Source organism: Staurois parvus, unplaced genomic scaffold, assembly GCF_062004578.1.
Source record: "Staurois parvus isolate SC_StPar_1 unplaced genomic scaffold, SC_StPar_1.0 ptg000097l, whole genome shotgun sequence".
In the NCBI taxonomy this organism is placed as follows: Eukaryota; Metazoa; Chordata; class Amphibia; order Anura; family Ranidae; genus Staurois; species Staurois parvus.
In genome coordinates this window covers 3,515,660-3,659,838 of record NW_028317893.1, presented here as the reverse complement: position 1 = coordinate 3,659,838, position 144,179 = coordinate 3,515,660, and the positions used below count along the sequence as shown (strand labels likewise).

General features: G+C 42.5%; 1 protein-coding gene across 1 annotated transcript; it reads left to right on the top strand.

Moving 5' to 3' along the window:
• Positions 1 to 54,315: 54,315 nt before the first annotated feature.
• APCDD1 (APC down-regulated 1) lies at positions 54,316 to 126,675 on the top strand. Its single transcript, XM_089671011.1, has 5 exons — positions 54,316 to 54,608; positions 100,733 to 100,913; positions 105,092 to 105,623; positions 124,803 to 125,124; positions 125,609 to 126,675. The coding sequence occupies exons 1-5, from the start codon at positions 54,551 to 54,553 to the stop codon at positions 126,055 to 126,057; spliced, it is 1,542 nt and encodes a 513-aa protein (XP_089527137.1). The 5' UTR covers positions 54,316 to 54,550; the 3' UTR covers positions 126,058 to 126,675.
• Positions 126,676 to 144,179: the final 17,504 nt, after the last annotated feature.

The following is a 144,179-nucleotide window of genomic DNA, read 5'->3' as shown; positions in this document are numbered from 1 at the left end:
TCAGGGACACAGAATTGTTACTCAGGGACACAGAATTATTACTCAGAGACAGACACAGAATTGTTACTCAGGGACACAGAATTGTTACTCAGGGACACAGAATTGTTACTGAGGGACACAGAATCGTTACTCAGGGACACAGAATTGTTACTCAGGGACACAGAATTGTTACTCAGGGACACAGAATTGTTACTGAGGGACATACAATTGTTACTCAGGGACACAGAATTGTTACTCAGGGACATAGAATTGTTACTCAGGGACAGACACAGAATTGTTACTCAGGGACACAGAATTGTTACTCAGGGACACAGAATTGTTACTGAGGGACACAGAATCGTTACTGAGGGACACAGAATTGTTACTCAGGGACACAGAATTGTTACTCAGGGACACAGAATTGTTACTCAGGGACAGACACAGAATTGTTACTCAGGGACACAGAATTGTTACTCAGGGACACAGAATCGTTACTCAGGGACACAGAATTGTTACTCAGGGACACAGAATTGTTACTCAGGGACAGACACAGAATTGTTACTCAGGGACACAGAATTGTTACTCAGGGACACAGAATCGTTACTGAGGGACACAGAATCGTTACTCAGGGACACAGAATTGTTACTCAGGGACACAGAATTGTTACTGAGGGACACAGAATTGTTACTCAGGGACACAGAATCGTTACTCAGGGACACAGAATTGTTACTCAGGGACACAGAATTGTTACTGAGGGACACAAAATCGTTACTCAGGGACACAGAATCGTTACTCAGGGACACAGAATTGTTACTCAGGGACACAGAATTGTTACTCAGGGACACAGAATCGTTACTCAGGGACACAGAATCGTTACTCAGGGACACAGAATTGTTACTCAGGGACACAGAATCGTTACTCAGAGACACAGAATCGTTACTGAGGGACACAGAATCGTTACTCAGGGACACAGAATTTGTTCTCAGGGACACAGAATTGTTACTCAGGGACACAGAATTGTTACTCAGGGACAGACACAGAATTGTTACTCAGGGACACAGAATTGTTACTCAGGGACACAGAATCGTTACTGAGGGACACAGAATCGTTACTCAGGGACACAGAATTGTTACTCAGGGACACAGAATCGTTACTGAGGGACACAGAATCGTTACTCAGGGACACAGAATCGTTACTCAGGGACACAGAATCGTTACTGAGGGACACAGAATCGTTACTGAGGGACACAGAATCATTACTGAGGGACACAGAATCGTTACTCAGGGACACAGAATCGTTACTCAGGGACACAGAATTGTTACTGAGGGACACAGAATCGTTACTCAGGGACACAGAATTGTTACTGAGGGACACAGAATCGTTACTCAGGGACACAGAATCGTTACTCAGGGACACAGAATCGTTACTCAGGGACACAGAATCGTTACTCAGGGACACAGAATTGTTACTCAGGGACACAGAATTGTTACTGAGGAACACAGAATCGTTACTCAGGGACACAGAATCGTTACTCAGGGACACAGAATTGTTACTCAGGGACACAGAATCGTTACTCAGGGACACAGAATCGTTACTCAGGGACACAGAATTGTTACTCAGGGACACAGAATCGTTACTTAGGGACACAGAATCGTTGAATTAAAGAGTATGTCAGACAACACGCAGAGGAGTGGCAGAGGAGGCAATGTTTCAGGAGCGAGCAGACGTGGCAGCAGAGGAAGGGGTCGAGGCAGCACTAGTCGCAGCCAGAGGCCAGTGCTCCCGGTGTCATCCAGCGGTCGTGTCTCCACCGACAACCCTGCCGTCATCGATTGGTTGGCTCGGTCGTCTTCCTCTTCCCAGGTCACCTCTGACACCTACAGCCAACGGTCGGTGGGTACGTCAGACACAACCGTTAGTTGGCATGGCCCGGGAGAAGCCCACTGAAATCACGTGTCCTCGACCTGCCCCTGTCCTTTGGTGTTCCCTCACCAAGCAAAGTATCGCATGCTTTGGGCTCAGCCCCACTGTACAGTGAGGAAGAGCTAACAGAGGGCGGTCAGGAACGGGGGGAGACATCCGCCTCTTCAGCAGTCAGGCGAAGAAGTACTGGCGAGGAGAGTGGCTCGGTAGCCGGTCTAGAGACAGGTCTGTCTCCTGACCCACACGCAGCCGAGGGGGCTAGTAGTGAGGCGGAGACCCTAATTGATGATGATGAGGCTGATCGCACTTGGCAGCCTCGTCGTCATCAGGCTATTGCTTCCGCATCATCAGGAGAAGAGGGTGCCAGCTTGGCAGCGAGCAAAACAGTCGGTGGGTTGCCCAGGAGGCAGCAGGGTCGCAGCAGTGTCAGTGGAGGCAAACGGCCACAGAGTAGAGCACCAGCTCCACTGCAGCCTACCACCACGGCCGGTAGTGGTGCCGGTGTGCACGGAGGAAGTAGCAGTCAGCCAGTGAGGAGTAGCGGGGGCAAAGTTTCCTACTCGGCGGTGTGGCAATTTTTCGTCAAGCCGCCCGAGGAAGTAAACGTAGCCGTATGTCGACTATGTGGCCAGAAAGTCAAGCGTGGCCAGGGGGCCCATGTTGGGACTACAGCGTTGCGTCAGCATATGCAGCGTCGCCATTCGGTGGCCTGGGAAAACCGTGATAAAGATACGGCGGTTCTGCCTGCCCCAGCCCCCGCTCCATCACCCGCTCCGTTACTTGCTCCGTCACCCGACGTCAATCGCCCTCTATCAGCCAGTCAAGGCTCCAACACCTCTGCTGAGGGGAGTTGTCGCTCGTTGGCATCTTCCGCTCGTTCAGATGCTCCTTCTCCTGCTACTCCTCTTCACGGATTCCGTCAGCAGTCTTTCTTGGAATCCGTTTCCAAGAGACAACAGTTTGCGAGCACGCACCCGACGGTGCAGAAGCTGAACGTCCTCCTGTCCAAGTTGCTGGTGCTGCAGTCCCTCCCTTTCCAAGTGGTGGACTCAGCACCTTTCCGAGAAATGATGGCTTGTGCCGAGCCGCGGTGGAGAGTGCCAAGCCGGCATTTCTTTGCCAAAAAGGCAGTGCCAGCCCTGCATTCACATGTAGAAGAGATGGTGGGCCAGTCTTTGAGCATGTCGGTCTCTGCCAAAGTGCACGGCAGCGCCGACGTGTGGAGCTGTAACTACGGTCAGGGACAGTACATGTCATTTACGGCCCACTGGGTGAACGTGGTGCCGGCACAGCCGCACCAGGAACTTGGACAGGTCACGCCGCTTTTGCCTCCACGTTTGCACGTCCTTGGTCCAGCAAAGATGTCCGCCTCTACCACCTCTTCTTCCGCCGTGTCCTCAGCCGCCACCCCCGTGCCAAGTCCCATTACCCGACCGGCATATCACATGTGCAGGGCGCAACGGTGTCACGCTGTGCTGCACCTGGTATGCCTTGGCGAACGTAGTCACACAGGGGAGGAACTTCTCAGTGTAATGAACAGAGAAATCGACAGATGGCTGTCTCCGCGCAAACTGAAAATCGGAACCATGTTGACCGACAACGGAAAGAACATGGTGTCTGCTCTGCGTCAAGGAAGGTTGTGCCATGCGCCATGCATGGCTCACGTGTTCAATCTGGTTGTCAAGCAGTTCCTAAAATCCACCATCCCACTGCAAGACATCCTTAAAATGTCACGTAAACTTTGCATGCATTTCAGCCATTCCTACACCGCAAAGCACACCCTCCTTGAGCTGCAGCGGCAGAACGGAATTCCACAGCATCGCCTGATCTGCGACGTTGCAACAAGGTGGAATTCAACCCTACATATGTTAGACCGCCTTTACGAACAGCGAAAGGCCATCACCGATTTCCTGATGTTACAAGCGGATAAAGGTACTCCCCTGTGTAACTTAGATGTCAGCCATTGGCAGCTCATGCGTGACACCTGCCGCTTGCTCAGGCCCTTTGAGGAGGCCACGCTATTCGTGAGTTGGCAGGACTATGGGATGAACGACGTCATTCCTCTGTTGCACGTCCTGGAACAAATGCTGTTAACAATGGCTGGTCAGGGTGCGGTAGACGTGGCGCACAGATCTCAATGCCACATGACCCCTGTGGGGGCAGGACAGGAAGAAGAGGAGGAAGTAGAGGAGGACATTGGTGCTCAGGAATTATTGAGTGAAATGGGTGGTTTTTCCACTCAGCGGACAGGAGTGGAGGAGCAGGAGCATCTGGTAGAGGAGGAGGAGGAGACAGAGGACCCAGACGCACCGTTGCAGTATGCTGTGGAGATGGAGGCAGGGAGTCCCTCACATTCCTTGGCACAAATGGCCCATAGCATGCTCGGTTGCTTGCGTAGCGACAGCCGAATAATAACCATCAGACAGAGGGATGACTTTTGGCTGTCCACCTTGTTGGACCCTCGCTACCGTTCAAAAATGGTGGCCTTTTTCACACCTGCTGAGAGGGAGGCCAAAATAACGTACTATAAAAACCACCTATGTAGTCAGTTGGTCTCTGCCTTTGTGCGCCAACGTCCATCCTCAGACACTGTGGGCCCTGTGCGCTCGCGTTCCGCTGCCATGGCAGCAGGGGAGGGGCGGGGTGGTAGGAGCAGTGGCAGCTCCACCAGCAGCGGCTGCCTCAGTCTGCAGTCGATGATGAGTAGCTTTCTTCACCAGCGCAGTGAGGAAACTACTAACCAGCCGCAGCAGCAGCAGCATCAGGTGGACCTGGAGCAGGACCTCAAACAACAGGCTTGGGCCTACTTGGACAGCACCCTGCCAACCGAGGTAGACAATCCCCTTGACTACTGGGCAACGAAACTTGACCTTTGGCCCCAACTAGCTGAATTTGCCCTTGAAAGGCTGTCATGCCCGGCCAGTAGCGTGGCATCGGAGCGCGTGTTTAGTGCGGCAGGAGGTATTGTAACTCCGCGGAGGACACGACTGTCCACCCAAAGTGTGGAGAGACTCACGTTTGTGAAAATGAATCAGGCGTGGATTAGTCTGGATTTCAAACCACCAGTTCCTGACACAACTGACTAAATCCGCCATGAATCATGCCCCAAACATGTTATTATTTTTAACATAGGCCTCTGTATGGCCTTCAATTTAAGCTGCTTACGCTTCGCCACTCTGCCATGGGCCCCTGTACCGCCTCCTCATGCTGCTGCCAGGTCCAGAGTGTGTCATGGGTCCCTGTACGGCCTCCCATTGCTGCTGTCTCCATCGCCACACTCTGCCATGTGCCACTTTCAGGTCTCCTCACACTGCTGGTGGGTTCCATTTTGTCATAGGGTGCTGTATGGCCTCCCATTGCTGCTGCCAGGCCCGTAATCTGCCATGGGCCCCCGTACCGACTCCTCATGCTGCTGCCAGGCCCGTAATCTGTCATCGGCCCCTGTACCGCCTCCTCATGCTGCTGCCAGGTCCAGAGTGTGTCATGGGTCCCTGTACGGCCTCCCATTGCTGCTGTCTCCATCGCCACACTCTGCCATGTGCCACTTTCAGGTCTCCTCACACTGCTGGTGGGTTCCATTTTGTCATAGGGTGCTGTATGGCCTCCCATTGCTGCTGCCAGGCCCGTAATCTGCCATGGGCCCCCGTACCGACTCCTCATGCTGCTGCCAGGCCCGTAATCTGTCATCGGCCCCTGTACCGCCTCCTCATGCTGCTGCCAGGTCCAGAGTGTGTCATGGGTCCCTGTACGGCCTCCCATTGCTGCTGTCTCCATCGCCACACTCTGCCATGTGCCACTTTCAGGTCTCCTCACACTGCTGGTGGGTTCCATTTTTTCATAGGGTGCTGTATGGCCTCCCATTGCTGCTGCCTCCACCGCCACACTGTGGCTCCACACTCTGGTTTTGGCCCCGTGACTGCCCAAATGAGTGAAGTGTGCGGTGATTCTAAGATCGACGGCACTCATCTGCATGTCATACTGACTGACAGTATTATTTCTCTTCCCCAGCAGACTCCAAGGGCATTTAAATTAAAGGTACAGTGTTCTGCACTAATATAAAGGCTCTCTGAAGCCTAGAAACACCCTTTTTATAAGTTAAATTCGCAGCGAATATATTCGACTCGAATCGAATTTATTCCGCGAATTCTCCGAATCAGCCGAATCGAATTTTTGAATAATTCGCTCATCTCTAATGAAGACCTAAAAACAACAACAAAACTAAATATGCACCCCTTCTAGTTCCCTCCTTCCTCCCCTTCCCTCTTCCTCCCCAAACCTACCTTTTCCATTTTCCCTCTTTATTCCTTTTTATTTTTGGCTCTTCCCCAACTGAATCTGAGAATACCAGGTTTTATGTTGTAACAACATTCATACTTCAACTTCTGAGTTTCCTGATGCACATAAATAACCACAAGACACTGTTTATTACTTGTAATATCTTGTTTAAGTGGAGAGTGCAAAATCTGGTACAGCTCTGTATAGAAACCAGTCAGCTTTCAGGTTTTATTGTCAAAGCTTAATTGAACAAGTTGAAGTTAGAAGCTGATTGGCTACCATGCACAGCTGCACCATATTCTGAGTGCACCAGTTTTAGTAAATTCTCCCCTCTTCATATCCTCAAATTGGGTGCATTTTTTAACCACTTCAAGACACTTTCACCCGATCCCAGTCCAGGTCAAATTTCACCTTTCAGCACTATCACACTTGACAATTGCTCAGTCATGCAACACTGTACCCATATGAGATTTATATAATTTTTTTGAAACCGATAGAGCTTTCTTTTGGTGGTATATGATCACCACTGGGTTTTTTATTTTTTTTGCTATATAAATGAAAAAATACAGAAAATTTGAAAATAAATAATTTTTGCTTAGTTTTTGTTATAAAATGTTGCAAATAAATAATTTGTCTTCATAAATGTAGGCCAAAATGTATTCTGCTACATTTTTGGGGTAAAAAATAAGCCAAAATAGTGTATACTATTTAGTCTGTGTGAAAGCTATAGAGTCTACAAACTATGGGATATATATTTTAATCAGTTGAGAACCTAAAATGCTGGACACTGGCATGATGTATGGCAGTGATCAGGACGCTGGTGTGGGCTATGTCGGTGGTCAGGAACTTAGCAGAAGGTATGACGGTGATCAGGATGCTGGTATGAGGTATGGTGGTGATCAGAACACTGTAATGGCATATGGTAGTGATTAGAACACTGGTATGGATTATGGTGGTGATCAGGACACTGCTATGGGGTATGGCGGTGATAAGGATGCTGGTATGGCATTTGGCAGTAATCAAGTTGCTAGTAAGGCATATCGTGTTGATCAGGGCGCTGGTATGGCAGTGATCAGGACATTGGTATGGTGTATGGTCATGTTATTGTGAGCCCTGGGACAGATGACAGGGGTTGACTCCTTGTTTATTATTGACTGCAATGGTCAGTGGTAAGGAACACCGGGGCAGTAACCAGGGACACTCGGGTGGCTGGCACAGCAGTCTGTGAGTGTACATAGGCTTCTGCATTGGTTTTCTCTGCTATCACAGTGAGAGCAGAGAGAACTGATCTTTACTTTCACTTGCAGTGTTTACTATGTGATTGCTGTGATTGGTCACAGCAATTACACCGTAAAACACCATGTGATCACCTGGACACAGCAGTAATGTGATCTGCTGTGTCCGGGCAACATACTGATTGCCGGCGCCCGAGTGTGTGCTCTGTGAGCCACGCAGGAGCTGCCAATGCGGCCTGATATACAGGTATGTTAGCCTATATCGGCAAAGCTTCCCGTCTGCCGCCTGTAGGCAATGGGTGGATGGGAAATTTCCTGTTAAAGCTTATTAAAAAAAACAAATGCAAGATTAATGCAGTAAAGAGGGAGATCCATGGCAGGTTTTCTACTTCAAATGGAAAATAAAAGAAGTATAGGGCGCTCTGTGTGAGAGAGACCTCTTGTGGTATCCACAATCTCTGGACCACCAGACCAAGGGGGAAAAAAACAACTGAAAGGAGCCTAGAGAGCGCTTGGGCAGCACTTCATAGAGGTTGAAGCAGAACTCTGAAAAGGGTATAAAGGAAAAAGAAGGCACCTCTAAGCGCAGTAAAAACAATGTTTAGTTAGAAAACAACAGTTAAAAACACTCACAGAATAGATATGTAAGTCAAGCTCATCAATCCCATACAGACGTGATGCCTGGTCTCCTATCACGTCTCTTTTCAGATCTCATAGGTCAGCCAGCAGTTATGGGAAGGGTAGAATGCACCACCAAGATGGCCGCCACACTTCTGGAACCAACGTGGAACTCACACACCGAAAGTGATGTCAAAGGGGCGCTTACACTTTTCGGAACATGCACAGAGCTCCTTCACCAAAATGCAACAAAACGTTGCAAAGGTATCTCTTTTTGATTGTATTCTTCTTTTTTATTTTGGACCTGGTGATCCTGCTAGTATCATCCCACCCTGTGATACTGCCAGTGTCAACCCACTCTGACACTTCTTGTTCTAGGGTGGCAACGCTATCTTAGTGTGGGTTGTGAGTTTATGGAGTAGAAGCGTTGTCAGTACCCACTGAACAGGGAGCAAGGGACATGCAAGCAAGCCATGTCAGGGCTCTAAGAAGTTCACCGGCAGCGTGTGTTAATGTAATGAGTTTGCAACCTTTACAAAGTAATAAAAAATTGTAGATCACTCAAAAAAGGTGTTTATTCTCTCTCTCTCTCTCTCTCTCTCTATATATATATATATATATATATATATATAATTAGGACTTATTTTTTTTGCCAGAGTAGGCCAGAATGTGAGCACTGCTTCTCTTCTGTACTTAAAGAAATTGCACTCCACTACAGGCTTTAAGTTTCTCTCCTCTCTCCCGGATGCAGTTCTCACTGTATAATTCAGCTCCTTTGGTGGAGTAAAATGTGTTAGAGTATCTACCACACCAGTTAGAGTTTGTAACTGCATGCTTTTGATTTCAATAAATGTATATCAACTTTTATGGTTAGCATCTCTCCCTTGTCTTTTTGAAAGTTGCTCCACTTCTGCTGGTAATGCAGTGCAATTTCACTCTTATATGTGTATTTTTCTTCCACTAGACCACCATGGATTATTAATGGGAATGTTTTATAGGGGGATACCATGTTATAATGTGAGAGTCATTCCATACTCCTTTGTGGTGTTGTGCCATACTGGGGCACTACATTTAATTTGGACACTGTGTGATATTATATTTGGGCCATGTTTTACATGTAGTTATATTGTGGGCCCCACTTAGTACTGCACAACTATGGTCTCTAGTATATTAAAATGTGAGTTCTGGTGTACTTTTGCATTGTCTAATCTGTGTTTGGTAGCATAGTCTGCTATATTGCCAAACATTTATAAATAGATCGTAAGACTATGACCAGAGGTTGCAGTCCTAGCCAGTAACATGGTGAAATCCTTGTCAAACTTGGTGGCACTAGATTATCTAAACCTGGGATTAATGGCCACTTAGTGGACTTTTTGGTTATAGCATTCTTGAAATATTGGGTGTTCCTAGACAGCGTTTGCAATTCACCAATTGACAAAGTGATGTTAAAGGCATTTTTAGAATAACAAACATGTCATACTTACCTGCTCTGTGTAATGGTTTTGCACAGAGCAGCCCCTGATCCTCCTCTTCTCGACTCCATTGCCGAGGCTCCTGGCCCCTCCCTCCTGCTGAGTGCCCCCAGAACAAGTAGCTTGCTATGGGGAACCCAAGCAGGCTCTCTCCCGAGCCACTGCTCTGTGTTTACATTCACACACAGAGCATGGCTCAATTCAACCTGCTCCTCTTCTCATTAGCTTACTGGCTGTGATTGACAGTAGCAGGAGCCAATGGCTCCCGCTGCTGTCTCAACCAATGAGGAGGGAGAGTCCCGGGAAAGCTGCTGCTCTCATGCACATCGCTGGATCAAGAGGGGGCTCAGGTAAGTATTAGGGAGGGCTGGGTGGAGGTTTTTTAGAATGCATAAAGGTAAAAAAAACTTGAGCCTTTACAATCACTGTAACTTGTTGCCTGGAGTTGCTTTTTGTACAAAAATTTGTATCCATAATAACTATCCAAAATGGAGACATACCAAAAAAAATGGATTTTTGGATAAAGAACACATTGGCAGCAACATTAAAGTGACACACGGTACTTCTGGCAGAAACACCACAGGGATCAACTTGCATTTTTTATTGCTGTCACGTTCCTCTGTCGGTAAAGGAGGTAAATGGTGGAGTTTAGGGAGAGCCAAGGGAATCATTTCAGAAGAACAGCTAAGGTGTGGCTGGTGATTGGAGTGGACGCCTTTCAGTGATGTAAAAAAGTATTTTATAGCCTGCCAACTCTTTCTGCATATCGCCAAGGCAGTCTATCGTTTATATTAAATCAGACTGCAATTCTGCATTACAGAAACTGATAGATTGGAAAATAATCCAGTGTGGAAACAACGTGGATATAAACTAAATTACTAAACTCTTGGGATGGGATTTGCTTTAGGTCTTTTTAATGGCATCAATTATATTATGACGTTGTTCACAAATGTATGTAAAGTCCACAAAACTATAGAAGGAAATCATTCTAATACTATGTACAAATGCAGTACTTTGGATGAATCTGTGTGACCTCTGGGCTCCAAAAAATGAATCATGAAGAAAATACTCTGGTATTATTAAAAAAAATACATGTTATATGTTAACAAGCACTGACAATGTAGTTTGTAGCTGTTAGTTCACCTTTGATAAAAAAAATAAAAAATAAAATTCCTATGCAGTTCAAGTGATTGTAAAGCTTGAATTTTCATTTTATTAAAATAACAAACATGTCATACATACCTGCTCTGTGCAATGGTTTTGAAAAGAGCAGCCCCCGATGCTCCTTACTCAGACCCCTGCCAGCACTCCTGGCTCACCCCTACTGCCGAGTGTCCTTGTAGCAAGTCGCTCACTATCGGGGCACTTGTGCAGACTCGCTCCGGAGCTGTGCTCTGTGTGTCCACTGACACACAGAGCACAGCTCAGTCCCACCCCCTACTCTCTCACAGGTGGTGATTGACAGCTCTAGCTGCTGTCTCTGAGCCAGTGAGGAAAGAGAGAGCAGAGAGAGCGGCTACTCATAGCAGTATGGTTTAGTTTTATCTACTGTCCCTCTTATGTGCATAAGATTTTTTTTTTTTTGCAAAGGCGAACTAACCCTTTTAACTGCTTTTTACATTTATAATCTTTTAACTCCAATCTTATGTATTGCAACTTTGTTTTGGGAGTAGTGCAATAGAATACGACTAAACATGCAGAAGGGTTTTGATGATTCATTTGTGAAGGATGTGACCTCAGAAAATCATCCTATTGTCCAGCACTGTAATTCAAAGTGTGGAAAACAACAATGCTATAAAGTGAACTTCAGGCAAACAGCTAAATGCACACATAGAATATATACTGTTTTATATATATAGCCAAAGAGGTTTGTAGTTGTGCCTATCCAGACACTTTCTGCTGCAGTTTCACTTTCACATGCAGGTCCCCATCCCTAACCTGTGACTGGAGAGTAAAAAAAAAAAAAGAAACAGCATGGTTAAAAGTTCTGCTTCCTCCTCATCCTTTTAGAATGCTCATTATGCTGCAACAGAACAGATTTCAGATTTGCACCTTGTGCTACTCTTCCTTCTTACTCCTTTCTGAGCTCTGATGTAAATCAACTGAAAAAGCTGATACCAAGTCAAACTAAAGTGTTACTAAACCCACAACAGTAAAATCAGTCTGTATATGCAGTAAAGCATGCTTGATATACTGACTGTGGAACCTAAGGGGTTCATCCTCCACATTGTGTAAAAAGGATGTTTGATCCTCTCTTATCTGATCCTCCCCTTCTACCAGTGTCCCCTAAATATCTCCTGATAGAAAAGAGGCTCGGGAGCAAGATGCACATGCTCAATTTGGTGTGTATTGCAAGAGAGGTTTTTTGTTTCTAGGGAGAGTGCATGTGATCAGCACAGGTCCAATCGGCACTCTCTAGACAGAGCTCAGGGGTCCTGCATCCTCCTACAGAAGAATGAAAACTCCTCCTACAAGCTATAACCAGTGCTTTGCTGAGCACTGATAGAAGTCACAAGACTGCTCTAACTGCTGATGAGAAAAGGTATTTAGCAGTTTATATTTACTAAAATAATTGCACTTCCATGTTGTGTGTACTGTGGGAGGCCAGATATAGTGAATGCAGGGTCCTGGGTTTAGTAACACTTTAAGGTAGTAATAATACCTGCTTTTAAAGATATACAGTATATTTGATTCCAAAGCTGCATTAATGTGCATCTCTTATAGTTACTTGGATGCCAACTGACCCATGCCTTCCCCTTCTATAGCCTCCTGGGACATGTCTCAGGAGGCTGCAGGACCATTCACAGAGCGCCCATATACATATTTTTTTATTGTGCTCAATCCACTTTAATTATGTCAGAATCTCCTTCTCCTATGTCAGAATGCCCCATTACTCTTCACTGAGTTTGTATAATGGGAACCTTTGTGTGGACTTCAGGATTGAACTGTTAAAGTGCTACTAAACCCACAGCAGTAAAATCAGACTTCTCTGATCCTCCTCTTCTTCCAGTGCCCACTCTTATCTCCTGATAAGACATATCATTTCTTACATATATTTAGTTTGGTGTGTATTGCTAGAGAGGTTTTTGTTTCTCTGATCCTCCTCTTCTTCCAGTGCCCACTCTTATCTCCTGATAAGACATATCATTTCTTACACATATTCAGTTTGGTGTGTATTGCTAGAAAGGTTTTTTTTTTCTTGGAGAGTTCATGTGATCAGCACAGGGCCAATCAGCACTGTCCAGACAGAGGTCAGGGGTTCTGCATCCTCCTAGAGCAGAAAGAACACTTCTCCTACAAACTTTAACCAGTGCTCTGCTATACACTGATAGAAGTCACAAGGCTTCTTCAACTGCTGATGAGAAAAGGTATTTAGTATTTTATATTTACTAAAATAATTGCATCTCCTAGATTGTAAGCTCAAAAGAGCAGGGCCCTCGAACCCCTTGTGTATTGTTTTGTTACTGTATTGTCTCATGTTCTGTCCCCCACTATAATGTACAGCGCTGAGCAAACCTTTCTGACGCTATATAAATACTGTATAATAATAATAATAATTTCCATGTTTTAGGTACTGTGGGAGACCAGATAGAGTGAATGCAGGGTCCTGGGTTTAGTAACACATTTAAGTCCTCCAAATGTATATTAATCAATTTCTTTCTTGTTTTTATTATATTTAATTAAAAAGTAAAAACAAAAGCCAGAGTATCACAAATATAGTAACCCAATACACAGATGACAGAGCCAGATTTGGTGAACTGCCAGCACAGTAGGTATTGCATAAACTCCATTTTCTGCCAGGAAATGCTTTTCAAGCCAAGAAATAGTTCAGGTATGGACAAAAACATTTTATGTAGTTAATTAGTAATAATATCTGATTTGTGATCATATTGGCATGGCAATTCTTAATACTAACAACTGCATCTATTAACAAAGGATCATTCCAAAAAAAAGGCCCAGAGCCAGATCTGCTGGTATATGGTATCTAGTTTAGTATTTGTAGGCGTTCTTAGTTCTTCATATGCATTTTGTTTTTTAGTACAGACCCCTTTCCCTTGAGAGCTGTTATGACTCTGACGTGGACAACCTCTGTCTTATGTTCTGTCTCAGATCAATTTTCTGGTGAACATCAGAGAGGAACAGTAACCCAATCCATGAAATACTTCTAGGCACAGGTAACATTTGTTTCCATTCTTATGCCAATCTTCTTCCATTTTTAACTATCATTTAAACCACAAGGTCTGCACTGCAGTTTTTCCTTGTCATCCTAAAAGCCTGCTATCAGATACATCAAACACTTTGCTACATCAAACAAATTTGCTACAGATGTTATCATGTTACTGGAGTACATAATGAATAACCCAGCACATGGCATTGCTGCATTAAACTGATACATAATTCTCTGTACATGCTCCACTGCCACTAGGCATGAGGTTAATGCAGTATTAGCAGAAAACCAAAAATGTAATATATTGCAGACAACCAATTCCTAGATGTGATGGCTGCATTTGTTTTTTTTTTTGTTTTTTTTTCTTAATTTTGAGCAGGTGATCCATCCAGTAAGTCTGTTATTTTTTAACTTTCTTTAACATGGGGATCTCCAAACTACAGCTTGGGAGCCACATCTGACCTATGACAAGATTTAATTTGATCCACAGCAAATCTAATATGATGGAGTGGTTTTGATGCGATGGGGGGACTTTTGATGTGATGGGGGGGACTGCTGATGTGAAAGAGGATACTCTGATGTGAAAGGGGGCTTTAGATGTGTTGGGGGGACTTTTGATGTGAAAGAAGGGACTCTGGTGTGATGGGGGGACTTCTGATATGAAATAGAGATCTGATGTGAAAGAAGAACACTAATGTGATGGGGGGGGGGGGCTATTGATGTGAAAGGGGGGAATTCTGATGGGGATGTTTAGCTGGAGTTCAGCTTTAGTACCAGTTCACTTATATGCGGATTGGATGCAGTTTGAACTGCATCCAATCCGCATGACATGTGAAACAACATTGCTTCCTATGATGCCTGTTCACATATGTCCAGTGTACTGGCGGTGCTGATTCAGTGCAGACTGAAAAAGAGTGTTGTCTGATTTCTGAGCAGTGTGGTCCCGTTCAGGTGCAGATTACAGGCTGTTGATTTCTATGGGAACTGTTTCTAAACTGCATATGTCATAGGTTGTGAACAGGATAAAATCCTAACCTGAACCTGATGTAAACCTGACCCGAACAGCTGAACAACTACTGTGTCACGAGTCACGTGACGCAACGCGTCGGTACATCATTTCCGGTACGGGGTGACGCACTCCTGGCAGCGGCCATCTTGCTACACCCAGTATACCATGCAGTACACCCATAGTATGTGGTGAAAGGCGATTGTTACTGGGGATACATGTGAGTGCTGTACCAACTTTTATCTGCAATTTAAATAAAAAGACACTGCACCATGGAAGGTTTCTTGCTTTATGCCCTATATATGTTACCTTGAGTGGAGGAGGAGTGAATAAGGTGCGCTGAGCAGAGGTCTTTTTCCTATCCCATGGTCCCTGTGATGAGGAGTGGAGTGGATTTGTTACTGTTTATTATAGCCCTGTGGCCCTGTGTGGGTCAATGTGTGGAGGTGAGCAGGCATTGCTGCCATTTGAGCATTTCTGTTCATTTTTCACTGGAGTGAAGATCACATCAGCACAGATTCACTTGCATGGACTTTATGTTTTCAATTAGCAAATATATCATTTGATTGGTTTGACGTTTGTTTATACACAGTGTGTTTTTAGAGATAATGATAAATAGCACTGGAATTTTTTCTTCTTAACCTCCCTAGCGGTATTCCCGAGTCTAGCTCGGGGTAAAATGTCTATACCAAAAGCGGTAACCCCGAGCTAGACTCGGGCTTACCATGCGGCGCTGCATAGGGAGTCCCTGCAGCACTTACCTTGTCCTTCGCTCCCATGATGTGTCCCCTGCAGCGTCCCCGGCCATCTCCTCTGGCCGATGCCGGCATCCAGCTTCTGTGTTCCGGTTCCCGTGACGTCAGGACGTACGGGCGCCGCCGGCGGCGGGAAATTTAAAAAATTTAAAAAATGTCATTTTTTTTTTTTTATTTTAAATAGTAAAACATTGCTGTTTCATCCCATTTCACATACATATTGTCCCTAGTGCTTTGTCCTGTGCCCTGCCTGCATTTTTACCGTTCTTTCTGCCTGGAAACTGAGAAACGTCCATGGCGTCCAAAAAGCGTCCCTTTACGTCAAAAGCGGTTTTAGACCGGCTAGAGAACAGCGATAGTAAATCAGAACCACTTGCAGAATTGAGTGATAATGATTTGTGGGGAAATGTTCCTAAAAATTACAGCCTACAATAAAAAACTATTTCCATGCGAAAAAATGGTACCGCTTTCAGCACAAAAAATCGGAAAGAATCATACCGCCAGGGAGGTTAAAGAATCACTTCACAATTATCTGTAGTTTGTCACATATTCAAGGTCATGTTTCACTTATACATGTAGAAAGAGATATTTATTTGTTTGTAATTATTTGTCACTGAGCACTATTGTGTGTGCACGGCTAGTAATATATAATATTTATCTGTATTTAATAGATAGGATTTATAGCGCTTCACTATTTACAGTTACTGTGTCAATTAGCTGTGAAACCTGAGCTTCAATCCCCACCGCACATGTGTGAATCAGCACTTAATTTGTTAGTCAAGTCCATATAAATTTGCTAGTGCATCTAATGCAGGCCATAGACGGGTCGAAAATCGGCCGATTTTTCGGCCGGAAATAAAATCGGCCGATTTTCGGATCGTTAGTGGGCGATTTGGTCGGCCGTTTTTCGGTATTTTGGCCGTTTTTGTTTTTCGGTAAAGTTGGAAAAAAATCGGCCGATTTTGCCGATCGGCCGATTTTCGCGGCAATTAGTGGGCAAATCGGCCGATTTTTTACCAATAAAAAATCTGCGCATGAGCAGTGACCTGCAAGAGGAAGACAAAAAGAAGAAAAAGAAGAAGAGGAAGACGATGAAGAAGAGGATGAAGAAGAAGAAGAGGATGAAGAAGAAGAGGATGAGGATGATGATGAAGAAGAAGAGGATGAGGATGGAGAAGAGGATAAGGATGATGATGAAGAAGAAGAGGATGAGGATGAAGAAGAGGATGAGGATGAAGAAGAAGAGGAGGAGGATGAGGATGATGAAGAAGAAGAGGATGAGGATGATGATGAAGAAGAGGATGAGGATGATGAAGAAGAAGAGTATGAGGATGAGGAAGAAGAAGAGGATGAGGAAGAAGAAGAGGATGAGGATGAAGAAGAAGAAGATGAAGAAGAGGATGAAGAAGAAGAAGAGGATGAGGATGATGATGATGAAGAAGAAGAGGATGAGGATGAAGAAGAGGATGAGGATGAAGAAGAAGAAGAAGAAGAGGAGGAGGATGAAGAAGAAGAGGATGAGGATGATGATGAAGAAGAGGATGAGGATGATGATGAAGAAGAAGAGTATGAGGATGAGGAAGAAGAAGAGGATGAGGAAGAAGAAGAGGATGAGGATGAAGAAGAAGAAGATGAAGAAGAGGATGAAGAAGAAGAAGAAGAAGAAGAGGATGAGGATGATGATGATGAAGAAGAAGAGGATGAGGATGAAGAAGAGGATGAGGATGAAGAAGAAGAAGAAGAGGAGGATGATGAAGAAGAAGAGGATGAGGATGATGATGAAGAAGAGGATGAGGATGATGATGAAGAAGAAGAGTATGAGGATGAGGAAGAAGAAGAGGATGAGGAAGAAGAAGAGGATGAGGATGAAGAAGAAGAAGAGGATGAGGATGAAGAAGAAGAAGAAGAAGAAGAAGAAGAAGAAGAGGATGAGGATGAAGAAGAAGAAGAAGAGGATGAGGATGAAGAAGAAGAAGAGGATGAGGATGAAGAAGAAGAAGAAGAAGAAGAAGAGGATGAGGATGAGGATGAAGAAGAAGAAGAAGAAGAAGTAGGATGAAAATAAGAAGAATTCCAGTCCAGCATAAAGTGTCTCTGCAGAGAGCTCCGCTATTTCTGACAGTTCTCTGACAGTTCCTTGACATTTACAGCGGTTGAAACATTGTATCTATTTGTTTCTGAATAAAAACATCTGTATCCTAAATGGAAACAAATAGATACATTGTTGCAACTTCTATAAATGTCAAGGAACTGTCAGAGAACTGTCAAAGAAATAGCAGAGCTCTCTGCAGGGACACTTTTTGCCGGCTCTAGACGGGTAGAAAATCGGCCGATTTTTTTTACCATTGATGGTAACGTCGGCCACTTGAACAACCGATTTTTCGTTTTTTAAAAGAAAAATCTGCAGTTTTTCTCCCCATCTATGGCCTGCATAACACTACCCTCTCCCTAGATTGGCACCATAATACAGGAAGTGTGCTATTAGCCAGATAATATAATTATGTTATTGGCCAGATCAAATAATGGGAAAAAAAACATAAAAAAGAAAAGTAATGCAACCACAACATTTAAGGACTGGTAAGTTTCAATATATTACATTTTTGTTCTTGGGTTTAATACCATTTAAAAGTGTAAGTTCACCTTTTCAGAAAAAAATTAAATGTAAAGTACACCCACCTCACTGTCCTATCACAGTCCCCATTGTACTTACTTCCATGGGAAATGAGCTACCAGTGCCAAGACAGTTGGTCCAGTGGTCTGAAAATTTGGAATCCTCTTTCTTCTCCCTCTTCTCTGTGCAGGTATTCTGGGATGGATCAGAGTGATGTTCTGTCCCAGGCCAGTGCTAACCAGGGGCAGACTGACCATTTGGAAACTAGGGCACTGCCCGAGGGCCCGGGGTCAGTAGGGGGCCCCATGAGATGCCCCTGGTACCTTTTTCATAGGCTTTTTTGAGTTTGGACACAGGGGCCCCATGATCCCCTAATGGCCGGGGGCCCCATGAGTTGTCAGTCTGGGGCACTAGTGGCTCATAACAGTACAGTGGAAACCAAAAGGATGGGCAAGGTGTATGGTGTTAGTTCACGTTTTCATTTTTTCTGAAAAGATAACTAACCCAATAAATGTAATCATGCAATGAAGCATGTTTCTTTAAGAATTAAAGTACAGCTGAAATTTTGACAGGAAAAGGTAAAACGCACAGACCCCACTTTGCAAGCTCTGTAGACCAACACATGATTTCAATGAGAAAATCAATCATTTATTAGTGAAACAAATATATCCACTGGGAAAAAAAGTGGAGTTCCTTTTTGATTTAAGTATGCACTGAAGTGCATTGCTTAAGTCCTTACCATTAAACATATTCCACAGCTCAAGTTATTTATCTTGCAGGAGCTATGCTGTGTGTTATGTGTGCACATCTCTGCTCCGTGCTGTCAGGTCATTTGTCATTACACTTCTTAGGTTTACAAGGAGGAGGTAAAACAGAATAAAAAGCATTAAAATATCAAATTGCATACATTGATGTTTTTATGTGTTGTAGTTGTAATTTAGTCTCTCCTCCAAAAAAATAGATAAAAAGCCATAGCAGTTACGCTTGCACAGGGTTTCCTAGAAAATGTATGAAAGTAGGTTAAATGCTATTTCTATAAGGAAAAAAAACTATAGTGAAAAATGAATACCAAAGGTTCTGCACAATTAAATATGTTTTCTAAAATGTAAAGGTATAGTTTTCTAAAACTGTAAATGAAAATACATAACAAAATCAATAAGAGAGCTTTAAAAAAAAAAATATTTTACAAAATACTTTACACTGCTGGATTTCTTTCCTAGGCAAGACATTCTTCCCGCCCCCTGCAGGTGCCCAGATATGCTGGAGGGATCAGGTCATGAGAGACCCCTCAGCACAACTATGCATGCGCCAATTGTTCCAGGCAGCAGGGTTTCCCACGCACTCTCATAGACTGCTACCAGAAAAGTCTGAAATGTTCCCTGTCTTTTTGTATGCGTGAAAAATGTGCCGATAGGCACTGTCAAAACCTGAAGGCTGGGCTGGGTCTGTGGGTGCATTTGCACATTATTATTATACAGGATTGATATAGCACCAACAGTTTGCTCAGCGCTTTACAATATAACGGGAGACAATACAGCAACAATACAGTTCAATACAAGAGGGTTAGGAGAGCCCTGCTCCTTGGAGCTTACAATCTGAGAGGGAAGGGTGTCTGCAGTGCTGCCTCGAAGGTGTAACTACAAGTCCCAGCAAGCGGTCCTGTGGCAAACAATGGCAGCTGCTAAGACTCAATGGAGGCAGAGTCCACTGGGTCAGAAGAAGGGGAGGGGTCAGAGACGTCCTCCTGCTGTTCTGCGACCAGAGCCTGGGCCTTAGCCACCCTTGCAGCACTGCAGGTGACCACTAATATTGGCAATGCATCATCGTCATCTTCACCTTCAAAATTTACATTTGTAACATCGATGAAACAGGAGTCCATTACCTTCACATGCAAGGGGGTCTCCTCTCCTTCTCAAGGCGATGGAGAACTCTGTACCCCCACTCTTTTCCCCCCCTTCCTCTGTCCATCCACAGGTTGCCCAGATATTAACCCAACATCTGCACACAGTACCTTGATATGTCCAGAGAGTTCCATGGGGGAATTCGGGGAGTTCTTAGCAGGTGCATAGTAAGAGATAAGAGTACCTAAATCAACACCCAATAGAACGGCAATGGGGATTTCATCTGAGACTCCCACCTCTCTCATGCCACTTCCTGCACCCCAATCACTGAACACATAGGCACGGGGTATGCGGGAATGGGTCCCCCCCACTCCGGTAAGGGTAAAGAACTTCCCTGGGATGATGTCCTTTTCCTCTATCACCTCTGGTCCGACTAAGGTGACTTCAGCTCCAGTGTCACGGAAACCAGTTACGGTCCAGTTGCCTACTATGACTGGCTGCAAGTTGGTGTTGGTTCCCTGAGGTTTACCACTGACAAACTGCACAGAGAAAGAGTTGTGGGCCGGCTGGCCAGGTGATGTCCTCTTCTTATGCTCAGTGCACTGCGTCCTGAGATGTCCAGGATTCCCACAGGTGTAACATGCACAATAATGGCGGCACCAAAGGGGACAGAGCCTTACAGAACAGGACTGAAGTTACCTTTTAAGTCTACCCAGTCATGCGAATGTATTTGCAAAAAACAGATGTGCTATTAGAAGCATCACGGAGTCTTCTTTAGATTCAAATATGCACATGCCCATTCATATGGGCATTTGCATGTTTTCTGCACACAGTGTTGATTCTTGCTGGCAGAGATAGCATTAGATTATGCCTAAAATATACACTTAATGTACTAATATTTAGACGTGTTCAGATGCGCTTAGACAATCTTCTAACTTTATGCGTATATGTGTATACATGATTATACATGTTAAGATGTGTTTATGTGCATACACGTGTAAGATCTGCAGGTATACAGTGCTCAGCATAAATGAGTACACCCCTTTTGAAAAGTAAGATTTTAATCAATATAGCAATGGACACGAGAACAATTTCCAAAATTTTGACAAAGCTGAGTTTTATAGAACATTTGTTTAGCTTATAACATGAAAGTAAGGTTAATAATATAACTTAGATTACAAAATCTTCAGCTTTACTCAAATTAGTTGATGCAAAAATGAATACACCCCACAACAAAAACTACTACATCCAGTATTTTGTATGACCTCCATGATATGTAAGGACAGCACCAAGTCATCTAGGCATGGAATGAACAAGTTGGCGACATATTGCAACATCTATCTTTTTCCATTCTTCAAGAACGACCTCTTCAAGAGCCTGGATGCTGGATGGAGAGCAATGCTCAACTTGTCTCTTCAGAATTCCCCATAGGTATTGGATTGGGTTCAGATCAGGAGACACACTTGGCCACTGAATAATTTTCACCCTACTCTTCTTCAGAAATGCAACAGTGGCCATAGATGTGTGTTTTGGATCATTGTCATGTTGAAAAAGTGCAGGATGACCAAGGGCACAGAGTAATGGCAGCATCTTCTCTTTCAATATAGAGCAGTACATCTGTGAATTCATGATATCATCAATGAATTGCAGCTCACCAGCAGCATTCATGCAGCCCCACAGAAGAACACTGCCACCACCATGTTTCGCTGTAGACATTATGCATTGTTTGTACTCCTCACCTTTGCATTACCATACAGTTTTGAAGCCATCAGTTCCAAACACATTTATATTGATGTCTTCACTCCAGAGTACAGAGTCCCAGTAGTCTTTCTTTTTCAGCATGGGCCCTGGTAAATTCTAGGTGAGCTTTTTTGTGCATGGGTTTTAGGAGAGGCTTGCTTTGTGGATGACACCCATGCATGCCATTCCTCTACAGTGCGATTTTTTTCAACCCTTCTCATCAGAAGACGCTCCTGTCAAGGTGATAACTTCATAGCCTGGAAGTCTTTGTGAGATGATTGCAGTTCCATCTTTGTTAATTTTTTTTATCACTTTTTGCTGCAGAATTCTGACTGATAAGTAAAGTTTTGCTGATATTCTTGTAGCCTTCACCTTTCTTCTGTAAAGAAATTATTTTATTTCTCAGGTGACATTTCTCTTCCATGTGGTGCCATTGCTGACAGCATGAAATGGGAAGGGTTTTTCTTTGTTAACCGCTTCCCGACTGCTCTATAGCAGAAATACTGCTACAGGGTGGCACGGGTGCACACAATCACATATATATATATATATATATATATATATATATATATATGTCATTTTGCATTTGCGAGTAGGAAGTGAGCGTGCGCCCTTACCGCGCCGCCATTTGTGGCCACATCTGTCAATCACCGGGTCTCGGCCAGTGATTACTTGCCAGCACCCAGTGATTTCTGAGTATCTCCAATGGGGAGGAGAACTATTTTGTTTACTAACAGTTCTCCTCCCTGTCAGCTCGGGCACACTGCTTTGGATGGCTGTGCACAGCTTTGCTCCTAAGACTTTCATTGGGGTGTATTAATTTATGCAACATGGTCTTGAATTAATTTGTTGGGAAAAATACTTTTTTGTGTGTGCAATTACCAAATCTTGTTTTCATTTATTGTGGGATTATTTTGTAGTATAATGTCCCATAGAAAATGTTGATTCTGAAGGAAAAGTAAAGGTTTTCTGACAAATCTGTTGGGGTGTACGTGTACTCATTTACGCTGAGCACTGTATATGACCCAGTGCAGCTGTGTCCTTTTTTCGCACACCACTAAATGCAGGCAAACTTTCATTTGTAGACGCAGCTGTATGTATGACCTTATTGATTCCTATAAGATTACCTTTAGATGTGTACAAAACTATACACAGTATGCATCTAAACACAGAAATAAGAACTTCAGTAAAATCAGCAACTGTTGAGACAATAAACTCTTCAGGTAACTAAAAAAGGGCTATTAGCTATTTTTTTATTAAAACACACTTAGAGGCAGGTGGTAAATGGGAGTAAGATGTGAGAGAGGGGCAATTTTACTCTGTAATGTATTGTATTGTAATGTTTTCTTTCATTTTTGAGCATGCACGGTCTTGGTCACTTGATTTTTAAGAACGTATACTCTACTCATTAAATGAAAATTGTTCTTTCTGTTATCTTAGAAGAAAAATGTTCATCCTGGTCCCTTTGGATAATTTTGCATGAACTGCCGTGATCGGTTCTCGAACGCTGTGTACCAATGATCAGATTATTGGACGATCGCTCAAAAAACATTTTTTTTTTCATCCCATAGTCTCATCATATGTACTAGGCATTAGGCTGACTTTTTGTCTCACAGGATTTGAAGTGAGATTTGGCAATGCCACTGCTGTGCTACTCACTGTTCATTATTATTATTATACAGGATTTATATGGCGCCAACAGTTTGCTCAGCACTTTACAATATAACGGAGACAATACAGCAACAATACAGTTCAATACAAGAGGGATAGGAGGGCCCTGCTCCTTTGAACTTACAATCTAGGATGGAGGAGCTAGTGGTACAAAAGGTAGTAACTGTGGGGGATGGACTGGTAGGAAGAATAGATGATTCCATTATTAGCTGAGGGCAGGATAGGCTTCCCTGAAGAGATAGGTTTTCAGAGATTGCCTAAAAGTGAGCAGAGTAGGCGATAGTCTGATTAATTGGAGTAGAGAGTTCCAGAGGATTGGGGAAGCTCTGGAGAAGTCCTGGAGACGAGCATGGGAGGAGGTGACAAGGGAGCTAGAGAGCAGGAGGTTGTGCGAGGAGCGGAGAGTATGGTTTGGGTGATATTTGGAGACAAGATCAGAAGATCGGTGATGTAATTTGGGGCAGAGTTATAAATGGCTTTATATATTATTGTTAATGTTTTGAATTTTATCCGTTTGGTAACGGGAAGCCAGTGGAGGGATTGGCAGAGAGGGGTGGCTGATACAGAACGGTTAGTAAGGTGGATGAGTCTGGCAGCAGCATTCATGATAGACTGAAGAGGGGATAGCCTGCGATTAGGTAGGCCAATGAGGAGGGAGTTACAATAGTCAAGGCGAGATATAACAAGGGAGTGAATAAGTTGCTTAGTGGTTTCCGAGGTTAAGAATGGGCGTATCTTGGAGATGTTGTGGAGGTGAAGTCTACAAGATTTGGACAGCGATTGGATTTGGGACTGAAAGGACAGATGGGAGTCTAGGATAACACCTAGTACCCTGGCATGAGGGGAGGGACTCATTGGTATATTATTGGTCTTGATGGAGAAGTCAGGGGAGGGGGCACAGGCTGGAGGGAATACTAAGAGCTCAGTTTTGGAAAGACTGGGTTTGAGGAAGTGGAGTGACATCCATGCCGATATGTTGCTTAGTAGGTTAGTAATGCGAGAGGAGACTGAAGGGGTGAGGTGAGGGATAGAAAGATAGATTTGTGTGTCATCAGCATAAAGATGGTACTTAAAGCCATGGGAGTTTATCAAATGACCAAGGGAGGAGGTGTAGATGGAGAAGAGTAGGGGTCCAAGGACGGAACCTTGAGGAACCCCTACAGAAAGAGGAAGTAGAGAGGCGGAGGCAGAGTTATAGGTAACGCTGAAGGAGCGCTGCGATAGGTAGGAGGAGAACCAAGAGAGAGCAGAGTCTCAGAGGCCAAGAGAGTGGGGTTTTTTGAGGAGGAGGGGATCGTCAACCGTATCAAAAGTCGCAGAGAGGTCAAGTAGTAAGAGTACGGAGTAGTGCCATTGGCTTTAGCAGATAGTAGATCATTAGTGAGTTTTAGTAGGGCAGTTTCAGTGGAGTGTAGTGAGCGAAAGCCAGACTGTAAAGGGTCAAGAAGGTTGTTGTCCGTGAGGTAGGAGCTCAGGCGATTGTAGACTAAGCGTTCTAAGAGTTTAGAGGTAAATGGCAGCAGGGAGATGGGTCTTAAGTTGTTCATGTTGGTGGGATCCAGAGAGGGCTTTTTAAGTATGGGAGTGATGTGTGCATGCTTTAGAGGGGAGGGGAAGGCACCATTAGAGAGGGAGAGATTGAAGATGTGAGTGAAGGAGCATAGGATGGAAGAAGAGGATGACCATAGTAGTTGGGAGGTGACAGGATCCAGGGGGCAGGTAGTGAGACGGGCTGAGGGAAGTTTAGTATAAGGTATGCTAAGTGGGATGGATGTCTGTGCAGTGGTGATGCCCCTACGAATTGCAACAATCTTGTTTTTGAAATGATTTGCAATCTCGTGAGCAGTGAGGGAGGTACTGGGTGGAGGTGGAGAAAGTAGATTGTTAAAAGTAGAGAAGAGATGACCAGGACTGGATGAAAAGTTGTTGATGAGAGTGACAAAGTAGGCTTGTTTGGAGCATGGAGGGAGGAATTGTATGTTAAGAAAGCAGATTTATATAAGGTGAATGCTTGGTGAGATTTGGTTTTACGCCACAATTGCTCCAGCACACGACTATGTCGTTTAAGATTTCTGGTGTCATCAGTCTGCCAAGGTTGTAATGGTCAGGTCCTGATACTTTGTGTAGTTAGAGGAGCAAGTGAGTCTAGTGTGGATGAAAGCAAACTGTTGTAGACTGAAGTGGCCAGGTCAGGGCCGGACAGGGTAGAGATTTTGTCATAGAGTTGGTCAGTTGCAGAGTGGAAAGGAGCAGGGTTCAAGTTGTGAAGCTTTCTGCGGGTAATTGTTCACTGCTTGGAGGGATAAGTGTTTGAAGACGAGGACACTGTGAAGGTGATGAGATTGTGATCAGAGAGAGGAAAGGGGGTGTTTGTGAGGTTGTAGGGACTGCAAAGATGGGAGAAAACAAGGTCTAATGTATTCCCATCAGAGTGAGTGGAGGACTGTATACATTGTGCTAATGCAAAAGATGAGGTTAGGTTGAAGAGTTGGGATGTAGCTGGGTTGCTCACATTAATAGGGATGTTAAAATCTCCGAGAATGATAGTGGTTAGTTCAGAGGAGAGAATGTAGGGTATCCAGGTGGAGAAATCATCAAGAAAGCGCGACACTGGTCCAGGAGGCCGATAGATCACTGCAATCCTCAGAGAAATGGGAGAAAACAGCCGGATGCAGTGAGTCTCGAAAGAAGAGAAGGATAAAGAGGGAGGGTTAGGGAGGACTTGAAAGGTGCTCAGTGGGGATAGAATCAAACCAACCCCACCTCCTTTCCGACCACTGGGTCTGGGTGAGTGGGTCCAGAGGAGGCCTCCATAGGAAAGTGCTGCTGAAGTAGAATCTGCTGTTTGAAGCCAGGTTTCTGTAATTGCTAGTAGGTTAAGGGAGTGGGAGACAAAAAGGTCATGGACAGAGGTGAGCTTATTCCAGACAGATCGGGCATTCCAGAGTGCACATGAAAAAGGGAGGATGGTTTTTGGGAGCACGAGGACTGATATTAAATAGAGGGGATTGCGGCTATTCCTGGAAGAAAGAGGGTGCCTGGTGTGGGGGTGAAATACTGGAGGACCAGGGTTTGGGGAGATATCCCCAGAGGTTAGGAGAAGAAGAAGGATGAGGAAAGTAACATTGGAGCGGGATGTACATCAGTGTACATGTCATCTAGTCCTGCTATTTGGGTCAGCAGGAGAGTAGAGTATCAGCAGGAGGTGATGAGAGCAGTAGTAGGGAGATGGTAGCAGTGAGGGTGAGATGTATAAGTTTTGGGGTGGAGCAGAGGGGTAAAGAAATTACATTTTAGGAATGCAGGATAGTAAAGGAGGAGTAGAGGGGGCATATTACAGAGGTACACAATGTGGGACTCAGACTTGTAGGAGATGCTTCCCAGGGTGTTTGCTTGCAGTCTATTCAGCGCGCAGTAGTTTCTTGTTGTTGTATCTTCCTGCTGCTTGAGTTACCCTGCTTTAGTTAAACTGCTGTGTTCAACTGCATCTCCGCACTCCAACAAATTATTCTCTGCTGCTGCTGCTGCTGCTGCTGCTGCTTTTTTGATCATTACCACACCTATCATCAGATCAGCAGTTCTAAAATGAAGGAGCAATGACTTTACCATTGAGATCAATGGCACATTGGTCCCTCCACACATGCCAAGGTGCTAGGTGTGATCCTAGACTCTGATCTCTTCTTTGCCCCCTCATCCAATCACTGGCTAAATTGTGCTGCTTTAACCTCTGCAACATTTCCAGAATTCTCCCCTTCCTGACAAACGACACCACAAAACAATTTATTCAGTCCTTGGTTATTTCCTGCCTGGACTACTGCAACTTCTTTCTCACTGGCCTACCCGTGCACAGGCTATCACCCTTCAGTCTATTATGATTGCTGCTGCTAGACTAATACACCTTACCAACCGACCATGACTGCTGCCCCTCTCTGCCAGTCTCTTCCCTGGCTTCTCCTACCCCATTGTATAAAATTCAAAATACTGACCACAACATACAAGGCCATCCACAACATCACCCCCAGCTACATCACCAACCTCATCTTCAGATTTCGCCCAAAATGTTCTCTTCATTCCTCCCATGACCTCCTGTTCTCCATTGTTACCTCCTCCCACGCTCACCTCCAGGACTTCTCCAGAGCCTCTCTCATCCTCTGGAACTCCCTACCACAGTATGTCTGGTCAGCTCCTACCCTGTCCACCTTTAGGCGACCTTGAAAACTCATTTATTCGGGAAAGTCTACCCCACCTCCACCTAAGAACTGTGTGGCAGACTTGCTCATCAGAATTGGAGCGGAGTTCCCCCTCAACCCTCTTTTTCGTGTTCTGTCTGTTTATTTGAGGCATTCCTCAGCCTCATTCCTACCCTCCTCCCTTCCTGAGAGGCAAACTTTATCTCCTGGCAAATGGTGTGGAACAACCAGGAAGACATGAGAAGTGGAGCCAGCCAGTCTGCGGAGGTGTCACTTTTATCACCCAAAACTATGTAGGCCCACTCATTATCAAACCGACCAGAATAAGTGCACAGTCCTCAGGTCAACTGTATGGTTCATATCACGGGATATGGAGCTGGTAATTTAGTGTAGAGTTTCCCAATGACCACTCCCAAGTCAGAACCCCCCTCCCTTCCCCTGAGAGGGACCTTTAAGAGAGTGAAAGTTTTTTAACACAGAGAGAGATCTCCGAGGTAACATCGTAACAGAGGAGATCAAAGAACCTTTCTGCTCTGCATCTTGAATTTGCTAAAACCAGGCAAGGCAAGTAACTTACCCTGTAATTTCCTCGCTATTCTATGTTTGCTGTGTCTTTATATACATATATATATATTTTTGTGACATCTTTGTAACTATTTATTTTGCATCTGACACTTTTGGTAATAAATCTTTCTTTCTGAAAGTGTTAAACTGTTTCTAAGCGCTTACTTGCAATTCACGAATCCCTGCCTTTGAAGAGACGCTACGGGTTGTCATATCTCTGTATAGCAGGTCCACGGGCCGTGCTATATAGATCAATATTTCAATCATTATAGTGTATATTTGATAACGGGAGTTTCCCAGTCTCCGACAAAAGTGGTGGTGGCAGTAGAGGGTTAGTTGCGTAACTAACCCGACCCAGTAACAAGCGCATTCAGGCTGCAGGCACCGATTGTAGTCCATTAGCTGGGCAATCGCTGTGTAGGGTGCAGCTGGGTGGGGCCTTGTTACGCGCGTCACACCGCGGTTTTGGATCGGCCGGCCCTTCGGTCACGAGTTTGGTGAGAAGGTCTGGGGTCTGACGCCGTGGGCGTGACGTAATACTGTTAGTCGCGGCTGTGCGATTGTCGCCTGTTGGTGGTGGCGACCGCGGGTCGTGACAAACTGTACTTGAGTCACCTCCATCAGATCACCATCTGCAGCTATTATCTTATGTACCACCTCCCCCTTCCTTTAGATTGTAAGCTCGATGAGCAGGGCCCTCCAATCCCTTCTGTATTGAACCATATTGTAATTGTACTGTCCCCCTTATATTGCAAAGCACTGCGTAAACTGTTGGTGCTATATAAATCGTGTATAATAATAATAATTCCACCTCAAAATCGAAATGGATAAAAATTATATATAAGCTATATATATCAATGTTAACGAAGGTTCAAGAAAATCAATACTCCATTGGGCTTAACAAGATTTGGTCAGACACACAGCTTTTTGGCAGTAGCAATGTAGGTGGCTGATACACTTTAACTTCATTGTCATTATATGGTTTGTTTATTTATTTTTCAGGTACTTATATAGCGCCTTCAATTTACACAGCGCTTTGTGAATATATATTGTATATTCACACTAGTCCCTAACCCTCAAGGGGCATACAATCTAAGGTCTCTAACTTACATTCATACATACACATACTAGGGCCAATTTGGACAGGAGCCCATTAACCAGCATGTCTGGAGTGTGTATAGTAGAGAAGTACTTAGATTGGTGTACAGCACAAAAGCACTTGGATTGGTGGGTATTGAAAGGGTTACAGTATATGAATAACCTTTTTTACAGCCTCAGTCAAGCTATAACAATTCCATCTTTTGTGTGAAAGTAATCAGTTTTAGGCATGTCTTCATACTTAAGCTTTTAAAAATAAATAGTGAATTTAATTCTGATTAAACTTCAACAGTGTTTATTTATTTGTCATGAATTTGGCTCTTCATTGTGCTTGTCACATGAGAGTGCATGATTTTTTTAAAGCTGTGATAGAGACGGGAAACATTGCATCAATGATTAATGAAGTAAAACATGAACTTGGTTGACTGTTATAATTCTGCTAATGGACATCTTGACCTATGCAAACGCCCCCATCATTATAAGTAAGCATGTCAGCTACTTTTTCTTATAAGATCAATGAGACTGTACATTCTACCTTGCTCTATGTATGCCTTTTCAAGGTTAGCTCCTGACAGCTAAAGGAAATGAAAACCTCTGAAGGATCTTCATACTGTACACTGGTTAAAGTGAATCTAAGTCAAAAGACCACCAGCACTCAAATCTTCGTGCTCCGCAGAATCTCACAGTAACTGTCACTAGTTGAGGTGCAGCCCTCTAAAGACAGGGAAATCTTAGCACTGACAAGAAAAAACACAACAGGGAGCACTCTCCTCATGCATTACCATGGTAATAAATTATAAAAAAGTGACAAGTGCACATTTGCATACTGTACCATACCTTCAATGGCATTGGTAGCCAAGGTCTTTTAAGCTGGCCATAGACAGTGCAAATCTAAACTGGCCGAGATTCTAACCATGTATGAGCAGGCTGAATGTATCCAATTGAACAACTCCTTTGGCTGTTGCTGACCACATACCTGCTTACTGCCTGGACCAATGCTTTGGCTGTTGCTGACCACGTCCCTCCTGGCTGCCCAGACCAATGCTCTTCTCTGTGGACAACTGCACTACTAAAACCACAGGTAATCTTTTGTTTACCCTTTGCTCAATTGAATGTGGTCATTTTGTGGTTCCGGTGCTCCAGTGCCTTAAAAATAGGTAGTCAGGACATTAGATGTGTAATTTATGCCCCTTTTATGCCCCAAGAACGCCAGAAAGTGCTGCTTGGATGTTGGATCTCTGTATGTTGCCAGGCTGTAGAAAAGTCTCATACATGTGGTATCACCATACTCAGGAGGAGTAGTAGAATGTATTTTGGGGTGCATTTCCAAGTATGCCTATGCCGTGTGCGAGAAATAACTTGTTAATATGACAATTTTGTGTGAGAAAAAAAATATTTTTAATTTTCCAAAGAATTATGGAAAAAAATTAAAACTTTGAAAAACTCACCATATCTCATACTAAATACTTTGGACTGTCTACTTTCCAAAAATGGGTAATTTGGAGGGTATTTGTACTTTCCTGGTATGTTAGGTCCTCAAGAAATTAAATAGGCCATCAGTACATCAGGTGTGATCAACTTTCAATGATTGGTACAATAGTTTGTAGACTCTATAACTTTCACACAGACTACATAATATGCACTGATTTGGGTTATATTTACCAAAGAAATGTAGCAATATAAATTTTGGCCTAAATTTACTCAGAAAAATTAATTATTTTCTGAATTTTATAACAGAAACAAAGAAAAAAGTGTTCAAAAGTTGAGGTATTTCTTTGCTTATATCTCTAAAAATAAAAAAAAACCAGTGGTGATTAAATACCACCAAAAGAAAGCTCTATTTGTATGAAAAAAATTATAAAAAATTTAGTTTGGGTACAGTATAGCATGACATGAGTAATTGTCATTCAAAGTGTGAGAGCACTGAAAGCTAAAAATTGGAAGGAGGTAAAAGTGCCCTGTATTGAAGTAGTTAATCTAATGTCACTCAAAAACACCAGCACCCAATTACACAAAAGTTATTTTATTGTTAAAAACTAATAAACAAATTGAAGTAGAAAAAAATTAAGGTTTTGGTTGGCAGAGAACAAGAAATGTTAGAACTCCTAACTATGACATATTGCATGCCATTTTGCGCAGGCAGTATTTAAAACACTGACTCAAATTAAGATGTATTTCAACATTGGGAAGTATAAAATTCAATAAACTGGGCAGTATTAACAGCAATGGTAAGCTCTCGAGGTTTTACATTATATGCTATACATTATTGTTACCTGGTAAATCATAGAATTTAGATAAATTGATAGAGATTGTGAAAATAGTAAAGTAATTGCCTAAAATAAATCCTGTACTGGCCAAGCATGCGAAAGACAGGTGTGTGTATTTGTAACACACATTGAGTCAGTATTTTTGATGAGACACATGTATTCATCTGTTTATTTTACATTAGGTACTAACATCAAACTGTTCAACACAAATCATTTTTATCTATTGTTTTCTCGAATATTTGTTATGATCAGTATTGCCTATTTCACCTTACAATTGTCATACAAATATGCCAAACTTGTTCATCAACATCAGCCTAACCAAAGGTCAATGATTCCTAGAGACCAAAATTGGCAGTGTTGACATGCATCAGTGACTTTATGTGTGATTAAATCACTTTCTATATATTTTTAAGGACTTTTAGTCTGCAGTAGCATATTTTATCAATGAAGCCTCCAGCCTAAGAGCAATCATTATATTAAAGCTGACATGCCAAGATTAGTTTTTCAATTTTCAGTGGGGACAAAAGTTTTCAGTGACAACCTGGCTTGAGAGCCACTTGCCATGCAAAGTGTCAGCTGGTGGCTTTCAAAGGGAGGACATCTATTAACGTACCTACACAATCATGCAGTTTGTGGGTGGGAAGTGGATCATTTTGAAAGTAGCCTTTTAAATTCATGAGACATTGTACTAATATGTCAGATTATTACTGTTTTTACACCTTATCTTGAAAGCTTGATAGCTTACAACTTTAGGTGCCCAGTTTTAAAATAGGAAGTGCTGGATATGGTCCAGGAGACAGAACTTATGTTACCATCTTCCTCAATCAGGGGCGGACTTGCAACTCATGGGGCCCCTGGGAAATAGGGGATCATGGGGCCCCTGTGTCCTTGCCCACACAAAAAAAGCCTATAAAAGTTACCAGGGGCATTTCATGAGGCCCCCTACTGACCCCAGGCCCTCGGACAGTGCCCGAGTTCTCGAATGGTCAGTCCGCCCCTGCCCTCAATAGCATTCTACGCAATACTCCTCACCAATGCATCCTCAGTCTTTGAGGCTCTGCTTTTAGATGTAGATCATGTACCTCTTCTTTGTTTCTCCTCCCCTAGTGAGCGATGCCTATGGCAAGGTTCTTATCTTCATTATAGAGTCATATAATAATTTAATGCATTTTAGTTACCTGTTCAAAGATACCATACATGAAATCCAAGCCAGGCCTGTTTGCATCAAGTCAAATATTTGATAACTGCAATATATATAAAAATATCTTTTTTTCACATGGAACAGTTTTGTTATAAATTAGATTACATCTCGCAGCAAACAAAGTGTTAATGCACATTTTGGTATTCACAAATATTAAGCCACACTGTCAGTTTGACTAAGTTCAGTTGTTGAGATTATGCTAATAAATATTTCCTTGGGCTCTTTATGTGAGTGGGAGAATGATGGGGGTCAGAGGTTAATGTTCCTTTGGGGCCCGTGCTATACACATCCTTGATCTTGCTTTTCTATATTCACTATGAAGTCTGCTGAATCCATTTGCATGCAGTGCAGCCGACGTGCTGATAGACAATTTTTGCACAGCTGATTTTGTAATCATTTTATTCTTCCTTAAATCAGGTTTTATTGCAGACTTCTGTCTGGAATACAATGCAGAAGAATAACATTTGTTACACCAAAAACAACAGACCATAAATATTGTTTTTTTGTATGTTTTTATAGTAACTGAGATCAAAAGGAACATCTGTTAAACTGACAGCTAATGTTTCTATTATTATATTTAACTGCCTGATATGTGGATACTGACATGCCCTAAACTTTTCATCTGCAGAAATGCCCACACCACCTTCAGAGCTAATTCCAGGCTTGGTGTTAATCTGGAATGTTAGTGAAAGATGATTGCTACTCTATACTATCATTTGCATGCCTTAGTAAAAAGTAGGGTTGCATGCGGAGAAAAAAATGGAGAGTTTATAACCTAATGAGCCTAAACAAAATGTTTCAAGATTTTATACCTGGCTAGGAGAAGGAAGTGTCTTCTTCCCCTGGTGCCTGAGCCTTCTGGTGTGGACACAACACTGTTTAGTTTATGTCAGGGGTCTCCAAACTACAGCCTGTGTGCCACATCCAGCATGCTACAAGTTTTTATCCAGCCCACAGCTAGGGTCAGTGGTGAGTCCTTAAAGTGAGGTCCAGTCAAAATGAAAAGAAATAAAAGTCAGCAGCTACAAAAATTGTAGCTACTGACTTATAAAAAACAGACACTTACCTTTCCCTTTGATCCCGTGGTGTCCTCACACCCGCTGGATTCACCAGTTGTCCTGTGTCTCCGGTACTTTTATTTTGGGCACCCGGCTGTGACAGCTTGCGGCTTCACATCCGGGTGCCCACTGCGCATGTGCGAGTAGCACTGCTGTTTGTGAATGGTCTTCTGGGACCTGTCACGTGTCCCAAAAGACTACGGGGAGGGAGGGGGCAAGTACAAATTATGCTTCCGATCGCCAAGGTGATCGCAGCAAAAGTGGGAGTGAGCACCTGTCAAATTTGGGTACCCCCTTCTCACCATTCCCCAAAGGTGCCAATCCTTGAGCGGGGGACGAAGCCTTAAAGTGCACACACTGTTGTCCACCCAGAGGTTTCAGTTTCATGCTGTAAAAACAGGTTAACAAAAATATCAAGCCACCTGGCTCTCTTTTCTGCAGCAACACTGCTTGTCATTGGCCCCTCAAACTGTCTCACCAGCTCTCCTGGCTCTCTGAACTCTCTCCTGGCTCACCCAGCCTGTAGTCACAGCATCCAGCTGCACGGACCCACTTCTGGCTTCTCAATAGGGGTTTTCTTGACACCCTGGGCTCTCTCCATTCTCCAAGATCTCCAGATCCCCTCAGTTCCCTGGTCTCCTATTTGGCTTAGCCCTCCCAGTCTCCCAGACTTTCTCAGTTTCCCAGACTCTCTCATCTATCCCAACTCTCTCAGTCCAATGGACATGGAATCTCTCCAACATGGAGTGTTATCTCTTGAGTAAAGCACCTCTATCTCCAGACAGGATCACACACCTGTCTTCAAACTGGAGCACACTCCCTCCTGGCTGGAGTTCTGAGCTATGCCTAAGCTTTCATTATAGGGCTGAGTGCACCCAGACACACAGCCCACTGGTCTTCAACAAGACCTGGACACTGGGTTGGAGATTTCTTTCTTCCCAAAGCACTCTGAAATCTCCAAACTACAGAGCCCAATCCAGGAATACCAAAACCTGGAGTAAGCTGGAGACAGCTTTCTGTGCTCATAATTTATATTCAATAGTCCCGCACTCTTCATACGTGCGAACCCTGTGTCCTTTTTCCAACCATTTTCACATTTACACAGTGGCAGGGCCTCGCATTGTCATATATATACTGTATATACAGTATATATAGTCAGCTAGGGGAAGCTACACCTCAATTGTTAGCTAAGAGGACTGAGTTACAGCCTGGGTGTGATAGCTAGCTGGGTCAATTTGTAGTTGGAGCTTAGAGGCTCTGAAGACCAGCCCTCTGGAATTTCCCCCTGCTCTATAACTTTGCAGAAAGGTCTACAAGTAGTGGGTGGATTTGAGGAGTGGCTGATCTGCACTTTTGAGGGATCCTGGCCAATCCCCAACAAGAGGAGCAAGGAGCCAGGACAACCTTTAAAAGTGAATGAGCCTACTCAGCTGCAGGAGAGTTCGGGTGGAGGACAGAGAGAATGTGAGGCTGAAGCCAGATGCCTGGTAGGGGGCCCAGATGGAGAGGGGGCTCACCTGCAGGCACTGGAGCTGGGAAGGATGAAACCCTAGACCCTCACCAGCCCCCAGAGCAAGAACCACCTGTGCAGCAGGGAAGGAGCGGCCCAGCTAAAAGGCCTGGTAACAGCAAAAGACCCACCAGCAGCACAGGAGAAGGACTGAGTGAGTAGACCTGCACCCCCTGGGGCAGATAGGGGAAGGAGCACTCTGGTGGGAAACCAGATTTGCCACCTACTGGGGCTGTCTAATTTCTTAAAGTGACAGGCACTGGATCCCCTGCTCAGGGACACCTCCAGACAGCTGGATAAAGAGGAGTTTATCTGGGGTCTGGGGTGGTACTACAGGAGATGCTGGCTAGCTCTCCAAAAAAGACTATGTTGCAGAAGAGACTTGTAAATAGTTCCAGTAAGTTGTCCTCAGTTCATCAGTTTCATTGGGCATCCCATATACCCCTTACCGCATCCAAGTTGAAATCCCCCCTACTAAAACATAGTAAAAAATAAAAAAAAGCTCAAGGACTGATTACTGACTCCTGGATGCAAGACTATGGAGAATGCATGTTTCCTGGCCATGCAGGGCTACAGGTGGACTCAACTCTATTGCAGCTCCTAAGGGGGGTAGTGCTATATATATATATATATATATATATATATATATATATATATATATATATATATATACAGGTCACACTCGAAAAATTAGAATATTGTGCAAAAGTTCATTTATTTCAGTAATGCAACTTAAAAGGTGAAACTAATATATGAGATAGACTCATTACATGCAAAGCAAGATAGTTCAAGCCGTGATTTGTCATAATTGTGATGATTATGACTTACAGCTCATGAAAACCCCAAATCCACAATCTCAGAAAATTAGAATATTGTGAAAAGGTGCAGTGCGGCGATCGGTGGTCCTCTGTGTCTCTCGGACACAGCGGATCACCGATCAACGGAAAGAGCAGAAGATGTCAGCTCGGTCATGTGATCAGCTGTGTCCAATCACAGCTGCTCACGTGTAAATAGGGGAATGTCGGTTATCGGCATTTCTCTCCTCACGAGCTGTCACGCTGACAGCTCGAGAGGAGAGACGGTAAACGGCTTTACTCAGAGGGGACATGTGCACTGATCATCAGGGCACTGATGATCAGTGTAGCCCCAGCAGTGCCACCTGTCAGTGTCCATCAATGCCAGCTGTCAGTGCTCATCAATGCCACCTGCCAGTGCCCATCAGTGCCACATATTAGTGCCTACCAGTGCACATCAATGCCACATATCAGTGCCCATCTGAGATGCCTTTCAGTGTTACCTGGCAGTGGTGCCAGTTAGTGCCACCTATCAATGCCAATCAATGCTGCCAATCAGTGCCAGTCAGTGCCGCCTATCAGTGCCCGTCAGTGCTGCCTATCAGTGCCACCTAACAGTGCCAGTCACTGCCACCTAATGGTGCCAATCAGTGCCGCCTATCAGTGCCAGTCAGTGCTGCCTATTAGTGCCACCTATCAGTGCCATATATGAGTGCTGCCTTTCAGTGTCCATCAGTGATGCCTGTCAATACCCATCCGTGCCACCTACCAGTGCCTCCTCATCAGTGCCCATCAGTGCCACCTATCAGTGTCCATCAGTGCAGCCTATCAGTGCCCATCACTGCAGCCTCATTAGCGCACATCAGTGAAGGAAACAAATCACTTATTCACAAAATTTTATAACAAAAACTAAGAAAAAACATTTTTTTTTCAAAATATTCTGTGGTTTTTGGTTTGTTTAGCAAAAAACCCAGAGGTGATTAAATACCACCAAAAGAAAGCTCTATGTGTCTCAAAAAAATGATAAAAATTTCATATGGGTACAGTGTTGCATGACCGCACAGTTGTCATTCAAAGTGTGACAGCGTTGAAAGCTGAAAATTGGCCTGGGCAGGAAGGGGGTATAAGTGCCCTGTAGGTGAGTGGCTAAGTAGAGCAGACATGGACCTGTCATTTGCTTGCTCAGCCAGCGGGAATCAGCAGGCAGATCCCCCGTTGAGCACGCAGATCCACTGGTGGAGTCCACTCATGTGAAAGCAGCCTTACATATTTTTATGAAGCACAAACCAATAACATTGAGGCCCCATTCACACTTTGTGTATTGGGAACGCATGTTACAGCTTGTGTTTTTTTGGGAGCAATTTACGCATTTCTGCGTGTCACCAATTCAAATGAATGGACTGCCCTATGCAGATTTGTTGCGCAAAAGAAGCTCATATACCTTTTGGAGTGATGAGCTTCACATGATTTTTTTCATGCATGTTTTGCCACAAATTTAGTGCGATTTGAAATCATGGACAGAATCGTTAGGTGCGAATGGGACCTGATTGTTGCAGTAAACACTGAAAACTTATACTTAGCGAAGAACATCTGTATAAAGAAGCAGAAGGGGGTTACATATTTCTTGTTAGTACTAAGGATACAAGGAAATGTGAATACATCACCATCTCCTTTAAATGATGGTTACTGTTTTACCTCTTAATTTCCTTTACACGATGCATATGTACTGTTCACATCAAGAGCTTGGCCACTCACTGTCCTATATTTGTTATTTCCTACATCAAAGGGAAAGTGCCTAACCCATAAAATGATTCCTCCCCTGCTGCAGAGAGAAAGGAAACGTACAGCTTACATTTATGCATTTTTAGAACACAGGAACAGAAGAAACTGATTACTGTAGTATGGAGTGCAGAATGACACTTAGCAAAGAACATGTGTACCAAAATACAAGGGTGGTCTTAAAGGTCAGTAGGTAGAATTAATGCTGAACAGACTTCTCCAGTGGAGAATCACCTAAAGCTATGGCATAAGGTTTGCATATGGTATGACATTAGAGACACACACACAAAGCAAGATGAAAATTCACTTAACTGTTTTAGCACATTCTTGTGCAGGGCATGGCGTGTTTACATAAATAAGCTGAATGCAATTCAGTGTTGCTTTTTGCGCATTCAGGCATATTTAATAATTTCCTTATACAGTATTTAATAGCCATTGCAAAAAGGAAGGATGACGTGTGAACCATAGGACCCTATGAAATATCAGTTACTTATAGTGAGAAAAAATGATTTGCGACTGGTTGTTAAAATTATTTTAGAGTACTGGTCTTTGCACATTGTTTCATATCTTATTTAGGAAAAATTCTAATGCTCTTTAAATAAGTAAACATTTTATCTTTATATTTTAACATTACCAGAAAGTATATTTAGATGAGGCTTTTGTATTTTTTTTCTTGCTGTTATACACTATATTGCCATAAGTGTTGGGATGCCTGTCTTTACACGCACATGAACTTTAACGGCATTCCAGTCTTAGTCTGTAGGGTTCAATATTGAGTTGGCCCACCCTTTGCAGCTATAACAGATTCAACTCTTCTGGGTAAGGCTGTCCACAAGGTTTAGGAGTGTGTCTATGGGAATGTTTGACCATTCTTCCAGAAGCACATTTGTGAGGTCAGGCACTGATGTCAGACAAAAAGGCCTGGCTCACAGTCTCTGCTCTAATTCATCCCAAAGATGTTCTATCAGGTTGAGGTCAGGACTCTGTCCAGGCCAGTCATGTTCCTCCACTGCAAATTCACTCATCCATGTCTTTATGGACCTTGCTTTGTGCACTGGTGCGCAGTCATGTTGGAACAGGAAGGGGCCATCCCTAAACTCTTCCCACAAAGTTGGGAACATGAAATTGTCCAAAATGTCTTGGTACGCTAACGCCTTGAGACTTCACTTCACTGGAACTAAGGGGCCAGGCCCAACCCCTGAAAGACAACCCCACAATATAATGCCCCCTCCACCAAACTTTATACTTGGCACAATGCAGTCAGGTAAGTACCGTTTTCCTGGCAACTGCCAAACCCAGATTGCCAGACAGAGAAATGTGATTAATCACTTCAGAGAACACATCTCTACTGCTCTAGAGTCCAGTGGCGGCATGCTTTACACCACATCCCACACTTTGCATTACACTTGGTGATGTAAGGCTTGGATTCAGCTGCTCAGCCATGGAAACCCATTCTACGAAGCTCTCTACGCACTGTTATGCTAATCTGAAGGCCACATGAAGTTTGGAGGTCTGTAGCTATTGGCTCTGCAGACGGTGACTTCTGTGAATCTGCGCACTGCGCTTCAGCATGCGCTGACCCCGCTCTGTCATTTTACATGGCCTACCACTTCATAGCTACGTTGCTGTTGTTCCCAGTTGCTTGCACTTTGTTATAATTCCACGAACAGTTGACCATGGAATGTTTAGTAGCAAGGAAATTTGATGGATGGACTTATTGCACAGGTGGCAACCTATCACTGTACCACGCTTGAATTCACTGAGCTCCTGAGAGTGACCCATTCTGTCACAAATGTTTGTAGATGCAGTCTGCATACCTAGAGGCTTGATTTTATATACCTGTGGCTATGGAGGTGATTGGAACCCCTGAATCCAATGATTTGGAGGGGTGTCCCAATACTTTTGGCAATATAGTGTATATTTCAAAACAGGACGCCAATCAAAAATAACAAGATAAAAATGAATAGAGCTAAAAGATAAAACAACAAAACCAGTTTTAGCTGTGATTTTCACATTTACTCCACATTTTCCCCTCAGTATTTTCTTCTGCACTACATGTCCGCTGCCACTAGATAGTCAGCATCATTCAACACATTTCATATGAGCCCAGGTCATCCTGGCCCCAACTCTGTTTAGTTTTACTTGAAAGATCAACTCTAGGCATACAATGGTAAGCATTTATGAGATGTTTTACTTACCAAAGGAATAGGTATTTCTGTCCATCCAGTCCTGTGATTTACACAGCTCTGTCACACAGCACATCTCTATCTAGCAGGGCTGCTAGCTGATCTTTCTCTGTTACAGTTTTACTTACAGATTTCCTCCTCACCAACACCCTGTGACTGTACAGTGGAAAGAAAAGCAGTACAGTGATGAGCTCATCTCTTGGTCACTGCTTTTCCCTCCTATCAGCATGTTTCTTGTCAGATTATTATTATTATACAGGATTTATATAACACCAACAGTTTGCTCAGCGCTTTACAATATAACGGGAGACAATATAGCAACAATACAGTTCAATACAAGAGGGAAAGGAGGGCCCTGCTCCTTGGAGCTTACAATCTAGGAGATGAACTGATTTCTCCTTGTAATGCTTTTTTCTCTCACACTCCAGCTCAGCTTTACAGGGACTGCAGAAGGCTGATATCAGGTCAAATTCTGGTACTTACACTGCTTGCATTAAAAAAAAATAAAGATGTATTTTTGATTACAGAGTTGCATTGATTTCTATCTTTTATATCTGCCTGGAATTCAGTTTTAAAGTAAAACTTCACCCAAAAGGTTTGTATCCCCCTCCACTGCCACATTTGGCACTTTTTGGAGGGGAGCGGGTACCTGGTTTTGACCTGCTCCCATTTCCGGGTCAGATTCGCCACAGCGATCTGAGCCAGAAGTGCGACCCCCCTCCTTCCCCCACACCCTTCCGGGACACTTCACAAGTCCCAGAAGACTGTGGGACCATTCACAAAGCGTAGCGCACTTCATGCATGTAAGAAATCAGCTATGAAGCCGCAAGGATGCCAGGAAGTGCACCCAAAGCCAAACGAAGAATCGGCTTAGGTGAGGACATTGCTGAATGCCTGGACAGAGAAGTCTCTTATATTAAAAATCAGCAGCTACAATATTTGTAGCTGTTGACTTTTAATTTTTTGGGGGGGAGCCTTGAGCTCCGCTTTAATAATTGTACTATGTATATTAGGGATTACCATTAGTATTTCCTGTTTAAAGCAAACCTGTGTTGTGAAAATATGTCCGCTGACACTGCTCGTTATTTTTTTTAATAAGCTACTTGCCTAGCTGGTAAGGTTTCAGCAATTTTTGAGCAATCTAGAACTAATGAGAAGATATGAATGTTCGTAGTTTTTTCTGACTTTATCTGAATTGTCATTCAGCATCAGTGATTAGAAAGCAAGGGGCCCAGAAATAGCCAGGTAACCATGGGCATTCATTGCTAGTGCTGTGCACCCGGGTTGTCCCAGAGGCAGGGGCGGACTGACCATTTGAGCCCCTGGTACCTCTTTATAGGCTTTTTTGGGTGTGCTTTGAGTGTGGGCAAGGACACAGGGGCCCCATGATCCCCTATTGCCCGGGGGCCCCATGAGTTGTCAGTCCGCCCCTGCCCAGAGGCAATATGAGGGGACCAAAGATTAGGAGCGTGTGACCATTTAACTATTATCGTCCAAGCTCACAATATCAGCGGTTTATGGACAAATAGAACAAGCACACTTGTCAGCGCCACTGGTAAAAAAAAAAGCCCTCAACTCCACAAATGGGCTCAAATAGGCTCCTTTTCATTCTTGTCCATGCCACAGGGATAGCACCATTGGACTTGTCTGCACTGCATGCTAGATCGGCCTTGCTGCCCACTTGAGTTTAGAGAAACCAATACCAAAATAAAAACAAAAGAAGAAAGGGCATCACACTTATGCAATACTATAAACAGTCTTTAATTAATAAAATCAAATGCCAGTGTACTCACAAAGGTACACAACATAGTGCATGTAACAGATCCATTACAACACAGGAAAAGTGTCCATATACAGGAGCATAGGTAATGTGTATCATGGGCAGAAGAAGGGCTCTGAAGAAGAGGGCTCTATCCTGTGAAATGTGAGGAGGGAAATCCAGATTGGAGACTGTCTAAACACATAGGTGGATTCGGGGAGAAAAATCATTTTTCTTAAGCTAGTGCATTCACCACTGAAAGAGCAACAGAATCACACAGCAATCACGGCAAACCACATAACGTGAAGCTTGTCACTCAAAAAGGAGAAGGAGCTACCTTTGGGTGCCCAATGCAGCTTGCCACGCAATTCTGTCCTGCAACAGTCATGGCAAAACTGCACTGCAGTTGAGGTGCCATTAAAATGAATGTCACCCAAACTCGTGTAGCGTGTTTTACCATGATTGCAGTGCGATTTGAAATGGTGATTCCGCCCACGATCCCAGATCACAAGATGTGAACGGGGCCTTAAGGTCTGCAAGGGGTTGGCTGAAGAGAACTGAACATCATTAAGGTAAATCACTGAGTAATCATCATATAGTGGTAACTTATCTTCTAGCACCCCCACCCATAGACGATGAATATGTAGGTTAGCATGCACCAGAGTCATCAGGGGTTCCATGCCCAGAACAGAGAATAGCTCTGTCTTGCACTCCTATGAAGAGTAAAAGAGGTAGACAACCCTTATTTTTTAACTCTTTCATTTCCTTCCCTGAGCATTTTTAACAATTTAAAATTTGTGTTAGTTTTTGTAGCACTAAATTTGGTGCTCAGAGAAGGAAATTTGGCACCCACCCTCCCCGTACAGTAGCAAAATGTAGGGCTATCTTAGCCTTAGCACACATTCTTCCCTTACAGCCATGTCTTCAGGATGTTATAGGTCACATTGAGGGCTATCCCAGCCTTGGAACCTGTCCTCTCTATGAAGCCAGTGTCTTCTGTACAGTATAAATCAGAATTAGAGCTGTCCCAGATTTGGCAAGCATTCTCTCCTTACAATAGTGTTTTCTGGATGGTATGTCACATTGAGGGCTGTCCCAGCTTTGGCATCTATCTTCAAGATACAGCACAATGTCTTCTGGATGATATAGGTCACATTTGGGGTTGTCCTATACTTGGTACCCTTCCTCCCCATCCAGTAGTTTCTTCTGGATCATGCAAGTCCCACTTAGGGCGATCTGAGCTTTGTTACCCATGCTCCCCATCCATCAGTGTCTTTTTGATGGAATAAATCACATTGAAGGGTGTCCTAGCTTTAGTACCCATCCGCTCCATACAGCACAGGATGGTACGTCACTTTTAGCACTATTCCAACCATGGTACCTAACCTTTCCACATAACACATGGTTTTCTTGATAGTATAAGTAATATTTACGACTATCCCAGACTTGCCACTTGTCCTCTCCATATAGCAGCATTGCCTAAATGATAAAGGTTACATTGAGGGCTGTCCCAGCCTTGGTAGCTGTCCTTTCCATACAACAGTATCTACTGGATGGTATAAGGCCCATTTAAGACACTCCTGGTCTTGGTACCCATTCTCTACATACACCAGTGTCTTTTGGATGGTATAAATTGCATTGAGGACTGTTCGAGCTTTGATTCTCTCCATACAGCACAATATATTATGCATGGTATAGGTAGGTCACATTTAAGGCTCTTATAGCCTTGGCACCCATCCTCTTCATAGATCACATTGTCTTCTGGTGGTATAAGTCCCATTAAGGGCTATTCTAGCCTTGGTATCCATGCCACCACATAACACAGTGGCTTCTGGTTGGTATCAATCTCACTAAAGAGTATCCCAGCCTTGGCATCCCTCCTCTCCACAGAGCTGTGTCTTCTGAATGATACAGGTCACATTTAGGACTATCCCAGCCTTGGTACCTGTTCTCTCCATACAGCACTTTGTATTCTGGGTGGTATACAAAAGTCACATTTAGGACTATCCCAGCTTTGGTACCCTTCCTCTCCATACAACATTGTCTTCTGAATGCTATAAATCAAATTGAGGGCTGTTCAAGCCTTGGTGCCTGTCCACTCTATACAGCACAATGTCTCCTGAATGGTATGATCAGATTTTGGGCTCTCCTAGTCTTGGCACTCATCCTCTCCATAGAGCACAAGGTCTTCATTTAGGGCTATCCTAGCTTTGGTACTTTTTCCCTCCATACAGCTGTATCTTCTCGATGATGTAATTCATATTTAGGGCTACCCTAGCCTTGACACCCATCATATCCATACAGTAGTGTATTCTGGATGAAATAGGTCACATTGAGGCCCATCCCAACTTTGGTATCTGTCCTCTCCCTACAGCGCAATATCTTCCTGATGATATAAGTCACATTGAGGGCTGTCCAAGACTTGACACCTATCCTCTTCATACATCACAATGTCTTCTGGATGATATAGGTCACATTGGGGGCTGTCCCAAGCAAGGTACCTGTACTCTCAATTCAGAACAATGTTTTCTGGATGGTGTAGGTTACATTTAGGGCTACAAAAAAGGGGGGGTTTGTGAAAAGAGATTCACAGAAAAGCGGCTACATAGTGAACAGAACGTGACACACAGGAAGAAATTTCCAAAAATTATGCTTTATTACACATATAAAAATATGACGTATGGGCTTTCGCCCTGGTTTACCATCACCTCAGTTGAGACAATACACACAGACCTAAAACCATTTAAAATGACACCAGAACCGGTCTAAATGTATGTGCAGCAGGGAAAATGGCTACAAGAGTCTAGTGTCCCTGTAGCACAAACACACAAGTGAACACTTCCCTAGGGAGGTGTATCCAAAAATTATGCCATGGGCATACCATAATGGAGGATATATGGGATTAAACAGTAACCATATAGGCAAATCCCAATCAAGGAATCCAAAAATTATACTATAAATATGTATGTCACATGTATACAATAAAGCAAGCACAATATGCGTCAAAAAGGAGAATAGCAGGCCTCAGGCCTGTATGAAAGAAGACATAAATGTCAAATATATTATACAATACATTCCTGTGTCGGCACAAGTGGTTGGGGCCCATTCATCTGTAATATAGATAGCTGTTTCCTAGAGCTCTTGGATGGGAATATGCCCCATTTATTTCCAGGATGGAGGAAAAGATGCACAAAGCAGCACTCTGCTTGAAGTGGTTTCTTCACCACTATATGTGGACTATACACCACTTTTGTAGGAAAAGACAAGACACATCCCAAAGACTCTTCTGCCTGTTGAAATATATATGGTGGTATATCTTGTATCCTATACAACGCACCATGATGTCCCCATCCTGTTGTGAAACAAACAATGTGTGGGAAGTCACTGACAGAGCTAACACTCTATAGAAGATATATAGGTCATATAGATCACAGAGGACCATATATCTAATGTCCTGCAACAATCCACTCACCACCTGTGCTATGGATAACAGGAATGAAAGAGAAGTCCTTCATAGGTACTGCCATACAGGGCCAAGGCGGCCAAGGAACCACTGCTGACATCCGCCGATATACCGCGGGTTCCAGCCCCTTCTCGGCGCTTGTGCTGCTTAAGCTTGCCTCATGGCATGTGAAGATGGCTTCCTCCTTATGGGTCAGCGTGCGTTCCACCTAGTGCGCATGACCGGAAGTGACGTATCTGACGTATGACGTCAACGCGTTTCGCCGATGGGCGTATCTCACTCAGCTTCGTCAGGACCAATGAAACAACCGCATTTCAATTATCTATTTATAGTGGGTAAAGACCCACCCATTTATGCAAAAAAACCCAACCTGCAGTTATTCCTAATGGAAGAAAGAGAGGGCTAAATACTTAGCACAGCTGCTGGTCATTGTTGAATATAGTTAAAAAGACAGTTAAAATATACATTTAGGGCTAGCCTTGGAACCTGTCCTCTCCATATAGCAGTGTTTTCTGGATTGCATAAGTCACACTGAGGGATGCCATCGCCTTGGTACACACACTCCCCCTACAGCACAATGTATTCTAAATAAGTCCAATTTAGTAACTGTCCTCTCCATACAGCACAGTTTATTCTGGATGTTGTACTGTATGTCACATTGTGGGCTGTCCCAGGCTTGGTCATCTCAATACAGCACAGTCAGTATCTCCTGGATGGTAAAGTCACAATTAGGACTATCCTAGCATTGGTACCCAACCTATCTTAGCACCACATTGTCTTCTGCATGATCACATTTAGGACTGTCTCAGCCATTGTACCTGTCCTCTCCCTAAAGCACACTCTCTCTTGAATGGTATAAGTCATGTTGAGGTTGGTCCCTTCCTATCCATACAGCAGTGTCCTTTGGATGGTATAAGGCACATTTAGAGATATCCAATTCTTGGTACCCATCTTCTCCATACAGCTATGTCTTCTGGATTGTATAAGTCACATTTAGGACTATCCCAGCCTTTGAACCCATTCTCTCTATACAGCACAGTGTATTCTGGATGATATGTCATATTGAGGACTATCCCAGCCTCAGTCCTCTCCATACAGCACAGTGTCTCCTGGATAATAAAGGTCACATATAGGACTACCCCATCCTTACTACCTGTTCTCTCCATACAGCACAGCATTTATATGGAATAAGCCCCACTAAGGGCTTTCTCAGCCTTGGTCCTCTCCATACAGCACAGTGTCACTTAAATGGTATGGGTGGCAATGAGGGATAACTCAGATTTGGTACTCACCATAAAGCACAGAGTCTCCTGGTTGGTATTGGTAACATTGAGGGCTGCCCCATCCTTGGTCCCCTCCATTCATCACAGTGTCTCCTGGATGGTATACGTCACATTGAGGGCTATCCCAGCCTTGGTTCTCTCCATACAGCACAGTGTCTTCTAAATTGTATAGGTCGCATTGGGGGCTGTCTCAGCCTTGGTCCTCTCCATACAGCACAGTATCTCCTAGATATTTGAGGTGACATTGGGGGCTATACTAGCCTTGGTCCCCTCCATACTGCACAGTGCCTCCTGGATAGTATAGGTCACAATGAGGGCTATTCCAGCCTTGGTTCTCTCCATATAGCACAGTATCTCCTGGATGGTATAGGTGACATTGAGGACTATGCCAGCCTTGGTCCCCTCTATACAGCACAGTTTCTCCTGGGTGATATACACTATATTGACAAAAGTATAGGGATGCCTGTCTTTACACAAACATGAACTTTAATGATATCCCAGTCTTAGTCTGTAGGGTTCAATATTGAGTTGGCCCACCCTTTGCAGCTATAACAGCTTCAGCTCTTCTAGGAAGGCTGTCCACAAGGTTTAGGAGTGTGTCTATGGGAATATTCTACCATTCTCCTAGATTGTAAGCTCGAAAGAGCAGGGCCCTCAATCCCCTCATGTTTTGCATTGTATTGGTATTGTTCTGTCACATGTTCTGTCCCCCTCTGTAATGTACAGTGCTGAGCGAACTATTGGCGCTTTATAAATATTGTATAATAATAATAATAATTCTTCCAGAAGCGTATTTGTGAGGTCAGGCACTGATGTTGAACGAGAAGGCCTGGCCCACAGTCTCCACTCTAATTCAACCCGAAGGTGTTCTGTCGGGTTAAGGTTAGGGCTCTGTGCAGGCCAGTCAAGTTCCTCCACTCCAAACTAGCTCATCCATGTCTTTATGGACCATGCTTTGTGCACTGGTGGGTAGTCATGTTGGAACAGGAAGGGGCCATTCCCAAACTGTTCCCAGAAAGTTGGGAGCATGAAACTGTCCAAAATGTCTTGGTATGCAGACGCATTAAGAGTTCCCTTCACTGGAACTAAGGAGCTAAGCCCATCCCCTGAAAAATAACCCCACACCATAATCCCCCCTCTACCCAACTTTACACTTGGCACCATGCAGTCAGACAAGTACCGTTCTCCTGGAAACCGCCAAACCCAGACTCCTCCATTGGATTGCCAGACAGAGAAGCGTGATTGGTCACTCCAGAGAACATGTCTCCACTACTCTAGAGTTCAGTGGAGGCGTGCTCTACACCACTGCATCTGATGCTTTGCATTGCACTTGGTGATGTAAGGTTTGGATGCAGCTGCTCGGCCATGGAAACCCATTCCATGAAGCTCTGTACGAAGTGTTGTGCTAATCTGAAGGCCCCATGAAGTTTGGAGGTCTTTAGCTATTGCAGTGGTTCTCAACCTTCCTAATGCCGCGACCCTTTAATACAGTTCCTCATGTTGTGGTGACCCCCAACCATAAAATTATTTTCGTTGCTACTTCATAACTGTAATTTTGCAGTGGGAGGAGTAGTGACACATCATTCGTGTCAGTGAGAGGAGTAGTGCCACATCACTGATGTCAGTGGGAGGAATAGTGTCCCATCGTTGGTATCAGTGGGAGGAATAGTGCCACATTGTTGGTGTCAGTGGGAGGAATAGTGCCCCATCATTGGTGTCAGTGTGGGAGGAATAGTGCCCCATCATTGGTGTCAGTGGGGGTGGGGGGAATAGTGCCCCATCATTGATACTAGTGTGGGGGGGAATTGTGCTCCATCATTGGTGTCAGTGGGGGGGATAGTGCCCTATTGTTGGTGTCAGTGGGGGGAGGAATAGTGCCCCATCGTTGGTGTCAGTGAGGGCAGGAATAGTTCCCCATCGTTGGTGTCAGTGGGGGGGGGAGGAAATAGTGCCCCATCATTGGTGTCAGTGGGAGGAATCGTGCCCCATCATTGGTATTAGTGACACCAATGATGTGGCACTATTCCTGCCACTGACACCAATGATACTTACCTTGCTAACTCCTGCTCCAGCCTGGGTTCGCTCCCTCTCCCATCTACAGCCAGCATACCTGACTGCAGCAGCACCATCTGCACACTACAGACACTTATCTGTCAGCTGTCTTTCTTCTCCGGCCACTCCCTCGCTCGATCTTCTTTGATCTTCGCGCTGCTGCTTGGCTCCTCCTCCTCACTGGTGATTGGCCGCCTGTGTGCCTCTCCTGAGCTACAGTTCCAGCGGCCAATCACTGGCGAGGAGGCAGAGCTGTTGAGTGATCCCGGGGATGTGGCCAGATGACAGGGGCGGCATGTCATCCCGCACACACATTGCGGTCCAGGGAAATGTGGACGTATCTGCATGTGGGAGGACCCGCCTGGAGACTGATAGAGGAGCGGTGTCTCGGTTCCTAAGACCATCGGAAATATGTGTTTTCCGATGGTCTTAGGAGACCCCTGTGAAAGGGTTGTTCGACCCCCAAAGGGGTTGCGACCCACAGGTTGAGAACCGCTGAGCTATTGGCACTGCAGACAGTTGGCGACTTCTGTGCACTGTGCACTTCAGCATGTGCTGACCCTGCTCTATCATTTTACATGACCTACCACTTTGTGGCTGAGTTGCTGTTGTTCCCAGTTGCTTCCACTTTGTTATAATACCACTAACAGTTGACTGTGGAATACTTAGCAGCAAGGAAATTTCACAGATGGACTTGCTCAAACTGCAGAGGTGGCAACCTATCATGGTACCATAAAAAAACTAAAAAATTCTTCCTGCACCAAGTTAAACACCCTACTACAGGATCTATCCTGCTGCTGTGCAATGTGGTGAACACAAAATGTGATAAATATAAATAAACAGCGCAAACATAGACCTTTAAATCAAATCAATATATAAAGTGCAAACATATATAAAAAATTATATTAATAGTGAAGTCCATCATGGTTGATAGACAACAAAAGTTCAGAAATCTCAAAAAAATATTTTGTGCAAAAAAATTTTTCAAATTCTTCTTCTAATGTAAAGAAAAAAACTTCCACCTTCCACCCGTGCAAACCAACATCAAATGCACTCACCAGATTTAGGTGAATGAAACGCCTTTTAGGAATTTATATGGGATCCTAAACCCTCTTTCGTATCCACTCTATAGGAATCCTCATTTATATTTATATTTTTTATTTTTATTTTATTTTAATTTTAATTCTAACTTTATTTTTATTTTATAACCATTATTATTTTTATTTTTATATTTATTTATTTTATTTATTTTTTTTATCACTATTCAGCAGTGATGTCATTCATTACTCATTTAATAAAGTGATTTAAATGTGAGTGGCCTTAATCCTTGATTTTATTCATAAATGGTATTTTGCAATATTACACTATCTGAGATTTTTCTCTCCCCGGTTGTATGGTGGAGCCTACACTGAAGGTGAGGATTCCTATAGAGTGGATACGAAAGAGGGTTTAGGATCCCATATAAATTCCTAAAAGGCGTTTCATTCACCTAAATCTGGTGAGTGCATTTGATGTTGGTTTGCACGGGTGGAAGGTGGAAGTTTTTTTCTTTACATTAGAAGAAGAATTTGAAAAATTTTTTTGCACAAAATATTTTTTTGAGATTTCTGAACTTTTGTTGTCTATCAACCATGATGGACTTCACTATTAATATAATTTTTTATATATGTTTGCACTTTGTATATTGATTTGATTTAAAGGTCTATTTTTGCGCTGTTTTTTTATATTTATCATGGTACCATGCTTGAATTCACTGAGCTCCTGAGAGCGACCCATTCTTTCACAAATGTTTGTAGAAGCAGTCTGCATGCCTAGGTACTTGATTTTATACACCTGTGGCCATGGAGGTGATTTTATACATCTGTGGCCAATGATTTGGAGGGGTGTCCTAATACTTTTGGCAATATAGTGTAGGTGACATTGAGGACTATCCCAGCCTTGGTCCTCTCGGTACAGCACAGTGTCTCCTGTATGATATAGGTGAGTTTTAGGACTATCCCAGCCTTGGTCCCCTCCATAGAGGACAGTGTCTCCTGGATGATATAGGTGACACTGAGGACTATCCCATCTTTGGTCCACTCCATACAGCACAGTGTCTCCTGGATAGCATAGGTGATACTGAGGACTATCCCAGCCTTGGTTCCCTCCATACAGCACAATGTCTCCTGGATGGTATAGGCGGCACTGAGGACTATCCCATCCTTGGTCCCCTCCACAGAGGACAGTGTCTCCTAAATAATATAGGTGACATTGAGGACTTTCCCAGCCTTGGTCCCCTCCACAGAGGACGATGTCTCCTGGATGATATAGGTGACACTGAGGACTATCCCATACGTGGTCCCCTCCACAGAGGACAGTGTCTCCTGGGTGGTATAGGTGACACTGAAGACTATCCCATCTTTGGTCCCCTCCATACAGCATGGTGTCTCCTTGGTGGTATAGGTGACACTGAGGACTGTCCCATCTTTGGTCCCTTACATGCAGCACAGTGTCTCCTGGGTGGTATAGGTGACACTGAGGACTGTCCCATCTTTGGTCCCCTCCATGCAGCACTGTGTCTCCTGGATGAGATAGGTGACACTGAGGATTGTCCCATCCTTGGTCCCCTCCATGCAGCAGAGTGTCTCCTGGATGATATAGGTGACACTGAGGACTGTCCCATCTTTGGTCCCCTCCATACAGCACAGTGTCTCCTGGATCATATAAGTGACACTGAGGACTATCCCAGCCTTGGTTCCCTCCACAGAGGACGGTGTTTCCTGGATGATATAGGTGACACTGAGGACTATCCATCCTTGGTCCCCTCCATACAGCACAGTGCCTCTTGGATGGTATAGGTGACAATGAGGACTATCCCAGCTTTGGTTCCCTCCAAGAAGCACAGCGTCTCCTGGGTGGTATAGGTGACACTGAGGACTATTACATCCTTGGTCCCCTCCATAGAGTACGGTGTCTCCTGGATCATATAGGTGACACTGAAGACTATCCCATCCTGGGTCCCCTCCATAGAGGACGTTGTCTCCTGGATGATATAGGTGACGCTGAAGACTATCCCATCCTTGGTCCCCTCTAAAGAGGACAGTGTCTCCTGGATGATATAGGTGACGCTGAGGACTATCGCAGCCTTGGTCCGCTCTACAGAGGACGGTGGCTCCTGGATGATATAGGTGACACTGAGAACCAGGGGCGGACTGACCATTTGGAAACTTGGGCACTGCCCAAAGGCCTGGGGTCAGTAGGGGGCCCCATGAGATGCCCCTGGAACCTTTTTCATAGGCTTTTTTGAGTTTGGGGAAGGACACGGGCCCCATGATCCCTTATTGCCTGGAGGCCCCATGAGTTGTCAGTCCGCCCCTGTTGAGGACAGGGGCGGACTGACCATTTGGAAACTCGGGCACTGCCCGAGGGCCTATGGTCAGTAGGGGGCCCCATGAGATGCCCCTAGTACCTTTTTCATAGGCTTTTTTGAGTTTGGGCAAGGACACAGGGGCCCCATGATCCCTTATTGCCCGGGGGCCCCATGAGTTGTCAGTCTGCCCCTGGCTGAGGACTATCCCAGCCTTGGTCCCCTCCACAGAAGACGGTGTCTCCTGGGTGGTATAGGTGACGCTGAGGACTATCCCAGCCTTGGTCCCCTCCACAGAGGACGGTGTCTCCTGGGTGGTATAGGTGACGCTGAGGACTATCCCATCCTTGGTCCCCTCCACAGAGGACGGTGTCTCCTGGATGGTATAGGTGACACTGAGGACTGTCCCATCTTTGGTCCCCTACATGCAGCACAGTGTCTCCTGGGTGGTATAGGTGACACTGAGGACTGTCCCATCTTTGGTCCCCTCCATGCAGCACTGTGTCTCCTGGATGAGATAGGTGACACTGAGGATTGTCCCATCCTTGGTCCCCTCCATGCAGCAGAGTGTCTCCTGGATGATATAGGTGACACTGAGGACTGTCCCATCTTTGGTCCCCTCCATACAGCACAGTGTCTCCTGGATCATATAAGTGACACTGAGGATTATCCCAGCCTTGGTTCCCTCCACAGAGGACGGTGTTTCCTGGATGATATAGGTGACACTGAGGACTATCCATCCTTGGTCCCCTCCATACAGCACAGTGCCTCTTGGATGGTATAGGTGACAATGAGGACTATCCCAGCCTTGGTTCCCTCCAAGAAGCACAGCGTCTCCTGGGTGGTATAGGTGACACTGAGGACTATTACATCCTTGGTCCCTTCCATAGAGGACGGTGTCTCCTGGATGATATAGGTGACGCTGAGGACTATCCCATCCTTGGTCCCCTCCATAGAGTACGGTGTCTCCTGGATCATATAGGTGACACTGAAGACTATCCCATCCTGGGTCCCCTCCATAGAGGACGGTGTCTCCTGGATGATATAGGTGACGCTGAAGACTATCCCATCCTTGGTCCCCTCTAAAGAGGACAGTGTCTCCTGGATGATATAGGTGACGCTGAGGACTATCGCAGCCTTGGTCCGTTCTACAGAGGACGGTGGCTCCTGGATGATATAGGTGACACTGAGAACCAGGGGCGGACTGACCATTTGGAAACTTGGGCACTGCCCAAAGGCCTGGGGTCAGTAGGGGGCCCCATGAGATGCCCCTGGAACCTTTTTCATAGGCTTTTTTGAGTTTGGGGAAGGACACGGGCCCCATGATCCCTTATTGCCTGGAGGCCCCATGAGTTGTCAGTCCGCCCCTGTTGAGGACAGGGGCGGACTGACCATTTGGAAACTCGGGCACTGCCCGAGGGCCTAGGGTCAGTAGGGGGCCCCATGAGATGCCCCTAGTACCTTTTTCATAGGCTTTTTTGAGTTTGGGCAAGGATACAGGGGCCCCATGATCCCCTATTGCCCGGGGGCCCCATGAGTTGTCAGTCTGCCCCTGGCTGAGGACTATCCCAGCCTTGGTCCCCTCCACAGAAGACGGTGTCTCCTGGGTGGTATAGGTGACGCTGAGGACTATCCCAGCCTTGGTCCCCTCCACAGAGGACGGTGTCTCCTGGGTGGTATAGGTGACGCTGAGGACTATCCCATCCTTGGTCCCCTCCACAGAGGACGGTGTCTACTGGATGGTATAGGTGACACTGAGGACTATCCCATACGTGGTCCCCTCCACAGAGGACGGTGTCTCCTGGGTGGTATAGGTGACACTGAGGACTATCCCATCCGTGGTCCCCTCCACAGAGGACGGTGTCTCCTGGGTGGTATAGGTGACACTGAGGACTATCCCATCCGTGGTCCCCTCCACAGAGGACGGTGTCTCCTGGGTGGTATAGGGGACACTGAGGACTATCCCATACGTGGTCCCCTCCACAGAGGACGGTGTCTCCTGGGTGGTATAGGTGACACTGAGGACTATCCCATACGTGGTCCCCTCCACAGAGGACGGTGTCTCCTGGATGGTATAGGTGACACTGAGGACCATCCCATCCTTGGTCCCCTCCACAGAGGACGGTGTCTCCTGGGTGGTATAGGTGACACTGAGGACCATCCCATCCTTGGTCCCCTCCACAGAGGACGGTGTCTCCTGGGTGGTATAGGTGACACTGAGGACCATCCCATCCTTGGTCCCCTCCACAGAGGACGGTGTCTCCTGGGTGGTATAGATGACACTGAGGACCATCCCATCCTTGGTCTCCTCCACAGAGGACGGTGTCTCCTGGGTGGTATAGGTGACACTGAGGACTATCCCATCCTTGGTCCCCTCCATAAAGGACCGTGGTAGAGCCCAGTGAAGAGAGCCATGAGTCTGTAGCTGGCTGGTGATTGCAGAGCAGGGATGTAGCTGAGCCCTGTCCTCCTCCCCCACACGCCCCTCTGTTTATAATGCGGAGACTGGAGCCGGGCTCTGCCAGTGTTCTGTAGACAAGGACGGTGAGCCGGGGCTTGCAGTCTGCTGATCACTGTGTACTGGACGATCGGATCTCCTACACACGGACACACATGGATACATCGGACTGATCTGGATTATAGTGGACAGCAGGCTGTGTGTGGATTGTATCAGGGAAGGATTACCGGACCTCAGGAGGAGATAACATGGAGATGTCCTGCCCGGGGATCAGATCCGTCCTACTGACAGCGATCATCTTCTCCGGTATGTGTCCTGTCTTCATAGAACATAATGGAGGAACTAGGGGGGAACTGCTGGATGGTCAGTCCACCCAAAATTGTCATTGGGCTGGTATGGTGGGCTGAATCCCTACCTAGCATCTCATGTCTATCCAGTATTGTCACAGCACCTTCCCCTAGAAAACAGAGCCGGTCTGATCTGCCTTGTAGTCTCACTCCTCTTGCTGCAGCAATCCATGATCCTGCAGCAGTCCACATAAAATAAAGGGAGCTGGAAGCTTGTAATGGCCAGGGCAGAGTGGATGTTTGATGACCTGGGATGTGAGACCTTGTCTCTGCAGCTCCTGGCCAGTGGTGGGTCAGGGGGACATGTGGAGTGACCCTTTAATTTGTTTTGTATTTGCTCACTTTGTTGTGTCATGTTGTTTGTAATAATCTTATCCAGTGATATAAACAACTCCTCCGGTGTTTGTACTACGGAACTCTCATAGAGAACATATAGAGAACGTTTAGGGCCCATTCTCACCATAATGCATGCATTATTTATTTATTTATTTTAGGTGCTTATATAGTGTCATCAATTTACGCAGCACTTTACATATATATAGTACATTCACATCAGTCCCTAACCCTCAAGGGGCGTACAATCTAAGGTCCCTAACTTACATTCATACATACACATACTAGCGTCAATTTAGACAGGAGCCAACTCACCTACCAGCATGTCTTTGGCGTGTGGGAGGAAACCGGAGTACCCGGAGGAAACCCACGCAGGCACAGGGAGAACATGACAACTCCAGGCAGGTGGTACCGTGGTTGGGATTCGAACCAATGACCCTAGTACTGGCAGGCGGAAGTGCTAACCATTTAGATTATTGTCTGTATAACGCACCCACAGGTGTGGAGTTTAAACCTTCGTTGCAATGCTTTGTGTACAGGCATCACATTGTTTCACTTTTCAAAAAACACTTTTAAAATGTCTCAATATTATTGTTATGCACCACAGCAAGTTGTGATTCCTCACAATGCGATAAAATGCACTGTACAAAAATGCAACATGGCCTAGTTTTTTCAGTTCACACCAACACAGCATGATATAAACCAATAGGACATACGGGAAATTGTCTTGTTCTTGCGTTGGGACTCTATTAGGCAATGAGTTTTTGGTGTGAGTAGGCCCTTAGTAAAGAAGGGTCATTGCTTTGAAATGCTTGTGCAGGACATTAGCATGTACTTCTTTGCAGTGCTTTATCACACATGCATTAACGCATGGTATGTGGCGTGTTGACGTGCATTGTGTTAGGCAGCCCATTTAAAATGAAGGGGCAGCTAACGCACCCTAACATGTATATCATTGAACATGGCCATACCATGTGTGGCTGCGTACTACGACACAGGTGCATTAGAGAGACAAACATCTATTCCACCTCCATGCACACTAAGGCTCCATGTACAAGGGACGTTTGGAAAACTTCTGAACGATGGAAACTGACTGCTGGAAAACGTAGGTTAAAAAATGTCTGTTTAACCGCGTTTATGTGCGTTTAGAAGCGTTTTTCAAAGATAACATCAGGAGACCTTCCAAAATGCCCAGAATGCACTGAAAAACAGTAAAAAATTAACTATTTCAGACATTTTGAGAGAAATAGAGAGAGCAGAAGCAGAGAGAGCAGTATGTGTTGCGGTTACCTGTCTTTTCTGGTTGCATTCACTATGGATCCCATAATGCAGCACGTTCTACCATTTTTTCCTTCACGCAAAACCTGGAACTGACTGCGCTGGTGTACTAGGTGCATTTGAATACATGGAGAACACTTTGCATGCATTTCTGATAATGAAAAAAGTCTCTGGACAGCATTTGGATATGGAACAGTTAAAAAACGCTTCTAAACGCAAATGCTTATAAACGCGGGTAGCTGTGTTTACACGCGTTTACAAGCATTTGGAACGCTGATAAAATCTACTCCTGAACGCAAGTTTGGTGTGTTAAAAAAAACAACTGTAAACTCAACTGCCTGTAAATGACTGTAAACAACATGGACACATAGGAAAACATTAGGGTGAGTTCAGGGGCTGCTGAAAAAAACATGGAAAAGCTCCTGAACGTCAGTTTATCAGCTGCAGTGTACATGAACCCTAACAAGTGCTGGCCCTGCTCATTGCAGCCTTTGTGATGGAGAAATAAGGCTGGCCATAGATTATATAATTTTCTGTACAATTTCCTTTAGCTTTACCTATGTAGGGCAAGGGCCTGCCTAATTAGATACAACTGAAAGTGTTGTTTAAGTTTGACCTCCTATTATATGCTTTTTGGTAAATCCAAAGGAAAATTGAACAAGAAAATTGTATAATGTATGGCCAGCCTAAGTGTGGTGGCTGCACATCCAATAAAATCAGCTTTATTGGGTTTTCATCCAAGTACACTCCACATACAGAAGAAAAGGAAAGACAGCCGACCACTGACGCGTTTCACGCTGACATCAGCGCTTAATGATTAAGCTGGTCTGCTGTCTTCCCTTTTATACTGTATGTGGAGTGTACTTGGATGAAAACCCAATAAAGGTGCTTTTTATCGGATGTGCTTCCACCAGACCTATTTCTCCATCATCAACACAGGCGCATTGCCTTAGAGCAGGGGTGTCAAACTCCATTTCATTGCGGGCCGTATCAACATTATGGTTGCCTTCAGAGGGCCGGTTGTCAAGAATCCCTACCCTCCCTAGCATCACCTTGCACACCCTTGGGGGGTGGAGCTGTAAAGCAGAAAGTGCAGGGTCTGGAGGAGGACCAGAGGAGGAGTGGACTCAGTTATCAGAGTCTGCTAAATGCTGAGATGAGGGGGTGCTACATATGCACTGAGAGGTGCAGGATCTGGCAGAGGAGTTCTGCTGCTGACTGCTGAGACAAGGTGGAGGCAGAGACGAGGGGGGTACCATAGCTGCAGGAGAGGTGCAAGGGCCACATGAAATGGCCTGGAGGGCTGGATTAGGTCCACGGGCCTTGTGTTTGACACCTGTGCCTTAGAGCATTTACAGTAAATGTTACTGCAATGTGGCAGTGTATGTTACAGTCATGACCACACGATGCAGTAACATATGCAGAAACTCAAGTGTTACTGCAATGCTGCAGTCCGCCTGCAGCATGGGTGCATCAAAGTTTACCTGTGTATTTTGTATTTTTTGGCATTTTGACTTCTATAACAACCCATATTTTTGGCACATTTTCTGCAACTGCACCAAAAGTCCTGCATCCTGCATTTTTTGTGCGCTTTCAGAAAACACACCAAAAACGAGGAACATTATAGAAGTCTATGGGAAACTGGGTAACCCACACAAAAATGCTGCAGTCAAACTGCAACTCAGCAGTGTAGAAGGCTGGGTTCACACTAGCCTGCATGGTAAAACGCAGGGAGCTGTGTGATGTGCATTTCAGCTGTTTTCAGGCTTCCTCTCCCCGTTCCAGGCTGAAGGCTGCGGTGCTTGCTCCATAACCATAGAAATTTGCCTAATGTTTGTGCTGTGATCCTTCATATTACTTGGACCGTCTAATGTCTGTAGGCACCTTACCAGCCAAGGGTTAATATTCCTGTGTGATAAGTGCGTTCTTTGTAGAGTTGATATATTGAACTTTTTCATTTATCCTCATGCTCCTGTGAAGAGAGGTAATAATTGTTGAGTTTTGAATCTATATGCTCTTCACTATTTAGCATGAAACTATATCTTGTATTTGTCAGCTTATAAGGCATTCAGGAGACTGTCAGAAAATTAGGATCTTTGCACACGGGGCCATCTCAGTGCAAAGCAGTGCTAGAACTAGGTGCAGCTTCCAGCCCACTGGAAGTCAAAGTCTATGGCAGGATGGGGTTGAATGTTGTACTCACGAGTGGTACTCATGTTTAGAGCCCTGTGTGGTCAGGGATGAAGGTCAGAAGACAGGTCTTCTGCATTCCACACCTTCACCTTTGACCCCGATCTCATAGGGATCTGAACAAGAATGCCTGCCATAGACTTTGACATGAAGCAAGGAGTGGGCTGGACGCTGCACCTTTCTCTCCTGGGCGCACTAAATCGCCAGGAGGGACACACCATATCTGGACGGCCTTGTGTGTAAAGGGAAAAGTCTCTATATATTATCAGAGTATGTTATAATTGAGGTTTATTAATGTTACATTTTGCCATATTTGATGTCAAAATGTATCTCTACCCATGATAAATCCATAAATCAGAATGCTTCTACCTGGACCTGTCACAAAAAGTGTCCTCTGGAATTTGAACGTCTGCTTTGCTTCTGCTTCACTTACATATCTGATAATAGCTTTGGTTTTTGAAGCTTGTTTATTATGAAATACATTGGTGTGGATTATTCTTTAATGAAAGGTAAATGTTATCCATGAAGGTTCTTGATTTATTATTCATATTTCCTGTATTGATTATAGATGGTGGTTGTAAAATATAAACCATAGGGACGGAGTTCACTTGTGTGCCCTTCTAGATGTACCTTTCCCAAAACTGTATAAAGAGGGTGATATACTATAGAAGTAAAGTTGAAGGGATGGACACTGCTCAACTGACCTCAGGATTCCAATGTTGAAAAATGGGCCATTCCTCAACATTGGACTCCTGGAGTCAGTTGAGCAGCTTCCATCCCTTCACTTGTATTGGCTTACACTGGAATCGCTTGGACTCATGCTCCCTTCTTCTCACTTGCCGATGCAGTGATCTCCTTTTATCCACAGCTTGGAGTGGCACCATAAGGTATACTTTTTCACGATATACTGTAGAAGTAGACTGCAGTATTGGGGATGTGAATATATTTACTTAGGGCAGTGGTCTCCAGACTGCGGCCCGAGGGCCAGTTGTGGCCCTTTGCTAGCCTTGATCCAGCCCTTGGGGCACTATTCCTCCTAATGATATGAGGTACTATTCCTCCAACTGACACCAACAGTGGTGCATAATTCCTGACATTAATGATGGGGCACTGTTCCTTCCACTAGTATCAATGATGGGGCACTATTCCTCCCACTGACACCAATTATGGGGCACTATTCCTCCCACTGACACCAATTATGGGGCACTATTCCTCCCACTGATACGATTGATGTGGCACTACTCCTCCTACTGACCACCAACCCTGAGGCCATGTTTGTCCTCACTAATGTTTGGCATGGGACATTTTCTACTCCCACTGGTCTCAATCCGGCCCCCCCTAAAGTGTGAAGGTCATTAAACTGGCCCTTTGTTTGAAACGTTTGGAGACCCCTGACTTAAGGCATCCAGACATGCTGGATAAATTCCTGTTTATTTGAATTCCCCCATAGAAGAATTGCAATTTAATAACAGGAGGGACAATTTCAGTGTTAAAAAGTCACTTGCCAAGTGTATTATTTTTTCATAAGAAAAATTTTAAGGATGGCCATGAATGCCGCTTGGGGAAGAACTAGGTGATTTGTGAGATTATCTTGTGGGGATAAACCTACTTGCCAACTTTAGTAGTGAAGATTTTTCATCTTGCTGGAAAATTTCTGGGTGACCCAGTGCTATCTTCTTTCTTCTCACCATGCATGCACCCAGTCGCACAGGTACATAAACAGGTCCCAGTGCATTCAAGGACAGACAGATGATTGATTACCTGCTTGGCATTCTCAGGGCGATATCTCCACCATCTCTGGCTAACCTGAATTCACTTGAATTTACCCTTGCTGATGGCAATATGGACTCATTCACACCATACTGTATGTGTTGGGCTGTGCTGGGAAACTTTGTCCATCGCTGTCCCAATGCATAGACAAGGCAATTTGCACTTTTGCAATCCCAATACGTATAAAAGGCAGTCTCATGTTTTCAATTCACTAGAAAACTGGCAATACAATTTTTCAGCACAGCGTGTTGCAACGCACTATACAACGTTGCAGTCCACTGCAGTAAATAATGATGAATGAAATGTACAAAACAAATAAATATCGCATGATTTATCACGCATCAGCATTGCTCCTATTAAAGCTCCCACCAGTGGCCGTAGTAGAATGCAGCCTCTGATGTGAATGAGCCTTCAAATGTGCTAAACTAATGAGCCAAAAGGAAAGGAACTTTTAATCCCTGCCGGAAAAAGCAGTACTAGACCAGGACTTATATGGCTTTATTAAAGCCCTGAGAGTTAAAGCATTTTCTCAGTATGAATGATACTCCTACCAGAGGCAGATCATTAAATTGTACGTTTGGGCAAATTAAAAAGAAAAATGTATTCAATACATCACTACAATACATGCACATTTCTCCTTGATTTGTCTCTAGAAGTACATAAAAATATTTGTTGATCCTACCAAAAATGCAGGCAGCCCATAACTTCCTGTGCACTCTGCGTCCATTTCAATTAAATCTCAAGCAGTGTCATAAGCTCTGCATGGATAGCACTGGCAGGACTACAGAACATCTTTCCACATGAAATGGAGATGGGGGAACCAGGGATCTGTTGTGTAGTACAAAACAGGAGGTAGAAGTGACAACGGAGTGCAGTACAGTGAGTGAGCGTTGTCACCCTAGGACTGGAAGTGTGTTGCAGGCAGGCTTCTCAGGTGAAAAGAGAGAGAAAAAAGCCCGAAAAAAAGAAACTAAATGCAGCTACCACATCTAAGAACTTGTGAGCTGCAATGTATCACATTTTGGTTCTTGGGTTTACTTTAAACTGTTGTGGGATTAATTAAAAAGACAGCTCATGCATTAAACAACCTACACAATTGGTGAATAAAAGCTTCTAAAAGTGCCAGTTTGACGTTAGCCTCATGTATTGTCTGTACACGTGTCATCTGATCAAAGAATAAGACGTGAAGAATAAAGATGTGGGGTTGATAGCAGATTATAGTCAAATGTAAAAGCTAAATTCATAGGAAAGGAGAACAATTTGGTGGATGAATCTTATCTCATATACATTATACATAAAGAATAATCTAAGATATCATTTTTTTCTGATAAGCATCACGTGTACTTTGAAATGCCCCCTTTTATGCATAGGAATTTTACACACTGCGGGTGGATTTTAAAAATAAATGATCTCTAAAGTGTACTGTATTATGCCACGCTCGGCTGAATGTTTGACTAAACACGTTTGCTGGTCTACTTCAACAATCACGTTTTCAGGGCTTTAATAAACTACCCGCTACGTGTAAAACCCTTTGTAGAATATGCTGTTATTTCATAATCGAAAGAATTTTCAGAATTCCACTGTTTATTTATTCCACACTCTCTCCTTCATATTAACAGCTTGGTCCCTGCAGGGATAATATGCAGAATTCCATTGTATAACGCCATGAAAGAGATAATTTAGAGCGTATTTCCACTTTTGAAGCCAGATTGAGATAACGCCTACTTTAGATTTGTTACATGTTCCCATTCACATATCATAACATAAAAAAAAAAAATATTTAAAAATTTTACTTACATTTTTACTTGTGGAAAAAATCCTGCAGGGTTTTCCCCTTCTGTGTACTGGTAATTAGGGGGCTGGGGAGTTATGTTTACCACAATTCACTCTGTAATATGCTGGCAGACCCCATTATCAGTTGTATCTAAATTTGCACACTGTCTACCCTAACAAATTGTTAAAATATCCAGCATTAGGGGTCGTGCGTTGTATCTTAATGCACTTTCAAATCTGCTCCTAAAATCTGTCTCCAAATTGCTCATTGTAAGCTATTGTGAAAAAAAATAAAAACAAATTGCCTGTAGAGTTCTATCTACCTTTCTATAATAACTAGAAAGGTTATAAATATTTTTTAGGTATGCTGTGTGAATGAGTACACATAATTAACAAAAATAAAATAATTACTATAATAATAATAATAATTATTATAATAATGACATAAGATTAAAAAAAAATAATAAAAAAGTGATGTTTCTCAAATATGACTGCAAAAGTGAAAATACACTTTAAAGTAGTTGTAAAGACTGAAGTTTTTTTTTAGCTTAATGTATTCTCTGCAAGTGATATTAAAGGCAATTAAAAAAAAACAAACAAACATGTCATGCTTACCTGTTCTGGGTAGTGGTTTTGCACAGAGCAGCCCTGATCCTCTTCCTCTGCTGGCTCTCCTGGTACCTCCCTCCTGCCAAGTGCCCCCACAACAAGCAGCTTGCTATCGTGGCACCCAAACAGACTCACTCCTGAGTTGCTGCTTTATGTATTTGTTCACACACCAGAGCTGAGGCTCGGCCCTCCCTCTCTCTCTCCTCATTGGCTCACTGTCTGTGATTGACAGCCTATGGCTACTGTTGCTGTCTCAGCCAATGAGAAGGGAGAGTACCCAGAGAGTTCAGGCTCTCGTGCACATCACTGGATTGCGATGGGGCTCAGGTAGGTATTAAGAGGGCTGCTACACACAGAAGTTTTTTTACCTTCATGCATAGAGTGCATGAAGGTAAAAAATCTTGAATCTTTATAGCCACTTTATGTTAAAAAACCTTCTGCATGCAGCTCCCCCCCCCACTCCCCCCTTATACTCACCTGAGCATGATCTCAATCCAGCAATGTGCAAGAGAGCAACGTTTCTGTCCTGTCTCAGCAGAGGCAGCAGTGGGAGCCATTGGCTCCTGCTTCTGTCAATCACAGACAGTGAAGAGGGAGCTGGGGGCAAGGCTGAGCTGGCTTGAGACTGAGCTCACATGAGTGCCCCCATAGCAAGATGCTGTGCGAACACCCATGCGATCTGATTCTAGTACGTACAAAGTAAGGGTCCTACACCTTTTTGGTGCGGATACGGTGCTATTTGAGCCATACAAAATGTATGGCTCAAATTGCACCGCACAGAATTCGCATGTGATTTGCACAGGAATGCGGTGCAGTTCCTGTGCAAATTACATGCGATATGCTGCGCCGCAGAAGTGTGAACCCAGGATTAGAACAGCAATAGAGGGAAAATCTTCCAATAGGGACACTAGTTCAGGTGACATAGGGGGGCTAAGAGATTCCCTTAATTTGCAGGGACTTCCTCTCACTGTTTTGGCTATTGGACAGGAAGTGAAGGTAAATCTCCCCAATGGGACACAGATAGCAAAAAAAAAAAACTGAAAGCAGTTATGTAACCCTCTCTTACTCTATCCAAATTAAAAAAAAATTTTTGAGTGTAGTCCTACTTTAAGGCCCCTTTCACACGAAAGGTCCAATCAGGTCCATCTGTCAGTTTTTCAGTAAGTCTGGATCAGACCCTCCATTCACCCCTATGGACTGGCAGGTGTAAATGGACTTGTGTCCGTTTACACCTGCTTACCTCCAGTCTGATCCAGTCCACTAAAAAAAAAAAAAGGAAGGTGATCTGTCCCTCTATGTCCAGGCGGATCAGACCAGAGGGCAGTCGGGTGTAAGTGAACAGGTGAGGCTCTGTCTGTGTTCGCTTTGCAGAAACCGAGGGACATGGATGTGTCATTCACCCACTTTGCTCTGCTCAGCAGGGAATTAGCAGACAGATCCCCTGCTGATCCATATTTTTTACCCTGCTGAAAAAATACACTGTGGGCTCTTTTTGGCTGTTCTGGCCATAGCAGACACTTTGTTATAAATGAGGTCCACTTTCCCATACAGGCGTAGCTCGGTTTACGAACGCCTCAGTTAAAGTAATTATTGGTTTACGAATGAAAATCCATTGAAAATAATGGCTTGGTTTACAGTTTTTTTTAGCAATATGAACGGATTAATTGGTTTTCAATGAATTTTCTTTAATTTTGAATTTTTTTTAATCATGTCCCTGTACAGTACTATGCTTTAAAAGTGCACTTTATAAAGAGTTTTGAACAGATAGGACTTTTTTCTGACCTCCGGAACGGATTAATTGGTTTTCAGTGCATTAGGAATTTTTTTTAATCATGTCCCTTTATGCTTTTAAAGTGCACTTTAACAAGAGTTTTGAACAGATAAAACTTTTTTTTACTTTTTTCTGACCTCCAGAACGGATTAATTGGTTTTCAATGCATTATGAATTTTTTTAATCATGTCCCTGTACAGTATTTATGCCTTTAAAGTGCACTTTATAAAATGTTTTGAACAGATAAAATACTTCTTTTTTTACTTTTTTCTGACCTCCGGAATGAATTAATTGGTTTTCAATGCATTCCTATGGGAAACCGCATTTCGGTTTACAAATTTTTCGCAATACGAAAAGTCCCATAGAACGAATTAAATTCGTAAATGGAGGTAAGCCTGTAGTTTGTTTATTGGAAGGCTGAGTGACAAGGGGATGGTTGAGACATACAACAGTTTCATGTTTGCAATTATTAGTATTCGTTGTGCAAGCACAGGCTTAGGGGCACTTAGCTGTGTTTTCTTAGGAAGCACTGTTTTGGTAATGCTGAGTTGCCTCCATTGTCATTCTTCAGTCAGTTGATTTCTCTTAGTGCTTAGTGGACTGAAAGAAATTCTGTCCAAAAATCTTCCAGAGCAATCCAGGCATTTATCACATTGGTCTGAAGGTAAAGTTCTCCTTGTCAGTTTTGTTTGCAAGCTTTTCTTTGTAGTCGTTCGGCTCAGTCAACACGTATTTAGCGGTGTTTGAATGAAGAATATGATTTAGTTGTGAGCCATGAGAATGGTTGCTTGCCAGGAGCATGCTGTTTGACTTTAGTGCATTAATCCCAGCTGTTTATCCTCCGCCTTGTGATATCCAATCAATCTAGAGCCTTGTCGTAACCTGCTTGCCAGAGATTCGTTCCAAATTTTTTTTTTTTTTTTTTTACAGAACTTTCTGAAGTTTTCGCTGTGCTTTTAGCTCGTTCTGTTCACACACTTTTTTTTTTTTTAATGTTATTTTCAGAAACTGTCCAGAAAGATGTCTGAAAAAGATCAGATGTGCTGAAGAAATTCCTATGCTGGAGAAACAGGCAGAAGGGACAGTATTAATTAAAGTAGAACTAAAGGCGTAACGTTTTATTTTAGTTTTGGATAGAATGGAGATTGATTAGAACTCCTGGCAAATTTTCATTGCTGTCTATGCCCCGTTTAGGTAGATTCAGTGGTGTATTTAGGTTTTGTCAATAAAAATTAAAATACAATTGTGTTGCGCTCCACTGATACTTTCAAATGTGAATATAATAATTATCTTATGTGATAAAATACCAGTTATTGATTTTCAAATACCAAATATTGATATATCAGAGAATTTTTACATAAATCATAAATTATATTATTTAAAGAATAATAATAATTAAAATAAGTGCAATAAGGTACTCTGATATATAAAAAGTTTAAAAAAATTAAAAGTTATTATTAAAATTATATATAAAAATTATTGATAAAAGATGGTGAGCAAAGATTGAAATCCCTGATGAAGCCACGTGACCCAGTGGCGTAACGCATAGGGGAGGGGCTCTGATGTAATGTATTCACATTTGAAAGTATAAGTGGAGTGTGACACAATTGTATTTTAATTTTTATTGACTAGAATCACACATTTATATGGTTTTGTGCCACCCTAGGCAACACAAAAATCATCTCTCCTCCCCCTCCCCCATGGAGATACCCTGACACCGACCAACGCCCCCCTCCTCTCCCCCACAAAGAGAGGCTGACATTGACCAGCAACACCCCATCCGAGAGCCTTCTACTACCACTGCCTCTCATACACTGGCAACCTCCCCACCCTGGCGAGAGAGAAGACACTCACCTTCACAGCTCAAGACATCCACGGGAACAAGAATTAGGCTCTGCTTACACCAGCAAGCAGCCCACAGCCTCTGATCCCACCTGGGTGTGTCCCTTCGTCCATCCCTTCTTTCAGGGGGCGGCACTGAAAAATGTTGCCCTAGGCAAATGCCTTGTCTGCCTTGTGGTAAATATGCCCCTGGGTAGATTCACCCCATCTATTTGTCCTGTTCACCTTTAACTTGCAAGGTGAAAGTGAAGGAAAATCCCACATGTTGGGTTGTCCCAAAAACAGTAATAGAGGGGAAAATCTTCCAATGGGGACACTAGTTCTGGTGACATCCAGGGATTCCCTCATTTTCTATGGCTTTCCTTTCACTTCCTGTTTTGGATAAAGGACAGGAAGTGAAGGGAAATCTCCACAATGGGACACAGATGACAATACAAATGTCATAGGTCAGGGGTGGGCAACTGTGGCCCTCCAGCTGTTGGTGAACTACAAGTCCTATCATGCCTCCGCCTTTGGGAGTCATGCTTGTAACTGTCAGTTTTGCAATGCCTCATGGGACTTGTAGTTCTACAACAGCTGGAGGGCCACAGTTGCCCACCCCTGGCATAGGTTATAACTCTCTCTTATGCTATCTAAATTAAAAGAAAAATAAAGTTTTGCCTTTAGTTCTACTTTAAATATACACTATCCTTGAAGAACAACCTTTCATAACAGAAATATAACAGAAGCTGTTACATAGAATAGTATGAAGAGGCCACACTCTTATCAGCCAAGTGTAAGGTAACAGTCATAGGCCATCAAAATAATTAGAAACAATAATTATTTAGGTGTTCAATGATGAACAAATACCCATCACTTGCTCCACTACTCTTCTTCTATGACTAAGCCCGGGGGCGGGGAGAAACAAGATGGACTTGGCCTAGAGAAGAGTATTTCACTGTTATCTCATATTTGGCTGATAGGAGTGCAGCGACTTCATGCTATTCTATGTAACCCCAACCCTGGAAGTGCATTTCGGATGCTGGCACCCGCAAAAGCTGTGGATCACCGGATTGGCATTGCCGGTGCGCCAAGTCTGTTATACATTGTGAAAAATATACCTTGTGGTGCCACTCCAGGCTATGGATGGAAGGTAAAGGATCACCCCACTGGTAAGTGAGAAGAGTCTGAGCGATTCCAGTGTCAGCCAATACAAGTGAAGGGATGCATGCTGCTCAATCGACCCCAGGAGTCCAATGTTAAGGAATGGCCTCAGCCGCCATACTGGTCACACCCTCTCATGTGTTTTGCCCCACCCACATTGGTTGCATATGGAAGTTGTTGTTGAATTTCTCAGGCCATTAAAATTGGTATTCAATTCCCCTCATGGAGTAAAAATGTAACAGTTGCTGAGCAGAAATAGAAGTATGTTTTCCTATTTTGCTATTCAGCAATTATTACATTGTTACTCCATGAGAAGGAGTTTGTTCCGTTTAATGCCCTGCTCCTTCTACAAGCAAATGTGTGTTTGTTTTTAATTATTGTGGCTAGGCCAAAATGGCAGGTCCGTGGTCCTGCAGCCTTCTTGAATACGTACAGCACATCTCCCAAGAGGCTGAAGGATCAACACACAAAGGGTCAGAGAGTGAACCTGGCACTTCATTAGTATCTGGCTGCCTGGATCCAGAAGCGAGGCACCAGCTGAAGTGGACCAAGATGGAGGTGCAGGACCCTGTCTGTGTCAGCCGAACAGCAGATTGCAACTGGACAAGTTCTAATGAAAGGGAAGTAGGGTTGCCCCAAAAACATGCTGGATGTTTTTATTTAACTTATTTACCAATAATTAAAATGATTTTGGACTGCTTGATCTACTGCACCTTTCTGGTTTGAGCTACTGTCAGGTGTCCATTGAGGGAAGCCTTGCCATGTAGGAGACTCTTCATCAGAGCTATCAAACCTGTGTGAATTTGACCGCAGACATTTGAACGTTCCCAGTGCCTCTTTAAATAGGTTGTTCTGGGTTTATTGTTGGCTTTCTATCAGGTGCTTGGTGGTGAAGCTGTACCATTAATTTCACTGTCCCACAACAAGTATACAGGTCACTCCAACTTCATATGTTGCCTAATCATTCTGGGTCCGTGACTAAAACTATTAAACCAGAAGAGCAACATGACTGCCAGGCAACTTGTGTTTGAAGAAGGCAACTTGTGTTTGCAGAGGGCAACTTGTGTTTGCAGAGGGCTTCTTTCGTGAATGAGGTTAGACGCACTGTCTAGTTTTGGGTGATAATGGTACAATGAAAGTAATGTATATGGACCAAGGTTCACATTGGATTGGTCTGTGTTTTGAAGAATGGATAACTGTGTTTATTGGCAGACTTTTTTTATATCTGTTTTCTTTGTTTTGTAACCATACTTGCTATCATTGCTTGTTTTCACTGAATTAATGAATTACCCTACCTTCTGCGCAAGAAAAACCATGATTCCTTGGGTAAGATTGAATGCTCAGTGACACAGATGCTGTGGCTGAAAGCTAGCCATGCTCCCCAATTCTATTCTGGACTGAATGAAACTCAGAGCAAGGCAAATCAGACCCCTTGTGCATTGCACATTTTTTTCATCCACGAACACAGTGGTGGAAAGTTGCATAATTTCTATTAGCCTTGGTTCACATCTACAGGTGCAACCAAGCGCAGGTGTGTTTCTGTGTGTTTTTTGTGCTTTCCCACTTGTCAGGTGTAGTGCAGCCCATTCATTTCATTGCATAGATGTGAACTCAACCTTAGAGCTCTTGCACGTGGGCAATGATCTGAATGCAACCCATTGTTTTTAATGGGCCTGTACACACAGGTGCATAAATATCAGTAAATGAGCTCAACGTTTAGCTTAGAAAAAAAATCTATGTTAGTATTCAGTATTGTATGTGAATATGCACATATGTGCATAAATCACTCGTCCCTTAAGCCTGGGCTCACACTGATGCGGTGTGGAATTTGCAGCGTTTTCTATGCGAATTCTGCACCACATCAGAATCGCAACCCGTTCATGCGAACCGCTGTGGGTGTGTATGTTAAGTTAACAAAACCCCGAAATCAGGCCGCAAAATGTAGTGCGATATGCAGAATTAGATCGCATAGGTGTGAATGCTCATGCGATCCAATTCTAGTGCGGACCAAAAAAAGGGTCGTGCACCTTTTTGGTGCAGATGTGGTGCGATTGGAGCCATACAAAATGTATGGCTCCAATCACACCGCACACAATTCGCATGGGATTTGCACAGGAATGTGGTGCGGTTCCTGTGCGAATCACATGCAATATACCGCATCGCATATGTGTGAACCCAGCCTTAATAGTAGATTATATTTTTTGAACATTTGCCCTTACGGGAGCTATAAGTATTTTTAAGTGTGTATATGTGCATATACGCATAAGAGCATGTGCACTATATGGACCACACTCACGATTTTTGCGCAAGAAGATCCAGTGCTCATACATCAGTAACGTGTGCGAGGATCCTCAAAGTGTTTTGGTTATCGCAGTATTTTATTTTTGGAAATGTCTTCTGGTGGGACAGTTTTTACAACATTTGTTCATGTTTAATCACAGTCATCTTTTTTCCCATGTAAAAATAGCCAACACATGGAATTCCAAATTCTTGTCTTTATGGGTGTTTGGGATCTACATTTCAAATGCATTATTAGGTAGATTGGGTCACTAGTGAAGTGGTTTCATGTCAACTGGTCATTACAGGCAGCATTTTCCATAGGACTCCATGTGATCCAGTTGGTTTTATATTCCCAATCTGCAATATTTTTTTCCTTTATAATGCATGTGATTTTGTAGAATGTGTACAAACTATGTTTAGGAGAAAACACTGGTGATCAAACACATGCAAGTCTGTGTACATATAGTAAACACTTCAAGCACAATATGGAGAAAGCAGATATTCTCATAGGCGCTTCTAATTCTGACAGCGATGTGAACAGGAGATCCGGCATCCAGTCAGGATGGTCCTGCAAGTAAATCTCTAGCTTCAATGGGTCTGATTTACTAAAGAATATGCATTTTTGCAATTACGTTACTGCAGCCTTTCTCAACATTTTCAACACAGAGGAACTCTTGAAATAACTTTTGGGTCTCAGGGAATCCCTGCTGAAAATGACTATTTCTACAACTTATGATACATCAGTTTGATGGTCGGTGGGAAGAATTGCCCCCTTACAGATAGCTAAAAAGATCATTGGTGTCATTGGGAACTTCTCTGAGAGTCAGAAATTGCTCATTGTTCAAGGAACCCTTAGCAACCTCTGAAGAAACCCAAGAGTTCCATGGAACACTGGTTGAGAAACCCTGCATTAATACATCAACAAACCAGGCTGAGAAAGAAGGTTTTGGTTGCTGATGCATTAGTTACACTTCCTTAGCATTTTGCAGAACTATGATAGTGCACATACAGATAATTCAAAAATAGCTGTGATTTGCTAAGCAGCACATGCTCCAGTGTGCAAAGGTACAGCAGCAAAGCAGTCTTGTACCCAGTGGTGTATTTTAGGTTTCGTGCTGTCCTAGGCAACACAAAAATTGTTTTTTTCCCCCATGGAGATATCCTGACACCGACACCAATCCCTTCCCCCACAAAGAGAGGCTGACATTGACTAACAACACTCCAGCCCCCCAACCCTACCTGAGAAAGCCTTCCACTACCACTCCCCTCCATACACTGGCAACCCCCCCGGCAAGAGAGAAAACACTCACCTTCACAGCTCCGGACATCCCCGAGAACAAGAATCAGGCTCTGCATACACCAGCAAGCAGCCCACAGCCTCTCTCAGATCCCACCTGGTCCCCATGCTGCGTGTGTCCACTCCTTCTTTTGGGGGGCGGCACTGCCCCCCTGAAAAATGCCGCTGCCCCCCTGAAAAATGCCACTGCTCCCCTGAAAAATGCCACCCTAGGCAAATTCCTTGTTTGCCTTGTGGTAAATACACCCCTGCTTGTACCTAGAGCAAAAATGTGTAAAAATACTTTCTGGCAATAATTATCCTCTTTGGATTTTCTTTTTTATGGTGTAATAATACAGCATCAAATGAATTCTAATATTACTAAAGGTGTTAAGGCGTTTAAAAAACTGTGAAAGGATTATTTCACACTTTTCCGATCTGTTGCATTGCGTTACCGCATACATTTTAACTTGCAGAATTTTGTGCAGTAATGGGCAGTATGTTAAGGCGGTTTTTCATCCATTTAGAACTGGCTGCCAACTCAGAACAAGGGTTAAAGCATTGTCTTTGCATCACTGAGTCCTCATGCACAGTGGACGTTTTTACAGCGGCTGTTTTTAGCATTTGACGTTTTTTCTACAGCCAGTAAACTCCCCAGAATGTTATCCTATGTGTCCATGCACACATAGACTGTAATCAACGTTTTTTGGCTGGAAAAATAACCCAGGACTAGTGGGTTTCTAGAGGAGTGTTTTAGCTGTAAAAATGCTCTAATGCTGAAAAACATGGCAAAACGCGGTAAAACGCTGCAAATTTTTGGACTTTTTTCAACCAAAAAATTTTTTTCGGTTAAAAAACCCACAAACGTGGAAAACCGCAGGAAAATGCTGCTAATCATGGCAAAACATCGTTAAACGCTAATGCAAAAACACAAAAAAAGCTGAAAAATTCACGTTTTTAATGTGACTTTACACAGCTAACATTACCAGCATTATCAAAACGTCTAGTGAGCTTCAGCATGGGTACCCATACACATAGGTGCAAAGCTAGCCAATGGGCTGAAATTGCTGAAACCGCACTTCACCGCACAAAAAGTAGTGCATGCACTACTATAAAACTGCACTACAACCAGATAGCATGGTACGTCTGTACCACCCAATCTGGTGCAGACAAATGCACTGCATTTGCAACCTGCAGTTGGGTGTTGTTAGCATTGCATTGACACCCCACTGCAGATCGCAAGGGAAGCGCATTTTGAACATTTTCACATTGAACATTAACACATGAATGGGCCCTGAAAGTAAAGAAGTTATAACACATGCTTGGGGGATTTCACTGTTTTCATGAACTTAGATGTACACATTGACCATGGCAAGCACACATACGTGGTTTCATATTCTGTCTTGAGAGTGCTTGTTGTAATGACAAAATACCCATACTTTGCTCTACTTTCAGAGGGAACATGTTTTTGTGCTGCTCCTTTGTTTGGTGCAAGCTCCTGTTATATCTTAGAAAGAAGCGTGAATTTTTTTTACACTCATTATTAAGTATACAACTTTATAACCATTTACTCCTACTTCCCTACTGTTGCAGTGTCATTTATATAAACGTTTGAGCGTTTATTAGGATTGTCTCAAACTGTGATTCCTATTCTGTAATGCATAAACAAGATGAACTTGTACTTGTGTCCGGCCAGCCTTTACTTGTTGCTCCATCAAAGTGAACAAAGTATCAGTTTCAACTTTGCCTGACAGTACTATATACAGCAGGCCACAAAAAGTCATGTTGATGTCTGGAGCTTTGTTATCAGACCTCACAGGATGGACAGAGACAAGACACGTTTCTGACCTGTGGAAAAACAAACTTTTCTTTTACACTTTTCTTTCTCGCAGCAGGCCAAGTCAGTCAAGCTAAAATCCAGATGCTGGAATAGTTGACCACCTATCTGCTACTAATTTTAAGGACCTATATGGTGAGATAAGTGTCCTTGAGAAACGTTGTTGTTGACATTATAAATGTTTTATTTATTCCATATTATGGAAAATGCAACCAAACATGCAAGAGCACAGTGGCTAAATGGTTAGAACTTCCACCTGGTAGTACTAGGGTCGTTGGTTCGAATCCCAACCATGGCACCACCTGCCTGGAGTTTGCATGTTCTCCCTGTGTCTGCATGGGTTTCCTCCCACACTCTAAAGACATGCTGGTAGGTTAATTGGCTCCTGTCTAAATTGGCCCTAGTATGTGTACAGTGGGGATCGAAAGTTTGGGCACCCCAACTAAAAATTTGTATTAATGTGCATAAAGAAGCCAAGGAAAGATGGAAAAATCTCCAAAAGGCATCAAATTACAGATTAGACATTCTTATAATATGTCAACAAAAGTTAGATTTTATTTCCATCATTTACACTTTCAAAATAACAGAAAACAAAAAAATGGCATCTGCAAAAGTTTGGGCACCCTGCAGAGTTAATATCTTGTACTGCCCCCTTTGGCAAGTATCACAGCTTGTAAACGCTTTTTGTAGCCAGCCAAGAGTCTTTCAATTCTTGTTTGAGGTATCTTTGCCCATTCTTCCTTACAAAAGTCTTCCAGTTCTTTGAGATTTCTGGGCTGTCTGTCACGCACTGCTCTTTTAAGGTCTATTCATAGATTTTCAATTATGTTGAGGTCAGGAGATTGTGAAGGCCATGGCAAAACCTTCAGTTTACGCCTCTTGATGTAATCCCCCGTGGATTTCGAGGTGTGTTTAGGATCATTATCCATTTGTAGAAGCCATCCTCTCTTTAACTTCAGTTTTTTCACAGATGGCATCAAGTTACCATCCAAAATTTGCTGAAATTTTATTGAATCCATTTTTCCTTCTACTCGTGAGATGTTCCCTGTGCCACTGGCTACAACACAACCCCAAAGCATGATTGATCCAACCCCATGCTTAACAGTTGGACAGAGGTTCTTTTCATTAAATTCTGTGCCCCTTCTTCTCCAAACGTACCTTTGCTCATGAGGTTAAATTTTAACCTCATCGGCCCACAGAACTTGTTTCCAAAATGTATCAGGCTTGTCTATATGTTCATTTGCAAAGTTCAAACGATGATTTTTGTGGTGAGGACGTAGAAGAGGTTTTCTTCTGATGACTCTTCCATAAAGATCATATTTGTACAAGTATCTCTTTATAATGGAATAGTGTACCACAACTCCAGTGTCTGCCAGATCTTTCTGGAGGGATCGTGCAGTCAAACGTGGGTTTTGAATTGTTTTTCTCACAATCCTGCGAGCTGTTCTGTCTGATATTTTTCTTGGTCTTCCAGATCTTGCTTTAACTTCCACTGTTCCTGATGACTGCCATTTCTTAATTCCAATCCGAACAGAGGATATTGACATCTGAAAACGCTTTGCTATCTTCTTATAGCCTTCTCCAGCTTTGTGAGCGTCAACTATTTTCAGTTTCAGTTTTCTAGACAGCTGCTTAGAAGAACCCATGGTGCTGATTGTTTGGGCAAGGTCAGATGAGTCTGGGCATTTAAAACCTTTAAGATTGACATCACCTGGTCTTCCCAGACGATAATTGAGAACAATCCATGACACTGGAAGGTCTCAGCTTTGCAAAGGGGGCAGTGAATGCTATAAATTCTGCAGGGTGCCCAAACTTTTGCAGACGCCATTTTTTTGTTTTCTGTTATTTTAAAAGTGTAAATGATGGAAATAAAATCTAACTTTTGTTGACATATTATAAGAATGTCTAATCTGTAATTTGATGCCTTTTGGAGATTTTTCCATCTTTCCTTGGCTTCTTTATGCACATTAATACAAATTTTTAGCTGGGGTGCCCAAACTTTCGATCCCCACTGTATGTATGAATGTAGGTTAGGGTCCTTAGATTGTTTGCCCCTTGAGGGTTAGGGACTGATGTGAATGTACAATATGTGTATGTATAGCGCTGCATAAATTGACAGTGCTATACAAGTACCTGAAATAAAATAAATAAGAACACCCCAAGGTGGGTATCTGTGCTTGAGACATTAGCAGTTATTTACTAAAACTGCATGGTGCAAATTCAGGTGAAGTTCTGCACAGAAACCAATCAGCTTCCAGGTTTTATTGTCAACGCTTAAATGAACAAGCTGAAGTTAGCAGCTGATTGGCTACCATGCACAGCTGCACCAGTTTCTGAGTGGACCAGTTTTTGTAAATCTCCCTTACTATGCCATAGACAATATACGTTTTATATTTTAATTTATTTTGTTTTTTCTTATTATGGAGAATGCAACAAAAGAAGCAGAAACATCTCAGGGTGAGTGGTCAACTACAAAAACAGGTCCAGGAATTCTGGCAGGTAGATTTTTCCAATCTTGCTGCCAAAGTCTCCAAAAGATTGGGAAATATTAAAGGCCAGCAGGTGACTTAGCCCACCACATTCCACCTTTAATTCATATTCACTGCTGGGTGGACTGATCCTTCATAGTGTATTGTGTGGCTTGACACTGAGCCATCCTTGTCACTTCTCAGCTTTTCCATTAACTGTTTTTGTGTAGAACTTCTCAAAAATGAGAAAATGAGAATTGTAGAAAACACAGGGATAAGCAGAATCTATATTTGAATCAAGCAGAGTCTATGGCTGAGTTCATGTTTGAGTAAATCCTTAATGATGCATGAACAGAAAAAAATATAGAAGAAAGACATCATAGAACAAAATAGGCATATCCAGCACTTGTCAGAGGCTGTTCATCTTTTGGAAGATCTCAGGATGCCCTCTGGGAAGTAATCTGAAGTTTTGGGTTTTTTTCAGGCCTTGCATGTTAATGATAGCCTGTGAGCAAGCATGAAAGCTCAGCCCTCCTCCTGGAGGACCGTAGGGTCTAACCAAGCTATCTTTTTTCTATGAAGCTGCTCCTTTGTTTGGCCCATGCACCTTTCATACCTTAGTCAGCAGTCTTTGTGCTTGTAACATTATCATTTTTTATACCTTTTTTGGGGATACAAAAAAAATTCTTATTTTGATGTTTAGGACACATTGCAATCAGAGACTGCAACATCTGCATTGAAGAATATATATTTTACTAGATTACTTGCGTTTGATTTCTCTATAAAAGTTCCCTATATTTAGTGCACTGCAAATGCATACAAAGCGCACACACGTTAAATGCACACTGCAAATAGTTACTGTGAAATATGCACTAAAAGTGAGTATACATCTTAGCTGATAAGTCAATGGATTGCACTTGGTGGGTGCACAGGCATCTGCAATCTCAGTTGAACCCACAGCACAGTGGTGTCTCCCTACACTTGCTCTTTCCTGTTAGTAAATAAAAGCTAAAGTGTTTTCACGACCCACCATCATTCTATACCTTCAGGAGGATTGTGATAGATTAATGTCTTGTATGCTGTAGGGTGCCCATAGTACCATTATGCAGGGCCGCTTTATTACAGGTGACTAATGGGCTTTGTATTGCCAGTATATTCATCCACATCTTCTGCCACTACTCAATCTCCCGTACTCTCATCTCCTCACTAAGCACTTCTTTCTATAACTACTCCATGTTCCCTGTCACCTACATACAAATGTGCAATGTGAGGGTGAAATAGAACTAGGACAGATTCCTATTCTGTAAGGTAGAGGCAAGTTGAACTATCTGTGACATTGCCTGCCCAGCCAGGCTTTACTTGCAGCCCCTTTAACGCAAACTACGTATCAGTTTCAACTTTGCCCAACAATTCTATAAGCAGCATTTATTTCAACTATTTTCTATTATGAAGAATACAACTAGAGAAGCAAGGACATCCCAAGGTGGGCAGGAACAGGTCTTCATTGCACCAAATTCCAGCTGTAATTGAAATTGCTGGGTGGACTGACCCCTCAATCAGATGTTTAATGAGTAGCGGTAGGTGATCACAGTATTACTGTTGATAAAGCAGCCAGAGCCATAGTAAAATAACCTGCCCTCGGCCATCAGGCTGCAGAGAAAGACCGCTGCTTTCTCTGTAGAAGCAGTGGTCTCTCTGATGCTGTCCCACACACCCCTTGTGAGTCCAATAAGCAGGGAGGGTAGGCCTTGCTCAGGAAAGACTGTGACTATTTATTTATATATTATTTATTTCAGGTACTTATATAGCGCCATCAATTTACACAGTGCTTTACATACATATTGTACATTCACATCAGTCCCTAACCCTCAAGGTGTGTACAATCTAAGGTCCCCAACTCACATCCATACATACACATACTAGGGCAAATTTAGACAGGAGCCAATTCACCTCCCAGCATGTCTTTGGAGTGTGGGAAGAAACCGGAGTACCCGGAGGAAATCCATGCAGGCACAGGGAGAACATGCAAACTCCAAGCAGGTGGTGCCGCTGCTGAGATTCGAACCAACAACCCTAGTACTGCCAGGTGAATATGATCACTTAGGGCTGTACATGCCATTGTAGCGTGCTAATCCTGAACTGCAATACACCCTCCCAGCACACAAGTTACTTTGCCGTATATTGCGCTGCTGAAAATGCTCCATGCAGGATTTGTAGTTCATTGTAGTGGATAGAAATGCAATCTCATATATGTATTTAGCTGTGTTCCTGGAGTTCAGCTTTAGGCCTCATACACACTGGACATTTTTAACATGCCTTTTCGGGGCGTCTGGCATTTTTTTTTCTGCCTCTAAATACCCTTGCATGTTAGTCTTTGTGTCTCTGTACACATAGGCATTTAGAGGCGTTAGAGGCTGGAGGTTTAGAGGAAGAAAAAACCTTCACTGCCAGCGTGCTCAGAAGCAGCTGCATTTTGGCAGTAACAATGCTTGCTGCATGTAAACACACGTTAACTCTAGATGCATTTAGTGCTTGAGCATTATTCATTTCAAATATTATTCTGGCTGTGAAATGAATTAACACCCAAGCAGGGGCGGACTGACAACTCATGGGGCCCTCGGGCAATAGGAGATCATGGGGCCCCTGTGTCCTTGCCCAAACTCAAAAAAGCCTATGAAAAAGGTACCAGGGGCATCTCATGGGGCCCCCTACTGACCTCGGGCCCTCGGGCAGTGCCCGAGTTTCCAAATGGTCAGTCCGCCCCTGCACCCAAGGCTCTTGACGCACCTAAACCCTGGCAAAATGTCCAGGGTGCATGAGGTCTTAAGGACTCATTTACACCACATCCCCTGTATTCAGTGTGCAGTTTTTTATGTGCACTTACATGTATTTGAGGTGCATTTGCTGTACGAGAGTGACACATTCGAAATGCATTTTCTTCCAGTTTGTGGGACTTTTGTGGTGCTTTTTTATGCATTATTGATGTTTTTTATGGATAGCATTTAAATGCATTTGTGGTGCATTTATATGCATTCACATTTGTTCTGGTACATTTACATGCTTAAAAATGCAGCATACTGTACTTTTTTAAATGCTAGGATCCATTATTTCCTATCTCCTTTCTTTGTCCACCCTTTTTTCTCGCTGTCTTTCTCCTCCTGCTGGTTGTTTGTCTTTCATTTTTCTCATTTTGTATTTCCTTATTGTGTTCTTAATAAAAACTGGTCTTTTGCTTTACCATTTCCTTCTTTTCAGATTATTTATTTTTCATACTTTGATATTGTGAATTATGTAATTTTCATTGAGTGCCTTAACATTTTTGTTGCATCTCTCCCCTAGTGGTTTATCCACTGTGGCACCCAGCACACGCAGCCCTCGCACGGGGTCACTTTGTGTCCTTCCTGCGGGGGTTTTTTGTCTTTAATGACTGGGTGGTCTCGTAAACTGGCTTTGTCCCACCCACCTTTCCTCCTTGGCCGGGGGTTGCTAGGAAACCATGGGAAGCTTTCATGTACCAGCACCCCCAATGCTGAATTGGATGTGACGTCATTACGGCGCTGGCTGACGCCAGAGAATGCTGAGAACATATACCTCTATCTCCCCTCTTGGGCATAATTGATGTGCTTTCGGGGTTTCACTGCCATTTTTTGTCACAGTATTTTTGTTATTGGTCATTATTTCTTGGGCAACAATTACTTGTATGGGCAGCCCCCACCACATGTTGCATTTCTGGGAAATGTTGTAGCAGCACGGCCACATTGTATATGGTTTTTCAGTCCACTTTTTGATTTTTTTTTTATCATTTGCTTTCACAGATGGAGATATGACTTGTATGTCTCCTCTTGTAGCTTTACAGCCCTCCAAGAAAAATAATAATATATTTAATAAAAACATTTTTTTCTCTTTCTTGACATAGATCTTTGTTTTTACACTTTTCTGCCTTTAGCAGGAAACTCTTACGGTGTCCTTTATGCTTAGTGGATTTGAACCCTACTGGTTTCATGAGTCCAGTTGCCCTTTCCCCTCCAGGAAAAATATGTTTAACATATAACTGTTGGTCCTGTAAGTTATTGATTTTTTATGTTATGCACTGCTTTTGGTTGTTCTAGTATGTTGGTTATGTGACCTATATGCTCGTACCACTGGGATACACATCCCCCTGATGAAGATTTGTACCAAGAATTGAAACATGTCGGGGTTTTGTACGCATGGCTATGTTATTTTATCTCACTGTGTCTTCATGCAGATGAGCATGGACCAATTTTTTATTGTATTTTCACATGCACTGCATTTTTTGCATTTTTAACCAATCATGATACATATTTGGGTTTTAATTGTCTTTGATTATTTGACGTCTTTAAAGTCCTCCATTTTGTTTCCCATTTCCCCCTTGAATATATATTTATGGCGCCTTACTTAACCAGATTGAGCTCTATCTCTTTTGAGTTCATACTGCATCTGGTGTAAGCGATACCTAAAAGAACTTGAAGAAAAACAACTTAATGTGAAGGAATCTTTTGTTTTATGTGTCACATACTAGTTCTGGCACAGTGAAGTTGAACCTACAGTATATGCTGCCCATCGGATATTATCCAAAAGATAGGACACTTTCTTACAGGGTCCATTTATAGTTCTGTATGTGAATAGTAATAGTAATCTCTGGTAGCCCAGACCAGCTAAAAAAATGTACTGTATATACTTGCAGTATAGCTACAGAATGCATTGTGAGAATGTTAGGAAGAATCTACTGTTCTGAAAGGAGTGACAGCATCTGATCTGATGTCTATCTTATCTTGTACATTGCATAATAAGTCTTGTTTTTGTAGACCTGCCAAAACGCCTAGGTGCCTCTAAACCCCTGTGATCCACCAGCCTAGCACTTAAACAGAGGAGTTTGTGGTTAGAGGGTATGGCAAATAATTATAAGGCTTTTTTCCCAGACCCATCTGCTTAGAATTACAGAGAAGTTTTAATCCCCAGCATAACCTTGAGACAACTCGGAGCCCACAGGCAGATCAAAACAACAGCTGCCAAATAGATGAAATGGGGAAACAATTCAGTGTTCTGCTAAAATAAGTGTTCCAAAGGCATACACATATCAAAGACAATGATCTGTTCTCGGAATAATTTCTTATGTGTTAAAATTCACTCTCCACTAAGCACAAAAATCATCGAAAAACTTTGTAGTCGTAAAAATAGCTGTGCCTAGATCTCATCCAACCCTGTTCCACAACAGCCTTTGAAAGCATGATGTAAAGGGGATAGGATTCATTGTGGGTTAAGCAGGCCATGAAATGTCATCAGTTTATCTGAATTGCATGTGCATTACTTCAATGTTATTTTTAAATTACAAACCATGGAATATCTGAAGCCAGTTGACTGCCTTCTAATGGGGCACTAGCACAAAAGTATATTTGCTCAAAGAATTGTTGTATGTTTTTGTTCCCCATCTATGCTCAGTAAAACATTATTAGTTCCATCTGTGGAAATTTGGGCATTCAGAAATAATGGAACCCTACTGTTCATTGTGGCCTGGCATGCATTTACTCAAGTAACAGCTGTGTTTCTGCACAATGGATTTTCTTCACATCTGCACTAACACCAGGACAAAATGGCCCTGGGTAAGATATCAGTTAGTGTTCTATAAGCTACACCTATCAGATTTATCAGGCTTTTTATTCACTTTAGGTTTAGGTACCAATACTGTCTGCTGCTAGGTGATAGTTTTTCATCCTTGCAAAATTTATTGGCAATCCTGGATATTCAAGGTAGCAGAGCATGATCATTCCTCAATGATCATAATGTCTATGAGCATCTGCAAAGCTCAGGAGACCCCTATATTCAAGCATTTTCACTTACATTTGATGCAAAAGTCTTTGCCCATGCTGGGTCTTCTTCGGGTTTTGGTTATCCCAAGATAACACTGTCATTAGGTGTATATGTCTATAACATACGATTGGTCAAGAATAGGTTATTGAAGGCATTGTCAACCTCTATGTTGTGGTCGTTGCCAGCTGTAAGATACAGCCTGATTACCATATCTTCCGGTCATCTCTTTTAAACTTGAAATAGACAGAAATGGTTGGCATCAGTTAGTTTGCAGAGAATGGAACATGGGTTATTGCCATGGTAGCAGAGCAGAAGCATCTTCCTAGGGCCTTTTATTTTCTAAAGGCTATGAAGGCATTGTCAGCTTTTATGTTGTTGCTATTTCCAACTTTGTGTGTCAGATACAGCCTGATTACCATATCTTTCAGTCAATTCTTTCAAACTTAAAATAGACAGACGTGGTTGGCATCAGTTGGTTTGCAGAGAATGGAACATGGATTATTGCCATGGTGGCAAAGCAGAAGCCTCTTCCTTTGGCTTAAAGCTGGTCCCTTTTTCCTTTCATTGACCCATAACATCACCTGTTTTTTAATTAATTGGTTGAGGCATGGGTGGTGAGCTGCACTAGTAGTTTCAGTCTTGTTTAAGTTTTATTAGAATAAACTTTCCAAATCTACTATTATAAAGTTGTGCCTTCACTATATCTGCTACAGAGAAGAGGTGATTGGAAGCAGTTCTCCCAAATCCATGAACCTGCCTTTTATAAAAAAAGCAAACCTTCATGCGTTAAGCAGACCTCGCTTTGCTTGTGAACAATGTCTCCATTTGGGACATGATACAAGTAAAAATACTACACTGCTGTCAGTAGACTCTGCATTGTGTCAGGAAATTTCAGTTGGAACATATCCATTATCACCCATTCCCACTGCTTACATGAAAGACTGTCCCAAAGGTCAACTGTGAAAATAATTTACATTAACAGTGCTGGTCTACTAGTTAAGTGTTTACACCTTTCATGTACGATTTATATAGTTTGTTTTTTTTATAAGTATTTCATGTGTTGCTTCCATCACGTGTTCAGCGAAGATTCATTTTATCTCTTAACTATGGAGAATGAATTAACAAAGCTAGAAGTTGGTTAACTGTATGACTTTTTTTTTCTTCCTTCCATATACGTAAGAACTAAAGATGGTGTTCTGTGATTATCTGTTGATAGTTTAATCCCTTAATTAGTTATAGTTAGCAGCATTTTGGCTATATAAGAAGCTTCTAGTACCTGGATCTTGGCACTGTTGTACATACTACAAGACCTGTTGTCTTTTGGTACAGAGTCTCCTGGTGTAAGGTAAGGTGAATACAATGCTAAATAGGTTAATTAATGATAGCGATTATCATGAGGATTAAGTTAGTTTAGTGTTAGGTTCAGGTATTAGGGGTTAAAGTTAGGTGTTTACATGGGTATTAATGTGTTGGAAGAGTTTTAGAGTTCAGGATCCCAGAACTGGTGCTCAATTTAGGGGTTTGTTTTAATTTTAGATAACGGTCTGGTTAAATATTGAGGTTAAGAAGTGCAGGAAGGAAGGTTAAGAGTTAAGGGCATATTTTAGGTAGTGTTAAGTGTTGCACTGTAAGGTAGAATTAGGTAGAGGATGATTTAGTTCACCTCATATACTGCTGATACTTTTACTTCCTTTTGGCACTGAAACCACAGCAATGGACTGCCAACACAAAGACATAATGAACTGGTGTCTGTTGTAAATGACCATAGATATTAATCCATGCCAGGCAAGCTTCCTACAGGGAGTCTCCAATTCTCTGCACAGTATATAACAAAAGGAAAATGAAATGACAATTCTAACAATATTAATTATCTCTGGAGCTTGTAAATGTATGCCAATCATGAACGCAAACATTTAGGGAATATGCCCAGAAAATACCCAGGTACTCCCAACTATAAACTTTAACCCTGAGACAGCCTTTTCATGCGGTTGCTGGGTTTGGTGCCAGCATATTGCAAGCTCCTATTGAAGCAACTTAAAAGCTGAAGGGAACAATGGAGGAGTGAATGAAAGATCAGTATGTGCAGCTGGGGAAGGGGGTGAAAGTTTTTCCCTGCATTGCCCTATTCACTTTAAAACAGTATTTAACTTATTTTTTTTCTTTAAATGGGCCCCAGGTGGTATGCCATAATCTACTAGTATGCGTTGCATATTATCCCATTATGACAAATGTACCTGTGAGACGGAACCCTCCAGCGTGCTCAGCCCTTCCATCTTTTCCTGGTCTTCCTTCTGGGCGTGATGACATCACTCTTGCACGTGTGCACGGGAGCCACAATCATGGCATAGAACTCTCTGCATTCCCAGCGCATTCAGTTTGCTGTGAATGCAGTGTCCTGCTCATGCACCAGTAACATTAAAGGAGAAGTCTACCTTTGGAATACTGTATATTTTGTTTTTAGGGTGGAACAGTGTTCCAGCATCTGCACCTTCTCCCCCCAACCCCCCAGCCATGACACCCCTGTGACAGCGGAAGGAAGATCTTCTCCCTGTACCCGCTGTCGCAATTTGAAGACATTGGGACCGTGGGGGGACTGCCCACACAGCCACGTTACTCATTCACAGTTTCCTGTAAATACACTACATGTATTCTCAGCCATTGCAGCTGATGGCTTGTAGTCCTCAATGAACTACAAAAGTGCCAATGAGCACTCTGGTAGTTCATTGATCTTCCTGCTCTCAAGTAACTGCCTGCCGTATGAGATATGGGTAGGCAGCTATCCTGATATTCTGCAGTTAGAGCCTGACAAAGCATCAGAAAGGAGAAAACCCAGTCTTTGGTAATGTCCATGGGTTCCAGATTTCAGGCAGTCATTGCCAGCAAAGGATTCTCAACAAAATATTAAAAATGAACATTTTATTTATGATTATATTTATTTTGTCCAATTACTGATGGCTTGTAGTCCTCAATGAACTACGAGAGTGCCAATGAGCACTCTGGTAGTTTATTGATCTTCCTGCTCTCAAGTAACTGCCTGCCCGTATGAGGTATGGGTAGACAGCTATCCTGAGATTCTGCAGGAGTCTGACATTGTACCCATGATCTGCTAATTGTGGGTGCAATGCTCTGCAGGCTCCTTAGAAAAAAAAATTAGCCAATGCACATTTTGTTTACCAGCAAACAATCGTGTATTTATTATTTTTTTTTCAAAAGGTGAACTTAGCCTTTAACAGCTGGAGCTGATGTGAATATCAGCTAAATGGCACAATTTTATGCCATTTTCAAGGTACCTACAGGTAAGACTTTAAAGCTTCCCTGCAGGGAAAAGTGTAATATTAGAGTTTAATACCACTTTAAGACTTGGCATAAAAGTTTTGTAGTCATATTTATCAATAAAATACCTTGTAATTTCCATATTATGACATTTAATAATGTTTAGGTATTTATGTATAAAAAAAGAGCAACAAGTAAAATGAAGAAAGAGAAGAAAATATTAAAAATCATGCTAGCTAGATTTTTTTTGTGTTTTGACTGTTTTGACTTGAAAAGCCAGTCTGGTGACACTGGCTCTTTCATAATGCTATATCAGCTGTTCACTAAGAAAGGAAATTGCAGGTGTCTGCAAACAGACCCACATAGTATATATTACCAAATAAGTGCTTTCTGCTTGAAAGCATTTTTGTGTGGCGATTGCCCTTGAAGTTCCCTGCTACATCACATGCAGGTCATTGTGAGACAAAACAATCAAACAGCTCTTCAGTGGGTCAGTAAACATGTGTTTGTAGTTAGGTGAAGTCAAAAATTCTCTGGAGGCAAAAATGTGCTAACTGAGACCACTGCTGAAATCCTTTAAATAGAGAAGGCAGGTGCCAGCATCACAACGCAGCCCAGCAGTGTACAAAACACCCGCATCTCATGACAAGAGCTTTCCACGCTCAATCACACAAATCCTTATTTAGAATTTTAAAAGGCATATTGGGTAGCAGGTTCATTTTTTGCTACACCCCAGCTATATATGTATTTTCTAGTGAAATGTATTTTTTTTTAATTAAAAGGCACATGTGCAAAGACTTTTTCTGTGCTTAGAGTAAATGTCCAATGTAATTCTACAGAATCAGCCCCTTTTTAAATCAGCAAAACCACACTATTATAAAACTGCACTATTAGGCTCCATGTACTCGGGACACTTCTGAATGATGGAAACTGACTGCTGGAAAAACATAGGTTAAAAAACGTCTGTTTAGCCGCGTTTGCATACCCGTTTCAACATTTGCTTTTAGAAGCGTTTTTTAAAGATAACCTCAGGAGACTTTCCAAAATGCCCAGAATGCACTGAAATACAGTAAAAAATTAACTATTTCAGACATTTTGAGAGAAATAGAGAGACCAGAAGCAGAAAGAGCAGTATTTGTTGAGATTAACTGTCTTTTTTTTTTTTATTGTGGTGTTTGGATGTGTTCCAGCTCATTTCTGTGCAAAAATTATTGCAGCAGTGTCTAACATATTTTCTTTCATGCGAAACCTCAAAGTATGGTGTACCAGGTCCATTTGAGTTGAAAAAAAATTTCCAACCACAAACGCTTATAAACGTGGTTAGCCACATTTACACACGTTTACAAGTGTTTTAAACGCTGATAAAATCTACTCCTGAACGCAAAAAAACGACTGTAAACTCAACTGCCTGTAAATGACTATGTGTACATGGACACATAGGAAAACATTAGGGAGAGTTCAGGGGCTGCTGAAAAAAAACGCAAAAAAGCTCCTAAACGTGTGTTTATCAGCTGCAGTGTACATGGAGCCTTATAAAGATCAGTTTTTTTAGATCCTCTGCATTTAATTACAAATACCAAACATTTGCAATCATTATTGTCACTTTAAATATTTGTGCATGTCACCATGCAAGGGCAGAGTCTGGGTACTGATTTTTAATCAGGTGATTTCTTTTAGAGGTGTGCAGCATATGGGTCATAAAGTACTGTTTTTGCTACAGGGCAGCACGGGTGCTCAAAATCACGTATATATACGTGATTTTGCAGTTCCGGGTAGGGGGGAAAAATCCATTATATATACTGCCATTTGAAGATGCCATAACTTTCACATAAACCAATTAATTTACACATATTGGGATTTTTTTTAGCAAAGACATGTAACAGAATATATTTTGGCCTAAATTTATGACGAAATTTGATTTTTAAATTTTTTTACTGGACATGTTTAATAGCAAAAGGTCAAAAATATTGTTTTTTTCTCAAAATTGTCAGCCTTTTTTTGTTTATAGCGCAAAAAAAAAAACAGCAGATCAAATACCACCAAAAGAAAGCTCTATTCATGGGAAAAAAAGACGTAAATTAAATTTGGGTGCAGCGTTGCATGACTGTGCAATTGTCAGTTAAAGTTACGCAACGCTGTAACGCAAAAAATGACCTGGTCTGGAAAGGGGGTAAATCCTGCGGAGGGCAAGTGGTTAAAGTCAGGGGGTGTGCAAATTAAAGCTAATATATGTTTTCTTAGAAATAAAATATATTTAGATAACACTTCAGATTTGTATTTTGCTTGCAAACGCTTGAGTGTTTGGACAGACTCTTGACAAAAATTTTCCAGCATAATGAAAAATGTTTTTTGCTAGTGTAGCAATTTTTACTTTTTATACATTACAATTAACCGGTAGTATTATTATAGGGGCCGTCCTGGCATCCACCCAGGATTCGGAGCTGCAAGGGCGACCTGGCATCTTCCACTGAAAATCAGTGATCAGGTTACCGCTTTTACAAGAAGGAAAAGTCTGGGCTCATAGGGGTGTATATATTTTCCGTTGTTGAATAGGGTTTAAATATAAAGTTAAAGAAAAATATTTGTCACCAACTGAAAAAAAAACAAGATCATTTCTAATTATAGCTGATCTCTGAGAAAAAAAAACTAGTGGCTCAAAAGACACGCAAGCCATTTTTGAATCAATATTTCTTTTAAGTAGAAGAAAAGCATGTGATGGTTGGGAAAACTGAGACATGAAGACTGTCCTTAAGGGAAGTATGACTAAGGAATACACTTGAAGTGCTTTGAAGCTGTTAATCCGCACCCTCTACTGGAAAATTCCCATTGATAACTTGAGCGAGTTCTGCCTGGAGTCATCAGACTGACATATCTAGGCATTGAGAATACGTCTTTAAGTATTACTGTATCTTCACTTACAGGCTAGCAAGTAAATGTCAGTTCATAAAAGCTCCTCTTAAGATGTCTCTTCTATCAGAAGTGCTGAGCTACATGTGGCTTGTTTCCCAGACAAAGCAGGCCTTTGTTCTTTGTATCAGCGGAGATCTCCTTTAGAGGGAACTTGAGACAGAAATGTGCCTTTTATCTTCCACGTCTTGTCATCTTCAAGAAGAGCCACTAACTATAATAAACAAGTAAGCAGCCATCCTCCCTGCAACCAAGCACAAAAACCTCAACAGAAAAGAACTTTGTGCTCATCTGGAAAAGCGTGCTGACATTTTGATTCTAATCACATGGAGGTGGATGGTGGAAGAAGCCTAGACTTTATTACATCAGATAAGTGTGATTTTTTTTTTGTGAAAAATCAGCCAATGTGAAACGACTTCAAATAAACTAGATGATATGGGTTACTGCACTTTGCACTTTAGCTTCTTGTACTGAACTTCCAGAAAGACACTAAAAGAGATATGTAAAAAAAAAAAGTTTTTCTATCAAATACAGCTAGTGTAAGAACTGCTGAATGTGGCTCAAACGTCAAATTTCTGTTACATTAGCTGGAATTCACAGCATGGGCGTCTCTGTCGTCAACAAAAGTACATTTTTCAATCTTTTTTTTTTGGAAGGGGCTGAAAAATTGGAAGACTACTTTTGTTTAGCCCACGGGCTAAATGAAAAATCCCATGTTTATGTGGACAGTTTAAAGTGGTCGTAAAGGCTCAAAGTTTTTTTACCTTCATGTATTGTATGCATGAAGGTAAAAAACCTTCTGTGTGTAGCAGCCCCCCCAATACTTACCTGAGCCTCACCCCAATCCAGCGATATCCAGGAGAATCTTGGTTCTCCGTAGACCCTCACTCCTGATTGGCTGAGGCCATTGGCTGCCGCTACTGTCAATCACAACCAGTGAGTCAATCAGGTGAGGGAGCGGGCAGGACCGAGCCACGGCTCTGTGTGTGAATGCCAGTGTACAACCCAAACGCATGTGTTCCTGCGTTAAAAATGGCTGTGTGTATAGGTGGGTGCTGCAGCGACTGACGGCTGGAACCGAACAGAATTAGCAAGAGAAAATGTCACCAGCACACCGAGGATCACCAACATGGGTCCAAAAGTTTTAATGAACGACCACCTAGTTACAGCAAGGCAATGTTTCGGAGTCTCGCAGGACCCCTTTATCAGGCATGTGAATGGACACACGTGTGTGAATAGACACATAGAGCCGCGGCTCAGGAGCGTGCCTGCTCGGATGACCCCATAGCAAGCTGCTTGCTATGGGGGCCTCCAACAGGAGGGAGGGGCCAGTAGCGACTGTAGGGGACCTAAGAAGAGGAGGATCAGGAATGCTCTATGCAAAACCATTGCAAAGAGCAGATAAGTATGACATGTTTGTTATTATAAAAAAAAACAAAAAAACCCAAGACTTTAGTATCACTATAAGAGCACAATCACGCTATTTGCAGTGACCTGTGTTTTTCCGCTGTGGATAAATGCAGGTAACCTGCTAGGGCACATAGAAAACTATTGTTTTGTGTGTGCCCGATTCAGACCACAACACTGGTGTGATGTGCAATGTGGAAAAATGAAGCAAGTTGTAAAAGAACTACTGCAAATAAAGTTGTAAACAAAAACAAAAAAACACAAGTAGTAAGATGTACTGAAATAAAACGATATTGCACTAACCTGCAGGGGAGAATACTGCATTTTACTCTGCAGACTGGTGTGAACATAGGACTTAAAGTGGAAGTCCAACCTATTTCTAACTAAGTTTAAGTGTCCCCCCCCCCCTTCTAAACCATATTCTTTCTACCTTGTGAAAGGAAGATGTGTACACCTATTCCACCTATTCTGAGAGCGATCCGGTCCAGTCACATGATCATCTGTCAGCGGCGACTTCAGTGTAGAGGAGAAATCGGCAACAACAGATGCCCCATAGTAAGCCCATGGGTGACTTCACCGCACAGGCTCTGCAGCTGTTGTCGGCAATCTGTCCTCTTCACTGAAATCAGTTGCTGGGGAGATCACTTGGTTGGACCGGATCACTCTCAGAATAGGTAATTATACATATCTTCCTTTCATAGGGTGGATAGAATAGTGTTTATATAGGGGTGTGAGCAGATTTAAAGTGTTACTAAACCCAGGACCCTGCAACCACTATATCTGGCCTCCCACAGTACACACAACATGGAAATGCAATTATTTTAGTAAATATAACCTGCTAAATACCTTTTCTCATCAGCAGTTAGAGCAGTCTTGTGACTTCAGCAGAGCAGTGGTTAAAGCTTGTAGGAGGAGTTTTTCTATCTTCTCTAGGAGGATGCAGGACCCCTACCTTCTCTCTGGACAGTGCTGATTGACCCTGTGCTGATCTCATGCACTCTCCAAAAAAAATTATCCTGCAATACACACTAAACTGAGCATGTGCAGAATGGCTACGGTTCAGTCTGTCTTATCAGGAGATAAGAAGTGGACATTTACACAAGAGGAGGGGAAGAGAAGACAGGATCAAACAGCATTTTTACAGAATTCAGAGGATTAACCCCTTAGGTTCCACAGTGAGTATAACAAGCATGCTTTCCTGCATATGCAGACTGATTTTACTGTTGTGGGTTTAGTAACACTTTAAAGCGGAGTTCCACTCACACTATCAAAAAATAAAAGTCAGCAGCTACAAAAACTGTAGCTTCTAACTTTTAAAAAACACACACTCACCTGTCCCTTGGTCCCGCAGTGTGTCCCCTGAAGCCCATTTTACAGCTTGCGGCTTCGCAGCCGGATACCCACTGCACATGCGCAAGTAGCGCTGCGCTCCCTGAATGATCCTGTAGTCTTCTGGGACCTGTCACGTGTCCCAAAAGACTACGGGGAGGGAGGAAGGGAGGACACCTTCCGCTTCTGATCACCTAGGCGGGTACCTGGGAGCGGGTACCTGTCAAATTCAAGTACCTGCTCCCCCCTGCCCCACGCCCCCCAAAGGTGCCAATCCTTAATGGGGAGCGGGGGATCAATCTTTAAAGCGGAACTTCCCTTTTTGGGTGGAGCTCTGCTTTAAGCTTAGTTATGAATAGGCTGGACTTCCACTTTAAATCAGGTATGAATCAGCCTCAACCGTTTATGATTGCATTAGACTGCTAGAAGGAAGCAGAGTACTTGAGGCAAATTAGGATTGTTGCATTCACATAAAATGACAAGGAACATGCTGCCAGGAGAGAGCAGAGATGTGTTTACCTTACCTCCAGCAGCAGGAAGTTGGGTTCTCAAGAGAACCTGTAACTTTGCCCTGATTAGGCAAAAGAAAGGATCACTTTAAGAAGTAAAGCTGGCCATTCACTATTTTTTTTTTTTTTTTGCTCAGCCAAACAGGTTGAATGGAGGAATTACTAAATACACTGATCAACGGCTGCCGCTGTTTGGCTGCAGCCACTGATCAAGGAAATTCTTCCACCTTGTTCTTTCAGCTGAAGTCGATCAAATGAGATTGCCACACTCTGATCGAAATGTATCCGTTCTGTGCTGAACCAGCCAAATGTCCATTAGATATATTTATTTATTTCAGGTACTTTAATAGCGGTGTCAATTTACGCAGTGCTTTACATATATATTGTACATTCACATCAGTCCCTAACCCTCAAGGGGCGTACAATCTAAGGTCCCTAACTCACATTCATACATACACATACTAGGGACAATTTAGACAAGAGCCAATTCACCTACCAGCATGTCTTTGGAGTATATTAATGTAACCATTAATATCCATCATTGTATGACCAGCTTTACAGACAATCCCTCCTGACTAAGTCTGCTCGGAGCAGAATTGATCACCTTGGGAGGACTTTGCTGTCTGATCATTAATTTTTCCATGAAAACAGGCCAGCACCTGCAGCAATCCCCCCTTCTTCTACCATGTGGAAAAACATGCAAGTTTGCCCATCTGGTCACTATTAGAAAATGTTCCACTTTTGTGAAGAATATTTTCTCCAACTTTATTTCTCCACTTTATGGTGTATTTAGGTTTGGTGTTACTACTGGTATTCAATGCCCACACTTTTGTACAGATTTTTGTGACGTGTGTGTGGGGTGGAGGCAAGATGGAAATTAGGAAATGACCCTTTACATAGCAAACATGCAGAGTCCAAGAGGAGCTTATTTTTTCCTGCAAAGGTGACAAATGTATAATTACACCCCACCAGCAAGGCCATGTCTGCCAACATTTCTGCTTGTTAGTAGTGCACTTTGTAATGTATCTGGGTTGTGTCTATATATAATTAAGTGAAATACCCTTTAGGGATGTAGAGCAAAAAGGATATATTGAGATTCCAGTAGCTGACACAACAACAATTATTATAATTGCAGTAAGGAGATTTGATCCAGATTCCAAGTGAGATCATAAGTGTATGTCTTTCTATGATGTTATTGACAAGTATGAATAATGTGGAACAGTCTGTGTCATAACATTTCTACGGATTAACTTATCTCGGCAAAGCAGGACTTCTACATAAGAAGCAGACCTGGATTTAATGATCTAGCCATAGTGCATAACCTTACATACAAGAAAGTTTGTAACTTGTTATCCATAGCATTTAAACATGGTTTGAGTTGTAGATTTAAACTGATGGAGATCATTATTTGGACTTAAACTGTCAGCTAGAGCATGGAATTCAGAAATATATAAAGCCTTGTTAGAGGAAGGGTCCATGTCTATAGTCTAAATATACAGATTGGACGTGCATCTGATGCCCTGTGTTGATTTGATTATTACCCACAAAAAGCAATAAGCAAGAGCAAAAATGTGAACAGCACTGAATAAGCACTTTGAAACTAAGAATCCAAGAGATTTGTCTCCTGCTAAATCAAAGTTCTAAAATTTATGTAAACCTGAAGCCTGCATTCACACTTGAGCGTTTTGTAGCTTGAAGCTCGAATCTCCAAAAACGGTCAAACTTAAAAAATCAACTGTTCTCTATGGTGCCTGTTCACACCTGATCGCGCGAACAAGCACCATGGAGAACAATTGATTTTTGTATGTTTGAGTGCTTTTGGAGCTTGGAGCTTTAAGCTACAAACTGCTCAAGTGTGAATGCAGCCTATAAGAGAAGTATGGCCAAAGCTTTTTTGATGATGCTTCTCTTCTGGGTCACAAGAGTGCACTTACTTTTTGCACTCCTGTGACCCACAATCAACCAGCTAAACTTCACAGAGCCAATGCAGGCTCTGGAAGGACCCTGACCATATGGCCAGGATCCACCCTAAATCTACTAGTCTAACACTACCCTGTCCCCAGTGGTGTATTTAGGTTTCGTGCTACCCTAGGCAACACAAAAATCGGATCCCCCACACGGAGAGACCCTGACGCAACACCCCCCTCCCCCATGCAGAGAGCCTGACATCAACCAACAACACCCCAGCCCCCCACCCTTAGATAGCCTTCCACTACCACTGCCCCCCATACATTGGCAACCCCCACCCATGTGATAGAGAAGACACTCACCTTCACAGCTCTTGACATCCCTGGGAACAAGAATCAGGCTCTGCATACACCATCAAGCAGCCCGCAACCTCTCTCAGATCCCACCTGTTCCCCATGCTGCGTGTGTCCCTTCTTCCATCCCTTCTTTCAGGGGGTGGCGCTGCCCCCCTGAAAATGCCAGCCTTACAGTACTGCTGTCCAAAGGTGTCTGCTTTAGCCACTTGAAGACCAGACCTATTCTGATACTTTTTATTTACATGTAAAAATATGTATTTTTTTTGCTAGAAAGTTCTACATTATATTTTTTTTTTGGCAGAGGCCCTGGAGAATAAAATGGTGCTTATTGCAATTTTTTATTTCACACAGTACTTGTGCAGCAGTTTTTTAAGCGCAGTTTTTTGGGAAAAAATACACTTTAATGAACTGCAATGCAAAAAACACACAATATATAGTCCCGTTTTTTTTAAATACAAAAGATGATGTTACGCTGAGTAAATAGATACCTAAAATGTCACGTTTTAAAATTGTGCAAGCTCGTGGGATGGCGACAAACTGCGATACTTAAAATCTCCATAGGTGATGCCTAAAAAATTTAGAGTCACAAAGGGGGTGTAAAGGTAGAATTATTGCTCTCGCTATAACACTTGAGGCGATACCTCAGGTGTGATGCATTTGAATCTCGAGCACAGGGGGACATCTGGGGTCTATAAGACCCCAGATCTTTCCTGTACCCTTTAAATCATGATCTCATGCACCCCCCCCAACAAAAATGGCGGTGTTTATATTTGCACTAACCGGATGTGAGGAAAATGCTTGTCCCTTCCAGTCTCCTAGAGTCTCTCATAGAGGTGATTGACGATGATCTGGTCACCTCTATCTTCATTGGTCGCAACTGCCGGATTGGATTTCAGTAGAACAAGAAACAAGGTGCGGATATCGGTAAGTGGCAGGAAGGGGGGAATGATCCCTACCACTGCTCGGATCACTTATAGAGTAGAGATTCGCTGGCTGAAAATTTGGATATCAGGGTTATGGCTGACAGTTGCAGCCATAATTCCGGTATAACCATTCTAACACAATCATGTACATGTACGTGATTTGGCAGCAAGTGGTTACGCCAGGTACACACATCTCAAAATTCGGCCAGTTCAGCAGTAACCATAAGAATTTCAATCTGTATGTAGCCCTGTCTGTTCAACAGAAGCTGGTCATTAAGCAGACACCCTAAGACAGAACGTGTGTTACTGGCTGGATCCTTAGATGAAATAAAGGGAAAAAAGCCTAAACAAAAACAAATGAAGCCACCACATAAACTACAATATATTCCATATTTTTGTTTGTGTTTAATACCACTTAAGGCTAGCACATTATAATTGTTTTTGTAGAAGATATGGCATCCTGTAGTAAACTATCTTCAACCATTATTCTTCTGCAAAGTGATGAAAGGTGAAAATTAGTTAATAGTTTCTATTTTAATAATTAATTGTGTTGTGTGTTGTTATTAGATAGACATTTAAAGATTAACAGTGATAACTCTTTCTCAAAAGCCTTGAATTCAAGAGTTCTTCCAACATAAAACACTTTTTGACCATCTTGGCCCATCTGAAACCACTCACCAAAAATAAAAGCAAACCCTTTGAAGGAGGTCAATAGCTAAGCTCAGGTGAGTGTGTCAGAAAGGCATGGATGATAAGAAGCAGAGTGTCTTGTATATACGGGAGGGGTCTTTGCCTGACAATCACAGCTGCACTGGATCTTCTACATTCTCTCTCAGTAATCATTGTTGTTATATTAAAGAGCTGTGTGGCCTGAAGGCACAACCGGCTTACTGGCAGCCAATTAAACATCACCCTACGCAACATAAGCATGAGTGATGTATTCTGAGAAAGTCAAGTATTATCTTCTTGTCTTCCAATTACAGGACAACCCTTTTATTTTGGTTACCTAGAAAATTAGCATTTTATGACTGTATGTTCCCTTTAATTATTTAATGTTGCTGTGTTTTCAGACACAACACAGCAGGTGGCTTTTTCCTGGATCTCTGATGGGGATGCCTGATGAAAATTTACAAAGTAATATCTGTCTGTAGTGGTGGAATTTTTTAGACCCTTTTCAACAGATTTTTTGCATGTCTGTTTATCCAGCTTAGAAGAGTTAAAGCTGAATTCCAGGGAAAGAAAAAAATTCTCTTTTTCAGTATGGCTAGCCTTGCAATGCAGGGGGTAAATGCTAATCTAGGTCTAGAAGACCAAAAAATGCACTTCTACTTACCTGATCCTCTGCTCTCACAGGCTGTAGGATGTAAGATCAGTCCCCACAGACCACTCTGGTGGACAGATGCCTCCTCTGATGTCATAAAGACCAGTGCAGAACACATAATCCTTCACTGGATGTGAGGATGCCAAGGAACGGTCCAATGTCAGAGCATAGGGGAATAGAGCAGAGCGCTGGCTGCCTAATGGAATGGAGTTTCAGCTAAGTAAAATCACTTTTCGGGCCCCCCCCAGATCTAAACATGTGTTTTTTCCCCCCCAGAGATGGGTTTTAAATATATACAATATGCATCTGTAATTCCTATAGCTGAAAGCATCAGTTCTGTATTATTTAGCCCCATTGTTTACCATAAGTATATTTTTAGAAGAGAAAAATCTTACTTTTTTGGAACATTCTTTTGTACCAAAGACCTAGACTGTTGACAAGTTGGCTGAGCTCTTTCTTTTGTTTTATAGGGGAACATCTGCATTGAAGACTGTGGTGATGGGATTTTGCTTTAAAGTCTATGGGACGTGATTTTGCAATGAAACCATTAGGGGGTGTTTTTGCATTAAAGTCTATGGGGATGCGACTTTGCATGAAAGTCTAAGGGACGTGATTTTGCATTGAAGTCACAAAGGGGCGTTTTTGCACTAAATTCTATAGGATGTGACTTTGCATGAAAGTCTATGAGACGTGACTTTGCATGGAAGTCTATAGGATGCAACTGTGCATGAAAATCTATTGGACACGATTTTCCATTGAAGTCACTAGGGGGTGTTTTTTCATGAAAATCTATGGGACACGACTTTGAATGAAAGTCTGTGGGACAACTTTTCAAGTGAGTTGCCTTGACACATTTCTTTTGTAATAAAAACAGAGAAGCCATTATCGACACCTATTTCCTATTGGCAAAATGGCGATAACACTATTTTCGGCAATACATTCTGGCCGCTGATATATCGGTTCATCTCTACTCACTACCTCTGCTGGAAGTCTATTGCAAGCATTGACTACTCTTTTGGTAAAATCGTCATTTCCCTGTGTTCTTGACCTTGGCTTTATATTGAAAATACTGCCATCCTGAACTTTATTCACCCCGTTGATGTATTTAAAGGTTTCATTCATGTCTCCCTTTTCCTTTCATTCCTTTAGACTGTGCATATTAAGTCTTTCCTGATACGATTTATCCCTCAGACTCTTTACCATTTTTGTTGTCGTTTCTGGACTTGTTCTATCTTTATCAATATCTTTTTGTAAGTGAGGTCTCCAGAACTGGACACAGTATTCTAAATAAGGTCTAACTAATGATCTATATGGAATCAGGCCTGTCTTCCTCCTGCTGGTCACCCCTCTAGTGATGCATCCTGTCATTTTTTTGCTTTTCCCACTGCTTGGCCACGCTGTTTGCTCCTTTTGCAATCATCTGAAATAAATTCCCTGAAATCTTTTGACTCTGTAGTCCTGACCAACACTGTAACCCCATTATTGTACTCAAGGGAGCCTTTTTCCCAAGGTGCATTATTTTACATTTTTAAACATTGAACTGAAGTTTCCACTGCTTTCACCAATCTTCCAGCAATGCCAAATCATGTTCCATGTTACTTTTACCTCCAAGGATGTCAAACCTATTTTACACCTTTGTGACATCTGCAATAAGACATGCCTTACCCAACAAACCTTTAGGTATATCACTTACAAATAGATGAAATAGAACAGGACCTCCATGTCCATCAGCAATCACTTTTGACTAGTATATGCCCTACACAACTGGATTCTCATCTGATCATCACATTCAGTGCTTGAATTTGACCAGAACCCTGATGTGGATCATACATTTGGAACGTTTGGCACCTTCTTAAGTGTTTTACTAAAAAAAGAATTCCTTAGAATTAAGTATTACACATAACCTGCCATTTATTGTTTCAGCCGTCTTGCAGCCTGGAGCAACTAGTTAAAATTGATCGAAGATACCTTAGGATTTAGTTGTTTTTCTACCACAGTTACAATTATTTAGTTGCTCAAAACTGGGCTACAAATGAAACCATGTGTGGTGGCAGATTGCTGTGTAGCATGCAGTTCCATGTGAATTACTTTGTGTATTGACAGCGGGAATCCAATGCTGAAAAAATTAGACACCCATATGATCTCCTGCTTATCCAGTGTCCTGCTCTTCTTTTAATTTCTGACAATCTAGTAAATTGTAGGGTCAACAAACACATGCATTTGCAAATGGTTGATATGGAATTAATACCCCAAACTTTGTTTTAGTTTTTGGAAAATTTATATTCAACATTCTGTTCTGCCAAAAATTGTTACCAGGACAGAGAAGGCAAATCTCCTTAGCGGGGACACAGTCATCAATGAAAGCTAGACAGGGGTTCTAATTCTTCGCCACTCTGTACAGAACTACAAAAACAAATTTTGGTTATAAATAAAATTGGATTACCTCGGAAGCAGAATCCACAAATAATTTTAGAAGCCAATGATGATGGACACATTTATCTTTGTACCCAGAGCAATTGCTGATGGGTCAAGTAGTTTAGTACATGTGACAGTATGCAGGAACCTGCTTTTTGGTAACTGGGTCAACTTTTATAATATTCTGTGTTGAAGCTTTGAACCGCATGATCCTTATTTCCTTGCTGTCACTTTCATGTTTGTTTTATCTGTGATGGTTTCCCCTCTAACAATGAACCTTTTCATCTTTCTTCATTACCAGATTTCTCATCATTTGCACGAAAACATATTAACTGAGTTTTGAGAAGCCAATTCTGTATGCTGTTGTATCTCCTACAGTTTGGGCACATTAACCTTTTCAGGCATTGATGTTGTTGACAGAATTGTATTTATTTGGGCAAGGTGTACAGGAAGCATTGTGCAATACAGCTAGCATGTTCATCCAAAGTAAACCAGGTTACAGTTTTTATCTGATAGCTTAGTTCTTATTGATTCATTAATAATGGAACCTGTTGTTTTATTTGCCAATTTTATGTAATGTTGTATTTTTAACAGTGAAAAGATAGTTACTTTGTAATCCCAGTATTAAAGGGTCAGCACGCCCAAAAACTGATTTTTTTTTTCCTTAAGAGTTAAATCACCTGACAGATGCTATTAGTGAGATCTCTGTTCTCGACTTTCTGGATCTACACAACTGCTGTGGCCACTATGTGGGGGTCACATTATTTAATGTATTTTATAATATGGATAATGCAGTAGGAGGTTCTGGAAAATGGCTGGTGGGAATACCCACAACTCTCAGATGGACAGGAGTTGGGAAATATCGCAGAGTATCCAGAACATGTGAGAAACCAAGGGCTGACTCATTCCACCAGGCTTCACATGTAACTAAAATATCATTTTTGGGGGACCCTCTTTAATATAGTTACGGCAATTCATTCAATATACTGCTGTTACTAATATCCACACATTTATATTGTAAAGCATTGAGCAAACTGTTGGCGCTATATAAATCCTGTATAATAATAATTTACATCTACAACCATCTGTTTTTGTTTTGTTTTCTGTGTATTACCATTTTTTTTTCAAGTTCAAAGTAATACCCAATGGAAAGCTTAGGCTCCCCCTTAGAACTTGCCAAAAGTTATCTGAGATTGGTGTTGGTACAACAGATGGAATGTTTCTAAAATAAGAGCTAATTTGCCACGTATATCAGTCAAAATAAACCAAAGAACTCTATTTGCATTGATGTCCCAAGAGCTGATTTCTATGGCTGAGGCTTAAAAAGGGTTAATCATTTTTCAACTGAAATTGAAATGTTAGTAGAAAAACACTTCATTTAAGCAACTACCCCTCCAAATCTTTAGCTATGGAGACTGAAATCCAGCCAAACAGCTTAAAGTGGAACTGATGGCAAAATAAAAAATGACATATACAGTATGATACAGTATTAACACAACTGTCTTTGGTTTACTCAGTGCCCGTAACATAGTTTTATTACCTGTTGAGCCTGACAGTAAGGCTATTATGTTTTTAACTTCCTTTAACAGACTGCGCTGTCCAGAAAGTGTGGCAGTTAGAAGGTTGCAACAAATCCTTTACACTGACAGGGGCACTTACAATGCTCAGCTTGTATCCTTTTAGTTATAACTTTACGGCTTAGTTCACACTATCCTGACTCCATAGCCGCGCGACTTTCAGTGCAGCTTTGCAATCCGACTTTGATATGACTTTGATGTGACTTTTTACACTCTGTGGCACTTAAGTTTTATCAAACTTGGATCAAAGTAGTGCAGGAACCTATTCTACAGACAGACCGACTTGTGTAGTTTGCAGTTAGGATGGCTCTCATAGGGAAACATTGAATTTCACATGGGGTCTCATAAGTAAGCCAGATCCTATGTTACAGTAGTGTAAACTGAGCCTTAGTTATAAACTTTATATAACTTTGTATAAACTTTATATAGCTATAGGTTAGATTGTAAGCTCCAAGGAGCAGGGCCCTCCTAACCCTCTTGTATGAACTGTATTGTTGCTGTATAGCGCCAAACTGTTGGCGCTATATAAATCCTGTATAATAATAATAATATGCCTAAAGCATAATTATATAAAAACATATGTATGTATGTATATATATATATATATATATATATATATATTTATATAATAGAACAGTTTTACCTGCCAAACCAATCTTGTAATCCTCCCAAAACGAATATCCAGGTCCTGCACCTCCCTGCAATATACTGTACATTGCAGTTAAGTAGACCATGTCACCAATCCATGTCTATTAAAGTGCTACTTTGTCCATAACAATGTGATAAAAAAATGATGTTCTCTAGCAAGAAACATACATTCCACATTAACAATTATGCCACCAAAGTAAGTGTGTAGAAATAGAAGATGAATGGCCACACACTCCATCAGGACGTCAATTGTTTTATTGATGCATATCAAAAGATTCAGAGTAAAAACATCACAGCACAGAGAACACACCTGAGAATGGATGTTGATGCGTTTCACGCTAGACAGCGCTTATTCATAACACAGGGCAGCTGCAGCTAACTGCCTTCTAAATAGTGAAAAAAGTCACAGGTGTAAGGTTAGTTAACTCTTGCATTATATCAAGCAATACAAAGAACAATAAAGTTGAAAACACCAATAGATACCCTGGCAAAACATCTATGAAGTAGTGCTAGAGATAAAATGTTTACAAAACAAATAAAAATAACATAAGCAAAAAATGCATGTCCTACTTATAATACAAAACAAAAAGTAATAATCGCAAGTAAAAAATAAGACCAACAGAGAGAATTATAAAAAAATGAGAAACCAAAAATGCAAAGAGACAGCCAAGAAAAAACCTTATAAGAAAAAATATGAAAGGGACCATATAAGAAAAAACCTGTATGCTTACAAGGAAAAAACTAAAACAGCAATAGGGAGACCCACAAGCAGCATGTCACTCATAATAGTGGGTGACATCCCATTCAAAATTTAAACCATCAGGTTTACAGGGTTGTAACTGATAAATCCAGTGAACGTCCCTCTTGCAAAGGATACGGAACACCCCCACACACACACACACTTTTGGGAGATTAAATTATTTCAATAATCGGAATCAAAACAACAGAAGTATCATAAGAGTGGCATTCGTTAAAATACCTAGCAACATTGGTATAGTGTCGCTTCTCAATATCATATAAATAAGGGATGGAGGAACTTTCTACTGTGTTAGTAAAATTGAGCTACATATGTAAAATCTTTACATTAACACTGTTTATTGTCCTTTTTCAGGTTTGGGAAATGGGTCCAATGTGCTATTAACAGACAGGTCACAGCACAGGTCCTTGGAGAAAACTGCATGGAGATCCTACAAAGAATCACAGTGTCACCACATGCTAAAACATCTTCACAATGGAGCTCGAGTCACTGTGCAGATGCCTCCAGTGATTGAGGGACAGTGGGTCTCAACAGGGTAAAAGCATTTCATCTTCATATTGAAAAGATTTTGTTTTCTTGTGTAACTTAAAGGGTTGAAAGTATCAACACACATTAGGGCCCTATCACCTGATTCAGTGGAACATCTTCAAGTTTGGATTCCAGTCAGGCTCTTCATTGGACATGGTAGATGAGAACATATATTGTATAATGAGGCCACCATTGCTGGGTGAAGGAGAATAGAGAAAAATAGATAAAGGGGAAAATTCTAATGTTTTTATTCAATATTCTCTTACCGGATATAGAAATAAGCAAACGTTTGCAGTCTTGAGCAAAATGTAAACCCTTCAATCAGCCACCCCTATATGAATGTTGTGAATAAATGTCTTCATTTCTGCCAGGTTTATGTCTGAATCGGTTAAATACATCTGGCAGGAGAGAGGTGAGCTATGTCTACATATCCTTATCCCAGTAGAATTCAGCTAACTGCTACGTTTCTTTATGTTCCCCTATATGTTTAAAAGGCTCTTTGGCTTGTGGCATTCGCTGTATTTTGGGGTATAGACTTATTATGATACATGTGTATCAGAAACAGTGACCACTGCTGTCAAAATGTTAAATTGCCATGTCTGCAGGGCAACCACTGAGCAATCCTGACACTGTTTTAGTGCTTACTGGCTTGACAGTTCCTGTGTCCACTCATGAGCTAGTAGAGCTTCCAGCCACAACAGGCAGTCTCCTGTTTCCTTGTGGTCTGGCATGGGACATGCCAGGGAAACCTGCCTATGGAGAGTTTCCTTGCTGTCTGGCTTTAGAAGTGCTTGGCAAATTGTGGCTGTTTCTTTTTACATTTATATTTAGAATCTAGTACATTCATTCCTTACGAGGCCATAACTCACAGGTTTTAATTCTCATGTCATGAGTGGGCCCTTTGACCATTTCAGAAAACAGAACCAACTCTATTATGTTTTGTGGTCATTAATGTATCTGAGTGTTTTTTAAAAGCCGCACTCCCCACAACTGACATTGCACTTGCAGATTATATAAAACATAGATATGTTCCAGACAAGAATTTACTATTGTGCTCAACAAACACGCTAGAAGGGAAAAAAATCATACTTGAATTAAGTGTTACGAGACAAAGTAGGAAACTTGGGACCTCCAGCTCTAATGAAGGAACTTTGGTGGTTTTACTAACTATCCCATGATACAAATATTTTGATGTGCACAAATATTTGATGTTCCTATTGTTTTCCTTAAAGATAGACTGTTAGGAAAGAAATAATAAAACTTTTACTGTACAATCTCACACCATTATCCTGATTTCCATTAATTCAGTTGTTGCTTCACTGCTAAGTAGGTCACTGACCTGGAACAAGTAAGCATACAGGATAGGTGTCCTGACACTACACTGCTTCATTGTTCTAATCAGTGACTACTTCCTTTGTAGTGAAACATGGAAAATGGTGCACAACTTGCAACATTAACCACTTGCCCTCCAGAGGATTTACCCCCCTTCCTGACCAGGCCATTTTTTACGTTACGGCGTTGCGTTATTTTAACAGACAATTGCGTGGTCATGCAACGTTGCAGCCAAATGAAATTTATGTCCATTTTCCCCACAAATGGAGCTTTTTTTTGGTTGTACTTGATTGCCTGTACGTGTTTTATTTTTTGTGCTATAAACAAAAAAAATGACAATTTTGAAAAAAAACCTATATTTTTTACTTTTTGCTATAAAACCTATCCAGTAAAAAAATTTAAAAAATCAAATTTCGTGATAAATTTAGGCCAAAATGTATTCTACTTCATGTCTTTGCTAAAAAAAAATCCCAATACGTGTAAATTAATTGGTTTACGTGAAAGTTATAGTGTCTACAAATGGCGGTGTATATACTGGAATTTTATTTATTTTTTTTACTAGTAATGGCGGCAATCAGCGACTTATAGCAGGACTGCGGCGGGCATTCTGACACTAGGGGGGGGGGGACTGACTAACTACCACTGATATCCCCACTGACATTAATGCAGTAATCAGTGCTAATAAAAAGCACTGACACTGTACTAATGACACTGGGCAGGAAGGGGTTAACATCTGGGGTGATTAAAGGGTTAACTGTGTGCGTTTTACTATATTGTCTGTGTGTGCCTTACTGTGTAAGCACACTACTTTGTATTGCTCTGCTATGCAGAGCAATACAAAGCAGCGTGCTGGTGCTGACAGGGGAGAGATCTGTATTGATTACATACAGACCTCTTCCCCGTCAGTGATACTCAACGTTCGCCGAGTGCCAGCGGGGAATCTCTGGCTGGGACCCGATGATCGACAGCTGAAGCTGCCAATGGCGCACCCCCTACCTGGACATGCAAAATCACATATATATACAGGATTTTGCACAGCCCTGCGGCCCTGTAACAGTACTTCTGCTATAGGGCGGTCAGGAAGCAGTTAAAATAAGTCAGGATTGGCAACTTCCATATTTCTATCCTGACAAGTTTCCTGTATCCTGTGAAAGAAGTAATAAATAGATAAGATATAAAATATCATGTTTTGGACTTCTACGTATTTTTGGTTAAAGTTTTTAAACTGAAAGCCCCAGGTTTTTTAAAAATAAAATTAAAATTCCTGTTACTGGCCCATCATATATGAAAGTGTCTAAGGCTCCATTCACACCAAGAGGTGTGAACATGCACACATGCTTTTTTGCACAGTTCCCCATGTCCCTGCACATTGAATTTAGGGCAGTCCATTAGTTTAGTGGGCTGCCTATGTGCAAGAAATGTGCAAAAAAGGTGCCAGCACCTTTTATGATGCTACTGTTGCACGCCTGCAAATGGGCAGTGTGTTTTTTTGCATTGCGGGATAATGCACGCATTCCCGCAACGCACTGGTGTGAGCGAAGATTTAAAGGTGAGCTCCAGGAATTATACCTGAAAAAGCAGCAGGTTATAAGTAGAAATTATTAATTACACTTACCCCCTGCTTTCCCTTCTGAAGTTTAGCTAAAAACAGTAATGACGTGTCATTGGGCTTCTGCTTCATGTGCTTTCTGCTTCCTATCTCTACTGTTTTCTTGTTGCATTAGTCACAGCAATAGAAACCTAAGGGTCTGCTGTTGCAAGGACTAATTTATTTCAGAAAACAGCAAGAACAAAACGCAAAGAGCACACAGACTGCAGTTATCTAAGAGACAATATGAATGAAACTTCTTAGGAAAAGAATATTCTAAGAAAGTTTGTTTACGTTTTTAATCATTAGTGACATTCGTTTTCAATCACAGTGACGGAAAAGGAGCAGGATGGATAATTGTCCTCGAATGAATTTTGAATGATAAACAAATGTTCTGAGAATTTTCATGCATATTTTCCTAAGAATTTTCATTAGACATTCTATCCATCTATGGCCATTTTTTTTATTTTTTTATTATTAATATCTTTTATTACATTTTTATTTTAATACAAGATATAACAATATACACTTTATCATGACATAAACAGTCCAACTAGACTTTTTTTTTTTAACCCTCAATCCATCCCTCCCTATGCCCCCTAAACCAATAGTTACACCTGTCCAGATAGTTCTTCCTATTTCTTTCTAAACCTGTCTACTAATCACAGTCAAAACCCTATATTCTATCTGCATACATCTATGGTCAGCTTAAGAGACAGAGTAGGAAATAATAGAAGAGCTCTCTGAAACCTAAGGCTATCCGCTCATAGAAAGCCATCACCAGGAGAGGGTTGCTCGTTGGAAAATTTCCCTTCACCTTAATTCTTGTGACAATTCATAAATGTTGGGTTTCCCATCACTTTCTTAACCTGGAGGAAACCAGACAGCAATGAGAACCTAATAAGATTCTAACTCTCCCTTACTCTAGCCATAACCAAAAAAATAAATAGGTTTACATATATTTTAGCTTTTATAAGCATGTGTAATTTTGACTGCTCAAAAATCATAAATAATACGGGGGCGGGGTTGTTTTTCAGCAAGTGAACTGTCAATTTTCATTTTTAGACTTGAGATAAGTAAAGACTTCCTTTAAGTTGTTACTACTGTGTGTAACCCCACTGGGAAGATTAGGCCTCATTTCCTGTCCTGTGACAGAAGCATACAAAATAACAGCAGTTGGCACTGGAACTGGAAGACACAGCAATGCTATAATTTATGCCTTCTTTGAAAATCTTGTGAATTAAACCATGGTCATATTTTTACAGATGTGAAGTTCGATCAGGACCAGAATTCATCACAAGATCCTACAGATTTTATAATAATAATACGTTTAAAGCTTATCAGTTTTATTATGGAGGAAACCATTGTACAAATCCCACATATACCTTGGTTATTCGTGGAAAAATCCGTCTCCGGCAAGCATCTTGGATCATCCGTGGTGGGACAGAGGCTGATTATCAGTTGCACAGTGTACAAGTGGTACCCCATAGTGAAAGCATGGCCGAAAAACTCACTTGGATGGTAAACACCACTTGTCCTGGTATTATACCCCCCGGAATGCCCTGGAAAATAGATGGCACTTATGATTTGTGGAAGGAAGACAACAGCTGTAGATGTTTGGAGGCTCTTAACTTTGCAATGCATGAACTTCAGCTCATTCGTGTGGAAAAGCAGTATTTACATCACAACTTGGATCATTTAGTAGAAGAATTGTTTCTAGGGGATGTTCATACTGACACCTCCCAGAGGATGTATTACAGGCCATCCAGTTACCAACCGGCTTTACAAAATGCCAAGGTAAGCACTATTTCTTATAATCAGATTTATGATATGGATAACTATATAACTGACCAAAAAGAGAGGAGCTTCCATAACCCTTGGGATCCATTTAAAGCCTTTCACCCTTTTAAAAACTTCCTTAATTTCATTTTCCCCAATTTGCCTTGACTCCAATGCATATCACCAAAATGGCAACTTTTGCTCAATTTCAAAGAAAATTCTACTCATAACTCTTAAAAGGAACTTCTTAGATTATATATACAGATTAATAGATTAAGGCAAGCATATGGGGATTGTGCAGAGCAGCTGCTTAAAGTGCTCTAGCACAGGTCCATTCACATCAGTGAGTTGCGGTAAAGCACATAATGGGGTTGATTTACTAAAACTGGAGAAAATTGGTGCAGCTGTGCATGTGTGCAGAGTTCGGCAACCAAGGAAGGCCTCTGTCCTTGGTGACATCACATCTGCCCAGCTCTTGCTGTCCACGCTGGTCACAGACACTTCCAGTTCCGGCGGAGGCGTTCTGGGACCCTTCTACCACCTATGGTGGCCCCTATAGCAATCGGACAGACTTTTGCAGGATGTGGATGACGATGGCAAACCTGGAGATTATCCCTTATTGATGGGTTTTTTTACTTCTTCACTATTGTGAATTTTTATGTATACAGTGACTTATTAAGTTGTGTTAATACTGCACTTAGAAGGCACCTCTTTCTCTTCTTTCTTATACATTATCTATATAGAGTTGGCATACTCTGGAATGGCTGCCACCTAAGCGATTATACAGTGATGGACATTTATGAACTATTATGGACTTTACAGGATATGAGCCTGTAGTGCACTGAGAGTGTTTTTTACATTGTTTAACCACTTCAAGTCCGGACACTTTTACCCCCTTCCTGTCCAGGCCAATTTTCAGCTTTCACTGCTATCACACTTTGAATGACAATTGAGCGGGTCATGCAACACTATACCCATATTAATTTTTTAGAGTTTTTTTGAGACAGATAAAACTTTATTTTGGTGGTATTTATTCACCACTGGGATTTTTATTTTTTTTGCTATATAAATGAAAAAGTCTAAAAATTTGGTAAAAAAGTGTTCTTCTTATAACATTTTGCAAATAAATAATCATTCGTCATAAATCTTGGCCAACGTTTATTTGGTTATCTTTTTAGTTAAAAAAAAATAACCCAAATTAGTTTATAATCAAAAATTACAATTTTTCAAAAAAAAATTTACATTTTTTTAATTATTATTTATGGGTTTTTTTACATACTGTCACCCTAGCAGTACAGTGTCACCATAGTGACACTGTACTACTTGTGGGGGTTGATGAAGATTTCTCCTTCTCTCTGGCTGCATTCTTGCAGCCATTGAGAAATACTGTGAGAGCTGTGATTGGTCACAGCTTGTCGCATGGTACAAGGCTGTTGTGTACCATTTGATCTCTGTGATCATTCACACATTTCACACGTAGTAAGTAATGATATCAGAAGTGACATCTTGCTTACTACTATCAGGGGCGGACTGACAACTCATGGGGCCCCCGGGCAATAGGGGATCATGGGGCCCCTGTGTCCTTGCCCAAACTCAAAAAAGCCAATGAAAAAGGTACCAGGGGCATTTCATGGGCCCCCCTACTGACCCCGAGCCCTCGGTCAGTGCCAAATAGGTCAGTCCACCCCTGACTACTATTCATGTGATCACTGTTTGGCCAATCAGTGATCACATGATCGGGACCTCACACAGAGGTCCCGAACAGCGATCCGGAGGACACAGTGGGCACCGAATCACAATGCTGCGCGCTCCCAGGGAGCGCGCACAGCTTGAAAATGCAGGCACCGTTTATGAACGGCAACCCGCCCCTGCACTACTCCTGTCCGGCCGTTTATGTACATAGGCCGGACGGGAAGTGGTTAATATAAGGTAAACTTGTCCTTTATGTCCTTTAATTTCTAAGTCCATGGCTAGCTTTACTGAGCCAACCTGCAAGTAAATATGTTCCGACGTAAGCCTTGCATCCATGGCAGTAAAAGTGTTAAAACCAACTGAAATGCTTCAGGCGTTAATGAGTATAACATAATCTCAGTATGTTTTTCTCAGGAGCAGAAAAATAACATTAGTAAAACACGATATACGCTTTGTGCAAAATAAAACCTAATTAAGAAGAACACAGGCATGCAGTTCAAGGTTGGCCTTTTCATCTGCGCTTGTCCGCTGCTTGCCGTTTTATTTAGTCTAATTGCAGCTCCTCAGAGACCATGTTAAGTAACAAGACCCTGAGCCGAAGAGCCATTTTCACACACAAACCTGTTTGTTTAAGCGCTTATCTTCCCCTGGGGTAATCTAAGAGAGATAAGGTTCAAAAGTGAACCTCAATGTTTGTCAAAGTGTTGTCATCCTTCCATTAGTTTTGTTATTCCAAATAATATTCGAGCTATGTCGCTGAAATCCAGGCAAGCACACACATAAAGCCTAAACATTTGCTGAACTGGCCAGGCTGGGGAATAACCAGCGATGTCAAATTCTCCACTTGTTAGTGGCTTTGCTTGTGGCTGCAAATGAGAGATAATGAAAGGCCCACGCTTGCCATGTAGTGGAATGCCGCCTTAACCACAGAATCAGCGTGCAAGAAAATTGGCTATGTTCCAAATTCCAGGAGCTCTCGTACAACTTCAAGGTGGTAAATCAAACTTTCAGAATCCATCTATGAAGAACTGCAGCTCAAGGGCTTCTTTTAGGATTGTATATATTCATTTTAGCTTGAAATTTACCAAATAAGAGCTTCATAAATTATCTTGTATATGTCATGACTGAGCAGAAAGATTTAGAGTAAATCAGAGCAGGATGTTGAATATGCCGCTGTGAACTTTTAAACAGTAGCAAGCCCAGGGCTGTTAACATAGCCATGTCAGTGACAGCTGTCACCATATATATTTCTAGGTGCACCTAGAATGAAATACTTTTCTTAAAACTGGCTCCAAAAATAAATGATAGAAATAATAAATGTTTAAAAATTAATAAACAATTTGAAATTGCCAAAAAAGCCCCTTAATTTTTGATATTTGTATTTCTAGGTGCACCTAGAAAAAATACATTTCTTAAAAGTGGTTCCAAAAATAAATTCTAGGAACAATAATTCATTAAAGATTTGAAATCGCCAAAAAGCCCCTTAATGTTTGATATTTGTATTTCTAGGTGCACCTAGGAAAAATAAATTTCTTAAAAGTGGTTCCAAAAATAAATTCTAGGAACAATAATTCATTAAAACTTTGAAATTGCCAAAAAGCCCCTTAATTTTTGATATTTGTATTTCTAGGTGCGCCTAGAAAAAATACATTTCTTAAAAGTGGTTCCAAAAATAAATTACAGGAACAATAATTTATTAAAAATTTGAAATCACCAAAAAGCCTCTAAATTTTGCTTTATTCATTGACCCCAATGCATTCTGACAAATTGGTAAATTTTGTTGAAGTGGGCCAATTTTTGGCAAAGAAAAAAAAAATCAAAATTTTGCATATTTATTATTCCTGGAAATGCTCATTAAGGCATCTTTCACACAGGTGGCTGGGGGGAGGGGGGCAGTAAAGACAGGTGCTTGAACTGAGGTTTTATTGCTCCCTGGCCACCCACCTAAAGCCTACTTTGCAGAGGGCTGTTCAAATTTAACGCAGCATGTAAAAGATAAAATTGTAAAAAGTAATTTTAAAAAATTGTAGAAAATATTAATAAACAACTGAGGTTTAATTCATAGGTGTCCATAGAGCGTGAATGAGTCTGTACAGACCTTTGTGGCCATGTATTTGAGGCCTAAAACACTTCAGTGCACCAACACACTAAGGGCCCATTCACATCAGTGAGCACATGTTAAGGTTCCCATAACCTGTGTGCTGGTATGCATTATGCACAAGTGTTGCAGTCCATTGCTACAATGCATTTCAGTGCTTGATTTCATTTTTTTTTTTTTATTTCTTTTATATTACATTCATTCAGCTCTCTGTGATGCAGCACAATGCCGTGCATTGTAATGGTCTGCGTTGCAATGAAATGTATGCCCACATCAGTATATTAAAATGCACACCATTGCAGTGCACAATGCACTCTATGCATGAAGGTAAAAAAACCTTCTGTGTGCAGCAGCCCCCCTCAGTCCCCCCTAAAATTTACATGAACCCCCTCTCTATCCAGCGATGTGCACAAGAGCAGCGGCTCTCTGGGGACTCTTCCTCCTCATTGGCAGATACAACAGCAGGAGTCATTAACTCCCAGGAGTCATCACAGCCAGTGAACCAATGAGGAAAGAGCAGGGGGGCAGGGTTGATCAACTATAGTGTGTGAATGGACACACAGAGCAGCAGCTCTGGAGCAAGCCTGCTTTGGTGCCCCCAGAGCAAGCTGCTTGCTCTGGGGGCACTTGGCAGGAGGGAGGGGCCAAAAGTGCCAGCGGGGGACCCAAGAAGAGGACGATCAGGGCTGCTCTGTGCAAAACCACTGAACAAAGCAGGTAAGTATACCATGTTTGTTTTTTTTCAATCTGCTTTTGTTATCTTTTTAAGAAAATGTATAGTTTGAGAGGCCTTTTACAAACTCTGAAAGCTGTAATTGAAAAATGATAACCTCCAAATTGTTAGAGTAAAGCTGGCTATACACTAGTAGAATTTATCTTGCAATCTAATATTCTAAAATTGTTCATTCAATTTCCTGTTCGTTAGTGGTGTCAAATCAACATTTGTTTTTAACCACAGAAAAAATTTGCAGGTGATAAATGGAAAATTTTTCTTGAACAAACACATTTTTAACAGTGAATGTGATTTTCAATCATCAAACTACATTCATGCCAAAATTGAATGTTAAAAGTACACCAGTTCTTGAAGTACTTTTGAACGATATTCAGCCATCAAATGTTCAAACAACTTTTGTAGGAATGTTCATTAGAAAATCTTTTAGCGTATAGCCAGCTTAAGTTGCCTATTTACTTTTCATTTGCACTGTTGCACAAAAGTCATAATTAAAATTTAAAAAATATGTGTAATTAACTCAATACAATTTTAGCTTTTAGATTTAGCAGGAATTTACTTATACAAACTCTGAAAGCTAAAAAAACAAAACAAAAAGAAGTTCAAAAATTATCTGAGTTTTAAGTAGAGCGCAGGGTCTGGTAGGGAAAGGGTTAAAGATGGCTGAGAAAGTAATTAAATGGATAGGGCCGAACAAACTTAACTCCTTTCAAGTAAACAGTTAAAAGGACACTGTTGCTAAGCTACAGGTTAACAGTTTACAGTTACAGAGGAGATCTAGTGCTACAATTATCGCTCTCGCTCTGACGTTCACGGCTATAGCTCACATGTGTGGTTTGAACACCGTTTACATATGTGAATGTGACCTGCATGTGTGTCCACCTCTGCGCACAAGCACGGGGGGATGAGGGCATTTTAAACTTTTTTTTATTCAATTTTTTTATTTTTACACTGTCCCTTTAATTTGTAGCACTTTTATTCCTATCACAAGGAATGTAAACATTCCTTATGATAGAAACAAGCAGGTCCTCCTTATGGAGAGATTTGGGGTCAATAAGCCTCTACAATGTAAAGCATGAGCATTGCTGTAATGCTTTTACATTAAGCTGGAAGTGGGAGTGACGCAGTAACGTCGCTGCGGTCCTCCTAGGTCAGGGATGTCAAACTGGCGGCCGTCCAGCTGTTGCAAAAACTACAAGTCCCATCATGCCTCTACCCTTTGGAGTCATGCTTGTAACTGTCAATCTTGCCATGCCTCATGGGACTTGTAGTTTGACAACAACTGGAGGGCCACCAGCTTGACACCTGTGTCCTAGACCATAGAAAGGAGTGGAAGCCATCTTTCATTCTCTCATCTTTATGCCCAGCTGCTGTGATCATCAGATCCCTCCCGCCATTTCTAAAAGTGATCTAGCGACAAATCTGACCACTTTTAGCAGAAAGGGCATCACCGGCTGAAAAAAACAATACTGGGGTTATGGCACATTGCTGCAGCCATAACCCCGGTATTCCACTTCCAGCTGAGGATGTCTTTTTACCATGGCCCAGTTAGCAACAGTGTCACTTTCAGGCCCCATTCACATTACCGCTTAGTGGGAACAAGCTTGACTGCTACATGATTCTTCATGTTGCATAGGGCCAGTCCATTCACTTAAATGGGCTGCCCGATGCACGTTTGTCGCCTGAAAAGATGCTCCTGCTCCTTTTTGGGCGACAAGCCTTACGCGATTTTTAGAGGCATGGCTTGCCGCAATTGCTGCACGACCCTGTGGTGTGACAATTGCAGCAGAATTGCATTGAGTTTGCGGTGCCATTGGGGATAATGACACTCACGTTGTGCTGTGATTGCCACGCGATTTGGAATCGCGAGCAGAATTGTGGCAATTCTGCCCATGATTTCAAATTGCAACGTGTGCATGAAGCCTAACGGGAACCTCTGGCTTTATTTCAAAGGTAAGATAAAGTGTACCTGAGTTGCCAATGTCAGCACAGGAAGTATGGCTTCAGAATAAAGTTTTTGAAATATATGTTCCCCTGGAGGGAGTTGATTTTTTTTTTTTTTGCAAAACTAAAACTTAATGAAATGAATACATGAAGGCGCATTATTAATATGACGTTTGGTTTCTTTCAGCCATGCCTGAGGCTGTCTGAGGACAGCCAAATGGGTATATCATGATTATCTACAATGTTTCTTTAATTTCATATGTCACCCAACTATATATAACTATATTAGATGATGCATTATAAATAGACAGAGATTCCAGTAACTGCAGAAGCCTTTCTTTTATGTACTGAATATACATTTTGTTTGATCTTAGCAAGGCTGATGAAGGAATCAGGTTCACTGCTCTGTACATCCCAATGATCACATGCTCCTTGCAAGTTGTAACAAGACATATACCGATTTGTTAGAACGTTTACATTTCCTTTTTCGAAACGAAAAAGTCAATTAAATTGCACATGATTAAAATTGAAATGACATATTGCACATTCCTTTTGCTTCTAGATTACTTGTCAGGATAGAAATATGGGAGCTGCCATTACTGGTGCAAGGACTGGAATTGCTACTATCATTCACTACTTAGTGATCCACCACCCTGAAACAATTATAGGGTCTGAGGCTCCAGCTTCACTGGCTGCATGTTCCTTCTAGCTCAGTGACTTGATAGATAGTTAAATTGCAGTACCTATATTTCTATCCCAACAAATGTTCTTATAAGAAAACCTGTGCATTGCCCAGCACCACCTGATCACCCTTCCTTTACTTTCCCTTCAGTTGCTGGGAGCAAAGAAAATTCCCAATACTCCTGGGTATAGGGAAGCATGTGACATATTCAAGCTTAAAGATTGGAACAGCACTGTCACATGGGGGTCTGTAAAGTGTTCTAAACCCTGTGTAAACTGCCTAGAGTGACTAGCTTTCACAGAACTTCAATCCCTCACTCCTTAGAGAGGAGCAAAGGAACAATGAGTATTTGCTGCTGGGGAAGCAGCCATTATTATAAACATGTTGCTCTACCCTGCATGGGAAAAGAACAAGTTCACTTTGAATCATGGCTGTGCCTCCACTGAATTCAGTTAACCAATGGCAGCATGAGGGGTAAACCACCTTCCTATTTATTAACAACTTTTTCAGACACTGGTGCTATAAAAAAAGCACCAATCAGTACTGGCCTGGTGTTTGAGAAAGACCCCATTTTGGGCACCCCTCTTAAAACATGTCCCCAATACCAATGACCATACTAGCTGGTATTAAAATAGCAGTGAGCATACATGCTTGGTTACAAGACATTCTCTGATTGGATGAGGTGGGGATTGTGACATCACCACCATGGCTCTCTACCTTTTCCAATCAGAGGTTGTCTTGTATGCATTAAAAATACAAAACCTTCTGTGAATGGCAGCAGTGCCGAGTGAGTGCCTGTGGTTGCTATGCAGAAGGGAAGCTGCAAAGGTGATTTGCTCAAGATTGAAATATGCATCTTACATTGGTCCAAGCTGGCCAAATGTAACTATACAATTAAAATCAAACCTAGAGTTCAGCTTTAATAGGGGATAGCAGACCATAGGACTGAGTTGGTATACCACTGTTAAAATGTTTTTTTTATAATAATAATACAGTTAAGAAAAACATAAATGGAAAACAAATTATGTCCAAGTGTACTTGGGGCTTGCCCTTGTGGTAGATGTGTATTAGTCCAATCTGGTTTGAAAACACTTTAGATCATTGTGTGCATCTCTGGTTTAGATGTTTGTAAAATATTTCTAAATGTTTTACAATTATGCAATAGTGGAAAATATAGTTTATAAGTGGAATTCATATCTTAGACACATGTAAGTACTGCTACATTCAGAAAAGCTAGAAACAAAAAGTGGAACTATTTTTCCACTTTAAACTAGTGCATAACTATTGAATCCGCATTGTATTCTACACTTACTCCACAATTAATTGTAAAAAATACTTTCTATTGTGGTTTTAAAAAAACAAATCACTTGAGTCAGCATGCATCCCCTTGGAATACGTGAAGGTCAGGATTGACACCCATTCAGAAGGTAAATGCCTTTCATAATTTAGGTTATCACTATGAATGGAATGTCCATGTATGTGAATTTCAAGGCTGTCCAATCTTCCAGAATATAGCCAGCTTAAAGAAAAACTTCAGGCAACAAGTGATTTTCATTGGTGAACTGACCAAAGTGCTAACGTAATATCTACTCATTGTACCCAACTGGTGCATTAGTTAACCTTAAGTATCTGCAACTTCTTGGCAGAACTGGACAAGAACATGGAGGCATCACCATACCGCCTGAGTAAAAGCTAAGTTCTTTCCCAAAAGACTGATCGTATGAGCCTGGGAGGGTGGTCAGCAGCAGTTGGGTATGACATAAAACAAAACATTTGCATATTTAGAAGGTTTTATTCTAAACTATTAAGAGTGTAAATTGGTTGGTCTGAGTTACAAAATATGTTATGTGTTTGCCTCATAGGGTCCCCAAAACTCCTTTCAATAGATCATTATAATTGTCTTCCACTATTATACTTGGACAGGACTAAGCACACCCTGCCCTGTGTTTGCCACAATGAAAGTATACTTAATGGAAGAAAGCTTTGATTTTGTTCTCTCTTCCTCCAACTGGATGGGTATTGTCTGTCACAGATACAGGATATCCTCAACAATATTATCCTCATTACATAACATCAAAGCCCTAATACTAGCACTTCTTTATTTAAATCACATTAATATTATCCGCTGCTGCCAACAAAATTGTAATTTTCTGCTAGTCACACAAAGACATTTTTGAATTGCTCCAAGTAAACCAGCCAACAGATACAGATCCAACCCGTTTAACTGGTTTAACATGTAATATTTCATATTAAATTGTGTACAGAGCTGACCTCTTCAGTTCAACAGTTTATCTGTAAGCAAACACAGAACATATCACAGATATTCCAGCAAGCACTATGCACAGAGCAGCAAAGCGGAGTTCTTGTTAAGAGGTTTGTATATCCAGGCCATCTTGGGGAAGAGACAGAAATGGCAGACTCCAAATCAGGGTCCCAATAAACCTACATATTTTTTTCACTACTGATTGGAAGCTTGTCTTTGCTTAGTAGTTTATATCGAGATGTCCCTCCTTAACTAAAGTATAAGGCTTCATGTACATGAGCCTACTCTGACCGCCGGCCACTGGGAAATGCAAAACGCGGTAAAAAACGCAGCAACCGCGGTACCACGTTTTTGCCACGTTTTGCGTTTTCCCACTGTCAGTGGTCAAAACATTTCTATCCTGAACGTGATTCTTCCGCGGTCAGGAGAGGGAGGTTTAACCTCACCTAAACTCAGCAGCTCTTAAACTCTGCTAAAAGCCTATATGTACATGGACACATAGGCTTTTATGGAGTTGACTTAGGAGCTTTGGCAAAAAAATGTGAGTTTAGAAGCTGCTTGTGTACATGGAGCCTAAAAGGGGTTGCTGAAATTGACCTAATTAGCTGAGCGTTTCCCAAAGACTTATCTACTAGGTCTCACTTTGAAATAGGCCATCTTATTAGAGGAGTAGTGCTTTGCTTCCTCATGTCAGATGTGCCCTTCTTGATGGCCGATGATAAAAATAAACTACTGTAAGGTGAACTGATGACTGGTAGGGTGTTTATTAGAATGCAGGATCCAAAGACAGCAACAGCACAGGAGGGGGAGACATCAGTAGGCAACAGGAAAATGGAGAAAAAAAACAGAATAATGGAATGAATGAGATACAAGGAGCTCCTTGCACTGCAGGTCTTTAGATACAGTTTCAAATCCAGCAAGCCATGAGACAATGATCCGCACAATATTGTTTTCATCAACTGTCACTACAGAACAAAGGAAGATACTCCAAGAGTAGCAGACCTAAAATGCAAGAGTGGGTAAGATATGGCTTAGATCAGTGATCTCCAAACTGTGACCCCTGGGCTAGATGTGGCCCCTTGCTTGCCTTTATCTGGCTATTCCTTCTACAGACACCAATGATGAGCCACTATTACTTCCAATGACACCAACATTGGGGGTATCATTTTGCCTACTGATATAAAACCTATGGAACACCTAAGCTAATTGGTTTAAAAGCATCAGATAGAGCCAGAGATATTTGTCTGATGCTTTCAACTGATAAACCTTTAAAGAATACTTTAACTAGTACGAACATCGGTACTGGGCGCTCCTCAGTACTCATACAAGAGTTGATCGTTGAGCAATTGGCTTGTCGTGTTTGGAGAGGTAGCAGTCTAGGGCCAAAACAAGGCCCACATACTCTCTATACTTTCACCAAGGATCTGCTTTCTTGAAGGAAAACACACTCCAATATATATCCATTCAAACCAATTCCTACTTTTTTCTGTCCAGCACTATCACACACATATCAGACTTAAAACCAAACTCTGAGTGGTTATAGTAAGCCACATCTGTAATCTGGTCATGTAGTCCTAAAATAAAATGTATTTCTAAAATACTAAAAAAAAAAAAAAAAAAAAACCTATGGAACGCTATTCCTCCCACTGACACTAACAATAGGGCACTATTCATCCCAATGGCACCAGTCATGGGGTAATATTCCTTCCACTGACACCAATGATAGAGCATTATTCTTACCACTGACACCAGCGATGGGGCACTATTTCTCACACTGACACCAGCAATGGAACACTATTCCTCCCACTGACACCAACCATGGGGCACTGTTCCTCCCACTGACACCAAAGACGGGGCACTGTTCCTCCCACTGACACCAAAGATAGGGCACTATTCCTCCCACTGATGCCAAAGATGGGGAGCTATTTATTTCAATGACACCAAAAATGGGACACTATTCCTTTCACTGACATCAGGGACAGCGCACTATTCCTCCCACTGATACCAAAGACGAGGTACTATTACTCCCACTGATGCCAAAGATGGGGTACTATTCATTTCAATGACTCCAAAAATGGGACACTATTCCTTCCATTGACACCAGTGATGGGACACTATTCCTCCACTAGTATCAATGATGTGGGAATATTCCTCCTCCCACCCACACTAGGGTATTTTCTACTCCCACTTACCACAGTCTGCCTCCCCTAAGGTCTGAAGGACAGTAAACTGGCCCTTTGTTTTTAGAAAGTTTGGAGACCCCTGTCTTACTTTTTGAGTATATATCAGTTTTTAAACCATGTTAACAGATGCTACACTGGCACACTATAAGACACTAACACAACTTATGCCCCGTACACACTATAAGAAAATGGTCCAAAAATTTTCATATGAGGACCGATTGTCCGATAATCGGATCGTTAGTACACAGCTTTCGAGAGCCGATCACGACAATTCATGCAACAATATCCGAAGGGAAGCGCAAAAATTTTTCTCGTACGATTTTCATTTAATCAGTACAGTAGTCGCCTGAAAATACAATACAAATACATGGCATCACTTTTGAAATTCTTTTCTTTCGTACGAGAATTTTCGTATCTTTACTAACCTTTTCACTTTCGATGTGAGACTAGCAGGCGAAAAAGAACGGGCGATCGTTTATCCGATATTCCCATGGTGTGTACGGGGCTTTACACATGTGTAAACAACCAATCACCAATTTCTTATAAACATTTTGTTAAAAGTAATTGAAAGTCCAACTTTAAGCTTTACAGATTTTCCATTAACTGAACTGGAAATGAGAGCTGGCTAGCAAGGAAGGGAATAGATACTTGAAGGAAATTCTAACCATTCACCACTCTACATAAATGTGTTTTTTGCTGCTGCTTTTGCCCCATCGGAGAGATTTTGTATCACTAGATGCCTAGGTGGGGACAGTCAGCAATACAAAATAGAAGTTCAAACCCTTCCCTACTCTATCCAAAACTTGAAAAAAATATTTTCCTCAACTTGGACGTCAATATAAATTGCCAGTATGGTTTTAGCCCTGGTTCACACCTGTACGGTTTTGAAGTCGTTCTACTTCTGCGCGACTACAAAGCCAGTTATCTGTGCGATTTCAGCTTGCTGACATGTGTGCGACTTCATTTAGCAGAAGTCAATGCAAGTCGCAATGAAGTTGCACAGAAATAGTGCAGGAACCTTTTTCAAAGTCCATTTACATTGCCGCAAATGAGGTGCGACTTGTCATGACTTTGAACTGTCAAGTCACGCTGGTGCGAACCAGGGTTAAGTCTAGGTTCACACCTATGTATTTTCCTCTGCCTTTTCACCCAGTTCATTTTTTGGAAAGGGTCAGGGACTGTTTTAAATGGAAAACGTTGCATTTTTTGGTTCTATAGACTTTAATGTAGACACTGCAGAAAAGCATGTAGTGCGTTTTTGACGCATTTTGCACCTGGTGCGTTTTTTGGAAAGGGTCGGGACTGTTTTAAATGGAAAACATTGTGTTTTCGGTACTATAGACTTTAATTGAGATGCTGCAGAAAAGCATGTAGTGCATTTTTGACGCGTTTTGCATTTTAATCTGCCCAGCAACAAGTTAAAAAATGCAAAACGCATCAAAAACGCTGCAAGAACAAGTGCAAAAACGCACTACAGAAACGGATCAAACGCAAACTGCATAGGTGTGAACCTAGCCTAAGACCAAATTCACTCCAGATCTGTCTGTTTGATGTGTATTAAAGTTTTTGGGCAGCATTTAGCACCCAGTTTTATTTACTTGAATGAGAACTTGCAACTGAACAGATGGAAAATGCTGCATGAGCTAATTTTTCAAATGGCTTTCAGAACATATTTTAAATATTATCATTCATTTTTGAAATGCAATTTTGTGTGCGAAAAATGCAGTCTAGCGTGACAAGGCTGTTATATATAGTGTATTATGTTATATTTAAAAAAAAAAAAAATCCTAGGCTTTGTTAAACATGGCAAGTTATACTTGCATTTCCAAGTAAAAGTCAGGGTCGCAGATTTAAGAAATATGTAGTGCTGTAAAACGTGATACATGTGACAGCAGTGTAGAGATACAGATCTCTGCAGACAAACATTTCCTTTATGGAAAAGCAGCACAATATTCTAATGGAGATCAAAGGGGGCTTTGATATAACATCAAACACAGCCTGTTCCTCAGTCTTAACCTTTCCAGCGCTGGAGTGCCCTAGCAAAGATTTGCCAGGCTAAGGTTACTGGGCACAGGCAGCAAAGCCATTTAGCAATTGCATCTAAATGCGATTTTCTAAGATCAAGCTGAACTCCAGGCAAATTTGCAAAACCCGAAGTAATACAGTTTTGTATTCATTATACAAAAAAAAATGTATTTTTAAATGCAACTAGTGTTAGTACCTAGACATGTCTGTAATACGCTGCTTAAAGCAGAACTTTACGCATAATAACGTGATCAAAAATGATGTTCTTTAGCAGGAACATCTATTCCACATGAATAATTCTGCTACCAAAATGAGTGTGTGCTGTAAATTGTCTCCAGTATTGCTCCTGTTTATTCTTGCTGGAGGCTGATGCCCAGAGCCCCAAAAATGCCGGGATTGCTGTCACATTTGTTTGTGTCCTCAAACTGTCAAACCATCAAATGGCTGGTTTGGCAGTTGCAGATCAAACAGAAGCAGCTTCCTTGGCTGTAAGGATAGGAGAGTTTAATGACGCTTTCAGGCTGTCAGCAGATTGGCCTCTACAGGTTCAGCAGTGCCCCAGAAAGCCTAAAAATGGAGAGCAACTGAGCATGTGCAGAGCAGGGTGCACAGTGTATTACTTTATTTTAAACAGTATAGGCACTTATTTGTAATGTTTTACATAGCTATACCTGGAAAAGGGGCCAACCTGAAGTGATCTAGCAGGACTTAATTTTCTGACTAAAGTTCCACTTTAACCGCTTTCCCGCCAAACCTGTAGCAGACTGCTACATGATGGCAGGGGTGCGCAAAATCACATATATATATATGTGATTTAGCATGAGCGCCCCCTACCCACTCCGCCATCAGCGCCCTCGGCTGTCAATCAGTGGGTCCCGGTTAGTGATTACTCACCGGCACCTGGTGAACGCCCAGCATTATTGATGGGGGAGACAACTGTATGTAAACAATACAGTTCTCTCCCCTTTCAGCTCCAGCACGCTGCTTTGTATGGCTCTGCAGAGCATAGCCATACAAAGCAGTGTGCTTACAGTGGAAAGCACAGACACAGCTCACAGTTAACCCATTAATCACCCCAGATGTTAACCCCTTCCTGCCCAGTGCCATTAGTACAGTGAGAGTGCTTTTTACTAGCACTGATCACTGTATTGGTGTCACTAGGGATGTCAGTGACACCAAGTCAGTTCCCCCAAGTGTCAGAATGCCTGCCGCAGTCCTGCTATAATTCGCTGATCGCCGCCATTATTAGTAAAAAAAATTCCAGTATATATACCACTATTTGTAAATGCTTTTAATGTTCACGTAAACCAATTACTTTACACGTATTGGGATTTTTTTTAGCAAAAATATGTAGCAGAAATAGGGGTGGACTGACAATTCATGGGGCCCCCGGGCAATAGGGGATCATGGGGCCCCCTGTGTCCTCGCCCACACTCAAACCACACCCACACCTGAAAAGGTACCAGGGGCATCTCATGGGGCCCCCTACTGACTCCGGGCCCTCGGGCAGTGCCGGAGTGCTCGAATAGTCAGTCCACCCCTGAGCAGAATACATTTTGGCCTAAATTTATGAAGAAATTTGATTTTTTACATTTTTTATTGGACATGTTTAATAGCAAAAAGTCAAGAACATTGTTTTTTCTCACATTTGTCGTTTTTTTTGTTTATAGCGCAAAAAATAAAAACCGCAGAGGTGATCAAATACCACCGAAAGAAAGCTCTATTTGTGGGAAAAAAAGGACATAAAATTTCATTTGGATGCAGAGTTGCATGACCGCGCAATTGTCAGTTAAAGTAACGCAGTGCCGTAACACAAAAAATAGCCTGGTTGGGAAGGGGTAAATCCTCAGGAGGGCAAGTGGTTAACAAAAGCCAAAAGAGACATAAGCAGTACTAGGAGCTGATTAGGGTCTGATGCAGGATGCAGTGCACAGATGCTAACAGTAAACAGTAGAAGAGAGCATAGGGATGAGAAACGAAAAAATGCACCCAAATGTTTGACTGTGAAGTAATCTTTTTCTAGATCTCCCTGTTAATCCTTAGGCTCCATGCACACTGGGCATTTTAATAAGGCTGGTAATGTTAGCTGTGTAAAGTCACGGTAAAAACGTTTTTAGTGTATTTGTGTTGGTGTTTAGCCGCGTTTTTTGAAGTTTGCAGGGTTTTTTACCTTAAAAAAGTCCAAAAACGAGGGTTTGCTAAGTTTTACCACATTTTGCCGTGTTTTATAAGCATTACAACGTTTTTACAGATAAAAAACTCTTCTAGAAACCCACTAGTTCTGGGGGTTATTTTCAGCCAAAAAACACCCCAGCCAAAAAACGTTAATTACAGTCTATGTGTGTATGGACACATAGGATAACATGCTGGGGAGTTTACTGGCTGTAGAAAAAAACTCCAAAAACCAAAAAACAGCCGCTGTAAAAACATCCACTGTGAATGGGGACTTAACAGTGACTGTGGCAATGGGACTGTGAGCAGCTGAGGAACTGATTTGGCTGCTCAGCCAGAAACAGTCAATGAGCGCCTCTACGTCTCACAATTTGTGTCCATCACTGTGGTTGTAGTCTGGAAGTAGGTTGGAATCAGAGGCCTGTTGGTCACAGAAATACTCCATTTTGGGTCACAGGTAGCATCTGGGTTAGGGTTTCCACCTCATCCCTTTAAAACCGAATACATATTAATTACAAAGCTTAATGCACACAAGGCACTAAGTGAGTTTAATTACCACCTTAATCAGCCACAGAACCTGTGTAATTAATATGTGTTTGGTTTTAAAGGAATGAGGTGGCAATCCTAATCCGGATTAGGGTTTACAGACAGCAGGCAGACTGGGAGGTAGGTACACCTGAACTCGGCTCTTGAGTTTAGGTCTGCTTTAATGAGATGCCTTTGCCATTCCCTTTACTATGCCAGAGAATCTTAGATTACTAATGTTTAGTTCAGAGCTTGGTAGTCAACAGTGTTAACCTCCTTAGCGGTGTTCCTGAGTGTAGCTCGGGTTAAAATTTCTATACCAAGAGCGGTAACCCTGAGCTACACTCGGGCTTACCATGCGGCGTTGCTCTGGGGGTCCCTGCAGCACTTACCTTGTCCTTCGCTCCCGCGATGTGTCCCCTGCAGTGTCCCCGGCCATCTCCTCCAGCCGATGCCGGCATCTGGCTTCTGTATTCCGGTCCCTGTGACGTCGGGACGTACAGGCGCCGGACCCGTCGGGAAATTTGAAATTTTTACAAAAATGTCATTTTTGCTGTCATTGCTGTTTCAATGCATTTCACATATATTTTGTCCCTACTGCTTTGTCCTGTGCCCTGCCTGCATTTTCAATGTTCTTTCTGCCTGGAAACTTAGAAAAGTCCATGGCGTCCAAAAAGCGTCCCTTTACGTCAAAAGCGGTTTTAGAACAGCGATAGTAAATCAGAACCACTTGCAGAATTGAGTGATAATGATTCGTGGGGAAATTCGTCATCAGACACTGAAAACGATTTTGCGACTTTGCTCAGCGATGTGCGAATTTGCCTCTGTATTTCAAATTTCAGTGTTTTTGGTTTGATTATATTATTGAATTAAATTTATTATAATTATATTATTATTTTTTATGATTATTTATTAAATTATAATTTATGATTTTGTGTTTCAAATGTTATCATACCTGGGATGTTTAATAGACTCTTGTTCGGACAGATTTCAGTGAGTTGTTCCTAAAAATTACAGTCTACAATAAAAAACTACATATTTCCATGCAAAAAAATGGTACCGCTTTCAGCACAAAAAATCGGAAAGAATCATACCGCCAGGGAGGTTAATAGAACATTAATGCTCCGCAACAACAGAGACAACTTGACCATTACCCGCGGGGCCCTTGGATATGGGGGTAGCACCAGTCCTCCTGTACGGGGCCCAGACCAGCAGGGGGGCCCAGGCAGTTGGGTGAATTGGATGTGGGCAGGGAGGGTGATCAGCACGGCGTGGAATTATTGGAACCGATCCCCTGTATGTGGCTTTTTTGCAGCAGCTGAAAGCTGGCTTCAGCTCCTCTCCATCTACATGCTACTGAGATCAGGGGATCAGTTCCAGTAATTGCTTCCCCCATCACTCTTTGTGCACCATACATTTCCCTCTGCTGCTCAGCCCAAACCCTGTGTGCTCCCACCCCCCACAGTGCTTCCGGATTGCCACCTGTGGTTCCCACTGGCAGCTGCAAGCACACAATAGAATCCTTCAGAATGGAGAGTGGGGGATGGGCTCAGTAAATATGTCACATGTACCAGCCCCTTTCTTTCTTGAATGAACACAATGATTGATTGGTACTGATCACTCATTGTGCTCATTCATAACTGAAGCATTGTAAAATGTGGGGTTTTTTTTGTTTTGTTTTGTCAGGTTGGCTGTATGGGGCCCCGTGGTTTCTAACAGCAGCCCTGATTACCCCAGCATTGGTCACATAACCAGGTGCTGGAGGGATGTGGAATTGCACTTATTTTATTGCCTTCTATAGTTTTTATAATTTGTTATTGCTATATGTTTTAGTAAATGTAAATTAAATGTACTACATACTTTAAAGCATCAGGTCTCCTTCAAACCATCAGCTATGCATTGTAACAATGCATTCAGTGTTTACATATTTTGTTCCCTTTTTTAACTCTTTTGAATGTTAAGAAACATTTGATTCAATTTTATGCACAACAGCAAGTTGTAATGTGCTGCCACTCGTTTTATTGTATTGCTGTGTGTTGCGTAAAAATGGATATATGCATTTTTATGCAACATACCTGTATGGCGTGACCAGAGTTCATAAAATACAATTGTTTTCTTTGTGTCCTTGTGTTGAGCCTGTATTGATCAATGCAGATTAATGCAGTTTAGTGGACATGGTGTGAACTAGACCTCAGAGTCAGGACATCAATAGGGTGTTCTGTATACAAATGTACTGACAAGCAAAAAGTTGATAGGAGAGAGCAGAGTGAGAAGAGAGATGATCCCATTAGTCTGCTCTTGCTTCTTCATTGTCCACCTACAGAGTGGGGGAAGAAAGGTGTCACCACTGCATTTCCCTAGAAGACAAAAGTATAGCCAAAGCCATACTTCTCTAGTGGGTCACAGGAGTTCACATACTCTTGTTCTCCTGTAACCCAGAGTCAGCTAATAGTGGACAATGACAAGACAGAGCTGCTTCAGGCTCTGGAAGGATCCTGACAATATTGTCAGGATCCACCCAGATGCCTGCTTGATAGCTGACGCTAGAGGAGCAGAGCGGAGAGCAGTGACTAACATTCACTGTTCTCTGCTCTGTGCCGACTGAGATCTGAGCGTTCCCTGGTCATGTGACCACTCAGTTCTGTGTTGTAGAGCCAACATAGGATAGCTGCAGCATCACAGCAATGCTGCAGCATAGAGGTGAGTATATACAGTATGCTTGTTTTGTAACAACCCCATACTTCTCCTTTAACTGCAACAAAGTGATGTCATCCTTTGATATTTGTGGTCCTAAACAATAACCATTGCCCCAATTCCAGTTACTGTAATTAGTATATGACAAAATGTGTTTTATGCTCTAATTTGTTTTATACTTCTTTTCAGAACCACGATCAATCATGTATCGCCTGCAGAATCATCTTCCGATCTGATGAACACCACCCTCCAATCTTACCTCCCAAAGCTGACCTTACTATTGGACTGAATGGGGAATGGGTGAGCCAACGCTGTGAGGTCCGACCAGAAGTACTCTTCCTCACCAGACACTTTATCTTCCATGATAAGAATAACACCTGGGAGGGATATTACTACCACTACTCAGATCCTGTCTGCAAGCATCCTTCATTTACTATCTATGCCAAGGGGCGCTACAGCAGAGGGGTGACGTCAACTAAGGTCATGGGGGGGACAGAATTTGTCTTCAAAGGTGAGTAAGACGTGGTAGTTTATATGGATCTTTGCATGAATGATGGAAAATAGCAACAGATACCTGCTTGGAATGTGAGAAAGGAACATGAAAGATTGAATAAATATACAGGTATTAAAACAAAAAATTATAATTTATATAGAAGGCCAATAATAACAAGAGCATATCTTGGGGGGCACATGTAAAACTGACAAAAATGTGTAATATTCCTTGAAAAACAGCAGTAAGTAACTTGTTGAGTATTCTAAATAATGTTAATGTCAGAAAAGAACCAAAATCTCAAAGAGGTTTATCAGCTTTCCCAGCTATCTTCCGTGAATTAAAAAACTATTTGATAGGAAGGAGGAGATAAAGAGGTTTTTGAAGTTCAAGACAGGAAAGCAGCCTGGGGTGACAATGCTGACCCCCCATAGTGAGTGAGTATTGACCCCTAGGACAGAAAATTAGTTACTTGCAGGCTGAAATATGTTTTCTTCTTTTACAGTAAACCATATGAAGGTCACTCCAATGGACTATGCTACAGCTTCTCTACTCAACGTTTTCAATGGTGACGAGTGTGGAGCAGAGGGTTCCTGGAAAGTAGGTGTGGAGCAAGATGTTACTCACACAAATGGTTGTGTGGCTTTGGGAATAAGGCTTCCGCACACAGAATATGAGCTATTTCGGATGGAGCAAGATGCGCGAGGAAGATATTTACTTTTCAATGGCCAAAGACCAAGTGATGGCTCTAGTCCAGATAGACCTGAAAAGAGAGCAACATCCTACCAAGTGCCACTAGTGCAGTGTGCCTCTTCACCACTCAGACTGGAAGAGGCATATAATGGAGTCTACAAACTCGGATCAGGAACGCACCTACTTGCATCATCCACATTCATTGGTTTTCCTTTACCATATTTGTGTTTATTTGTACTACTTTATTTTTGGACCAGCTGAAATAACTTAAGAAGAAGTGCCCTTTGTATTTTAATTTAATGGGACCAAGGACCTCTTGTTTCATTGAAGAAATTATACTTGTTTACTTGATGCACTTGGTTGGATGCCCAAGAAATGGTGCCCTGGCTATCATACCTTACCCTATCTACTTCTAAATCTCCAACTGACATTTGCCCTTAACCTAAGCTGACCTTGCCTTATTTGGTTGTACAACAGTAATTGCACTTTATGTCAGCTGACAATTTTCAGTTAATATATTGATGAGAAAATAAGTAGTTTACAGCCACTGATGTACACATCTAGTCTGTGCCATATTGCTGTTGTGACATAACTGTGCTCCATAATGCATACCAAATTCCTAACAGTGTTGACATGATCAGGATGGATTTTGTACAGTATTGTGCCTCTAAGCTAAAGACTGATCTTTTTTTATGAACTGGCTCCATTGCTGTCTAAGGGGGTATCTGTCATATAGTCCCTTCAACTTCAAATGGGTCGGAATATTTGCTGTATATATCCTTAGAATGTACATATATGTATATGAAAGATGCATTGATTTATATTGACATATTACACATTTTACACCAAAGAATAAAGACTTGAAAATTTCTGGATAAATATTGTGTTAATTGTACATATACAGTGTTGAATGAAACTCATGGGACAGTAATAAATACGCGACTAGTGCTCTAGCCTTCTTTGCTGAAAAAATATATATTTCTGTCTGTGTTGCTGAGAATCACCCTGGGGGTAGATTTACTAAAACTGGTGCACTCAGAATCTGGTGCAGCTGTGCATGGTAGCCAATCAGCATCTAACTTCTTCTTGTTCAACTAAGCTTTGGCAATAAAACCTGGAAGCTGATTGGTTTCTATGCATAGCTGCACCAGATTTTGCACCATGCAGTTTTGGTGAATAACCACCAGTCTGGTGAAACCATGATCACCAAGACAAGGAAGAGAAATCTCTATAATGGGAACTCAAATAGAAGTTGAAATCTGATAGGTATTCTAACCCTTTCCTACTCTATTCAAAACAAAAAACGTCTGAACTTTAATTCTTATATCTCCAACCTCGCAAAATTCCTGTATACCTGTGCAAGGAAGGACAATGATGGATATGGCTTGGGACCTAAAGTAAACCTGCATTGAGAGAACATTAGAGTCTGCCACTGTTGACCTCTTTAGCTGATTGTTTGCCACTGACTTTAGTATTTTAAGACACTGATCAAGCACTGGGATTAGGGTCATAAGTCAAAACTTTTAATTTTCATACTTGTGTGAAATCTGTGACTAAGGCTAGGTTCACACTTATGCAACTGGTGCAGGTCATGTTCACACAGGAAATGCAAGAAAAATGTCCCTGCACCTTTTTAAAATCTCAGCCACAGGGAAATCACATGGTGCGTTTGCACCATGTTGTTTCTCACCCCATAAAACGCTCTGGGTTTTCAGATGTGTGGCGGTGCCATTAAAGTAAATGTAAACACTCACTTTGTAACACAACCCATAGAATTTAAAATAGAAATTAAAAGTAAAACATTTGTGTATAGATACAGTCAGGTCCATAAATATTGGGACATCAACACAATTCTAACATTGTTGGCTCTATACACCACCACAATGGATTTGAAATGAAACAAACCTGCAGACTGTCAGTTTTAATTTGAGGGTATTTACATCCAAATCAGGTGAACGGTGTAGGAATTACAACAGTTTGAATATGTGCCTCCCACTTGTTAAGGAACCAAAAGCAATGGGACAGAATAATAATCATAAATCAAACTTTCACTTTTTAATACTTGGTTGCAAATCCTTTGCAGTCAATTACAGCCTGAAGTCTGGAACGCATAGACATCACCAGACGCTGGGTTTCATCCCTGGTGATGCTCTGCCAAGTCTCTACTGCAACTGTCTTCAGTTCCTGCTTGTTCTTGGGGCATTTTCCCTTCAGTTTTGTCTTCAGCAAGTGAAATGCATGCTCAATCGGATTCAGGTCAGGTGATGGACTTGGCCATTGCAGAACATTCTACTTCTTTCCCTTAAAAAACTCTTTGGTTGCTTTTGCAGTATGCTTTGGGTCATTGTCCATCTGCACTGTGAAGCGTCTAATGAGTTGTGAAGCATTTGGCTGAATATGAGCAGATAATATTGCCCGATACACTTCACAATTCATCCGGCTGCTTTTGTCAGCAGTCACATCATCAATAAATACAAGAGAAGCAGTTCAATTGGCAGCCATACATGCCCACGCCATGACACTACCACCACCATTCTTCACTGATGAGGTGGTATGCTTAGGATCATGAGCAGTTCCTTTCCTTCTCCATACTCTTCTCTTCCCATCACTCTGGTACAAGTTGATCTTGGTCTCATCTATCCATAGGATGTTGTTCCAGAACTGTGAAGGCTTTTTTACATGTCGTTTGGCAAACTCTAATCTGGCCTTCCTGTTTTTGAGGCTCACCAATGGTTTCCATCTTGTGGTGAACCCTCTGTATTCCCTCTGGTGAAGTCTTCTCTTGATTGGTGACTTTGACACACATACACCTACCTCCTGGAGAGTGTTCTTGATCTGGCCAACTGTTGTGAAGGGTGTTTTCTTCACCAGGGAAAGAATTCTTCGGTCATCCACCACAGTCATTTTCCGTGGTCTTCCGGGTCTTTTGGTGTTGCTGAGCTCACCGGTGCGTTCCTTCTTTTTAAGAATGTTCCAAACAGTTGTTTTGGCCACGCCTAATGTTTTTGCTATCTCTCTGATGGGTTTGTTTTGTTTTTTCAGCCTAATGATGGCTTGCTTCACTGATAGTGACAGCTCTTTGGATCTCATCTTGAGAGTTGACAGCAACAGATTCCAAATGCAAATAGCACACTTGAAATGAACTCTGGACCTTTTATCTGCTCATTGTAGTTGGGATAATGAGGGAATACACACACCTGGCCATGGAACAGCTGAGAAGCCAATTGTCCCATTACTTTTGGTCCCTTAACAAGTAGGAGACACATATGCAAACTGATGTAATTCGTACACTGTTCACCTGATTTGGATGTAAATACCCTCAAATTAAAGCTGACAGTCTGCAGTTAAAGCACATCTTGTTCATTTTATTTCAAATCCATTGTGGTGGTGTATAGAGCCAAAAATGTTAGAATTGTGTTGATGTCCCAATATTTATGGACCTGACTGTATAAAAAAAACTTTATAAATACCTTTTTCCCCCTTGTTTATAAGTGATCACATACCTTCTGTTCTCAGAAAGGTGCGGGAAGAGAAACACCAGCACACTGATCTTCCCAGTGAATGGCTGTTCAGGATGAGGCATGTCAGCAAAAGTTTGATCATTGGAGGAGAGCAGGCTGAGTTCCAGCACAGCTAGAGAACTGACCATGCTGTGCTTTCCTGCCTTATGTGCTCAGTTTTTAATAGGAAAGCAGGGGGATTGGCAGGAATATCAGGGATTTCACACAAAGGAAGCTATACAAAGAAAAAAGGATACTTTTTCATGCAAGTAAATGGTACAGCAGGCACATATTAGGAATATGAAATGTTGTGTCTACATATTGTTTGAGAATTAATGACAACCCAGTGCATCAGGTAAATACCAGTGCGGTTTGTCTGCAGGTGCAGGAATGGGTGTGATTTCCATGCATTCCCACATTTATGTGAACCTAGCCTAAAGCTGGGTATACACAGACTGAAAGTTGGCCGGTTCAGCAGGAACCAGATGAATTTCACTCTGTGTTTAACCCTGTTTGTTCAACAGAAGCTGGTTGTTGGACCAGCTTCTGTTGAATGGTCCTACTAGAAAATTGGCATTCAATCAGCATTTGCAGCCAGTGGCTGCAAAGCTGATCTATGTATTCTTACGAGGGGAGATCCCTGCATCCACACTGCTTTTGTGGATGCAGGGATCTGTCAGTTTTTTATCACTCAGCACGCTGGTATACAAAAAAACTGTGTATACACAGCTTTAGAAAGTACATTGGATGTAATAAAGTGACTACATCCAAATAGGCCATCAGGTCAAGGCTTTTTTTTACAGGCACAAAGAATAAATATTCCTATCCAGAATAACGTGCTACAATCTGATTGTTCAACTTTTTAAAAATAATTTATACAGTGTATACTTTTATTCATGACTCATGCAACTTTGACCTAAGGTTAACACTTATTTTTCTTTTTTTTTTACTGACTTTTTGGGTGAAAATGTTTGGATCTTGGGTGAAAGTTGTCTGAACCTTGACTACATTGATATCATTTTTTGGGTGCAAAAAAAAAATGTTACAAATAACTACTTTAGGATTAAAAAAAGATTATCATACAGTATATGACAATTTGTACCATTTCTCCAATATATCCAGTCTCTGCTTCATGCACTCTTATTTAATTGGTATAGATACGTTCAAGGTGAGCATACACACATAAAAGATTTCTGTACACTTCTCATCTAAATGTAATCGACTGCACAATTCCTTTGTGAGCTTTTCTCTGAACACTGAGAATTATCCAAATCTATTACACATTAAAGTCTGTGTAAACTCTAAAGCTGGTCATACAATTTAGTATTTTCTTGTTCAATTTCCTTTACATTTACCTTCAACTATGTAGTGCAAGGGCCAGTCTGACTGCATACAAATTGAAAGTGTTTAGGTTTGAGCTTATATTATACAGTATGGTTTTGGTAAATCTAAAGGAAAATTGTACAAGAAAATTGTATAATGAATGGCCAGCCTAACAATGAACTTCTCTTATTTGCTGTCTTTTGATTTGTTGACATTAGCTATTTTTGATGTTTGTCAAGTTCGTCAAGTTTAAAAAAAATCCTGTTGATTCTAAAATTCAGAGCTGTCCTGTTCATTCCGCCTTTGTTGTTATATCAAGGAGTCTAATCAACTCTGCTTAGCTCCCTTCCCTAAACTACAAAACTTCCTTCCTCTATGTAGTGGAGATAAGAAGTTTTCTTAGTTCAAAAAAGTCAACCATGCAGGGCTAATACCATTCCTTATAATTTCATTCAGTAAAGGCCCTGTGCTGTCAGTCCACAACAGGAAATTAGGAGCTATGTGCATTTTCCCAAGATTTTTTTTCCAGTTTTTTATCTTTACTTGCATTGTATTTACAGGGATAAAGCATGATGAAATGTGTATGTATTACAGAGATATTCCTTTTTTATTTGCCCTGACATACATTTTAAAACAGATCTTTACCCTCAATTTCATGTTGCCTCCTCTCTACGCCTCCTCCCTTCCACTGAGCAAATAGGGATTTTGTTTAACCCTTTTTAAATAAAAAAAGCTCTCGCCTGCCCCCCCCCCCCCCCCCCCCCCATCCACCCATCTATAACAGCCCCATAGAACTAGACTGCTGAATTCCTCTGTACCCTGTGTTTAAATTTTAGGGATCAAGTAGGAAGGGAAAATTAGGAAGGAAGGGGAGAAAGAGAGGAAGAATGAGAAAAGTAATAGCTTTAATTTTTGAAAGTGGTCGTAAACTCTTACATATACCCAGTGAAGTGACTGGCCTCAGGTGATACACAGAGGTGAAACAAATCTTCCTACACAAGTCCTACCTGTCTATCTGCAGTCTTTTGTTCTCTACATTCCTTCAAAGTCCAGAATTTTAAACCTTGAGTGAGAGTTCAGAAAAAAGGGGGCAGACAGCTGAAATTACACTCTGCAGAGCTCAGTGAAGAGAGTTCTGAGAGCTGATTGGAAGGAAGGGACACACCCCCCTCCACACAGCTCAGAGGAACAGAGATGAGGCTGTCAATCTGTTGTAGGTCCCTTTCGTCACCATTTTTCTCTTGGTGTCAGGAAAACTTGTCAGAAGTGATTCATGCTGATAGCAGAGGAATGAAGCAGTGAACAGAAATGACACTTAGTTCTCTTAATAGAGACATACTATAGAGTGATATGCTTTGTTCATATTTCATGTCTGAGGTTTACAACCACTTTAAGCTGGCCATAGATGGATAGAAATTCAAATAAAAATTCTTAGGAAAAATCTTAGAAAAGTTAGTATGAAGTCAAGTCCATCTTCTACACATCTATGGGCAGCTTTTGCCAAGTCATCTAAATCTGCTTGTGCATCTTAACTGCTTCCCCGCCGTCCTATAGTAGAACTACTGCTACAGATTGCCAGGGCTGCGCAAAATCACATATACCGTATTTATTCGAGTATAACGCGCACACGTGTATAATGCGCACCCCTAATTTTCGATTAAAAATCGGTATAAAATTTTGTTTCACTTTTTGAAGAACCAAAAATATGAAGAACACTGAATTGTGCAAAACAGCAAAACAGCAATGCTTACCGTAACGTGTGGGCGAGGCGAGGAAAGGAAATGAAGAGGCGACCATATGTTACAGCGGATAAGAATTCTCACCCCCAGTGTATCTCGCCAGTTCGGGCCGCCCACTGTACGCGACGAGGGGACGTTTTTTTTTCTTCGCCCTCGTGTACAGTGAGCGCCTGCGCCCTCAATGGACCGGCCGCCACTGCGTCACCCCACCAGTGCATCTCGCCAGTTCGGGCCGCCCACTGTACGCGACGAGGGGACGTAGAAAAAAAAAAAACGATCCCCTGTTTTCGCCGCCCCTTAAAGGGGCGGGGCCGGCACAGGGGACGTTTTTTTTTCTTCGCCCTCGCGTACAGTGAGCGCCTGCGCCCTCAATGGATCAGCCGCCACTGCGTCACCCCACCCCAGCCCTCGTTTATAACGCGCACCCAAACTTTGATTTCTTTTTTTGGTAGAAAATTTTGCGCGTTATACTCGAATAAATACGGTATATATATATATATACATAAATATATACACAGTATATATATATGTATATGCGTGATTTGCATTTCTGGTTGGGGGGCGCGCGGTCTGCCCTGCCCACGCCACCATTGGCTGCTACAGATGTCAATCACCGGGTCTTAGCTGGAGATTCCCCCCCAGCACCCAGTGATCACCGAGTAACACTGACAGGGGAGAGTTCTGTGTGTAAACAACACAGGTCTCTCTTCCGCCAGCAAGAACATGCTGCTGTGTATTTCTCTGCACAGCACAGAAATACAAAGCAGTATTTTTCCCTAGTAAAACACACACAGCACATTATGTAAAACACACAAAGTTAACCCTTTCATCGCCCCAGATGTTAACCCCTTCATGCCCAGTGCTGTTAGTACAGGGTCAGTGATTTTTATTAGCGCTGATCACTGTATTAGTGTCATTGGGATGTCAGTGGCAGTTAGTTCCCACCCAGTGTCAGAATGCTCTCGGTAGTCCCACAGTCCCGCTATAAGTCGCTGATTGCCACCATTACTAGTATAAAAAATAAATAAATAAAAATTCCAGTATATATACCGCCATTTGTAGACGCTATAACTTTCACATAAACCAATTAATTTACATGTATTGAGAATTTTTTAGCAAAGACTTAGCATAATACATTTTGGCCTAAATTTATGCCGAAATTTGATTTTTTAAATCTTTTTTTACTGGATATGTTTTATAGCAAAAAAGTAATTGTCAGGCCTTTTTTTGTTTATAGCGCATAAAATAAAAAAAAGCACAGGTGATCAAATACCACCGAAAGAAAGCTATATTTGTGGGAAAAAAAGAACATAAATTTCATTTATGTACAGCGTTGCATGACTGTGTAATTATCAGTTAAAATAACGCAGCACCGTATCGCAAAAAATGGCCTGGTCAGGAAGGGGGGGAAATCCTCTGGAGGGCAAGTGGTTAGGCTTGCTGGTAGATTTTTGAGAGAACATTCCTACGGACATTCCTACAAAAACTCTAAGCAGATTCAAAGTATTTCAAAATTTAATTTGCTTTTAACATTCAATTTTGGTATAGATAGACTTCCCCAAAGAAACAACATACACTGTTATAAAATGGTTCCTTTGTTTAAAAAACTTTCATCCCGCTTCTTCAAATCATCTCGTCACTGAGGTAAAAAAAATTAATGTTGATTTGATCACATCAACAATTCAAAAAGTGAATGTTCTTAAAAAATGAAAAATGTTGAACAAAATTCTCCTAGTGTTTGAATAGCTTATCATTCCCCCCAATGCTACAATGCTACTGTCTAAAGGCGTTTCCTTTGCTCCTCTATTAAGAGTGGAGACACCCTAAGATAGTAAGTGTGTTATTTGCCAGATCAGCAGATGAAATAAAGAAGACAAAGCCTAAACGATCGCTGGTACCATGCAGGATTCCTGCAGACTGTCAGTGTAATCTGTCTGCTCATGCGAGTAGGCAGTTTTACACCGACAGGAATAATGAATGAACTACCACAGCACTCAACAGTGCCATGGCAGTTCATTAGGAACTACAAGCCTATAGCCGCAAAGGCTGTTGTGACATGTAGTCTTCCCATTCACAGAATGCTGTTTTTTTTTTTTAAATTGTGACAGCGAGCAGGGGGAAAAGATCCCTCACTAGCTGTTACAATGGAGGATCTGGGGGGTGCAGGGGTTGGCACAATTGTAATATTTTACATGTTACTCCCTGAATATGGGTGTAAAATGTAACATGATACAAAAGGTGAATGTATCCTTTAAATCTGGGTTTAATACAACTTTAAGGTCTCTTGTCCTTAGCTTCTTCTACAACACAGGTGTCAAACACAAGGCCCTGCAGGCTGAATGCATCCCTCCAGGCCAATTCATGTGGCCCTTGCACCTCTCTTGCAGGTACACCTGTCCCTGTCCCCACCTTGTCTCAGCAGTCCGCAGTAGAGAGGAGTATAGAACTCCTCTGCCAAATTCTGCACCTCTCAGTGCAGCTGCAGCACCCCCTTATCTTTGCTTCCCCTGGTCTCAGCATTCAGCAGTCTCTGATAACTGACTCCACTCCTCTGGTCCTCCTCCAGTCTCTGCATCTTCTGCATTCCAGTTCTGCTCCCAAAGGGGAGTGCACGGTGATGTACGGGAGGGTGGAGGATTCTTGATGTAATGGGGGGGTGTTCTGGACATCTAGTCTTACAGATACAACCGGCCCTTTGAGGGCAACCATACTGTAATGCTGATATGGCCCGTGATGAAATGGAGTGTGACACCCCTGTTCTACAACATACGCCCATGCGAGGGCCATGCTTGCCTGCATGGTTATGCACAGGTGTTCCATGCATCCCTGTGCAGGCAGTCCTATTGCTGTCAATTGGGGAGCAGTGGCTGAACAGACGCAGCCAGAGCTTGAATGAGGCCTAAAACTCAACTCAAAGGGCTAGCACACCAGGCTAATATTCTTGTTCTGGCAGTTGTTTTCAGTACAGTTGAACAAATTTTGAAATCACATGGCTGTAAATAGAATGCCTTGGTGGTGTTAAAGCTTTATGAATTGATCCTTTAGTCCAAGGGTCTCCAAACTATCTAAACAAAGGGCCTGCTTACTGTCCTTCAGACTTTAGGGGGCTGGACTGTGACCAGTGGGGTAGAACTTGTCCTGGAGTCAGTGGGAGCAAACAATACCCCACCTTTGGTAGTAGGGGGAGGTAGTGCCCTATTTCTGGTGCTAGTGGTAGGAATTATGCCCCATTGTTAGTGTCTGTGCTAGGAATAGTGGATGATATCAGTGGGAGGAATAGTGCCCCAAGTGCTGGATTAAGGCAGCAAAGGGCTACATCCAGCCCCTGGGCCACAATTTGGAGATCACGGCTTTAGTCTGCAAAAAAGGAGCAATGTGCTAAGTTCCAAGTACAATGATCCCTAGCAATTAATCAGAAATCCCTTTACGCTTAGACTGATGCAAGATGATTGGTTGATGATATTGCATTTTATTCTCAGTGCTCTGCTTTTTGTCCTGATTTAAAGTATTTAATAAACACCAAAAAGTTGGTGGTATTATGCAAGGGACAAGTTGTTTTACTGTACATGTATTTCTGCTTTTTACTGACATTATTACATGAATACAAAAAAATGACTGAATACTAATATATTACTAACTCTTCATTCTCTGTAAACGTTACCCCCCATTAGATGAAATGTCATGTAGCTGATACTTTAGCTGTCAGTGACTATGCTGCATGAGTTTGCTGTATTTTGTACGTTAGCAACTTGGACATGGGAGCATGTTTCTTTGTGCACATCACATATTTACAGTAATTTTACAAACCGTGATTCATCATTATTAAATTTCAGAGCCTACTTGTAACAGGAAACCACAATTCTGGGGGTTAAATGTATAGTTCTGATCAGTGTTTCAGTATCAGTTCTAGTGATGTTCACACTTCAGGGCATCAAGGTCAAAGTCATTCATACTGCAAGGTGATTAGATGACAAGATCTCCTACCCTAGGGCCTGACACATTCCATGGAGATAGACAATGAATATTCTACACCTGCAGTATTACTCCGGAGGCCTAGTTATCTCAAACATCTTTTTTGTACTGTATTTGCATTCCTTTGGTAGAAATCATTCAGTGAAATTAACCATCTGATAAGATTATTTATTGTTCTGTCACTTTTCACCATAAAGGAAGACCAATAAGGTAAAGTGTATTCCTTCTTTATTAGTAACAAACTGGATTTTAGGCTTGGTTCACACTAGTGCAGGTGGAAGCTGCAACCACCCAGACACAAAACCCGGGACCCACAGGCAGGTGCCACCCACACTGGAAATCACACCCTGCGATTTCTTTAAAGGTGCAGGGACCTTTTTCCTGCATTTTACAAGACACAACAGCCCATTCAAAATGGCACTTGTGTGAACCGAACCTTAAAGACTGTCTCAGAGCTCTGTGTACCAGGGATGTAACTACAAAACATGGAGCCCCATAGCTAAATCAGGTGGCAATGTCAAGTGTGACAATACATGCATCATGCATCATACATACTAGGGGGAGTACAACTGGGGGAATCAATGGTGGAGAAGGATCTGGGGGTTCTGGTAGATCACAAGCTTAATAATGGCATGCAATGCCAAGCTGCGGTTTCTAAAGCGAGCAAAATCCTCTCTTGTATTAAAAGAGCTATAGACTCCACAGAGAGAGATATCATATTACCCCTGTACAAATCATTAGTAAGACCTCATCTGGAATATGCAGTTCAGTTTTGGGCACCAATTCACAAAAAGAATATTGGGGAACTGGAGAAAGTACAGAGAAGGGCAACCAAACTGATAAGAGGCATGGAGGAGATCAGCTATGAGGAAAGATTAGAGGAACTGAATGTAATCTCTCTTGAGAAGAGGAGATTAAGGGGGGATATGATCAACATGTATAAATACATCAGTGGTTCATATAGTAAACTCGGTGTAGAGCTATTCACCCTGAGATCATCACGGAGGACAAGGGGGCACTCTTTACGTCTGGAGGAAAATAAATGTAATCTCCAAACACCGAAAGGTTTCTTCACAGTGAGAGCTGTGAAAATGTGGAATAGACTCCCTCAAGAGTTGGTTCTGGCCAACTTCTAGATTGCTTTAAAAAAGGCCTGGATTCTGGGGGCGTGGTCTGCCGCGGCTGGAAGATGGCCGCATAGAGAGGGAACTCCCGCCGGCCGGATCCCTCTATATCGCCACACGACGGAGCGGGGTGAGAGGGAGCTGTCCCGTCATGGGGAAGACTGACCGGACCTCATCCGGTGCCCGATCGCGCTCCCCATGGGGCCAGGGTGTGCAGGGGAGACACATAAAGGAGCTCTTCCGCTCCCAGCAGCAAAGGGAAGGGCCGCAGCCATCTCCTTCTCCTGCTGCATCCCCCTCCCCCCCCCTCCCTACGGCTGCTGACACAATTAACCCTCCCTGCTCTGACATGCAGGCAGCTCCAGACACAGTGCCTCAGCATGATGTCCCCTCTGCCTCACAATCTCTGTCCCTGAGGGATCTTCAGGCTGTGGCCGCTGACATTAAGGCCACCCTGACAGCCACACTCTCTGCAGCATTAGGGGATCTGCATAATGATTTAAGGGCCATGGGTTCACGATTGGATCACGAGGAATCCGCATCCAGGCAAAATGGTTCCGCAATTCTTGATTTACAACATCAATCAACGATACACGCGTCAACTATCAGAGAGCTCCACAGGCATATTGAGGATTTAGATAACCGTGGCCGCAGGCGTAACATCAGAATCCGCGGTCTCCCAGAATCAGTAGAAAATACCGATATTCCCAAGGCAGCAATGGCCATATTCAATAACCTCCTTGGTCGCCCGCAAGCAACCCCGATTGACATCGAATGTGTGCACAGAGCGATCCGCCCCAGGAGGGGAGATGCAGACCCACCCAGGGATATCGTTTGCTGCCCAGTCAGTTTCCCGCTCAAAGAAGATGTCCTCCGATGTGCTAGAGACAGAGGGCGCCTTTTATATGAGGGGACAGAAATACAACTGTTTCAGGACTTATCTAGCACCACCCTGCGCCAACGGCGCGCCTTACGCCCTCTTCTGGATACGCTCCGATCGCGTAACATTCCGTACAGATGGAGGTTCCCCTTCTGTCTCTCTGTACAAGTTAGTGGCCGTTCTTACAACCTGCGAACCCCTGAAGAACTGCCCTCTTTCTGTGCCTCCATAGACATCCCGCTGATTGACCTGCCTGATTGGTTCAGCTCCATGAGATTGCCGCTATCCCAGGATTTGGTAGCCGAGGATAGTGCTATGGATTGGCGCGGTCAGTCTTCTCGTAGAGGGCGGATGGCCCCATCGACCCCTCTGAGACCCCTCATGGGGGACGCCACGACTACCTTCAGTCCGACGGCCTCGCCAGCACACAGGAGGCCAAGACGCGAAACCTAATGGTCCCTGTTCTTCCCTCAACATTGCTACTTTGATGCATACCCTGCTGAGTATTTACGTTCTACTGTTACTGCACACCTTTTTTCATCCACCCGCCCCATATGTTCCAGTTGCGCACTTGCGCTCTCTGACCAATGCTCGTCGGACTCCTACTTTACTACTTTACTACTTATTCGTCAAGATTGCAGCCTGTGATTCATGGAACTCTGTCACTGCCCTATGCGCAAATAGTGGGCCTCCACAGTTCCTTCATGCCTTACAAGGGGGTGGGAGTTGGCCCCATTCTAGCTGTCTCGTCCTCATACAAGGGGGAATCAGTTTTTGGGCTCTGCCTTACTAATCGTCACCTAGTTCTCCGCACTCCACAGCGAGTCCTCCGCCTCCAGTTGGTTATCGATTTGTGCCTTCTCCTAGCCTTCTATTTCCTATTACCATCTGGAGGCATCCTGGGCGATGAACATCCTCCGACATCGTCTTACTGGCAAGCTCTGAACTTCGCCCTCACATCTTTGCGGACGTCGTGCTGCTCGCTTGGGTCTGTTCGGTGATGAATTGTTCGCCCCCCCCATCCTCTCCGTGGACATTGGAACGCTTGGCCTTCCCAATCCTCTAGAAGTGATCCCTGCTCAATTTGTAATGTATAATTTCTGGGTGAATATGTTAGTGTCTCTAAATTTCCATCGGGGGGTGGTTTGAGGGGAGGTGGTTATTGTATGCGGGGACGGATAACTGCTTTTTTCGGGGAGTATAAATGGTCTTTTAGTCAGTGGAATCTGATTGTGTGGACGAGCATCACCTCTCCCCGCTACTGGCTAGACATTTCAGAATGGAACCATGTCATTCTCTTAAACCCGGCCTTTACTTGGCCGAAATGGCATACCTGAGGGCCTGCGTGCCTTTGATCACTCCCATGCTCACTTCCCTCCTCCTCCTCCTCCCCACTCCTACGCCATTCCGAGAGAGGTGATGCTTGTACCCTTTGTTTCCCTGGGGACACTAGCTACTATCTTTGTGTGGGGGGGGGTAGGGGGAGGAGGGTTTTCTATGTCTTATTTAGTCCCCTTGATACTCATATATTTGTGGGATGATGATGGGCCTTGATCTTAGGGGGCTTCATTAGTAACGGCTGAACAGGGGCTTATTGACGTTTTATCTGTTTTTGTCATGCTCCTTCATGTTTTGATATTGTTGACTTGTTATGTTTGTGCCTTGTGATGTGGTTTGCCTGTAATATGTGCAGGGGTCTTCCGATATTCTCCGTTCAGTGCGGTGCCCCTTTACTATCTCGCGCCCACCTTGGCGTAGGCTGCTCTTCCCAATGCGGTCACTCTGTAAGTGCCTTACACTTATTTAATACTAAGCGTAGCTAGACCCCTCGTTCGGCAACATTTCACGTGTGATACACCTACTAAATTTGCCCAGGTCTTCTTCCTCTGCATGTCACATACCACTTCATCTCCCACGGAAGACCGGTACCCAAACCTTTATGTGCCCCACCCCTGCGGACTTCTGACACCACTTACCTCTCTCGAACCCCGCCCCCTTGTTCTTGCCTTTTGTTTTATAATTTCTCATAGGGGGCTACCGGCCGACGGATGCGCACTTCCTGGTTTCACGCTGACCTCGTTCCCCACACAGTGAGCTCGGCGAGCTTCCACTGACCCTTTTCTTTCGGCTTCTATCCGTATCTTTTTTCTGAGCTTCTCTTCTTTCTTTCTGCTCCTCTTCTTTTTCCCCGACCCTTTCCCCTCTTCCTGTTTTCTTTCTCTCACGTGGAACAGCGGGTCTGTTCCTCTAGCCGTATACTATCTATATTCTTTTTTTTCACCCCCCCTTTTTTTTTTTCTTTTTCCCCTCCCCCCTCCTTTTTTCCATCCCCCGGATCCTCGGCATACCGAAGCCCCGGACTCAGGCTCCGCCTTCCAACAGCCATGCTTTCTTCTGCCTCACAGACGGGACAACTGTCTCTGAAACTCCTTTCACTTAATGTCAAAGGTTTGAACATACCCGAAAAGCGTTCCATGCTCCTCTCTTACTTACACAAACAGAAAGCGGATGTGGTCTTTTTACAAGAAACGCATCTTCGCCAAGACTCCATCCCAAAGCTTTACAATTTCCACTTCCCCACGGTCCTCCACGCCGCCAACCCCCTGGCTAAGTCTAAGGGGGTTGCAATACTGTTCGCCAGACACCTCCAGTTTCATATAACGGATTCCATGGTGGATCCTGAGGGTAGATACCTGTTTATAAAGGGAGTATTCGCTAACAGACCTATCACATTCGCCAATGTCTATGCCCCCAATGTTCAACAGGTCTCCTTCATGCGCTCAATCATCTCTGCCCTAGCTGCTTTCCAGGAAGGGTTACTGGTACTTGGAGGCGATCTGATTGTCCCTTTAAGCCCTCTGCTAGACTCCTCCTCGGGAAGCTCTTTTCTACCCTACAAGGCTCTCAGGCAAATACATATACAATTACAGCTTCTACAATTACATGACACCTGGCGTACACTTTACCCCACTGTTAAAGATTATACTTTTTTTTCCCCACCACACAATAAGTATTCTAGGATAGACTACTTTTTTTTGTCGCAACCAGATCTCCCTCTCCTCCATGCTGCTACCATTGAACCGATGGTCCTTTCCGATCATCATCCCATCTCCATGACGCTACGGTTCCCCATCTCGCACCCGCGCTCCAAATACTGGCGTTTGGATGCTTCCCTTCTTACGGATGCCGCTATTGTTCAAGAGCTCCGCTCTAATATGGCTGAATATTTTTCCTTGAATAGCTCGTCAGACACCTCACCCATCACACAATGGGAGGCCCACAAGTGTGTCATACGGGGTAGCCTCATAGCCCTTGCGACGAGACGTAAGAAAGCCAAACAGGAGCGTCTGAAGCTCCTCTCAGATAGGATCCGCTCTTTGGAGAGAGTACACAAACGGACTCTGGCTGCGTCGACCCTTTCGGATCTCACGCATGCACGCACACAGCTTCTCACGGAACTGGGTAAAGTGGTTAGAAAAAGATACATTCTTACACATAAGCTCTATTACGAGTTCGCAAATAAGAGCGGGAAATTTCTAGCAAGAGCTCTTCGGGAGAAACGGGCTAGTATGACGGTTCATAAAATCAGAGGCTCTGATGGCATTGAGGCTACATCCAACCCCGATATTGCCGCCCATTTTGAACAACCTCCCTCCGGAACGTCCCCCCATACATTCGGACAAATCTAGAACTACCTTGATCTCTGAATTTCTCCATCTCTACGGTTCACCCGCCCTCTCCGAGGATCTGGTGCACGCTATGGAAAATGATCTCACCCTACTTGAACTGCAATCCGCAGTAAAACAGATGAAACCGGGGAAGAGCCCGGGCCCTGATGGTTTTTCAGTAGCCTATTACAAATCCTTTTTAGATATACTGGGTACTCCATTTCTTGCTGCTTTTAACACTCTCGCTCAACCTTCAGGGCCACCTAACCACCTGTCGGAGGCTCACATTACAGTTATCCCCAAAGACGGGAAGGACAACACCCAGGTCTCCAATTATAGACCCATTTCCTTGCTGAACGTGGACGTCAAACTATTCGCGAAGATCATTGCTAATCATCTTCTTCCCTCGCTTCCCTCCCTGGTCAATTTGGAACAAGCAGGATTTATCCCTGGTAGAGAAGGGACAACACTATCAAGGCCCTTAATCTCCATCACTGGCTTCGCAGGTCTAACACGCCGGGTTTTTTCCTCTCCTTGGATGCAGAAAAGGCCTTTGACAGGATTGCCTGGGATTACTTGAACGCGTCTTTGGTGGCACTGGGTTTTGGTGAGAAGATGCTCAACTTTATCATGGCCCTCTATTCTGCCCCTACTGCTCGGGTCCGGGTGAACGGCCATCTGTCAAACTCCTTTCATTTACGGAACGGCACACGTCAGGGATGCCCCCTCTCCCCACTTTTGTTTGTCCTATCCCTTGAGCCCCTGTTGCGGAAAATTCGTTTAAACCCTGATGTTAAAGGAATCACGGTGGCAGACAAGGAATATAAGCTTGCAGCTTATGCGGATGATATTCTTTTGTTCCTGGCGGACCCTCACATCACTCTTCCGAACCTACTGAAAGACTTTGCCCTTTTCAGATATTTGTCGAATTTTAAAATTAATTTTTCCAAATCTGCCGCCCTTAACATTACCTTGTCTGCTGAGCTAGTCTCTGCTTGTGAGGCCCAATTCCCATTTCACTGGGAAAGGGATTCCCTAACTTATCTTGGTATACAGCTCACCAGCAACCTTGATGACCTTTACGTGAAAAACTTTCTTCCCGCTCTTCGCTCTATGCAAGAAGACCTCAATAAATGGCACCGTCCTTGTTTCTCGTGGTTTGGAAGGGCAGCGATCATTAAAATGAATGTACTTCCCCGTCTCCTGTATCTCTTCCAAACATTACCAATTCACTTACCTCTTGCTTTCTTTGCTTCTTGCAAAAGACTGTGTTCACTGTTCCTTTGGAGCCACAAACGTCCGCGTATTGCCTACTCCCAATTAACCCTCTCTAAACTTAAAGGGGGTATAGGATTCCCTGATCTTTACCGCTACTATTGGGCGTGTCATCTTTCCCGGATAGTTGATTGGCACGTTCACACTGCCTCTAAAGACTGGATATCTATAGAGAATGCTTGCTCGCCCTTCCCCCTGGCATCGATTCCTTGGCTTTCGCCGAAACACACGCCACAAGTTCTTCTCACCCATCCTTTGGTGGGACCTACGTTAAAAATTTTCCGTTCGGCTTGTAGATCTGCAGCCATTTCTGGCACACCCAACCCCCTGACCCCCATACGCCTCAACCCTGACTTTCCCCCTGGAATGCATAAAGACTTTTTAATGAAACACTGGCCACACAAACAGATCTTAGTGAAACATTTTCTCCACAAGGGCAAGGTGAAAACACTCCGAGAATTGCAAGAAAGCCTGGGTATTCGCGATTTCCCTTTCTGGGTATATTTCCAGATCAGACATTATCTGCTCTCTCATAAACCCCCTCATAACTGGCATCGCTCTCTTACCCCATTTGAATCTGCATGCGCGAAGGCTGAACCGCGGAAACATCTGATCTCGGAGATCTACCCACTTCTAGTGGAGAGCCGGTCTTATGACTCCCTCCCCGCATGTCGGGCTTGGAAGAGAGATCTTAATGCTGAGCTGTCGGACTCAGACTGGGACCTGGTCTTCCAATACTCTCATAAATGTTCCCTCAATGTCTCGACACAAGAAAACAGCTACAAAATAGCCTCTAGATGGTACCGAACTCCCTCAAGAATTCATCATTTTAACCCCGCCTTCCCCAACAGCTGCTGGAGATGCGGGACCCCGGATGGGTCCTTTCTTCACATTTGGTGGTC

What these genes read in the sequence shown, in the direction of transcription:
- APCDD1 (XM_089671011.1), top strand. Translation starts at nt 54,551, where the DNA reads ATGGAGATGTCCTGCCCGGGGATCAGATCCGTCCTACTGACAGCGATC. An exon ending in GACAGCGATCATCTTCTCCG is followed by an intron (nt 54,609 to 100,732) that starts GTATGTGTCCTG and finishes GTCCTTTTTCAG; the next exon opens with GTTTGGGAAATGGGTCCAAT. An exon ending in GGACAGTGGGTCTCAACAGG is followed by an intron (nt 100,914 to 105,091) that starts GTAAAAGCATTT and finishes ATATTTTTACAG; the next exon opens with ATGTGAAGTTCGATCAGGAC.